The 144,179-nt window shown below is 34.5% G+C and overlaps 12 protein-coding genes and 2 non-coding genes across 16 annotated transcripts; 6 read left to right on the forward strand and 8 right to left on the reverse strand.

Annotated features, from left to right (window-relative positions):
• Window positions 1-1,143: 1,143 nt before the first annotated feature.
• On the reverse strand, window positions 1,144-1,560 carry LOC130621393 (zinc finger protein 420-like). The gene has a single exon (XM_057436678.1). The coding sequence runs from the start codon at window positions 1,558-1,560 to the stop codon at window positions 1,144-1,146; it is 417 nt and encodes a 138-aa protein (XP_057292661.1).
• A 3,184-nt stretch (window positions 1,561-4,744) lies between these two features.
• Window positions 4,745-10,144, forward strand: LOC130622508 (GMP reductase 2-like). Its single transcript, XM_057437967.1, has 2 exons — window positions 4,745-4,971; window positions 8,888-10,144. Exon 2 carries the CDS (start codon window positions 8,904-8,906, stop codon window positions 9,945-9,947), a length of 1,044 nt encoding a protein of 347 aa, XP_057293950.1. The 5' UTR covers window positions 4,745-4,971; window positions 8,888-8,903; the 3' UTR covers window positions 9,948-10,144.
• LOC130622505 (cullin-2-like) lies at window positions 9,920-20,364 on the reverse strand. Its single transcript, XM_057437965.1, has 25 exons — window positions 19,203-20,364; window positions 19,009-19,111; window positions 18,830-18,924; window positions 18,525-18,621; window positions 18,344-18,426; window positions 18,177-18,235; window positions 17,911-17,951; window positions 17,493-17,603; window positions 16,821-16,983; window positions 16,422-16,546; window positions 16,138-16,245; window positions 15,929-15,991; window positions 15,759-15,842; window positions 15,601-15,645; window positions 15,442-15,528; window positions 14,640-14,786; window positions 14,464-14,541; window positions 14,281-14,347; window positions 14,085-14,190; window positions 13,636-13,732; window positions 13,337-13,438; window positions 13,105-13,158; window positions 12,955-13,017; window positions 12,648-12,698; window positions 9,920-12,548 (listed from the first exon to the last, which is right to left on the reverse strand). The coding sequence occupies exons 1-25, from the start codon at window positions 19,319-19,321 to the stop codon at window positions 12,468-12,470; spliced, it is 2,229 nt and encodes a 742-aa protein (XP_057293948.1). The 5' UTR covers window positions 19,322-20,364; the 3' UTR covers window positions 9,920-12,467.
• Window positions 20,365-20,889: 525 nt separating this feature from the next.
• LOC130622511 (V-type proton ATPase subunit G-like) lies at window positions 20,890-21,347 on the reverse strand. The gene has a single exon (XM_057437970.1). It carries the CDS (start codon window positions 21,311-21,313, stop codon window positions 20,963-20,965), a length of 351 nt encoding a protein of 116 aa, XP_057293953.1. The 5' UTR covers window positions 21,314-21,347; the 3' UTR covers window positions 20,890-20,962.
• A 2,318-nt stretch (window positions 21,348-23,665) lies between these two features.
• On the forward strand, window positions 23,666-24,814 carry LOC130622509 (RWD domain-containing protein 3-like). Its single transcript, XM_057437968.1, has one exon. It carries the CDS (start codon window positions 23,886-23,888, stop codon window positions 24,675-24,677), a length of 792 nt encoding a protein of 263 aa, XP_057293951.1. The 5' UTR covers window positions 23,666-23,885; the 3' UTR covers window positions 24,678-24,814.
• Window positions 24,587-59,076, reverse strand: LOC130622507 (sperm-associated antigen 16 protein-like). Its single transcript, XM_057437966.1, has 18 exons — window positions 58,919-59,076; window positions 57,833-57,901; window positions 57,419-57,492; window positions 57,112-57,141; window positions 56,597-56,679; window positions 35,034-35,102; window positions 34,891-34,959; window positions 34,407-34,514; window positions 32,869-32,929; window positions 32,574-32,630; window positions 32,429-32,477; window positions 32,273-32,352; window positions 31,375-31,508; window positions 30,939-31,016; window positions 26,973-27,038; window positions 26,313-26,498; window positions 25,863-26,055; window positions 24,587-25,500 (listed from the first exon to the last, which is right to left on the reverse strand). The coding sequence occupies exons 1-18, from the start codon at window positions 58,959-58,961 to the stop codon at window positions 25,198-25,200; spliced, it is 1,752 nt and encodes a 583-aa protein (XP_057293949.1). The 5' UTR covers window positions 58,962-59,076; the 3' UTR covers window positions 24,587-25,197.
• A 3,189-nt stretch (window positions 59,077-62,265) lies between these two features.
• Window positions 62,266-63,683, forward strand: LOC130622510 (ADP-ribosylation factor-like protein 6). The gene has a single exon (XM_057437969.1). It carries the CDS (start codon window positions 62,299-62,301, stop codon window positions 62,851-62,853), a length of 555 nt encoding a protein of 184 aa, XP_057293952.1. The 5' UTR covers window positions 62,266-62,298; the 3' UTR covers window positions 62,854-63,683.
• Window positions 63,684-65,999: 2,316 nt separating this feature from the next.
• Window positions 66,000-69,276, forward strand: LOC130622565 (uncharacterized). The gene is made up of 3 exons (XM_057438033.1): window positions 66,000-66,409; window positions 68,030-68,085; window positions 68,184-69,276. The coding sequence occupies exons 2-3, from the start codon at window positions 68,037-68,039 to the stop codon at window positions 68,879-68,881; spliced, it is 747 nt and encodes a 248-aa protein (XP_057294016.1). The 5' UTR covers window positions 66,000-66,409; window positions 68,030-68,036; the 3' UTR covers window positions 68,882-69,276.
• A 23,115-nt stretch (window positions 69,277-92,391) lies between these two features.
• LOC130621106 (uncharacterized) lies at window positions 92,392-119,723 on the forward strand. 3 transcript variants are annotated; one of them, XM_057436412.1, is made up of 6 exons: window positions 92,392-93,010; window positions 95,420-95,500; window positions 106,201-106,299; window positions 107,359-109,912; window positions 117,455-117,721; window positions 118,102-119,723. In XM_057436412.1, the coding sequence occupies exons 2-6, from the start codon at window positions 95,452-95,454 to the stop codon at window positions 118,442-118,444; spliced, it is 3,312 nt and encodes a 1,103-aa protein (XP_057292395.1). In that variant the 5' UTR covers window positions 92,392-93,010; window positions 95,420-95,451; the 3' UTR covers window positions 118,445-119,723. The 3 variants fall into 3 exon arrangements, with proteins under 3 accessions (XP_057292395.1, XP_057292394.1, XP_057292396.1); XM_057436411.1 differs by lacking the exon at window positions 92,392-93,010 and adding an exon at window positions 99,444-100,362 and having other exon boundaries at window positions 95,110-95,500; XM_057436413.1 differs by lacking the exon at window positions 92,392-93,010 and having other exon boundaries at window positions 95,137-95,500.
• A 1,653-nt stretch (window positions 119,724-121,376) lies between these two features.
• Window positions 121,377-121,448, forward strand: Trnae-cuc (transfer RNA glutamic acid (anticodon CUC)). Its single transcript has one exon. It is a non-coding gene; the product is annotated as a tRNA-Glu (tRNA).
• A 443-nt stretch (window positions 121,449-121,891) lies between these two features.
• Trnar-ccu (transfer RNA arginine (anticodon CCU)) lies at window positions 121,892-121,964 on the reverse strand. Its single transcript has one exon. It is a non-coding gene; the product is annotated as a tRNA-Arg (tRNA).
• Window positions 121,965-123,623: 1,659 nt separating this feature from the next.
• On the reverse strand, window positions 123,624-125,974 carry LOC130622431 (potassium channel subfamily K member 15-like). Its single transcript, XM_057437895.1, has 3 exons — window positions 125,814-125,974; window positions 124,599-124,760; window positions 123,624-124,464 (listed from the first exon to the last, which is right to left on the reverse strand). Exons 2-3 carry the CDS (start codon window positions 124,750-124,752, stop codon window positions 123,884-123,886), a joined length of 735 nt encoding a protein of 244 aa, XP_057293878.1. The 5' UTR covers window positions 124,753-124,760; window positions 125,814-125,974; the 3' UTR covers window positions 123,624-123,883.
• A 904-nt stretch (window positions 125,975-126,878) lies between these two features.
• On the reverse strand, window positions 126,879-127,544 carry LOC130621394 (uncharacterized). Its single transcript, XM_057436679.1, has one exon. The coding sequence runs from the start codon at window positions 127,542-127,544 to the stop codon at window positions 126,879-126,881; it is 666 nt and encodes a 221-aa protein (XP_057292662.1).
• Window positions 127,545-134,778: 7,234 nt separating this feature from the next.
• Window positions 134,779-139,945, reverse strand: LOC130622344 (uncharacterized). Its single transcript, XM_057437801.1, has 10 exons — window positions 139,524-139,945; window positions 137,548-137,707; window positions 137,383-137,476; window positions 137,147-137,310; window positions 136,986-137,065; window positions 136,706-136,898; window positions 136,353-136,562; window positions 136,191-136,268; window positions 135,888-136,035; window positions 134,779-135,808 (listed from the first exon to the last, which is right to left on the reverse strand). The coding sequence occupies exons 1-10, from the start codon at window positions 139,574-139,576 to the stop codon at window positions 135,714-135,716; spliced, it is 1,275 nt and encodes a 424-aa protein (XP_057293784.1). The 5' UTR covers window positions 139,577-139,945; the 3' UTR covers window positions 134,779-135,713.
• Window positions 139,946-144,179: the final 4,234 nt, after the last annotated feature.

The following is a 144,179-nucleotide window of genomic DNA, read 5'->3' on the forward strand; positions in this document are numbered from 1 at the left end:
CCAGCTCTACGGGTTGTTCATCCCTTGAGACAAGATCGCTCTCGAGAATGGCAATGTTAACATCTCTGTCTTCGAGGGCTTGACGCTGCTCCTTGAGATCATCTTGTGATTTTTGGACACCTGCCCGGGCTAACCATTTGATATCCCCCACAGCCTTAGACTTTCTTGACTTTACGGTAATTTCGATGGCCCCTTCCAGCGTAACGAAGATGTCATGCGGATTTTTCCCTCTTCCAAGGGGGTCGGTGGCACCGACCCCCCCTTCAACCCCACAATTTCCTGCCTTGTTTTGGTTTCCTCCGTAAAATACTGAAAATTAGACTTGATATTAGCAATACCCAGAAAACGTTCAAGATCTGCCCTTTTGAAGAGGGGTTGATCTTGCTTGTCAAACAGGGTTCCAATGGCTCCTGCGGGTATTGCGTTGAAGAGGGTGAGTTGCGACGACATCTTTCTCTTATAGGCAACGTAGGCCGGAGGATTTCACCACGGTCACTCAAGGATTTTCCATGCCCTGGGGTGTTCGATTCTCATGTACAAGCAAGCGTGTTTTAATTTCCACACTGTTTAATTTTAATCTTATCCCAATCCTGTATTAGGTTTGTTTCCTCGTCTATCACTTTCATATCCGAGCGCTCGTGAGGAAACCAGAGGAACAAGGCCTTCTTCTTCTTCTAATGAGGCCCTTTCGAGGTAGGTGTGTTCCACCGTATAGTTGAACACAAAATTATGATGTTATATGTGAGCAGGTCATAGCGGATCAGATAATTATCATCCTGGTGAGCACCTCTTTATCGATAGCCCTAATTTTAAACTTGTGTGGAGGTAATATTTGTTTACATACTCTACAACATCTTATATCCATTTTATTGTTTGTGGTGACTATTTCGAGACATATAGGTTGCCTTGTGATATGTTTTCAATCGCCCACATAGTTTGAGTATTGGTGTTGTGCAGCCTTTTCGCCACCTGGGCAAGCGATGGGGCATCGCCATTTTCCTTATATTTTTGTGGTTTTTTATGATCAATATGCCACACCTTACCATAATTGTCCCAGGTCATACCCTCAGAAATGTGGGCTTCAATATGGGCACGCAGGGTAGCTTTATCGCAACCTAGGGACTCCTGGCAGCTGAGCTAGGTTTAGCTTCTTACACCACCGGTCAGATGCCCGGTAGGGTTGCAAATGGGGCAGATTGCTCTATGTTTTTGATGGTGGCAGATATTTCCACAACAGCATTCTTTGCACTCTGATCTTCGCATACCATGCTCGCCGCAGATGCTTCCACCTCTGCAGTCCTTACAGGTGGATCTCACCCTTTGATGGGGGCAAATCTGACTTCCTCCGCAGTCCCGGCATTGGGATATCCTTCTTTCATGACGGCAAATCTGGCTGCCCCTGCATTTTTTGCAGCGATACTCCACCCTTTCATGTTCACAATACCGACCTCCATTGCAATCTTTGCAATAGAGCCTCACCCTTTCATGTTCGCAAATATGAATTCTCCCACAATCTTTGCACTGATACCTACGCCTGCCATGGGGACACTTTGCACGCATCAGCATCTTGCGACTCGCCCGGCTCCATTCGACAAGTTTTCCTCCACCTCCTTCTCCGCGTTCTCTTTCTTTTTGCTCAAATACCGAGCTGTGTGAGAGAGGACCAGGAGCGGTGCAAGACATCTGCCGATGGTGCAGTACACCAAAATCCCAAGATCTGTCATAGAGTCTCGGATTATAGGATCTTCTTCGATATCCCTTCTCAGTTCCTCGACTTTGTCGATATCCACAAAGTTGTCAACCATGTTGGCATACAGATTGACCACGTGAGTAGACAGTGCCCTTGCAGTCTTTTACCCCTTTTCCCGGATCTCGCGATGTACGTACTCGGTATGTACTTTGTCGATGGCCTCATCAGGAGCCTTGTCAGCAAACCCCTCGGTACATTTCTTTGGTAAAAGGTGCCCCTTGCCCTTACGTAGGGCCTCCTTTAAAATTTGGCGTTTATCAATAGGCTTTTCAATATTTTCATATTCTGCAGAGGCGTTGTCGAATACTTGTGCAATATCGGATGACATCTTTATTACACGTCTGTATCGGAGGAAGCAAAATGCGACCAGAGCATAGGGTAGGATTATAGCGACTAGTGTGCACACCTCCATTTTTATTCCCTTAAACCACAAGCGGAAAAGTATGTACACCATCGTCATGTAGAACTCTTTTGTCGTAGAAGGTCGAAAGCTGGAGCTTGTTTTGTTCGTACGTGATCATACCCTGCTCATGTACCCGAAAACCTACGTTTTTGGCCATGTCCAAACCACCCTTCAGCGTACTCAGGTATCTACCCCAGGTCACAGCATTTTGTCTCTTTGACATGCCCTTACATGAGAATTTAGTACCCTCTTTACCCTCAACAAAGTAACGGCTAACGGCTTTAATAAACGGTTCCACATCGGCTAAGTTGTACTCATGCAACCAGTCCATCATGGTGACGCAGCCTCGCCTGTAAAACTCGGCGAAGAATGTTTCGTACTCCTCGCCGGATAGTGTGTTTCTCCCACCTAAACGGCTATAAAAATCCTCGTGAGTCACAGGTCCGACATGGTCCAACTTGTCGTGGCTCCTCAACCACTCGTATGGAAACATGAGCCTTTCAAGCTTACATTCCAACGACCTGCACCAACCGTCATAGCTTAGACCAGGAGCAAGGAAATTTTTGATATATAGAAATTTAAATCTCGAGGTAATAAGGAGCATGTAGTCATTATATTTTTTCGTCACCTTGGTCTTATCGCCTTGCGCGATCTCTTCGACAAAATACCGCTGGATAAGGTTAGTGTCGTACTTGCCCAAATTAAACCCTATTACAGCTACTTGATTTACCCACTCATCCCACAATCTCTTTTTGGAGAGCATTTCAAAGTTGTCGGGCTTCGAGTACATTCTCTCGACCTGTTTTATAATAAGGGTATGCCTATTTTCCAGCTCCTCCACAAACTGTTTAACCAAAACCTTGGGGTCCTCGTGCTCAATGAACGTCGGGCGACTATTCGAAATATCGGCAATACCAACACTTATCGGAACATGTCTCAAAAGGTATGTTAGATCGAATGTTTGCTAATAATTTAAAGGTGATAGGAGGGCTTCGAAATCAAATACCAGGTAGTGGTGATATGGTCTGAACTCCTTCTGAAAGTACCTCTTGATTTTAGGTGGTTTCTCACATTCCCAAGCTGTGACGAGGTCGCAGCCCTTTTTCCGTATCATCCTTTCCTTGGATAGGGTTGCGGTGTAATGAGTCTTGTGCGCCTTGGTTCTCCCGGATAAACAGGGACATCTGTGCCACTTACAACCATTGTACTCGTATATAGTCCTTGAAATAGGTTCATAGCCATCAACCTTCCATTCCTTTTTGCCATCACGGATAACACGTTCACCACCATGCCCACTTAGGCATGATGAATATGTCTTCCAGTTTGCTTTGACATGTATTCTATCCATTTCGATGCATCGTGGCTAAAACTCTCATCGTAAAAGACCTTCTCGGCTCTGCCCGGCATACGTTTGCCCTTTCCCCCTTTGCAAATGATCGTCGACTTGACAACCCGCATTCGCTCCTCTTATGCTGCGTGACGTGGTTGCTTTTGGTAAACAGTTGTTTGCATACCTCACATTCCTAATTCTGTTGGGCCAGTACGTCTAAATCCTTCATGTCGAAACAGTGCCCGTCCAGCATAGCAAGATTGATGCCATCCAAACCTTTTTGTATTGCTTTTGCCCATAGACGAGTCGCCATAGTGCTTTATCAGAGTTTGTCTTGGGTTCAAAGTCTTTGATGTTGATCCTGAATTGCTTGGCAACCCCCTCCAAATCAAACAGCCCCGTAGGCCTGACGTCCTTACGCTTGAGCTTAGGGTTCTCGTAGTACTCTCGGGCTAGGGCAAGGGCTGTTTTTGTTAGTACTACATCCGCCCTGTATTTCACAGCTAAGCATCTCCAGAAGTATAGGTTGTCCGTTTTGGCATCTTCACCATCCATGGCGTAGACGCACCTTTTTTTCGCAACCAACCCGGGAGAAGGCCGCATCCCAAAAGAGGTTCATGCTAACTTATCACCTTGATCTATACGTGATCTAAGACAATTTTTCCCTCATATGCTCCCGGAGTCTCGGTGGTCCTAACAGGTGGTAAATAAGCCTTAATCCAAAACTCGTGATCCTCCAGATCAAGGCGCTTCATTTCGCATTCTTCTATAAAAGGAACATAATCAGGGCAGACCAGTTTATATACGACAGTCTAATATTATATCTCACTTATTATAGAACACACATAATCGGGGAAAGCCAGCTTATGTATGACCTATAGTATGACAGTCAAATATTATTCAAGACTTATAGAACAAATATAGTCGGGACCGACCGCTTTTATATCATTCGTCATCACTTTTGACAAGCAGATAGCCCTGGTGGTAAAGTTGTTGTTGTTCTCAAATGAAACGAAATTGCGTGGCAAATACTAAATTTTAGGATTCGCAAGTTTAATAACTTTTCACCAAACTTAACTCCCGCAAAAACAATAATTAGGTTCATAATCGGACCATGCGTACATAATCCGGCCGTCCCGGTTGTAAACAGGCCGTTTACGCAATCTGGGCTAAACAGCGCGATGTCTGACTAGCACAGTGCCAAGTTAGGTAATTTACAGAACGAGAAGAATATTGCCCAAGATGGTGTAGAGGACAACACGGGCTGGAACAAAGAGATGTAAACAAGCTCAAGTATAAAGAATGCTGAATGTTGCTGTCTTACTCTCCTTCTTTATCTATCCAATCTCCCTCTCAACTACAATTTCTTCTGACCAACAAATCAATCAATTACGGGAAAAGATCTTTCAGCTAACTAATATTGTTTAGTTGGCTAGGGATTTTATTTCCTATTGCTGAAAAATCAAGGCTGAGATTAGTTTTCAAAAGGTTTGTTCATAATACACGCTATAATTTTGTCATATGTTTTTTTGGCTATCCATTAACTGACAATTAGGTTTTCTCTATTGATGAAAAACTGCTCAGCTAGCTAGCTAGGCCTATGGGTGGGTTACCATAATGCACCATCAGAGAAAAGGAAAAAGAGCAGTATATACTTTTTTATCAATAATTTTATTTTTTACGTTGACTCTTTCCAAGGTCTTTCTAATAGATTTCTAGCTGCTCTTTTATACACAAAGTGTTTCAAATGCACAGTTCAACAATTTGATAATCAAGGCTTATATCATAGTTGTTAGAATCTTATATATAGCCATCTGTGTTTAAGAGGCAAACTGCAACTGTTCATTTTTTATGGAACCAAAAAATGTTTCATGTGTTATTTCTTTGGTGTCATATCACAACGTCATTGCAATATGGAAACCAATGCAATATCTCATTAACTTACCAACAGGATGATAAAAAGCAATATTGCATTATCACCTAACAACTTTAGCTATGTTGCTATGATTGTGACACTATATTAGATCCTACATCCTACATTAGATGCTACAATTTGGATTATTTGGATGGTTCAATTGCCTGAGGTGGAGTGATCAGATTCACTTTAGAAGTGTGTATGATGTTATCAAATATATAAAATTTAGATATGGTTGTTGAATTGGTATACATTTTACAGACAAAGGTCTTTGAAAATATAAGTTTTGCTAATTAGGCCAAATTATGATAATGTTATTTGATGCTAAGACACTTACTGGTATGATTGACAAAGAGCATCCACTCACAAAATTGTTTTATTTTACTTCCCTCCCCCTTGTATGCACCTGTACGCTTTTAGTCTGCCTCTTGCCCCTAAGTATGTATACATACGTTATGGTTGCCCCAATCATATTTGCTAATTAGCTTTTCTGTAAATATGTTCCGAATATCAAACTGATTAATTGGTTAAAATCATATGTATCACACATCCGCCTGATAATCGTCATTATTATTATCATTATCATCATTATTAATTGTCTTGGTTCCTCGGTAAAAACACACCTATTAATAGAGAATATGTATTATGAAATAACTTTTCCATATAACACAATTTGTAAATTTGAGTAATGGATTAGGATGCTGTGTAAGAAAAGTAATCGATGCCAGGCAGCACAGAAAATGTCTGCTGGCAGTGATCATAACAAGATAATCACACTGAAATGCTTGCCCAAGGCAAAGTGGGTAATTACCACAGAGTCTGTCGGTCTGCCTGCCTGTCTTGATTGGAAGTAATAAAAACATTGCTGAAGCTATGCATAACTGCTTTGTTGTCTATACCTTAGGTCATATAGGTAATGTCAGCACCTCCTGCAATACCACCTAACTTTTTTATCCACTACTGATAAGTCTGATAAAAAAATTGAGTTACTTCTGATCTCTTTTCTGCAAATTCTGCAGAGCCACTTATCAATTTTAGGCCATACTTGGTTTCAACAATACTAATCATGACTTTAGAATTTCTCTTTTAGTCCCTTTTCCCCTTTTTAAACTCAAACCTTCAGAATAATATCATCTGCATAACTCCAATGGAGGCCTTGTTCAGACTTTCATCGACAGTATGTTGTCTAAGATTAAAATTACCAACAAAGGACAAAGTGCAGAAGGCTGGTGTAACGTTCACACACCAAGTAGATCATTAAGGTTCATCTCCCACCTAAAAACAAGTTGATTTTGCTTGAAAGTACTTGGATATTTATTAAGGAATCATTTTATTTCTTAAAAAATCTAAGTGGTTTTCCAGGTATTAAACTTAAAAGTTTGGCTAATTATGCAACATTATGAAACCATTAGTGTTATCAATGATAATAATATTATATAACCAAATATTAAGCAGATATTGCAGGACCGTTTGTTGAATATCAAGATTTATCCACTCGAGGTAAGTGGATAAATCTGATATTATACAATATATGCTTTTTTCTGCAGAGCCGTGCAGAAGGCCCATGAAAGGAAGTAATGATATAAACAAACCAATTCGATTTGATGATTCGAACGTTTTACGGAAGTCATTGCATTGCAAATTGAAAATACCAAAACAAGCGTGGAATATCGCGTCAGTTATTGCATGGTTGTACGGAACATTAATATTTATTGTATATGAAAAAGAGTTGTCAGTTTATAGTAATAACCATTATGTATATATGCACAAAATATTTAACTGAATAGCTGAAAATCATACACACTGACAAAATTATTTACTACAAAATTAGTAAATAATTTCATTCATAGTGAGCGAAACCAATCCAAAATTTTAAGAACCAATCAAGATTTTTCAAAAAAAATAAAATTCTTAGACAATTTCCAAGCTGTTTCATATTAAAAAAGTTTTCTCCAAATCCAAAAAATAGAGATTCTCTTTCTTAAAAACTTTTCCTGCTGTTCAAGTAAATGTTTTGTGCCACGCCCAGGAACAAACCCAAATTGCTTTTTTATCTATATTCCTTCTCCAAGAAACTTATCTATAACTCTTTTAATAACTATCATTATTGATTAAATTTAGAATGAAACAGATCAACATCAAACGACGTCAATCAACGAAAAGTAGGGGGATTCCCCCCTCCCCCTAACGGTTTTTTTTAATAATTCCTTATTGCTATGTTATATGGCTATGAAACTTACTGAGTTTCAATATTTATGTATTAGAAACCTGCATGCCAAATTTTTAGGTCCCATACCTTTCAGAGGCCATGATATTGGCCATTACTCGAAACTACCCCTAAAAATTTCTATGAAATCCTTATAATGGGGAAAATTTAATAACTCCTGTTAGGATTATCCTTAAAACTTGAAACTTACAACTTTGTTTTATTAAGAAGAATCATTTTGCGTAATTTAGCACGTGATTAATCCAATTCCCTGATTTTGTCGGATTTTACCCGAAAATCGAAAAAAAACGGATTTCCGGGCAATTTTTTTATCCGAAATATGTAAAAACCGGAAAATATGTTAAATAAACTCTGTTTGAACGTTCCGATAGAAAAAGTTAATTAATATTTCTTCCGGTTTTTATATATTTCTTATTCCATTTTGTCCCGATTTTCGAGTAAACGTTAACCAAATCGGGATTGTGATTACTAAATTACTAAATTTGCAATTATAAGGATTCAAAGGAAGCTAATATGATAGTTTCGAGTAATGTCTTATGCTCTGGCAAGTATTGGGTCTAAACATTTAAAAAGGCAATCGTTTGAACTTAGGGAAGGCGATACGAATATGAACCTGGCGCAGTCCTGTTCATTTCACCATTTCGCAGCTCATAAGTTGTAGACATTGTTAAGATTTCTCTTGATAACCGAGGTTGACCTTGAATTTAGGCCGTGATAAGGAAGCAAAAGATTGAACTAGGATTACTAGTAAAAATAACAGTAGTTTATTTCTTCACAGAACATCAAACGTCATACTCATTTTTTGCTTTTTTTATGTTATAAAAACGTTGTAAAAATCGGCCTTAAAATAAAGTGGCTGACCTTATTTATATCAATTATAATGATGTCATGCATAATTAACATAATTAGCAGAACTTAGTCTAAAGGATCTTTCCCACCTCTTTCATATGAAATCGTCAAATAAAACGAAAAAAAAGTCATCTTACTGTATATTAATTTTTTTAGTACATAAAATAAAAGACCGAGCCCTTTGTTGATAGCTTGTGGGGAGGTTATTGAGTTAATGATGCGTAAAGTTGATGTGTCCTATAGTACTTCCCGTTTTCATTGTGTGAATTTACTGTGGTTTTTAACGACAACAGTTTTTTGTCACAAACCCTTCAAGTGGTTATCTTGTTAGCTTTTTAAAAAAAAATGATGAATTGTAATATTCTTAGTTGAATTAAATATTATTTCTGAGTTACAGAATTTGTTTTGCTTAGATAACACAACGAGAGAATGCCTCGAGTTGACAACGAAATAAAACTTGACTTCAAAGACGTGTTGATCCGCCCGAAACGAAGCACAATAAAATCTAGAGCAGATGTGGATATTTCCCGCCAATTCGTCTACCGGCATTCAAAACGAACATTTCCAAATGATATGATACCGATTATAGCTGCTAATATGGATACAGTGGGTACGTTCGAAATGGCGGTCGTTCTTGCCAAGTACAAAATGTTAACCTGTGTCCAAAAGCATTACTCAGTGGAGCAATGGATTGAATTTGCAAACAGCCATCCTAACGTTATTCCATATGTTATTTGCACGAGCGGAATGAACGAGACTGATGAGGAAAAGCTAGGCAAGATAATCGAGGCTATTCCGTCAATTAACGCGATATGTATTGATGTTGCGAATGGTTATTCTGAACATTTTATTGCTTATGTGAAGAGAATCAGGGCTTGCTATCCCGAACATATTTTAATGGCGGGAAATGTTGTGACTGGGGAGATGATTGAACAGCTATTATTAGACGGAACTGACATCATTAAAGTTGGAATTGGACCTGGTTCGGTTTGCACCACACGTAAGAAAGCTGGCGTAGGTTACCCTCAAGTTAGCGCAGTCATGGAATGCGCAGATGCCGCTCATGGCTTGAACGGTCATATTGTGTCAGACGGGGGCTGTACATGTCCAGGTGACATTGCAAAAGCTTTCGGGGCTGGGGCTGATTTTGTAATGTTGGGTGGCATGCTTGCGGGACACGATGAGTCTGGAGGGGAATTGGTTGAACGTGATGGAAGACAAATGAAACTGTTTTACGGCATGAGTTCAGAGACTGCGATGAAAAAACACGCAGGAGGAGTGGCAGATTACAGAGCTTCGGAAGGGAAAACGGTTGAGATTCCTTATCGAGGGAAAGTGAAGAACACCGTTCAAGACGTTCTGGGAGGAGTGCGATCCGCATGCACGTATGTTGGTGCTATGAAGTTACGAGAATTATCAAGAAGAACGACATTTATTCGTGTGACACAACAAGTCAATCAGATATTTTCATGAATGTAAAAAAAGAAAAAAAGAGAAATAATATAATGGAAGAGAAATATAAATATAAAAAAGTTAGAGATATAACAATTATAATTGGTCGTGATGTAGTTATGTAGAGAAAAATATTACGTTCCTTCTGTAATAATCTGATCTGTAATTAATAAGAAATTTGAATTTTCTTTGTGAATACGATAAAATCGCTTTTTCGACTCAAGTAAAAATGCTAGCTTTCCAATACAATATAAATCCGCAACACTGGGGATGATTCGACTTTTTAATAATATTAATAAAGATTTATCCCATGCAAAGTAAAAGCCTTGTCCCTTGAATCCACCAGAACAGATGAGTGCTATTGCTTTTAAATTATAAGACATTGCTACGACGCTATCCGTGTCTATTAAAATTGTTGAGCTATCACTTAGAAATAATGTACAGCATTTTTTTTATCCACATCGCAATAACCTAGAATTTTAATGAATACAACTTATTCGTGTTCATTAAAACAGTTTCTAAAAGCATACCGACATAATACAGCGAAGACTTCTATCGGTTTCAGTGAACACAAGTTTTACGGGCTCACTTCGTTCATCTAAAATGATTGAAATTGGTCGTGATTTTTGTCATCTTTTTCAGTCATTACGTAAACGTATTTTACATTTTCCCTAAAAGAAACTTGATCAGAATTTCTTACGCTAAAAATTACCACTCGTAACCACAAATAGCGGCAAATAAAAAACGCCTCGCAAATAAACGCCATCCGAAAATATTTCTTATTTAAACGCCACCATGCGTATTGGCGCAAATATTGCAGCTGGTAGTTTTATTGAACAACAAGAAGCCCTGGGGGCTCTAAGAATTTCCGCTCGCTACCAAAATATTTGAAGACAACCTGCTTATTCGTTGTGTTATCGTGCCAAACATTCGAAGAGGTTTGGTACATGAAACTCTGAAGATAAAGCACACAAGTGACATTATATCTTACAAAAAACGAAAACAAAACGAAACGTGTCATAATAAACTCACATTTTAAAAGAAATTGCTAACAAAAAATACAGCCTAACATTCATGGTTGAAAGTCTTGCGATTGAAACTTTTATGGTCTTAAACTGAATTTTGTTGACAAAAAATCAAAATTTTGATGTGACCATCATGTTGAGCATACTTTTTTTATTAACTGTGACAATTTTTGTCGAAAATAAAGTAGTTTTAATTCTTGGACCAATTTTGGCCTAAAATGACATTTAAGGTGGCAAAAATCAAAATTTTCATGTCACCATCATGTTCAGCATACTTTTTTTGTTAACTGTGCCAAATTTTGTCGAAAACAAATACCAATTTTGGCCTGAAACGTCATTTAGATGACTTCCAAGTACTTAGGGAGTTTGAGTACGAAGTTTAAATCTGTGACGTTGCAATTGACCATTTGAGACAGGGTTAGTTAGTTAGTCAGTTATACCTACACACAAGAAATCCCAGGGTCGATTTTTTCTCAAAAAATGCTCCGAAAAAAAAACGACGGTTTTAAAGAATTTCCTACGCCTTCGGGCACGGAAATTCAACAATAAAAATAATTTTTTTTCCCAGATATAGATAACAATTCTAAAATGCTCAAGTATGTTTCTAGACGCAAGAAAAAGTTCAACGACCATCCACAACGTACGTACATAAGCAGGGGTGGAGAATTTAAAACGCGTACATTTGTTTGAGAAGGGGAGAGGGTGTAGAATCTGCACATGCACGAATTAGCAACAAAATATAGGGCGAGATAAATGGAAATAACGATTGGTGGGGATTAATAAAAGACGAAATGATTAACGTTGGATTATCGGAATTGCACTTAGTATTGTGCGCAGCGGTACAATTTTAAATACATCAATCGGAGAAAAAGCGAGTTTTTATATGATGTATAAAAAATCGCTCTACCCAGGATGGGAGAATAAAGGACGTATTTTGTGTAGGAAATGTATTGTACAGTAGAAAACAACAGTTGCAAATATTAGCTTTACAATAATACACTGATGAAGCTGATCTGTAAGTCTTAAACAAAAAAATATTTTACGTAAATTAAAGGGAATCCTGTTGAAAGTTTTTATACCTACCATAAGGAAGTTAATTTTCGCAAATAAATTTTATTGGAAAACCCCTTTCTTAAAAACGATTTATGCTAATTCGCACATCGGCAAATGTATTGGAATTCACCCGCCGCTGCTCTCAGCTGCCACATTCGACGCACGAAAATTAAATCCCTTCAGATATTAATGTGACCAATTAAGTTCAGATAAATAATCTTTAAAAAGTCACAAGGAAAGCATATAAAATAGAAATCTCCCAGAAGACCATATATTAAAAATCCTATTCAACGAACAACAGCAAATAAATAATAGTCATCGCTTGAAAGAACATACAAGACCATCAACAACCCATACTTTGGAAAAGTAACACTTGTTATTTCAGAAGTAGAATGATACTCAGTCATCTACCACGCAGAGTTTATTTGGGTATATTTGCACTCCAATCACGTGAGCGGTAAGTTCAAGCAACATAACTGTACTCATCTCTCGCTCCCTTCACTCGTTCAAGATAATTCTTTTCGATTAATGCCTCAATACATTTCTAAAAAAACAGTTTTAAAAAATATTGCTAGCTATGGATAAGTACAGTGAAGAAGTAGCACTTAACAAAACAAAAGTTAACATAAGCCAATTATTTTACCTTCACTAATTGAGTGGTGGGTGAAAATTTTGTTCGGGACTGATCGATCACCTAATAATAACAACGAATCAGGACTAACTAAACTTCGCTTATAAAGTTCGCTTAAACAGTGATGTACAGTTTCGATAAAGTTTATTTGGTTTGGCGAAGAGAAGGTGGCCACTATTCGAATCTCAAATTCGCAAATCAATTTTCTTGTAGATCGTTTCTCAGCTCAACATCTTTAAAAAAGCAAAAGCAACAGCAACAGCAACAACAACAACAACACAACAACAACAAAAACACAACAACAACAAAAACACACTACCTCTTGTATTAAAATATTATGTTTAAGTATTTTTCGAGCTTTCATTATACGCACGATTGCAGCCTAAACAGTTAAAATAAAAACAAACAATGCTTACAAAAATTTTATGTATACAAAGTAGTTTCAACGGGTGACTTTTAATAAACTGACCTGTGTGTACATTTTCCTATCCTCATCTACAGATGTATGAGTTTGTTCTACCTCCTAAAGAAAAGCATTACACCTGCCAAGTTAGATGCTACATAGTCAGAAGTTCTGGCGCTGTTTTAATTTTTCATGTGATGTATCGTTAGCACCACCATAAAAACGCGAGTCGAAGTTACAGAATTAAGAGTGCATGGCTTGCTGAACTAGACGCATAATGATCGGGTTATTATAATACCTGCGGAGTTTCTTTTTGTACGGCAGCTGTAATTTTGAATTTCGTTCTTTTATTTGCGAAGTTTTTATTTAGAAGAAATGAACATTTGCTTAAATCTTCAACCTAAAATGTATAAATTTAAAAATTGAACAATGAATAAAGATATTAACAGAACAACACGTACAGAAAATAAGAGTTCCCGCTCACTTCAAAAAATGAAGCTAGTTTTCACGGTAGCCGCAGTAGGTTGTTTTTAATTTGTTTTGAAATAGTTTTAGCGTTGCTCAAAAAAGAAAGCAAATAAGATATTGAGTACATACGTCAGGAGTTTCATTCTGAAGAAGTTTTACATCAACTACTGACTGTAGCGTCCGTCGTAGTTCTTTCTCTTCAAGCTGACACTGGTTAGACATGTCACTGGTAAACAAAAAATAAACAAAACATTAGTTAACAATAAGGACTAATCGTTGTCACTAAAATAGACCTTATCTTCTCAATAATAGGTAGTCTATTATTGAGGAGATGAGGCTAATTCACAGGCTTCTAAATTAGCAGATGCATCCTCTCATTTATCATGAAATACTGTAACTTCAGATTTCAACAACTGAAACGGGCCAAACCATTTAGCAAAAGAATGAAAGGCTAGCAATAAATCCAATTAACAAATAAAACGTTATAGACTAAAAATAAAACACCCTGTGATTTCAAGGGGTCTTCCGACAAACCAGCAACGTTTTAGCGCATTTGTATACATAAAAAGCAACCTTACTTGTAAGATAATTTGCAGTTTTCATTAAATAGAAGCAAAACAACCATTTGATATGTTGTGCACGTGACAATGTACGGTTTCTTTAGGTACGTTAACTTGATCTCAGCTGCACATAACCAATAAGAAAAAGAAAAAGATGAAGATCAGAATAGGGAAATTTATCGAAGCATAGGATTGAATATCATATTTTACTCACCAGTGGACAGATGTTGTAACCAGGACAGCTTTCTTCCATTAAACATATTGTTATAGAACGTTTCAAACTAAAACAAAATAATAAATAAAGAATAAATGAACAAACAAAAACATCACAGGAAGTAAGAAAAACAAAGGATTTAATGAAGTAACAGAAGAAGTTAAATTTTAAAATAGAACACACCATTTGAACACTTTTGCAAAGTTCCTGCGGAAAAGCTATTTTTGGAATTGCGGTTTGACCAAGGGGCCATGCACCCGACTAAAATAAAAAGTGACGTGGTTTATTTATACACATTCAGCACAGAAACACCGAATACAATAACAGTAAACAAATGTTGAAGTTTAAAGCATACCTACCTGAAGTACTAGCAGAGAGAAATTGATTCCCAATTGCGCATTACTCGTGTCCAGAAATTTAGAAAATTTAGAATTAAGATCTTTGCTGATAGCTACGTCAGTAAACATGCGGTGGACTTTATTCGTGTACTCATAACCACAGGCAAGCTAAGAGAAAGGTTAAATAATAAAAATTAGATATAAATATACAAATAAAAAATATATGAATCCGTATTATTTACTTAGACTTAAATTTTCATTAAAAATTCAACTTTGGGCACATATTTCTTAATTATTCTTGCAACACAATTTTCTTTTCTAAAGAATCCGGAAAGTAACAACCCTCCACAGCAAGGTAGAAACCCTTTACAGCAAGATAACAGCCCTCCACAGCAAGGCAACGACCCTCCACAGCAAAGTAACCCTTCCACAGCAAGGTAACAACCCTCAACATAACACACTCTCCTTTCAGCATTATATACGCAATAATACATGCGAAGTGTTCCATTTGTTTTGTTATTAGACGCAAAAAAGTCGATTAAACAAATCAAAAATTTGGGGAAAGTCAAAGAATCTGATATAAAAGTCTAGCACTTTTTTAAACCGTGTCATCTTCAAAGAGTTTGTACAAGTGCAGTGTCGATAATCCGGCCACAAATTTATAGCTTTATATTAGTTTGTTGAAAAAATTAAGGGACTTCAGGGTTAAAAGAAGAGTTACCAATAGTCAAGCCTTTCCACAATAAACAATTTTATGAGATTTAAGTAATAGCCCAGATGCTTTAAAAGTAAACGCCCTTTTAAACCAAATTATGACAATTACTTTAAGTTTTGTGATCATTCCCTCTTCAGAATCCATGGAGGCTGACAAACCATGTATCAAACGTTTCGCCAGCAACTTAGAATAAAACTAAACACAAGAAAATACCACATTCAATACACCATTACGCAAGTAGGTTCGAATGAGTTTCCAGTTACCTACCTTTTGAAAAACATCTTTATCATCTAAATATTTGAATATAGTGATCTAAAACCAAGGGAAGAATCAACATGGTATCAAGCAAATAATAAATCAATCTTCCAAGGGAATAAAAAAACAAACAGACAGTAAACAATAAACAATTAACAAGACTAACATACCACGTTATTTAACTTATCGTCAATTTCTCCATCCGGAAGATTTTTTGTACTTTTTTTAAGCAATGTGTCACAGTATTTTGCAAGCTATGAATAAGTAAAATAAGTTTCACATCATAGCAGTAAAATGTGCTATGACAACTAATCACGCATAGACAGGAACAAAATCTTACTAATTCAGGGGCTCTGCAAGGTCTCTTGGGATCAAACCTATGATTGACAATTTTTGTGCACGCCTGGAAAAAAAGAACAATGGTTTAACTCCAAACAAACCAATCAACAATAATTTGTTATGTTTATCATGAACTAAGTTAACTTAAGCAAGATCTAGTCATAAATATATGGAGAAAATGTCTTCATTTTATGTGGTGTTGAGCTATACCTTGTCTCTGCTTCCAAAAAATGCTTGATCGTTATTAAACGTTTTCTCAATTAACTCCGTGTATTCTTTATGTAACTGCAACAACACGTTCACGAACTGACCTGTTTCCTACATAACAAAAATTCCCACCATAGATTGAAATGCTTTTCAGCAATGCTAAACAACTATATTCTACATCACCATATAAGTAGTATATAATAGTATCAACATATATAATCACCATATGTGGTATATAGTATCAGCGTATAAACACTATATAATATAGTCTGTGAAGAAACACTTACGTTTTCGCCATGCATAGATTTAACTCTACTCAGACCAGTTTCAGCGATATACTCCTCAAATTCTTGTAACATTTCTTGAAAACCTCTTGGTATCGGTTTCAGCAATTTGTACATTCGTAATAGATCTAATTAGGCAGAATAGACCGTATGACACAATGTGATGGAGAGAGAGAGAGAAGGAAAAGGAGGGAGCAAAAAAAATCTTTCCATATTCCCATTTAAGTTTAGGAAAAACATTCTGTAAGCCTTGCAGAATTTTTTTTTTAAATTATGGGAAATAACATATAGGTTTTAGCTGTAAATAACGTTTTTTCAAGTTTGATTTAATAGAATTAAAAGCAAAAATCAACTTATACCCTTCACAATTTTTACTAAGACGAAAGACAGAACTATACAAACCTGTTGTTTGTCTGTCCTTTACCATCTGTTTACATTCTGCGGTCAATAATCCTTGATGATCTTGAACCAGTCTTGTCTGTGCAACTTTGATCAATTTGTCAAACGTGGTCAAATGTAAAAAACGGCGAACTCTTAAATTTTCCTCTGCGAGTCGTGTGTCAACCTAAAAACAAGAGGTAGGTAATTACATGCAAAAGTTGCATAAAAACAAACTCTGGTGCAGCGTTTACAGAAAAACCTAACTAAATTCGAGAAAATTGGAATTCCACATCACAGTAAAAAAGAGCGATTGTTTACGTTTCACTTTAGGTTAAACTTAAATTCAGGGTTAGCAATTCTAAGCACATGCACTAATCGAAGAATGCTTCACTGTGGGCGGTCAAGTGTTTTACATGGTATTCTTACACTGGTTTGACATTTAACTTTGGTTAACATGACCAAAGTGAATTGTTGTCACAAAAGAGAAACACTGTGGGCCAGTTTGGGTAACTTTGCGTCACATGTAAATGCTTCCCTTGTACTGATTAAGATTAAAATATGAGAGCTTGGAGATATTGCTTGGAGAAGGTTCCAATCTTTTGTTTTTACTATTCAAGTTACAACTTACTAGTTCGGTTGATCCTCTATACCGTCTGTGAGTTACTTTAAACTAGAGCTAAAAGAATTACCTACCTTTTGCATATATTGAGAACAATTACAAGTTTCTAAAAACTGGTTAGCTTCACTTGCATAAAAATCAGAAGTTTCGGTGAGCAGTGGTTCTTCGAATGCTGTTTGATACAACTAAAAAAAAAACAAATCATATTAACTGTCAGTTTTTATTGATGCTGCTCACTGAAATAGATTTTTTTTTAAATTTCTGATGACAAGGATGCAACAGTGGAGACTTTTAAAGGCAGCCTTGTGTGTATAATTATAATACACGCTTTATATCAATATAAGGCTTATGTTTAAAAAAACCCTTGTTTTTTTGTGTTAAAAAAAGATATAACGTATATTAAACAAAAAATTGATAGCAAGAATGTCGTTTTAAACACAACTTTAAGGAATTAAAAAATCTCCAAATTTGCACATTCTAAAAATAACCCACCTTTAGAGGGTTTCCTTTACGTTCGTATTCTTGCACATCAACTAAAATATAATGTAAACATCAATTCCCAACCTTCTGACCCTTGTTTCACTGTATTTCACCAGGTTCGGTATATTAAGACATCCTGATTTCAATATGTCTCAAAAAGTTTGTTTTTTCGAGCTAGCCAAAAAATTGCAAAGGTCAGTTGGAAAACAGCAAATAAATATTTTCAACTCAAAATATGAGTTTTTTTTTTAAATTTAGCTTATATAAAAAAAACATACTAAAAGAACTGATAACTCCATGTACAATTCTTTCTGGTGGTCTTTCACCTTTTCGATCTCTAAACACATTGTGTTAAATATGTTATAAACATAGTAAAATCTGACAATCTGAAAAGAAACAACATCACTGACAAAATACAAAGAAACAGAAAATTATTTATCACTACCTTTCTATTTCACTTAATAAAGCGCTTATCAGCATATCTTGTAGAGGCTCAATTACTTCAGCCTTCCATGTTTCTAATGCTAGCTATAAAACAAGAAAAAATTTGACAGTTAATAATTTACAAATTGTATCTTTTAAAAACTCAATTTATCTCAGTCTATTGTTAGAAACGCTGTGTATACCTGTCCAATTTCCATGACATCATTCTCTGCTACTGAAATTTGAATATGTTCTACATAGTCATGTTTCTTTTGAAATGCATAATGATCATTTAAATACCTAAAGGCAACACAAAATCGAATAATTCTATAGTTATCTCTCACATTCAGCTTTTTCAGGAAAAACCTGCAATAGCAAGCATTTACACAGAATCATTTTAGTGTGTCAAAATACACAGCTTGACCAAAACAACACACAAAAAGCCTGTGTTACTTTTGCTATACCAAAATCTTCTAATCCATTACTCAGACATCAACAGTAAGCTTACCTATACAGCAAGTTAATGTAAATTGTGCCTGTTTTATAATGTGTCCAATGATCATAATAATCTTTCAATAGATTCTTGCTGTAGAAATTTATTTTCTAGATGATAACAAAGTATTTTAGAACGTTTTTTCTTTGCTTGAGAGATTAAAAAGAATTAATATATAATTATAATTTACTCACAGTATAAATATCTTTTGTATGTTCCTCGAAAAATGTTTTTGTAGCTTTGTACAAACGCTCATCAAGTCCATCACCATTAGCAACACAGATGGAATAAACATCTCTGCAATTTGATGTCAAAGAAGACTTATTATTCAATAGCATTTACATAAAATAAAATAAAAATTTTACTTTCTAAAACATTGAAAAGATACGAAAAACGTTCATTCCATTCAGGCCGGGATACTTTGGACCAAGTTAATACAGCTTGCAAAGTACCCTTAATCTTTTGCCACGTGTTTTCAAAATCTACTTTCACTGGACGTAACGACATTTTTGTTATTGATGACAACAGTTATTGTCATATATTCATCTTATGTTTGTTAATCATATTTTTGTATCTATATAAAAGATACATGTTTACGGAGTTGGATTTAAAACAGAAGGTAAGAAATGGCTAAGCTAAACAGTGCAAGTTATCATTCTTTATAACATTTGGAAAAAAGTTTATAATTATTGAAATAGAGCTATGGGAATTAGAAAAAAAGGGAACTTTATATCAATTTCTTTTGCAGCAAAAACCACAGCTATTTTGGGTTCATACAATAACATAATCTTGTAAACAAATTTTAGCTTTAGACAATGTATGCAGGGCATTTGGTTACCTTGAGGGGAATTAATTTTTGCAGGAATTAATTTTTGCATTTTATTTTTTTATCTCAGAAAAGGATTTTCTCCTTCTGATTTTCCTAGCACTAATAAAATATACGTAAATTTCAACCTCTGTAGTCTTATGTTTATCGTGTTTATGTCTCATATATAAAAGTCCTTAAAACCTTTATAAATTGAGAGAAACTTTAAAATTATCTTGCATTATCTTTGCGAAAATACATTTCCTTAAAAATGAAATTAGCTACAGATTTCAAACTTCGCTATCACTACCTTATTCCAGGAAATTAATGATGCTTAAAATTAATGTAAATCTCCAAAATACAAGTTTATAAATTAAATATCCCTGATTAAAGTGTAACATGAATATCAAGGACATTAAAAATTAATTAAAAACTTGTACTTAAAGTTTAAAATATACTGTCCTAGCAATTAAAATATTAAACTCGCATTCTTTTTCTTTTTGATTGAACACAGATACAACTCATATTGAAGAAAAGAAAACCTAGTTGTCAGTTGAACTTTTGTCTTGTGAATTTCCTTGTTCATTTTAATTTAGTGCTATTTGTACGTTAGTTCAGCCAAATTAAATTCTTTTGTTCTTTCTGAAGTTGGCATTTGCAGTAATTTTTTTGATGTAAATTTCATGATCATTGATTTCCTAGGATAAGGCACTTCCCAGAAAATTCAATAAAAGTCATTTCACTTTTGTATCAGCCTAAGTTCGAAAACAATAAATTGTGGGATAAATTTTATATGGACAGTCAACTATATATATTTATTTGTTCTGCAAGGTAATGAGAGATTATGTTTCTGCGCAAGTTAAGGCAGGGGTACATGTTTTAAAACTCATATGCTTAATGATAGATTTATATAGAAAAATTTATGCTCACAACATAAAACAAAATTTCAAAAATGTGCTTCTAAATATTGTTAACATTCGCATTTTCAAATAATAAAAGAGAACAGATATTGAATTTAAAAGGAATCAATTTATAATAGCAAATCAAATGTTGATGATGTGTATTTATAAAAACAATAAAAATCAAACAGTACTAACCATAACATACTCTAAGGAAAAGCAGTTTTTGCTTGAAAGAAGAATAGTTGTCAATACAAATAGTCATTTTAAATCAGTTTTTAGGAAGGAAGAAAAACAATGTGCCTGCTGAAAAGAGCTTTGAAAACATAAATCCTTGCAAATGTCTTTAATGGCAATATTTACTACACAACTTTAAAAAAAAAGATTATATAGAAATTTAATTTTAGGAGTATATCACGTGGTTACAACAAATTCTAAAACAACTTAAGATGCTCTAAAATTTTCATGGATTTCTGGCTTGATATCGTTGACCAATTCCAACATTCTGGAAATAACTTTTCCTTTATTTATCTCCACTTGTTCTCCCATGGTTAGAAGTTTGCCATTAGTTTCTTCATTGATTCTTTGTTGGAAATCATCTTGGCCCATTTCACTTTGTTGTTTTTCCCTAAATTTTTGCTCGCATTCATTTCTGAACTGCTCAATTTCTGCAATAGCCTCTTCTTTTGCTTGCTTCAGTCTTTTAGTCTTTCTCTTTCTTGCCTCTGAAACAAGATCTGCAGCTTTTTTCTCAGCTGCTAACAAACGTTGGATGCCCTGTGTTTTTTGAGCCATCTTTATTAAACCTAGAAAAAATGTTTATATTCATCTTCACATCACAAAATGGTACTGTAAGTAGCAAGAAGCATGCCATGCAGTCTAAAAAGAACGGGCAAACCCATGGATTTTTCCACGGGCCACCCACTAGTCTCTTTAATAATAGCCGTTTTCCGTCTGTTTGTCTGCCATGTCCTGTTACGGAAACATGAAATGCGATATATAAAAGACTGGCAACCCTGTGGATTTTTTTCACTAGTTTGTTATATATTTATATACTCTACAAACTCTTTTATTGCTACAAATGTTGATTATAAATGTCAGAATAAAAATGTTAGGCTATGGAAGAAAAAAGAGTTTTTCCTCTTGAAGTAATAGTAACATTTCTTAAACAGGCTATTTTTCAGATTTTGGAATTCATTTTGTAACTTAATCTTGTGTTGAAATACAAATTTGTCCTCAAAATATATATATTATAATAATACACTGTGTTGTCTGTCAACATGTCACCTTTTTACAATTTCTTCAATTGAAAATTTCGATTGATAAAAAAGAAGTTATTAAAGATTTAGAACTAAAGCTAAATTGGCCAATGTAAGAAATCCTAAGATTTCTGTAGCTAAAATGGCAGCTTTTTATCCCGGTCGGCACTCAGCATTTGAAGAAATGATTTCTAAAGTATGATTAAAATATTTAAGCTCACATCTGCAATTATTTGTCAGTGGTAAAGGGGAAGTTCATAAGACTTCACAATCCAATTGCACATGCAATTGGATTGTGAAGATGAGGCAACATGAGGCCTGTGTAAGAAGTGTTATGTTGTACGGTAGTGAGAGATGGGCAGTGAAGCAGGAAGATCTTGAGCGTTTAGAAAGGAATGATATGAGAATGGTTAGGTGGATGTGTAACGCCAGTCTGAGAGACAGAAAGAGTTCAGATGAGCGAAGAAGCAGGCTAAGTATCTGTAGAATTAAAGATGTTATCCAAATAAGAAGATTGAATTGGCTGGGGCACTTGGAAAGAATGGAGGGGGATAATTGGGAAAGAAAGTGTGGAGACATGATAGTTCCTGGGGCAAAGCCCAGAGGCAGACCAGGGAAAACTTGGCAGGTTATAAGGACAGACTTGATACAAAGGAAGTTGAGTTTAGATCTAACACAGTCTAGATCAGCTTGGAAGAGGGTCATTAATATGCCCCTTCCAAACCATGCTAGCCGAGAATGATGATGATGATAAAGTAAAATTTATCAAAAACCATCAAAAACAGTTTTTTTAAGAACTTCGCTACAACATAGTAAGTTTATTTTAATTTTTATAGTTTTTTGAGTCAATAGTATTTGCTTTGCTTTTTTTTCCTGGGCATTGTTCAGGTCTATGCAGGTTTTTTCGGGCAAATACTTTTATATAATTTTTAAAACGCAGAACTCGCCCAAAGATGTCCGCACTTTTTATGGCTTATGTGGGTTATCGACTTCCTGTGTTTTTCTAAAGCATGCCTGAGGAGACAAAAGCGCTGTTTTGCATTTCAGGAATAATTCAGGCTAGTTCAGGAATAATTCAGGCAATTTCAGTGGTTATCAGCGAAAAAGCAAATTTTATTAAAAACATAGCCCAGGCTTAACCTCATATACGAGTGTTTTCAGCACCACTGCTAAAGCTGGCATAAGAGGGTGCTGATAAGCGGCAGATGACCACATATATAAGGGCAAGTTTGAGGAACTTTTCGAATTAAATTGGTGGATATCCTCCGAAATCACCCGCTCTATCTCGAACTCCCTCAAAGCATTCCCGAAATGCAAATTTCTTGTACCATGCAATGCGGACAGTTGAAAGAGACACTTGAAGAAAAAGGAGTTACAAGTTATCTAGCTAGCTACCTCTGGCCGACAAGTGAAAGTATCCAAAAACAGTTTGGCTATTATATCTAGAAGCAAGCTAAAAACTAGCTCAACAAAACTCTTAATGCGTCCAGTAGCTTTTTTTAGTGACTGTTTTATTTTTAATTTCAGGCACTCATTGGGGTGTTTCGGACTAATATTTTTTTAAAAAAAAAAAACAAACTCGCCTGCATTTTTCACGGCGCATGCCCTCGTTTTAATAGCCCTACAGCACAGAGGCCTTTGCGATTCTCTCCTGGTAACAACAGAGCACACTCCTTGAAATAAGTGAGGTTAATCATAAGATATATTACAGCTACAGTAGATACATAAAGGAAGCTAGCTACTAGGTTAGCAGCTACGTAGCCTCCTAGGTAGAGCTAACCTAGCCTAGCTACACAGCCAGTTAGCAGCTTAGCAATAAAGCTGGATATAATAACTAGCATTGAAAATGCTACACAATTTTCAGAATATAAAAGACTATAATATTATTCTAGGCGCAAGTTAGTGTTGTATGTTAAAAGTACAAAAAAGCGCAAGCAAAACAAGAACTTGCGTTTAAAATAATCTTTGACGAATAATTGACCGCCATCTTTGATTTCTCCGAAGAAAAAATGCTGATGATGTTATTTTTGGTCTCACTCCCATACCATGAAATATCTGTTCGGCAAAATAACTGAAAATAATAAACAAACTTTTTTTAAATTTCAAAAATGGCGGATGTTGTTCTGAATGATCTTTTGCTTTTGCAAAGTTATTTTTGTAAACCAGGTGAGTTTTCTGTTAACAGAAGCATGGAAAGTATAAATGCATCAGACGAAACAAATTTTATCATAACTTTAATGTTAGAAATCCAAAAAGATGATATTGTTGAAATTCAATTTAATGTAACTTCGTTTGAACTACAGAATTGTTTTGCTGATGCAAATCATCTTTGTTTAAAGTCTACCACAGGATATATTTCAAGGAGGATATTACAAAACTTTAAAGAAGTTGTTATGGATTATCAGAGGTTACTATGTGATAATGGAGACCTTTCATTGTTTAATTTATTAACATGGATACCTGACAAACTAAATAACTACATTAAAGAAAAAATTGAAAGAGGTAACAGTAAAACGAGTTGTTTTGAAAGTGAAAAATTTAGTACGGCTTTACTAACAATTGACCATATACGATCACGTTCCAGATACTTAAAATTTATGAAGAATACATCTCAAAACCTGCAAATTGGTTTAGAACTAATTTATTATCAAACACGGATTTTTCTGATCGTCTTTGGTTTATCTTTATCTGTCAAGGAATATATAAAACTTCAAAGGACAAGTTTGGTAGATGTTGATAACAGTGGAAAACCTTGCAAAGAAAAAATGTTAAAAGTCGTTGAAATAAGAGAGAGAAAAACTTTACCCTCATCATTTACTGGATTGAACTGCATGGAAGTAACTAATATTGAAGAGCTTAGAAATAAGTTTAAGAATTTTTCGTTTTTGCATATGGCTTAAAGTTTAAAGGCTACGCTTTCCTTCTAACTATATATAACTGTTCTATTTCCATAACTTCATTTCGTCCATAAGAAAGGTAAGGAAAAAGTCTCATTTGTTAACTGGTACTTTTGTAAAAATATATATTTCGACAATTATTTTAAACGTTGTTACTATCTACCTCAAACTACCTTATTCATAATGTATGGGCAAGATTTAGAAACAAACAAACACGCACAAAGATGCTATTTGAGTTCCCAGGTACGTGAAAATTTGAAACACGCGAAACACATGTTTAGGACCTAAAATAATACGCGAAAATTAATGCGTTTGAAGTAATCAATTAGTAGTATTGTAGACTTGACTTAAACAGACAATACTATGAAACTGTTAATTTCGTGGAATTCTTCTTACTTTATTAAAAGCTGGAAAAAATTGAGCAATTTTGAATAAAAACTTGCTATTAATAAATGCTATATGTAAAAAATGAAAAAACAGCATTCGTTTAAAAAGTTGCACGAGACAGTTGCCGATCGTAGCTTTATGACCATACTTTGACAGTCGAGTCTGAGCTACCTGAAACCATGTATTCACCATTTCGATCGAACAATACTGTCTGTACGGCATCGTCATGAGGGGAAAGAGGCGTGATGTGACCTGTACTGATCTCGTATATCTTGGCAACACCATCATTCGAGGCAGCAGCTACTACCGATGAACCTGGATCAAACGCCACTCGATTAACAGGATGAGGGCCCATGTCGATAGTTGTCGAGACAGACGAGTTTCTGATATCCCAAAGTTTGACAACGCCATACGCATCGCAAGAAGCTAACGAGTCTCCCTAAAAAGCAATTGATAAGAGATACCCCTTTAAAGCACACTGGTACACATTAAAACGCTTTGCTTTAACGTAAAATTTAATACAATCCAAATACACAAATTCACCATGCGTTAACAGAAGAATTGTTTGAAATACGCAGAATTTAATAGAAACTTTTGCATTTATTTATTTTTTAAAAGTATATTTATTAAAATGAGGAAACAATTGCTAAAAAGACATTCCCACGTACATCAGATGCCCCACTACCCTTCGTATGGCCCAATTGAAAGTTGAATTTTTGTATGTAAAAATTGTAAAAATATCTAATTAAAACGCCACTAGTTACACATTGCAAAATCGACAGTACCAACGTAAAGACTTACTTGCGTATTAAATGTAACATGATTAATTGAATGTACGTGACCATGCAAAGTTTGAGCCGACAAGCCCGTTCGAGCATCCCATATAGCGATAGTTTTGTCAGCCGAGCACGTGCATAACGTATTGGAGAAGGGAAGGAATTCAATGCTATTTACAGAATCAGTGTGACCACGAAGTGAGCTTCGACAACGTAAGCTAAAGAAAAGAGAAAATCGAAAATTGTAAATTGTTGAATTAAGGAATGCTGACAGCAGAATCAAAAAACACCAAATCAAATTAAGTAACTTCGCATAGCTATTGTTTTGCTTGTACCCCTTTTGCGTAAATTTTTTTTACAGACTTTGAAATTATAAAATTATAGTTTTAAAGTCTGAAAATTTTCTTTTTTTAAAATGATTTTTCTTACATGTAGGAAAGAAGGAAATTGAGTGCAAAAACGTCTGTTCCTTTACCTGTTTAGATCCCATATTTTTGAAGTACCATCCATTGCACATGTTGCAACAAAATCTCCACCACTGTGCCAACTACATCCCCACACAGGATGGGTGTGGCCATCAAATGAAACAACGCATCGCTCTTCGGCGAAATCCCATATTTTCACTGTCGTATCACCAGATGTTGTTACCAGTTTTGTACCCCTTAATAAAAATATTGATCACTGGCATTTAATATAGAGAAACTTAAAATGCGAATATACGTCCAACCCTTAAGGAAAAAATTTCATTGGCAGTATAATTACCATTCGAGAACTTAATTTTCTCATTTTATGCCATTAAGAAAAGGCTTTTTTGAAAGATATTTAATAACATTTTTATGTTATCGCGGAAATTAATACCCTGAATTCCATTTTTTTCGATCCGCGAAAATATCTTTCCGCGCAAATTAGCACTATTAATTATATACCATCATATATTCCCAAACCAAGTTGGCAAATATTTATAATATGCTTGTATGATTGCAAAATTTTTCGTTTTGAACTTGCATACTTACTCGCTGCCAGTGTCATAACATCAAAAATTAATCACCCTACTAAAAAAAGTTTGTGCAAAAAAGAATGTGGAATAAAAGATTGCAAATTATGAAACATAAAACAAATCTTTTTAAAGCCTTACAGGGGGTTAAAGTCACAATCGGACAACCAGTCTGTGTGTCCTTCACCTGTCATCACAACGTCACCCCTAAAAAAGAACATTATAATTAATATATAGTATATAGTATATTCAAGGTTATATACAAAGAAAATCAGAACTCAAATTTGGTTATTCCCGATTTATTCCCCTTTATTCCCCTTCTTTTTTTGCTTTCTGATACGATAATTTTATTTTATTGAGCGAATGTTAGACACTAACGTAGAGACGCAAATCCTGTTGCCTTGACTGCTTGAAACTCATACGTTTGAGTGTAATATATATGAAAGTTTATTGTTTGGCTTTATTTATATGAAGTTTCTTACAGCGGCAATTGTTAACCACCACACTTGTTCCTGAAATACATGGCAGGACAAGCTACGCATATCAACAATATCTTATTAAAAACATTGGAAAATAATTCATACTTCAATGTCAGAAATTTTTTGTATTTCGCGGGAATTAATTTTCACGAATTGGCCAAAAAATTTTTTTTCACGAAATTAATTTTCGCGAGTTGATAGTTGAAAAAAATATTTTTTCGCTATTGTGAGGAGAAAATAGTCTAAAATTTTTTTTAGAATTAATTAACAAGCGCAGATCTTACCAAATAATTGAATACTAAAAGGAAAGGATTTTTAAATACAAGATCAGTATTGCAAACAGTGACAAGCTTTTCTTTCGTAGTATAAAAAGATTAGAAGACATATACATCTATAACTACTTAATCTTCTTCCTCGATGGAATAAAAAAGATCGAAGATGTTTCGATTGTCGCCTTGGGAAAAGTATACGTCACTTCATCGCTTTAATCAGCGCTATCTTCTCGCTCGTTGAGAAACACTTATTTTTCTTCTTCTTGAATGATGTCGAAGGTGATTTCATCATCGGGAACCTGAGGGAGTAATGGGTCCAAATCACTAAAAGGATCAAGACATAGTTTGCTGACGCCGCCTTCGATTGTCTCCAAAATTCCAGCAGCTTTCCATCCATTCATTATTACTTCTTTATATTCGGGTTTCGTCATGTTGTTGTATAGATCTGTTAACCATTCAGCGTTAAGTTAAGTTTGACTTCAATTTCTTCAATTTGTTTCCCAGCATCTAATTGGTTGGAGATCTCACTCATATACCAGTTGTTGAACTTCTTCTTTAAGAACTTCTTTGTATAGGCATTGACAGTGAGATCTAGAGGCTGAAACAATGCTGTCATGTTGGCTGGGACAAAAACGATTTGGTTTTTTTAAAATTTATTCAATACTTTGTCAGTAACTTGTCCCCAGAAAACATCAAAAATCACAAGGGCTTTTTGATCTGGTCATTGCATTCGGTTTCTTTCTTTATTGACGTACGGCACGATGATTTCGTCGATAAGCTTAAGCGACTCTTGCTCGTTGCTATAATGTTTTTTATTTACGCTCAAAGAAAAGTTTTGTAGGAATTTGAAACGTGGCAAGCTTTGATTGGTTTTTCCACCATATATAAGTTGCATACCCAAGAACTTTCCGTCAAGTGTAATGGTGAAGGTTGTAGAGGTCGCTCTTTTGTCATCGGATCCTTTGATCGTTACTTGCTTAGAATTCCGTTTGGGTAACGATGTGCTAGCTACTGGTACGTATTTGAGTTTTATCAAAGTTCAAAACGAGTGATTCTGGAACGTTACTGGTTTTGATATTTTCAACGATTTGGTGATGAAAAAGAAGCTGACTCTCTTCTTTTACGCCTGACGGTAATTGCAATTTAGCTGTTGTGGCTTTTCGTCTTGAGTATCCCATTCGGATAAACAAACTTTTTGCCCATTGAGAATTGTTGAGGTCGATCTTTCCAAACTTATCCGGTTAGCGTATCATTAGCGCTTTAGCTGTTGACACGGCCATCGATCTTGTTACAACGGCTCCTCTGTTTGAAGCTGCTTTGATGTACTGTTGAACCATTTGATCAATTTCTTCTAGGAGAAGTGGACGCCCTCTTTTCTCTGCAACTAGTTCTCTGCTTGACTCGGCATTCTCACTGCTTTTTTGACTTTTCAGCTCAGCTTGGTACTTTTTTTAAACTCGCGAATAGTGCTCTCGTTTATCTTTGGAAAGTTAGATTTATATTTTCGGACAGCCACTGCATTCCCATTCTCAGAGAGGTATTTTCCAATGGCGTAGCGTTCTTTGTCGTTGTATCTTTTATACGCCCCTCGTTTGCTGTCATTCTCACTCTCTACTTGAGATATGATACTGTAAAGGTCAAATGCTTGTTGAATCTAACATATAAAAGTTATAAGACTACTCTCTGGTCTCTAATAATCGTTCCCCCCTCGCTTGTTAATTTTTCGAGTTTTTCCACCCAGGACATCCTTATTCCAACGCCCCTGGTTATTAATTTCGGCGAAATTTTTCAAATAGGACATTGTAAAACTCATTAGAAAACTCATAAATAGAAGTGTATTTGAAAATCGAAAACTGGTGTGAGAAAATTCTTCTTGTGAAATGAAAACACTTACCAGTGTCAGACATTGTTCTTGCTTGAATTCATTCAGGAAGAGAAAGAAATGTAACAAAGAAATATCTCAGATATGCAACCGAGAATTAACGCACTCCTTCCTTGTGATTTTCAGAAATTTTCCTGCTTTTGTTTCTCTTATTTAAAATCCTCCACGAAGGAGAGCAAGTCGTAATGTTCGTAATGTTTGATTTCATAAAAAAACGTCTAGACAAATCAAAACAAAAAAGGAAAAGTTAAAAGACAAAAAGGAACATTGTGTACACGCGAATTATTAAAATGTATTTTGAATTTGAGTGTGCAGTCAGAGAATACCAATACTATCGACGGTTTTGGTACCCCTTCAGAAAATGAAAAATTGGAATGCTTCCACGAGCAAGACAACCCATTTGACGTTTTGGGACGCCTGGACATCTACCTCGTGAAGTCAGCAGATTAACAAAGTTTATTCTTGACAGGAGTGCAGAAGTAGAAGCCATACCGACGTCGATTCGTTATAGATGATCAGCTATATCACAAGCAGGGCTTGAAATACCCTGCATGGTTAAAGTGTTAATGCCTGAAACATTATTAAATAAAAAACTACTTGCGAGGTACGAAGAAATGACCAAAGTTCTATACAGCGAACCAGAAGAAAGTTTAGATTTGGGCTCCTTTGTGTTTGATGATATTGATGTTGAGCCAAGCAATTGTCAACCAAAAACGAAAAAGAAAAAAACAAAACAAACAGCTTCGCGTGACATAAGAACAATGTTTGAGCAAGTAACGAAAAAGAAATCAACAAAACCGGAAAAGACAATCACAATATTAGACTAAATTTATTTTTACGTTTTACGATGTTACTTTGGTGATATTTTCATAAAACAGAAGAAAACTTATTGTTTTTTTACATTAGTCACAATTTTATCCATTTCTTTTAACAGTCGACCCTTATTATCTCGGGAGGAAGGACGAAAAGTTAGGAAGTAGTAGCATCAATTGCACTGTTTTATTCCTAAAACCTGCAAAATACAACACATGCAAATATTAGGCGCAAAAAGAACTGAAAATACAATTTTTAAGATTTCTTCAGATTTTTGAAAAATTTCGCGAATCATCGCAAAATGGATTTTTTTGCGGGAGTTTATTTTCGCGGATGAGCCAAAAAGATTGTTTTCGCAGGCATTTAATTTCGCGAATTTAGGGTTCATTCGCGAAATTTTCTTCACGCGAAAATTTCTGATATTAAAGTATAATAAACTTTAGCTAAAAAAAATTAAGAAATGATTTGTCACTGATTTTTAGTTACTGAATAAATATCACAATTTTCCCTAAATAAATCTTGCTATTTGTCCACCAAAATAATAAAATTCTCGCAAATATTACCGCTATCTCCATTAAAGATTTTTTTGTGAAAAAGCTTTGATTATCAAAATACTTAACGCATTTTTCAACTTGTCATAAATAACAAATGATATACATACTCTGGAAGAGACCACAGTTTCCATGTTCTATCATCACTCACTGTGGCTAAAATCTGCTTTTTTGGATGCAACGCAAACCTAGAGGAAAAATACAGCAATAACATATGAATACGATTAAAATGAAAATTTATGCGTGTGAAGAAAACAGTCAAACTATTTCTCAATGTTAACGCAATATATTTGGTATACACCATACTATCATAAGCCCTGGGCGCTAGCAGCTACATTTAAATTATTAACAACTGAAGGTTTTCTAAGTTAGAAAAAACCATAGAAAGATTAAATACGACCGTAAGGGACTTTGCGATATTACTTTTGATTGCCGGACGTTTGTGTTATTAACAAAAGAGATGTTATTATCCAGAGATGTGAACTAAGGCTCCATGTCCAACTTTACAGATCAAAACCTTATTGATCAAAGGTTACAACAACTCACCCACTCACAGCTAAAGAATGTGCTTCGATCGTGTTTGTCAATCTATACCCACCACTTCGTGTAAGATGAACACAAGGTATTCGTTGCTTTGACAAAAATGGATTAACACCCTTGTCTGGAGGGAATTCCGAATCCTAAAAGAAAAGTTTTAATTTCCACTTCATAAAACTTATTGTGAGATAATAAAACAGCTGTAATGATGGTAATGGTTTGTAATGATCTTTTTTGTTAACCCTCTAGAGCTATATATAAAGTACAGGATCTACCTTTTTACAAGGATATTCTGCAGAGGGTAATTGAACTAAACAGTCCTTTATAAACATTACATTACAAACACCTACTGACAGTTAGTGTCAACACACATAGAACATATTCTGAAGCATGCTAAATTTCAACACACAAGTTTAACGTTATTATCACAAAATAAAAAAGAATGTTAAAACTTTTTTGCGTAATTTAATTTTGCGTTTTATTTTTTTTTATTACTGTGGAAAGTTTATCATTTCTTGAACATGATAGTTTAGTAGGTGACGTTTCGGGAGATCCTTCTCCCATCATCGGGCAAAGTAAAATGATGTTGCGCATGTATTTATATAATTATATAATTATTATATAATGCGCATGTATCAATATTATTTTTTCTTCATTATCGTGATTATTCTGTGACTTTGTGACAGGAAATCTCATGTCACAATGCAGAAAAAAATTATAAAAATAACTTGCATAGTAAAGTTTTTCCTCTCGCGGTAATTCTAATTGGGTTATCAGAAAGATCTCTACCAAACTAGTATAATGACAAATTTATGAAGTGAGAAGACGATTTTAGGGTCAAAGTTTTTATTCCGATAGGATGTACAACAAGGGCAAAGTAAACGTACGAACAATAAAAATTAGATACCTTGGCATTCTTCTGAGAAATCCCGGCCTTTTCGCCGTCGGAAGACTTTTCACTTGATAGTATATTTTCAGAAGATTTCCCTTTAAAAGATACATATTATAAGGGTTATATGAAACTGTTTAAAACACATTTTGATATTCTTGAAACTCAGCATACCTTTGGCACATTCGAAACTTACTAATTGCACCGATTGAAGGCCTTCGATCTGAAATAAATTGTAAATATAAACTTCATTATCGAAAATGCGGCCCCAACACATCTTCGACAAAGCCTAGAGAAATATCAACTTTGTTTCCAGTACCTGCGCAACAGCACGATCCCGTTCTAACTTGGTCAGCATTTTCTCCTTCATGGCAGCCTAAAAAATTTCAGTTGCACGTTTAGGAGCACACTGGGTTCTATTATGCTGTTTTATATACTTAGGTAAATAAAGCAATATAATAGAAATCCTTTAGCGCGAAAAAAATTTCTTGTGACGTCATCGTTAAAAACAGAAGTAGTGTCAGAAAAATTTAAAGCGTATTCATTAAACTTCTGTAAAAAAAATTCAAATCAAAAATAATATAAATATATAGTGCGTTGGACGAATGATTTACCTCATACTTGTATCTTAGTGCTTTTAAAGTTGGTTCATATAATTGATAATGCTGTCTCAACCTAAAGACAATGTCTTATACTGACGCAAAGAACTCAAGTCAAAACAAGTTTCTACATTTACATGTTCTTTAACAGAGGATATCTTTTAGCACTGGACAAATAAAAATCAAGAGTTGTCATACGCTTAAATGCGATACACACTCCATTACACAGGGCACATGTAAATTGATTGGTTAGATTGATTAGTTAAGTCAACATTAATTAATTCCAAACATAAAACAATGTATACCATATTTATCCTTTTCCAAGTTATAAGAGATTGTTTTTGCCTATCAATCACTTTTATTTTGAAAAAGCCTTCTGTATTAGTCAGGAAAATCTCATAGATTAGAGAAATTTTAAATTTTTATTAAAAATTTTTGCGAGGAATTTGTTCAAATAATATCAAACAGACTAATAAAAGTTTTGTTCCAAGTGTGTAGACTGGGTGTAAAGATATTACTAAATTTAACACATCAGAATAGAGGTTATGGACCAAAGTACTGCCGTATTACGACCAATAATGTTACCGTTTGATATCATTATAAATGGTAATATTAGAATACATCTCACATCAATAGGAATATTAAGTAGATATACAATAGGTAAACATAGGTTATTGAGATTTATTAACCCGAGGTGATTTATATTTAACGACGCGCAGCGGAGTTGAATATAATATCACCGAGGGTTAATAAATCCAATAACCTATGTTTACCCATTGTATATATGTTTTATTATATACCCAAAAGAGATTGTTATAATTAATATTACTTATTTTGTTTTGTGTTCACGTGTTTGGAAATCGACCAATCAGAAAACTGACCACTAAGAAACAACCAATCACAGTTAATTACGATAAAAATTAATGAGGCGGAAAGGATAAAATCAAAACATGCGTTTACGAATGTTTTGTCAAAACTATTGTTAGGTCACAAGCATTGAATAATACGGGTGGAATACGATTATTTATTCAATGGCTGTTTTTGCTTACGGGTATATAATATTATGATTTATTAGTTACTTCACTTACTGGCAAACTTGATTGCATAAAGTACGCAATCAGGTAGCATCTATTTCAAACAAAAATATCGAATTACGGATAGTCCTAAAACTTAAATATTTGGGTGTGACCCACAGATTGACTGATAAGGCCGCGCGAAACGCAAGAAACAAATTTTGTTTTTCTTACAAGTGACTGCAAGTAAAAAATAATAAAAGTCATAAAAATTCAGCAAGGTGAAAGAAAAACTTAATGGCGGCTAAATAGATTTAGTTAATGCACATTGTGAATACTGCCGGTATGCATAAGCTTAAGAGATGACCATGGATACGCAATAAAATAACCCTGGAAAAAACCCTTTATAATTTCAAGGCATATTTTTGACAATTACAGCAGCTTGATGTTGTCAAAGAACCCAATATTCACTACTATTGTTTCCCTCACGTTGTGTTGTGAGTGCTCAAACAGTTGTGAACAAGATGTAGAGGATCATACCTTTTGATGTCTGTAATTAGTTGATCTTTCTCTTGTATAACTCTTTTATGATGCATTCTATGATGATCGCGTTCTCTTCTCAGTTTAAGGTGTGTATCTTTTGCTCGCCTATGAACAAACCAAAAACGAAAGATAAGAAATTGTCTCACATGTTAAAAAAACCAGTTTCATGGACTGTCATATCTAAAACAAATTAACAGACCACAGTGACCTGATAGTTATGTTAAAACCCATTACATTAGGCAATAGACTCAAACCTGGACCAGAATTAAAAACGATTTTGCATTAGAATTGGATTGAAGTCTTAAGTTGTTTTCTAAACCATTGACTTCCGTAGCACAGAGTACATTGTTGCCCGCTAAGTTGTGACCGTTATTGGATACAATAAGAGTTAAATAGTTGTCATAGATAAACCTTTAAGAATAATAAGACAATAATAAGAATAATAAGACAATGATATGTGGTGCATTGTGGGTATACATACTGCGCAGCATCTTGGAATCTTTTTAGATCTTTCTTTAACGAACTAATTTCATCGTGCAACTGTTGATTTCTAAACGCAAATCGTATACATTATTTTTACTAGTTTAGTAAACCAAAATGTAGAAAGACCTCATAAAAACATACCTTATATAACAATCAGCAACACCATTCAAATCGTTTTGCTTTAAAAGACCCTTTTTCTTTATTTCCTCCCTGAAAAAGTAAAAAAGATTTGCTCGTTGGCATTGATTCTCCGTCGTTTTTATTTTTATTGCTTTTAATTTTCTTTTTCTTTCATCATGTGTGCTTGATATCTGTTTCAAGAGATTATAGTAACCACATAAAATCTATTTGACATGTTGACATTATTGTGAATTTTTTTTATTTATTTACTATTATTTACTATTATTAAACAATTTACACTGAATTGCCTAGTAAATTTTTGTTGTAGGAAGGGCTCTGTTAAATTATAAAAAGCATGTACGTTGAGCCACTAAAAAAGATGTCACATAGAAATGGAAAGTTATTTTACTCTAAAGCTGATGCTGCAGGTACTTCTCCTTTTCATGTTGACGCACGTTCCTACTATTTCCAGCACTTCATCCTTCACTTTTTTAGTAATAATTCCAAACGTCAAGATCGAAATCTTGACCGATACAGTCTGAATAGATAAACACTTTTCTTCTAGCAATTATCCAAACAAGCACGTACGCAAATTTAGTTTGACTAAATGATGAAATGTCTTAGAATGGATTTGTCTCGTGTTAAAAAAAGGATTTCCAAGAAAAAGAAAAAGAAGAAGACTAAGACACAGCATATCTGAATATGTTTAAGAATATAAAATGTTTGTAGTAAGTAGCAACATTCCAAAAAAATACACACTAAAGGAAAGACAGTAATATATTTCTTGTCTAAGACACGCTGAGGATTGAGTTGAATTATTCCAAGAGATTTTCACTTGTGTTCTGTACTTTAACCCACTCTCAAATGTCATTTGTTCTTTAAAAAGCATTGAATATATATTTTAGTTTTGTAAGTTCTATTGGGCGCCAACCCAGTCTTATAACGCCAGGCATGTCCTACAAGTAATTTAAACAAATAACATAGCACTGTCCTTTAGAAGTCTTATTGCTTGATTTGCTATAATGAAGAAGAATTATCGTACCTAGTATTGAGCCGTTTGTGTATGTTGATGAGATGAAACTAACTAGCTGTTATGATAAAACTTGTCTGATGGCAGCCGATTAACACATATAGGTTGATACTAATTAACAGATTCTGCATGGTAGCAAAAACCTCCTTTTTAGCAAGAATTATCACAGAGAAACGTTGAATATTAAACAGGGTATTAAATAAATAGCAAAGTACAAAACAACAACACAAAAATCTCATCATAAGGCGGACAACTCTAAACAGATAAAACTCAGGACAATTCTTAACGAATGTAATATAAAGTAAACTACTGCAGACAACAAACCTCTGCACTGGTACTTGTGACCTTTACACGTCTTTAAAGCTTCCTAAACGGCTCCTAACACAGGTTAATTCTGCTTTTGACAGTACCCACTTGGAATAATTAGGTTAACATGACCTGGGTTAATCTTATTGTTTATAAATTTGAAAGAAACAAAATAATAAACAAACACAATTATACAAGTATCGGACTCACAAAAGACCCTATTATAGAAGATGTCTTTTGCGAATATAAAATTACCCCAAATTTCCATCCACTGGCTTTCTTCTTCAAATCTCATCATCAAATCTTTTATCAGACCTCCTTCTTCGAGAATTTGAGAAATTACATCTTCACACCCTCTGTAACATCTTTTTAAATTCTTCGCTTTTTTCTTTACATTATTTTTTTTTAACTTTTGCTTGTTTTTTAATCTCCTATTTCTTCTTCAATGATTTGCATCATTTTCCTTGCTCATTCTCTTTTATTTTTAATTTCTTCCATTGTATTTTGTTGCACCTTCTGTGCGTTTTATACCTATTTTCATTATTTTTAATCATGTCGCAATGTACTAAGGCTAAATAGAACTGCTACCAGCAAGAAAGTTTAACAAGGAGAGACTTAATATAACAGACCTTACATGGGAAGATGGGAATGGCAAGATGGTTGCCATTACAGTCAATTGATTGAATAACATACTCCGATGTTAAGCCACTCAGGAGAGGAAGAAATTTCCACAAAAAGCTGGTAAGATTGTTCTGACAATAAAACACAGCGAAAGGGTAAGCAGTGGACAAAAACCTAACAAATCCATTCGGCTTTACATTTCATTTCCATACTTCTCATTGCATTTCTTCGCTTTTCATCGCATTCCTTCACTTCACATAGTATTTCTTCACTGTTCATTGCATTCCTTTACTTTACATTGCATTTTTTCGCTTTACATAGCACTTATTCGCTTTACAATGCATCCAAACGCTTTCCATTGCATTTCTTTGCTTTAAATAGCATTTATTTTGTTTACATTACATCTCTTTACTTTACATTGATTTCTTCACTTCACGTTGCATTTCTTTGCTTAACATTGCATTTCTTTACTGTAGAGTGCATTTCTTTACTTTACATTGCATTTCCTTGCTATATATGCATTTCTTCGCTTTACATAGCATTTCTTTGCTTTTTATTGCATGTCTTCAATTTACATTGCACTTCCTTCACTTTACGTTACATTTCTTAACTTCACATTACATTTCTTCGTTTTTCATTGCCTTTCTTCATTTTTTTAATGCATTTCTTCGCTTTTTATTGCATTTCTTTGCTTCTCATAACATTTCCTGGCTTTTCATCGCATTTCATTGTTTTACATAGCATTTCTTCACTTCACATTGCATTTCTTCGCTTTACATAGCATTTCTTCGCTTTACATAGCATTTCTTCGCTTTACATAGCATTTCTTTGCTTTACGTTGCATTTCTTCGCTTCACATAGCATTTCTTCCCTTTACGTTGCATTTCTTCGCTTTAGATAGCATTTCTTTGCTTTTTATTGAATTTCTTCATTTTACGTTGCATTTCTTTGCTTATTATTGCATTTCTTCATTTTAATTTGCATTTCCTTGCTTTTTATAGCATTTCTTCACTTTACATTGCATTTCTTCGCTTTACTAGCATTTCTGTGAATTTCATTGCATTCCTTTGCTTTTCATTGCATTTCTTTATTTTTCACTGCATTTCATCACTTTACGTTGCATTTCTTCGCTTTTTATAGCATTTCTTTGCTCTTTATTGCATTTCTTCGCTTTTCATCGCATTCCTTCACTTCACATAGTATTTCTTCACTGTTCATTGCATTCCTTTACTTTACATTGCATTTTTTCGCTTTACATAGCACTTATTCGCTTTACAATGCATCCACACGCTTTCCATTGCATTTCTTTGCTTTAAATAGCATTTATTTTGTTTACATTACATCTCTTTACTTTACATTGATTTCTTCACTTCACGTTGCATTTCTTTGCTTAACATTGCATTTCTTTACTGTAGAGTGCATTTCTTTATTTTACATTGCATTTCCTTGCTATATATGCATTTCTTCGCTTTACATAGCATTTCTTTGCTTTTTATTGCATGTCTTCAATTTACATTGCACTTCCTTCACTTTACGTTACATTTCTTAACTTCACATTACATTTCTTCGTTTTTCATTGCCTTTCTTCATTTTTTTAATGCATTTCTTCGCTTTTTATTGCATTTCTTTGCTTCTCATAACATTTCCTGGCTTTTCATGGCATTTCATTGTTTTACATAGCATTTCTTCGCTTTACATAGCATTTCTTCACTTTACTAGCATTTCTTCGATTTTCATTGCATGTCTTCACTATACATTGCACTTCTTTAACTTTTGATTGCATTTCTCCACTTCACATTACATTTCTTCGTTTTTCATTGCATTTCTTCACTTTTCACTGCATTTTTTCGCTTTACATAGCATTTCTTCGCTTTAGAAAGCATTTTTTCGCTTTACATAGCATTTCTTCGCTTTACATAGCATTTCTTTGCTTTACATAGCATTTCTTCGCTTTACATAGCATTTCTTCGCTTTACATAGCATTTCTTTGCTTTACATAGCATTTCTTTGCTTTACATAGCATTTTTTCGCTTTACATAGCATTTCTTCGCTTTACATAGCATTTCTTTGATTTACATAGCATTTCTTTATTTTTCACTGCATTTCTTCATTTTACGTTGCATTTCTTTGCTTATTATTGCATTTCATCACTTTACGTTGCATTTCTTCGCTTTAGAAAGCATTTTTTCGCTTTACATAGCATTTCTTCGCTTTACATAGCATTTCTTCGCTTTACATAGCATTTCTTTGATTTACGTTGCAATTCTTCACTTTACATTGCATTTCTTCACTTTACATTGCATTTCTTCACTTTACATAGCATTTCTTCGCTTTAGAAAGCATTTCTTCACTTCACATTGCATTTCTTCGCTTTTCATAGCATTTCTTTGATTTACGTTGCATTTCTTCACTTCACATTGCATTTCTTCGCTTTACATAGCATTTCTTCCCTTTAGAAAGCATTTTTTCGCTTTACATAGCATTTCTTCGCTTTACATAGCATTTCTTCGCTTTAGATAGCATTTTTTCGCTTTACATAGCATTTCTTTGATTTACATAGCATTTTTTCGCTTTACATAGCATTTCTTCCCTTTAGAAAGCATTTTTTCGCTTTACATAGCACTTCTTCGCTTTACATAGCATTTCTTCGCTTTACATTGCATTTCTTCACTTCACATTGCATTTCTTCGCTTTACATAGCATTTCTTCGCTTTTCATAGCATTTCTTTGATTTACGTTGCATTTCTTCGCTTCACATAGCATTTCTTCCCTTTACGTTGCATTTCTTCGCTTTAGATAGCATTTCTTTGCTTTTTATTGAATTTCTTCATTTTACGTTGCATTTCTTTGCTTATTATTGCATTTCTTCATTTTAATTTGCATTTCCTTGCTTTTTATAGCATTTCTTCACTTTACATTGCATTTCTTCGCTTTACTAGCATTTCTGTGAATTTCATTGCATTCCTTTGCTTTTCATTGCATTTCTTTATTTTTCACTGCATTTCATCACTTTACGTTGCATTTCTTCGCTTTTCATAGCATTTCTTTGCTTTTTATTGCATTTCTTCGCTTTTCATCGCATTCCTTCACTTCACATAGTATTTCTTCACTGTTCATTGCATTCCTTAACTTTACATTGCATTTTTTCGCTTTACATAGCACTTATTCGCTTTACAATGCATCCACACGCTTTCCATTGCATTTCTTTGCTTTAAATAGCATTTATTTTGTTTACATTACATCTCTTTACTTTACATTGATTTCTTCACTTCACGTTGCATTTCTTTGCTTAACATTGCATTTCTTTACTGTAGAGTGCATTTCTTTATTTTACATTGCATTTCCTTGCTATATATGCATTTCTTCGCTTTACATAGCATTTCTTTGCTTTTTATTGCATGTCTTCAATTTACATTGCACTTCCTTCACTTTACGTTACATTTCTTAACTTCACATTACATTTCTTCGTTTTTCATTGCCTTTCTTCATTTTTTTAATGCATTTCTTCGCTTTTTATTGCATTTCTTTGCTTCTCATAACATTTCCTGGCTTTTCATGGCATTTCATTGTTTTACATAGCATTTCTTCGCTTTACATAGCATTTCTTCACTTTACTAGCATTTCTTCGATTTTCATTGCATGTCTTCACTATACATTGCACTTCTTTAACTTTTGATTGCATTTCTCCACTTCACATTACATTTCTTCGTTTTTCATTGCATTTCTTCACTTTTCACTGCATTTTTTCGCTTTACATAGCATTTCTTCGCTTTAGAAAGCATTTTTTCGCTTTACATAGCATTTCTTCGCTTTACATAGCATTTCTTTGCTTTACATAGCATTTCTTCGCTTTACATAGCATTTCTTCGCTTTACATAGCATTTCTTTGCTTTACATAGCATTTCTTTGCTTTACATAGCATTTTTTCGCTTTACATAGCATTTCTTCGCTTTACATAGCATTTCTTTGATTTACATAGCATTTCTTTATTTTTCACTGCATTTCTTCATTTTACGTTGCATTTCTTTGCTTATTATTGCATTTCATCACTTTACGTTGCATTTCTTCGCTTTAGAAAGCATTTTTTCGCTTTACATAGCATTTCTTCGCTTTACATAGCATTTCTTCGCTTTACATAGCATTTCTTTGATTTACGTTGCAATTCTTCACTTTACATTGCATTTCTTCACTTTACATTGCATTTCTTCACTTTACATAGCATTTCTTCGCTTTAGAAAGCATTTCTTCACTTCACATTGCATTTCTTCGCTTTTCATAGCATTTCTTTGATTTACGTTGCATTTCTTCACTTCACATTGCATTTCTTCGCTTTACATAGCATTTCTTCCCTTTAGAAAGCATTTTTTCGCTTTACATAGCATTTCTTCGCTTTACATAGCATTTCTTCGCTTTAGATAGCATTTTTTCGCTTTACATAGCATTTCTTTGATTTACATAGCATTTTTTCGCTTTACATAGCATTTCTTCCCTTTAGAAAGCATTTTTTCGCTTTACATAGCACTTCTTCGCTTTACATAGCATTTCTTCGCTTTACATTGCATTTCTTCACTTCACATTGCATTTCTTCGCTTTACATAGCATTTCTTCGCTTTTCATAGCATTTCTTTGATTTACGTTGCATTTCTTCGCTTCACATAGCATTTCTTCCCTTTACGTTGCATTTCTTCGCTTTAGATAGCATTTCTTTGCTTTTTATTGAATTTCTTCATTTTACGTTGCATTTCTTTGCTTATTATTGCATTTCTTCATTTTAATTTGCATTTCCTTGCTTTTTATAGCATTTCTTCACTTTACATTGCATTTCTTCGCTTTACTAGCATTTCTGTGAATTTCATTGCATTCCTTTGCTTTTCATTGCATTTCTTTATTTTTCACTGCATTTCATCACTTTACGTTGCATTTCTTCGCTTTTCATAGCATTTCTTTGCTTTTTATTGCATTTCTTCGCTTTTCATCGCATTCCTTCACTTCACATAGTATTTCTTCACTGTTCATTGCATTCCTTAACTTTACATTGCATTTTTTCGCTTTACATAGCACTTATTCGCTTTACAATGCATCCACACGCTTTCCATTGCATTTCTTTGCTTTAAATAGCATTTATTTTGTTTACATTACATCTCTTTACTTTACATTGATTTCTTCACTTCACGTTGCATTTCTTTGCTTAACATTGCATTTCTTTACTGTAAAGTGCATTTCTTTACTTTACATTGCATTTCCTTGCTATATATGCATTTCTTCGCTTTACATAGCATTTCTTTGCTTTTTATTGCATGTCTTCAATTTACATTGCACTTCCTTCACTTTACGTTACATTTCTTAACTTCACATTACATTTCTTCGTTTTTCATTGCCTTTCTTCATTTTTTTAATGCATTTCTTCGCTTTTTATTGCATTTCTTTGATTTACGTTGCATTTCTTCGCTTCACATAGCATTTCTTCCCTTTACGTTGCATTTCTTCGCTTTAGATAGCATTTCTTTGCTTTTTATTGAATTTCTTCATTTTACGTTGCATTTCTTTGCTTATTATTGCATTTCTTCATTTTAATTTGCATTTCCTTGCTTTTTATAGCATTTCTTCACTTTACATTGCATTTCTTTGCTTTACTAGCATTTCTGTGAATTTCATTGCATTCCTTTGCTTTTCATTGCATTTCTTTATTTTTCACTGCATTTCATCACTTTACGTTGCATTTCTTCGCTTTTCATAGCATTTCTTTGCTTTTTATTGCATTTCTTCGCTTTTCATCGCATTCCTACACTTCACATAGTATTTCTTCACTGTTCATTGCATTCCTTAACTTTACATTGCATTTTTTCGCTTTACATAGCACTTATTCGCTTTACAATGCATCCACACGCTTTCCATTGCATTTCTTTGCTTTAAATAGCATTTATTTTGTTTACATTACATCTCTTTACTTTACATTGATTTCTTCACTTCACGTTGCATTTCTTTGCTTAACATTGCATTTCTTTACTGTAAAGTGCATTTCTTTACTTTACATTGCATTTCCTTGCTATATATGCATTTCTTCGCTTTACATAGCATTTCTTTGCTTTTTATTGCATGTCTTCAATTTACATTGCACTTCCTTCACTTTACGTTACATTTCTTAACTTCACATTACATTTCTTCGTTTTTCATTGCCTTTCTTCATTTTTTTAATGCATTTCTTCGCTTTTTATTGCATTTCTTTGATTTACGTTGCATTTCTTCGCTTCACATAGCATTTCTTCCCTTTACGTTGCATTTCTTCGCTTTAGATAGCATTTCTTTGCTTTTTATTGAATTTCTTCATTTTACGTTGCATTTCTTTGCTTATTATTGCATTTCTTCATTTTAATTTGCATTTCCTTGCTTTTTATAGCATTTCTTCACTTTACATTGCATTTCTTTGCTTTACTAGCATTTCTGTGAATTTCATTGCATTCCTTTGCTTTTCATTGCATTTCTTTATTTTTCACTGCATTTCATCACTTTACGTTGCATTTCTTCGCTTTTCATAGCATTTCTTTGCTTTTTATTGCATTTCTTCGCTTTTCATCGCATTCCTTCACTTCACATAGTATTTCTTCACTGTTCATTGCATTCCTTAACTTTACATTGCATTTTTTCGCTTTACATAGCACTTATTCGCTTTACAATGCATCCACACGCTTTCCATTGCATTTCTTTGCTTTAAATAGCATTTATTTTGTTTACATTACATCTCTTTACTTTACATTGATTTCTTCACTTCACGTTGCATTTCTTTGCTTAACATTGCATTTCTTTACTGTAAAGTGCATTTCTTTACTTTACATTGCATTTCCTTGCTATATATGCATTTCTTCGCTTTACATAGCATTTCTTTGCTTTTTATTGCATGTCTTCAATTTACATTGCACTTCCTTCACTTTACGTTACATTTCTTAACTTCACATTACATTTCTTCGTTTTTCATTGCCTTTCTTCATTTTTTTAATGCATTTCTTCGCTTTTTATTGCATTTCTTTGCTTCTCATAACATTTCCTGGCTTTTCATCGCATTTCATTGTTTTACATAGCATTTCTTCGCTTTACATAGCATTTCTTCACTTTACTAGCATTTCTTCGATTTTCATTGCATGTCTTCACTATACATTGCACTTCCTTAACTTTTGATTGCATTTCTCCACTTCACATTACATTTCTTCGTTTTTCATTGCATTTCTTCACTTTTCACTGCATTTTTTCGCTTTACATAGCATTTCTTCGCTTTACATAGCATTTCTTCGCTTTACATAGCATTTCTTTGCTTTACATAGCATTTCTTTGCTTTACATAGCATTTTTTCGCTTTACATAGCATTTCTTCGCTTTACATAGCATTTCTTTGATTTACATAGCATTTCTTTATTTTTCACTGCATTTCTTCATTTTACGTTGCATTTCTTTGCTTATTATTGCATTTCATCACTTTACGTTGCATTTCTTCGCTTTAGAAAGCATTTTTTCGCTTTACATAGCATTTCTTCGCTTTACATAGCATTTCTTCGCTTTACATAGCATTTCTTTGATTTACGTTGCAATTCTTCACTTTACATTGCATTTCTTCACTTTACATTGCATTTCTTCACTTTACATAGCATTTCTTCGCTTTAGAAAGCATTTCTTCACTTCACATTGCATTTCTTCGCTTTTCATAGCATTTCTTTGATTTACGTTGCATTTCTTCACTTCACATTGCATTTCTTCGCTTTACATAGCATTTCTTCCCTTTAGAAAGCATTTTTTCGCTTTACATAGCATTTCTTCGCTTTACATAGCATTTCTTCGCTTTAGATAGCATTTTTTCGCTTTACATAGCATTTCTTTGATTTACATAGCATTTTTTCGCTTTACATAGCATTTCTTCCCTTTAGAAAGCATTTTTTCGCTTTACATAGCACTTCTTCGCTTTACATAGCATTTCTTCGCTTTACATTGCATTTCTTCACTTCACATTGCATTTCTTCGCTTTACATAGCATTTCTTCGCTTTTCATAGCATTTCTTTGATTTACGTTGCATTTCTTCGCTTCACATAGCATTTCTTCCCTTTACGTTGCATTTCTTCGCTTTAGATAGCATTTCTTTGCTTTTTATTGAATTTCTTCATTTTACGTTGCATTTCTTTGCTTATTATTGCATTTCTTCATTTTAATTTGCATTTCCTTGCTTTTTATAGCATTTCTTCACTTTACATTGCATTTCTTCGCTTTACTAGCATTTCTGTGAATTTCATTGCATTCCTTTGCTTTTCATTGCATTTCTTTATTTTTCACTGCATTTCATCACTTTACGTTGCATTTCTTCGCTTTTCATAGCATTTCTTTGCTTTTTATTGCATTTCTTCGCTTTTCATCGCATTCCTTCACTTCACATAGTATTTCTTCACTGTTCATTGCATTCCTTAACTTTACATTGCATTTTTTCGCTTTACATAGCACTTATTCGGTTTACAATGCATCCACACGCTTTCCATTGCATTTCTTTGCTTTAAATAGCATTTATTTTGTTTACATTACATCTCTTTACTTTACATTGATTTCTTCACTTCACGTTGCATTTCTTTGCTTAACATTGCATTTCTTTACTGTAAAGTGCATTTCTTTACTTTACATTGCATTTCCTTGCTATATATGCATTTCTTCGCTTTACATAGCATTTCTTTGCTTTTTATTGCATGTCTTCAATTTACATTGCACTTCCTTCACTTTACGTTACATTTCTTAACTTCACATTACATTTCTTCGTTTTTCATTGCCTTTCTTCATTTTTTTAATGCATTTCTTCGCTTTTTATTGCATTTCTTTGATTTACGTTGCATTTCTTCGCTTCACATAGCATTTCTTCCCTTTACGTTGCATTTCTTCGCTTTAGATAGCATTTCTTTGCTTTTTATTGAATTTCTTCATTTTACGTTGCATTTCTTTGCTTATTATTGCATTTCTTCATTTTAATTTGCATTTCCTTGCTTTTTATAGCATTTCTTCACTTTACATTGCATTTCTTTGCTTTACTAGCATTTCTGTGAATTTCATTGCATTCCTTTGCTTTTCATTGCATTTCTTTATTTTTCACTGCATTTCATCACTTTACGTTGCATTTCTTCGCTTTTCATAGCATTTCTTTGCTTTTTATTGCATTTCTTCGCTTTTCATCGCATTCCTTCACTTCACATAGTATTTCTTCACTGTTCATTGCATTCCTTAACTTTACATTGCATTTTTTCGCTTTACATAGCACTTATTCGCTTTACAATGCATCCACACGCTTTCCATTGCATTTCTTTGCTTTAAATAGCATTTATTTTGTTTACATTACATCTCTTTACTTTACATTGATTTCTTCACTTCACGTTGCATTTCTTTGCTTAACATTGCATTTCTTTACTGTAAAGTGCATTTCTTTACTTTACATTGCATTTCCTTGCTATATATGCATTTCTTCGCTTTACATAGCATTTCTTTGCTTTTTATTGCATGTCTTCAATTTACATTGCACTTCCTTCACTTTACGTTACATTTCTTAACTTCACATTACATTTCTTCGTTTTTCATTGCCTTTCTTCATTTTTTTAATGCATTTCTTCGCTTTTTATTGCATTTCTTTGCTTCTCATAACATTTCCTGGCTTTTCATCGCATTTCATTGTTTTACATAGCATTTCTTCGCTTTACATAGCATTTCTTCACTTTACTAGCATTTCTTCGATTTTCATTGCATGTCTTCACTATACATTGCACTTCCTTAACTTTTGATTGCATTTCTCCACTTCACATTACATTTCTTCGTTTTTCATTGCATTTCTTCACTTTTCACTGCATTTTTTCGCTTTACATAGCATTTCTTCGCTTTAGAAAGCATTTTTTCGCTTTACATAGCATTTCTTCGCTTTACATAGCATTTCTTTGCTTTACATAGCATTTCTTCGCTTTACATAGCATTTCTTCGCTTTACATAGCATTTCTTTGCTTTACATAGCATTTCTTTGCTTTACATAGCATTTTTTCGCTTTACATAGCATTTCTTCGCTTTACATAGCACTTCTTTGATTTACATAGCATTTCTTTATTTTTCACTGCATTTCTTCATTTTACGTTGCATTTCTTTGCTTATTATTGCATTTCATCACTTTACGTTGCATTTCTTCGCTTTAGAAAGCATTTTTTCGCTTTACATAGCATTTCTTCGCTTTACATAGCATTTCTTCGCTTTACATAGCATTTCTTTGATTTACGTTGCAATTCTTCACTTTACATTGCATTTCTTCACTTTACATTGCATTTCTTCACTTTACATAGCATTTCTTCGCTTTAGAAAGCATTTCTTCACTTCACATTGCATTTCTTCGCTTTTCATAGCATTTCTTTGATTTACGTTGCATTTCTTCACTTCACATTGCATTTCTTCGCTTTACATAGCATTTCTTCCCTTTAGAAAGCATTTTTTCGCTTTACATAGCATTTCTTCGCTTTACATAGCATTTCTTCGCTTTAGATAGCATTTTTTCGCTTTACATAGCATTTCTTCGCTTTTCATAGCATTTCTTTGATTTACGTTGCATTTCTTCGCTTCACATAGCATTTCTTCCCTTTACGTTGCATTTCTTCGCTTTAGATAGCATTTCTTTGCTTTTTATTGAATTTCTTCATTTTACGTTGCATTTCTTTGCTTATTATTGCATTTCTTCATTTTAATTTGCATTTCCTTGCTTTTTATAGCATTTCTTCACTTTACATTGCATTTCTTCGCTTTACTAGCATTTCTGTGAATTTCATTGCATTCCTTTGCTTTTCATTGCATTTCTTTATTTTTCACTGCATTTCATCACTTTACGTTGCATTTCTTCGCTTTTCATAGCATTTCTTTGCTTTTTATTGCATTTCTTCGCTTTTCATCGCATTCCTTCACTTCACATAGTATTTCTTCACTGTTCATTGCATTCCTTAACTTTACATTGCATTTTTTCGCTTTACATAGCACTTATTCGCTTTACAATGCATCCACACGCTTTCCATTGCATTTCTTTGCTTTAAATAGCATTTATTTTGTTTACATTACATCTCTTTACTTTACATTGATTTCTTCACTTCACGTTGCATTTCTTTGCTTAACATTGCATTTCTTTACTGTAAAGTGCATTTCTTTACTTTACATTGCATTTCCTTGCTATATATGCATTTCTTCGCTTTACATAGCATTTCTTTGCTTTTTATTGCATGTCTTCAATTTACATTGCACTTCCTTCACTTTACGTTACATTTCTTAACTTCACATTACATTTCTTCGTTTTTCATTGCCTTTCTTCATTTTTTTAATGCATTTCTTCGCTTTTTATTGCATTTCTTTGCTTCTCATAACATTTCCTGGCTTTTCATCGCATTTCATTGTTTTACATAGCATTTCTTCGCTTTACATAGCATTTCTTCACTTTACTAGCATTTCTTCGATTTTCATTGCATGTCTTCACTATACATTGCACTTCCTTAACTTTTGATTGCATTTCTCCACTTCACATTACATTTCTTCGTTTTTCATTGCATTTCTTCACTTTTCACTGCATTTTTTCGCTTTACATAGCATTTCTTCGCTTTAGAAAGCATTTTTTCGCTTTACATAGCATTTCTTCGCTTTACATAGCATTTCTTTGCTTTACATAGCATTTCTTTGCTTTACATAGCATTTCTTCGCTTTACATAGCATTTCTTCGCTTTACATAGCATTTCTTTGCTTTACATAGCATTTTTTGCTTTACATAGCATTTCTTCGCTTTACATAGCATTTCTTCGCTTTACATAGCATTTCTTTGATTTACATAGCATTTCTTTATTTTTCACTGCATTTCTTCATTTTACGTTGCATTTCTTTGCTTATTATTGCATTTCATCACTTTACGTTGCATTTCTTCGCTTTTTATTGCATTTCTCCACTTCACATTGCATTTCTTCGCTTTACATAGCATTTCTTCGCTTTAGAAAGCATTTTTTCGCTTTACATAGCATTTCTTCGCTTTACATAGCATTTCTTCGCTTTACATAGCATTTTTTCACTTTACATAGCATTTCTTTGATTTACGTTGCAATTCTTCACTTTACATTGCATTTCTTCACTTTACATTGCATTTCTTCACTTTACATAGCATTTCTTCGCTTTACATAGCATTTCTTTGATTTACGTTGCAATTCTTCACTTTACATTGCATTTCTTCACTTTACATTGCATTTCTTCGCTTTACATAGCATTTCTTCCCTTTAGAAAGCATTTTTTCGCTTTACATAGCATTTCTTCGCTTTACATAGCATTTCTTCGCTTTTCATAGCATTTCTTTGATTTACGTTGCAATTCTTCGCTTTACATAGCATTTCTTCCCTTTAGAAAGCATTTTTTCGCTTTACATAGCAATTCATCGCTTTACATAGCATTTCTTCCCTTTAGAAAGCATTTTTTCGCTTTACATAGCATTTCTTCGCTTTACATAGCATTTCTTCGCTTTAGATAGCATTTCTTCGCTTTACATAGCATTTCTTCGCTTCACATTGCATTTCTTCGCTTTACATAGCATTTCTTCGCTTTTCATAGCATTTCTTTGATTTACGTTGCAATTCTTCGCTTCACATTGCATTTCTTCACTTTACATTGCATTTCTTCACTTCACATTGCATTTCTTCGCTTTACATAGCATTTCTTCCCTTTAGAAAGCATTTTTTCGCTTTACATAGCATTTCTTCGCTTTACATAGCATTTCTTCGTTTTTCATTGCATTTTTTCGCTTTACATAGCATTTCTTCGCTTTACATAGCATTTCTTCGCTTTAGATAGCATTTTTTCGCTTTACATTGCATTTCTTCACTTCACATTGCATTTCTTCGCTTTACATAGCAATTCTTCACTTTTCATAGCATTTCTTTGATTTACGTTGCATTTCTTCGCTTCACATAGCATTTCTTCACTTTACATTGCATTTCTTCACTTCACATTGCATTTCTTCGCTTTACATAGCATTTCTTCCCTTTAGAAAGCATTTTTTCGCTTTACATAGCATTTCTTCGCTTTACATAGCATTTCTTCGCTTTAGATAGCATTTTTTCGCTTTACATAGCATTTCTTCGCTTCACATTGCATTTCTTCGCTTTACATAGCATTTCTTCGCTTTTCATAGCATTTCTTTGATTTACGTTGCAATTCTTCGCTTCACATTGCATTTCTTCACTTTACATTGCATTTCTTCGCTTTACATAGCATTTCTTTGATTTACGTTGCAATTCTTCGCTTCACATTGCATTTCTTCACTTTACATTGCATTTCTTCGCTTTACATAGCATTTCTTCCCTTTAGAAAGCATTTTTTCGCTTTACATTGCATTTCTTCGCTTTAGATAGCATTTTTTCGCTTTACATAGCATTTCTTCGCTTTAGATAGCATTTTTTCGCTTTACATAGCATTTCTTCGCTTCACATTGCATTTCTTCGCTTTACATAGCATTTCTTCGCTTTTCATAGCATTTCTTTGATTTACGTTGCAATTCTTCGCTTCACATTGCATTTCTTCACTTTACATTGCATTTCTTCGCTTTACATAGCATTTCTTCCCTTTAGAAAGCATTTTTTCGCTTTACATTGCATTTCTTCACTTCACATTGCATTTCTTCGCTTTACATAGCATTTCTTCGCTTTTCATAGCATTTCTTTGATTTACGTTGCATTTCTTCGCTTCACATAGCATTTCTTCACTTTACATTGCATTTCTTCACTTCACATTGCATTTCTTTGCTTATTATTGCATTTCTTCACTTTACGTTGCATTTCTTCGCTTTTTATTGCATTTCTCCACTTCACATTGCATTTCTTCGCTTTACATTGCATTTCTTCGCTTTAGATAGCATTTTTTCACTTTACATAGCATTTCTTCCCTTTAGAAAGCATTTTTTCGCTTTACATAGCATTTCTTCGCTTTACATAGCATTTCTTTGCTTTACATAGCATTTCTTTGCTTTACATAGCATTTCTTCACTTCACATTGCATTTCTTCGCTTTACATAGCATTTCTTCGCTTTACATAGCATTTCTTTGCTTTACGTTGCATTTCTTCGCTTCACATAGCATTTCTTCCCTTTACGTTGCATTTCTTCGCTTTAGATAGCATTTCTTTGCTTTTTATTGAATTTCTTCATTTTACGTTGCATTTCTTTGCTTATTATTGCATTTCTTCATTTTAATTTGCATTTCCTTGCTTTTTATAGCATTTCTTCACTTTACATTGAATTTCTTCGCTTTACTAGCATTTCTGTGAATTTCATTGCATTCCTTTGCTTTTCATTGCATTTCTTTATTTTTCACTGCATTTCATCACTTTACGTTGCATTTCTTCGCTTTTTATAGCATTTCTTTGCTCTTTATTGCATTTCTTCGCTTTTCATCGCATTCCTTCACTTCACATAGTATTTCTTCACTGTTCATTGCATTCCTTTACTTTACATTGCATTTTTTCGCTTTACATAGCACTTATTCGCTTTACAATGCATCCACACGCTTTCCATTGCATTTCTTTGCTTTAAATAGCATTTATTTTGTTTACATTACATCTCTTTACTTTACATTGATTTCTTCACTTCACGTTGCATTTCTTTGCTTAACATTGCATTTCTTTACTGTAGAGTGCATTTCTTTATTTTACATTGCATTTCCTTGCTATATATGCATTTCTTCGCTTTACATAGCATTTCTTTGCTTTTTATTGCATGTCTTCAATTTACATTGCACTTCCTTCACTTTACGTTACATTTCTTAACTTCACATTACATTTCTTCGTTTTTCATTGCCTTTCTTCATTTTTTTAATGCATTTCTTCGCTTTTTATTGCATTTCTTTGCTTCTCATAACATTTCCTGGCTTTTCATGGCATTTCATTGTTTTACATAGCATTTCTTCGCTTTACATAGCATTTCTTCACTTTACTAGCATTTCTTCGATTTTCATTGCATGTCTTCACTATACATTGCACTTCTTTAACTTTTGATTGCATTTCTCCACTTCACATTACATTTCTTCGTTTTTCATTGCATTTCTTCACTTTTCACTGCATTTTTTCGCTTTACATAGCATTTCTTCGCTTTAGAAAGCATTTTTTCGCTTTACATAGCATTTCTTCGCTTTACATAGCATTTCTTTGCTTTACATAGCATTTCTTTGCTTTACATAGCATTTCTTCGCTTTACATAGCATTTCTTCACTTTACATAGCATTTCTTCCCTTTAGAAAGCATTTTTTCGCTTTACATAGCATTTCTTCGCTTTACATTGCATTTCTTCGCTTTACATAGCATTTCTTCGCTTTACATAGCATTTCTTCCCTTTAGAAAGCATTTTTTCGCTTTACATTGCATTTCTTCACTTCACATTGCATTTCTTCGCTTTACATAGCATTTCTTCGCTTTACATAGCATTTCTTTGCTTTACATAGCATTTCTTCGCTTTACATAGCATTTCTTCACTTTACATAGCATTTCTTCCCTTTAGAAAGCATTTTTTCGCTTTACATAGCATTTCTTCGCTTTACATAGCATTTCTTCGCTTTAGATAGCATTTTTTCGCTTTACATAGCATTTCTTCGCTTTACATAGCATTTGTTCGCTTTACATAGCATTTCTTCGCTTTACATAGCATTTCTTCGCTTCACATAGCATTTCTTCGCTTTAGAAAGCATTTTTTCGCTTTACATAGCATTTCTTCGCTTTACATAGTATTTCTTTGATTTACGTTGCATTTCTTCACTTTACATAGCATTTCTTCGCTTTTTATTGCATTTCTCCACTTCACATTGCATTTCTTCACTTTACATTGCATTTCTTCGCTTTACTAGCATTTCTGTGATTTTCATTGCATTCCTTTGCTTTTCATTGCATTTCTTTATTTTTCACTGCATTTCTTCATTTTACGTTGCATTTCTTTGCTTATTATTGCATTTCTTCATTTTAATTTGCATTTCCTTGCTTTTTATAGCATTTCTTCACTTTACATTGCATTTCTTCGCTTTACTAGCATTTCTGTGATTTTCATTGCATTCCTTTGCTTTTCATTGCATTTCTTTATTTTTCACTGCATTTCTTCATTTTACGTTGCATTTCTTCGCTTTAGATAGCATTTCTTCGCTTTTTATTGCATTTCTTCACTTTAGATAGCATTTCTTTGATTTACATAGCATTTCTTTATTTTTCACTGCATTTCTTCATTTTACGTTGCATTTCTTTGCTTATTATTGCATTTCATCACTTTACGTTTCATTTCTTCGCTTTTCATTCCATTTCTTTGATTTACATAGCATTTCTTCGCTTTAGATAGCATTTCTTTGCTTTTTATTGCATTTCTTAACTTTACGTTGCATTTCTTCGCTTTACATAGCATTTCTTCGCTTTACATAGCATTTCTTAACTTTACGTTGCAATTCTTCACTTTACATAGCATTTCTTCACTTTACATAGCATTTCTTCGCTTTACATTGCATTTCTGCACTTCACATTGCATTTCTTCGCTTCACATAGCATTTCTTCCCTTTAGAAAGCATTTTTTCGCTTTACATAGCATTTCTTTGCTTTACATAGCATTTCTTTGATTTACGTTGCAATTCTTCACTTTACATAGCATTTCTTCACTTTACATTGCATTTCTTCACTTCACATAGCATTTCTTCCCTTTAGAAAGCATTTTTTCGCTTTACATAGCATTTCTTTGCTTTTTATTGCATTTCTTAACTTTACGTTGCATTTCTTCAGTTCAAATTACATTTCTTCGTTTTTCATTGCATTTCTTCACTTTTCACTGCATTTCTTCACTTTACATAGCATTTCTTCACTTTACATTGCATTTTTTCGCTTTACATAGCATTTCTTTGCTTTACATAGCATTTCTTCGCTTTAGAAAGCATTTTTTCGCTTTACATAGCATTTCTTGGCTTTTTATTGCATTTCTTTACTTTACGTTGCATTTCTTTGCTTTTTATTGCATTTCTTCACTTTACGTTGCATTTCTTTGCTTTTCTTTGCATTTCTTTGCTTTTTATTGCATTTCTTCGGTTTACATAGCATTTCTTTGTTTGACATTACAATACTTGGCTTTCTATTGCATTTCTTTGTCTTACATAGCATTTCTTCGCTTTAGATAGTATTTCTTTTCTTTAGATAGCATTTCTTTGCTTATTATTGCATTTCATCACTTTACGTTGCATTTCTTCGCTTTTTATTGCAATTCTTCACTTTCCATTGAATTTCTTCGCTTTTTATTGCATTTCTTCACTTTTCATAGCACTTCTTCGCTTTACATAGCATTTCTTCGCTTTTCATAGCATTTCTTCACTTTACGTTGCATTTCTTTGCTTTTTATTGCATTTCTTCACTTTCCATTGAATTTCTTCGCTTTTTATTGCATTTCCTCGCTTTATATAGCATTTTTGTTTTGTTTTATAACTTATTTATTTTCTTTACTTGCATTTCTTCACTTTAAATTGCATTTCTTCACCTTCCATTGTCTTTGATTTTTATTTCACTTCTTTGCTTTACATTATATTTCGTAGTTGAACCCTAACCCTAAGCGTAATGAGTTAAAGGATTTTTTCCAAATATTTAAAAAAATTTTTGTCATTAATTGCAAATTCTGGCCATGCATTGTTTCACAATTGAAGGAGTTGGGCATCGCAAGACAAGAATTAAATGTGAATATTTCTAATTTAATCGGTTAGGAGTTAAGCATGTGTGCTTTGTCCAGGAGGCATAAGGTTAGTAAATAGAGGATCCAGATATGTTCTCTGTTTTTCTAAGGAAAGAGTAGCTTTATTAATTAATTTGATTATAAAGAATCTGGGATGCGTCGTAAAAATATGATTAAGTTCTTGGAAATATTAACGTCAAAGTAGTCTACATATCATTTGTGTGTTAATTAATCCAGCAATTTCATATTGCTTTTATTCCTTTTTATTTTTAATTTCTATTATTTTCTTTCAATCTTATTTACATTGCTTTTAATTATGTTATCTGCAAAATCTATAATTTTATTTTTGTCTTCTTCATATATGTTTTATTGACGTTGTGTGCAATTTCCTTTATTTTATCTCTAATTTACATTTCTTTTATTCGTGTTGATTGCAATTTCCACCATTTTTTTCTGATATTTTTTTAATTTTTTTTATCCAATTTGCTTGTAATTTCTATAAGTTTCTTTTCTTATTTTTTATATTGCATTCTTTTCATATTCTGTAATTTTTTTTCATTTATATTGTTCGCAATTTCTATCATTTTTATAATTTCTTTATATTTTATTTATCCAAGTTGTTTACAATTTCCATCATTTTCTTTTTTATTTTCTTCTTTATATTATCTTTTTCATGTTGTTTGCAATTTCTATCATTTTCTTTTCATTTTTATATTTCTTTTATTCACATTTTTGCAATTTCTATCATTTCCTTTTCTTATTTATGTTTGTTTCATATAATAATACCGAGCTTCCGTGTATCTGTGTGTGACTTTTGCAAAATCGATTATATTCTTCACAATTTTCTTTACTAAAGTCAATAAAACATGACCCATATATTTGCTCTGTAATTCATGAAACTTTGATGCTAAAATAATATTGACGTCAAGGGAAAGTATATTAACATTATTGAAGCCATTACAATGCACTTAAAACTTTGAGGGCAAATAACTTGGAAATAAGGTGGTGAGGTTAGTAATTTTTCACTGCGTGGGTACCTAGGGTCCACCTGGGACCAATTTGGGTAAGTTTCGTAAGCCTGGGTCCCTGAATCCGAATCGGAATGAACGGATTGATGACGTCATCAAAAACTCTTTAAACCACCATATTTTCATAATCGTTTGTCAAAAGTACATGATCTTATACATTTGATAGGGACTTAGCTGACGTCAGTAAAATTTTAAAACCTTTATATCTTCTTTTCGGTTCGTCAAAAGCGCATGATACTATACATTTTTTTTATCAGCGTTTCAAGCTCTGCACATTACAGGAAACGGATAATCAAACTCGCCAATTTTTTTAGTTATGCACTGCTGACGTCATCAAACGACCTAACACAACATATTTTTTCCATCTTCTTTATATTTCTCTTATTTATATTGTTTGCAATTTCCATAATTTTCATTTGATTTGATTTACAATATTCTATTTTTCTTTGGAATGTTATTGCAGTTTCTTTCCATGCTGTTGGTAGCTGATCTATTATGTCATTAAATTTTGTATGCATTTTTTTCATTTCCTTGTGTTAAATTTATTTCCTCTACGTTGTTGTTTGTTGTTTCGCCTTATTTCCTTTTCCCCATCTCATTTTGTTTGCAAATTTTCAAGATTACTTGATTGCTTGCTTCCAATTTCTCTGTTTTTTTCGTTTATTTTCTTTGCATTTCTTTTATTTTCCTTCTCAATTTGATTCCATGATGTTTTCAATGCTCATATTAATTTTGTTTTAAACGAAACAAGTCGTTTATTTGCATATTTTTTATATGTTCCGCATTATACAACACATAACACTGAATAAAAATACAGATAGTGGCTCAAAGGGCTAATAGAACATTTTCCTAGAAAGGATTATTTTACCATTCAGTTTGAAAACAGTCGAAGGTTCTCTTCATATCCATTCTTGCAAGAAAGTTTTGAATGAAATCTTCCACCACTTCAGCCTGAATAATCAATTTCATTAGGAGTTATATCACACATGTTCTTTACAAACAACCAAAAAGAGTCAAAAACAGAGGCCAAACTATACTGCATCAATTTAAAAACATTCGGTGGATTAAAATTGGAACAATTAGTTTAAATTAAGGATCAGGTTGAGATTATAAATGAGTTGTTTTATGATATGGTGCATTCTATTAAAAAATAAATTAGTTTTTTGTGCATGTCAAGTTGTTTATGAATTGCGAAGAAAAATTGATTTTTGAAGCTAATATAAATATATAGTTCCCCTTGGGTTAAACATTAAAACTTAAAAAAAAGTGTGTTTGATTATTTTTAGGGTGTGCATCTCTAACTATAGGTTACTTTGTGGCTTTGTTAAATGTATTATAGCAAAGTTGTTTATAACGTTTATGTTGCTTTGTGAAGAAACCTACCTTTGGATCAACATTATCTTCATTGTGCAGCTAAAACATAATTAATTCATACTTATCAATAATTTTGAATATTTTTAGGGTGTTATTCTTAGAAAAAACAAATTTGACTGCATTTTTGCAATTAAAACTTAGAGATTAAGCAAAATCTCCCAGGTTTACTTTTACTGTGTATAGCATTGTTAAGCAAAGTTGTTGGAAATTTGATCCTGGTCTTAGAACTAGTCAAAATAATATAAATAATGAAATAATCTCTGCTATTTTTCTTTTACTTTAATATGCAAAAAACTTAAATAAAAGAAATATATACCTCTTCTGAACTAGTGGTTTCCTTTTTATTAGATGTTCGAAAAGCAGTTTCGAAATCTTCATCCACTTCGTTATCTAAACAATTTTATTCTTTTATAGCTAAAACAAACTGGACAAAAGAATACTTATATTACAGTCATTTGTTTATTATTATAATTATGATTGTTCTATTAAATCTGCTATAGAGTATTTTAGAAGGTGTAATATTCAAAGTATGTTCAGTGTGTGTTTACATTTATGTTGGCTTAGTTTCCGAATGAACAAAATAATCCTGGGTAAAAAAGTGTATTTCAAATTAAGCAAATAAGAAATCAAAGTTGCTCCATTCACATCAATTTTTGCCAATACACTGAGCTTCAAGATTAATTTAGCATTATCAAAATTTGTTTTTCAGCAGACTGAAAAAGTGATTTACCAGATACGTAATCTGTAGTAACCTCCTCATATTTGAAGTCATCATCACTATCTGGTTCAATTGATGCATCTATCAAGAAAAAAACCCAGAAAAAGTCAATACATTATGGTCTTAAATACATTATATTACCATACATATGATATTGTGATATATATATTATGATATTGAAGAGGTACTTTCAGTTTCTCAACAAACAGTCAGGGAAATCCTCTAATTCAGCTGTACAGCTTAATTTAGATGTCAGCTTAATAAGGATGTATAATACAGTCTAATAAAAAACTTTGACCATCAAAAAACGTATTTAACTGAATTTTAGCACCAATCTAACTGAATAAATCCAATATATTTTTTAAACCCAGGGTGCTAGAAATAATGTAGTGTTCAAACTGACAATGAAAGAGCTGTAGCGCTAATTCTGCTAAAATTTACAATTTTCTAATTTAGATGTATGTCACCTAAGTAAGGTGTCCAACACACAGCTTTTTGGAGGTCTCCAAATGAAGCTATTCTTGTGGTCAGAATGTTCTCCTATTTATATATATATTATTTAGTGTGGTAATGTTCAGGAAGCCAGTGCAAAAATAAATATGTACGCTTCCTAACAGAGGTGCTTTGAAAACACAACACGTGGAAAGACTGTAAGTGTGTTGCATTTAATATCTAACCTTATAAATATGATTCAGCTAAGACGGTCTGTTTTATCATTTTTTTGGTACGTAATATAAATCTCACTTGGACGCTCCACCTTGTTGACCCCGCACTAGGCTATGCGACTGGACATTGGATGTTAATGATATAAAGAGTTTTTTACAAATGGAGACTCATTCCATGCCAATAAGCTTACTTATATATTAATTTCTCAATAAACCTGAGCGCATGAATTGCTTTAGCTAGCTAACTACATATTTTTACCTTTGCTTGAAAATGTGTTTAGCTAGTGCTAGCAACGAAAGGGTAAGTTGCCTGCGCTCAGTAGGCTGGGCCGCTGTGTGGCTGTAGCATCAGAGCAGAGCAATCATTTTTCCACAAAAAGCATAACGGTTATAGCTATAACTAAGTTAAAAGAACATTTCGCAATTTCAATACCTTCTAAAAAGAACAGATCCTCTTTTATGTGAGAGTTATCCATCGTCAAATATTCGCAGTTAGGTTAACTAATTGACCTTTTACTAAATTTCATTGACCTGTCCAGCTAATCTACCATTTTCATACTTCGAATATTAAACTGTTTCCATGGAAATTTCATACTCCCAGGATCAATCTAAACCAAGGTAGATGTTATTAGACTACTGTGGTTTAACATACTAACTTTAAACACTTTCTTTGTTCGTGCGACCAAGGCAAACAACACTAATGGCGGATATGTTGCGGGGATGCGATTTGTTTTGCTTGAATGTTGAATCTTTATTTAGCTATTATTATTTAATCGTTATTTGTTTCTCTGTTTATATACTTTGAGACATTCTGGTCACGCTCATTAGAATAGATGGAATTTCATCATGACGTTTGTTTACCTTTCATCGGTTAGCTCATTGGCTGTGGCATTTTCGTGGCAGAAAAAAAATATATTAGGATTTGTGAGGAGAGGTATTTTTCTGTGAATATACCCCAGAGTCTGGGGTTTGCTGGGGTAATTTTCGAATTAGAAAGACCTCTGACCCCAGACATTCCCATATTTCCTGTTCTTGGGGGGGCTTTCTGGGGTAATTATTGCACCACAAAATAATTAAAGGACTCGGCTACTTTAGCATATTTATTTGTGATCGTTTAAACAACTGCTGTGTATGGTGTCACACATGTTTGGGAGCCGAACAAAGAGTAATGAACTTTGCCGTATGGCTTCCATGAAGACACTTATGTGTAATTAGCATTAAAGTTACTCTGAAGTTGTTTTAAAATTTGAAATGAATACATAAAACTAGCTAATTTTTTCATATTAAGCTCTCTACACTCATGCTAACTGTTGATCACAAAATTTTTTATACTATATAGAAGTCACATTTCGTTGATTGGACATGCATAGCTATGTTTATATATATTTATAGATAGCTAAGATTCTAATTATGCCTTGTTGGCTAATTTATTTGTCCATTCCTCATTTTTAGCTCTATCCACCAGTTAGGTTTTTCTTCCATTCAGATTAATTTTGCCAAGGTAAAATTAGAATTAAAATGAAATCCCTAGAAAAGCACCAAAATGCCTTGGCAAACTTTGCACTGTGGGGCATGTGTCTATGGTCTGTCCAACCTTGTTCCCTTATTGAGTAACTCTATTTTTCCACGACCATGCAATCGAGTGATCTGCATGAGTGGTATTTTTTACGACCTCTATCAAGTGATTGTGTGTCTTGTGCTTTACCTGACTGAGGTACAAAAATTTATTCTAAAGATATCAATATTTCTATAATACTATACTTTATGTTAGATATATATATACAGTACAGTCTGAATGTAATCTACCGCGGACACGAAACTCGTATGAATAGTTACACAGAGCAATAACATTGCGATAGCTTTTGTTTTTTTAAGAAAATAATTGCATCGCTGATAAACAATGACCCCACGCGATCGATTGTTTGATCACAATAGGTTGCAAGATCAATTTTAGCAATCTATTTTGCGCGAACTCTTTTGAATTTTTTAATTGCAGTAATTAAGCGTTTTTTTTAGATCGCATTTTAAAAGTTTATAAACAAAAAGCGACGATAGAAATGTTTTTTAGATCGCATTTTAAAAGTTTATAAACGTAAAGCGGTAATAGAAATGTTTTTTTAGATTGTATTTAAAAGTTTAAAAATGAAAAGGGGCGGTAGAAATTTTTTTTAGATCGCTTTTTAAAAGTTTAAAATCTAAAAGCGGCGATAGAAATGTTTTTCAGATCGCATTTTAAAAATTTAAAATTGAAAAGCGGCGATAGAAATGCTCTTTTAGAGCGTATTTTAAAAGTTTATAAACGAAAAGCGGCGATGGAAATGTTTTTTTAGATCTCATTTTGAAAGTTTAAAAACAAAAAGCGGCATTTAATAGTTGTGAACAACAATGCTTCTCGTATGTTTCTTAAATTAAATGCTCTGGAATCTTTTTAATTAATTGAATAAACAATACATTCTTGCGCAATTTATTATAAAACTTCGCAAAAGATTTTTATTACTTAATTACTTCACGTTAATACTTAGGGAATAGCTTATCAATACATTTAAGTTTAAGATTTTATGTAAACAAAATTTACCTACACTTCCGCTCAGTGTTTTGCCTTTTTTAAAAGCATTTTAGCAAGAAAGATACTCACCCGATTAAGGTAAGTCTGACCTGATCAGGAAGTTGTGCCATTACTTGATCGGTAATTACCATCCTTGAGGTAGAGTCAAATGATAGAGGAAAGATCCCATACTTGAATGTTGTGAGTTAAAACATCACAAAAAATGATTTTTGCTGATAAGACTGTATATTTTTCTAATTGTTTTATAATTTGGCACACACACAAAGATATTGTTATTTATGGTTAGCTTCTTGGCTTTGTGGCTTCACAACAATGTATTTAATGTCTTTATTTAAATAGGAAATATGGAATCATTGGTTTGCTCCATTAACGAATCCCATTGAATCCACAATGGCATTTAGCTTTTGCTGTCATAAATGCTGTGAGGCAGACTCGACGACGTCAAAATTCTGCTGTAGAAATTTTTAAATCACACAAAAATGTACATACAAACTTTTTTCAACTTACTGATGTATTGCTAGCAATTTTTTAAAAAAATAATCATTAAAAAACATATATGTATATATACTTAAACAAAAAAACACCTTTTTGATAAATCGAGCACTCCAAGCTTTGAAATGTTAAAAGTGCGAGCGACCTTAAAATAACGTAATTAAGAAAAAATTAAAAAAATTTAAGTAACAAAATTCCTTTGCCCCTGTACACTACACAGAGATTGCTGTTTTGTTCCAGTTATGTCCACACCTGAGAATTTAAGAGGCAATGGAAATATGCTCTAGAATTTCTTTTTTTGTTGTTTTTAGTTTCTTTTTGGCATGTGTAACACTCAAAAATTTGCTGTTATGATTTTGACAATTTAGAGGAGCTCCGAATTGTCAAAATTACAACAGTGAAATTGTTCTTTAGTGGCTTTGTCGTTTATTTAATTCCACAAACACTCCAGTCCTAACTAATTTTCACAGCTGGATTAATTTTTAATTTTCAACCAACCTTCTCTATGGATTTCAGCCTAATTTATTGTGACTTTACCCAAATTTTTCAAAGCTCACTAGAATTATTATCTACAAATTTAGGGTGATTCATTGAAAAAAGCTTGCCTCCATTCCAGTTTATTTTAATAATTTTTTTTATCTTTTTGATAAAACTGAAGGACTTATATATATATTTGAAAAAAATGCTAAGTTGGCTCATATGGCATTTTTTACAGCATTATCACTTTTTATCATATTTTTCAGGCTAAACTTAACATGGGTTTTCTGGACAAACTTTCATCGATATTTGGTGTAAAGAAAAGGGAAGCTAGTATATTATGTCTGGGTTTGGACAATTCTGGTAAAACAACGATCATTAACAAGTTGAAACCAGATAAATCTCAAACAACAGATATAGTGCCAACAGTTGGATTTACAGTTGAGAAAGTTCAGATGCCTGGACTTGCTTTTACTGTTTTTGATATGTCTGGTCAAGGCAAATATCGTAATCTCTGGGAGTACTACTACAAGGATGCGCAGGCCATTATATTTGTCATTGACAGTAGTGATAAATTTCGCATTGTAGTTGCAAAAGAAGAATTAGACACATTACTCAGTCACAATGATCTCAGAGGAAAGCGAATACCTGTCTTGTTTTTTGCCAACAAGATGGATATGCGAGACTCGCTGACACCAGTACAAGTGTCAAATTTGCTAAAACTTGATGAGATAAAAGACAAAGCCTGGAATATATGTGCAAGTAACGCAATCACAGGAGAAGGTCTACACACAGGCGTGGAGTGGTTAACCGAGCAGCTGCAAATGAAATAAAAAAGAGTTTTCTTCTAAATAAGATGCATTATGTGAGCCTGACGAATTGAATTTGGTTTTTAGTAAATTATCATGGTCGTTGAATGTTATATTTTTGACTTCTTTTAGTTTCTGTTTAACTGTTTGACAAAAAGGGAAAGACCTGAAGTTTCAAGAATCCTGATGTAAATTCTTAGCAGTTTTTTAAAATTTTATTTTGTTATGTAATTTGATGCACAGAAGTAGATGTGCCATCACTGCAATAAGGAGGGTGTCTGCCAGACTCCAGATCATTGAAAATTTGAAAACCTTGATAACAGACTAGGGGACCTTAAAAACCTTGAATGTCTATCAAACTCTGGAAAAAACTTGAAATATAAACATTTCCAATAACAATTTTTTTTTCTAGTTATAAAACTTTGTCTAGCAGTAATGTTGTGCTTGCTTGTTTTAAATAATTAACTTCCAATAAGTGCAGGGATTTAGCGCTGTCATTACTTGAATGTGTACCTATTGTGTGTGCTTAGGAACCTTAAAAATATCACAAAAATTTATAAACCGTGAAATTGCTTGAAAATTTTGCCAAACACCCTGATAATGTATTTTTGCCTGTTTCTGTCAATGTAACAGGTGGATTTTTCACATGTTACATTATGTATGTACTCTCAATGTTGGTAAAACGCGACATAAGTGTTAGCATCCAAGCAAATTTTTATTAAAAACACTATTTGACGAAACGTCAATATCATGTAAATATGCGCATGGCTGTTTATTTATTTATTTGTTTTTTTATCTATTGCAAATTCAGTGGAATATATATACATGATTTAAATAGTGGTATTACATTTACATTCATGATTTTTTGTTTGTTTGAGTGTTGGCTGAAGAAGGGAAGGGAAGAAATGTTTGCGGGAAGAAATTATTACAAAACTCATTTTAAAGGAATTTATGTTAACTTATTTTTGCGATTTTGGCCCCTATTTAAAAAAATTAGTTTCGCAAAATAACATTTACTGTACTTAAAGCTTGTTGTTGGTATTATGTTATACAGGCCAATGTTTATCTGCTATTTTATTTCTAGAGAAATGTGTTGATATCTTCTCTAGATTAGTCTTAGATGACTTCTGGTTATACCAAATTATTATTAGATTGACATCTACTTGAATTACGCTACAAATTTTAACAGTTTAAAGAACATTTTTTTCCTTGTGATTTTTAAGATTTTAAATGTTCTTTGCTCATGTATCATCAATACTAAATCACGTCCCAATAGCTTCTTTTTTGCTTTCGCGATGTGAATGTTGGCGCGCAGGAATGCGAAAGATAAGCTCTGGGGACGAGTCTATATTGGTTCTGCACTTTAAGGCAAAGCTTAGCTGGTATTGCAAAATCACGAATATTGTCCATACATACATTTTTAAAAAAAAAATTAATATTTGGAGCAGATGCTATGATTGCTTAGCAGTAATCCCTCAAAGTTAAGAAATTAAAAGTATGTTTTCTTATTCCTGTCCGAAGAGGTAAGCAGCATAGTAGAACATGTGCGCAAATAGCATTGGCGTGTGACACCATGCCTCATTTCCCAGTAAGATTAAAATTGGATTTTAGTTTCTAGGGGAATGTTCGTGTGACCACGAAGTTATATTATTGTATTCATAAGAAAGTTTGAATTAACTGCAATGTAACGACACCTTTGCCAACACTTTTTTTGTAGAATTAATTAAAACGGCAACCTCGATCCCAGAGCTTTTTTTCTTTTTGATATAAGGGAAATTTTATTATAAAAAAGAGACAAAAAGCCCGGAGGTCAAGGTTGTGAAAAGGGATGTGTTTTGTGTGCGATGATCTTTCCAAAGTTACTTAGCGGTGACATGCCAGCCAGAACGACTACATGCTGGTAAGAAGAAAGAAAACCGTGATAAAAAATCACGGATTCTCAGCTATCCCTAAATACTTCTTGGCGATTTAGGCCCGCTAATTTAAATATGAGCTACACAGAAAGGTGACCATAAAATTAATCCGCGAAGTCAAATTCTGTGAAACGCGTCAAAAAGAAATAGCTTACAACGTAAATTGTTCTTTTAGTCAAGGGGCCTTAAAATTAATAATTAAGTTTAAGCTAAATAAAAAAAACAAAGGTTGTTTTTACAGCTTATGAGCACTGGCGCAAAACGATGTTCTTCACATTCAACCACTTCACAGTATTAAACCTCTAATTACACGAAGGTTTTTCCTGTGCTGACAAAATATCTGCTTGTATGACGAATTCGACAAAACAAGTTTGCTTAAAAGCAAAGTTGGTTTGTTGTGTTAAATCCAATATTAACCGTTGCAAAAACAAAATCAGTCTAACTACGTCACTAGGATGGGGGACTGGAAACAAGTCTTGCTTATTTATCTCCTATTTTTAGAATAACCTCGATCATTATGTAAGTTATACTTTAAAAAAATCTTATTGTTTCGCATCTGTTGTTTTTACGTGAATCTTGATGACCCATAAAGTTCGATTCACTGTTACAGATAGGTAGACGAACATTATTTTTTTCCCCGTAATCCTAAAAGGTTTGCGTCACTTTAACATATAGCATACTTTTTCTATGAGAATGAGTTTTTTTAAGCAAGTAAGTCCGAGAACTAAATTTAATGTGTTTGAACTGGCAAAAAAGTATTGGGTTTCACAGAAGAAAAATAACGTTTTTGTGATAATTAGCTGTTAATTCTTCTGTTCTCTCTAAATTTTTTCCAAAGCAAAGTAATTTGATCTAATACAACATTTATCCCCACTTTAAAACACATAACCATTTTTGCGACAAAAAAAAACTTATTTAGAAAACCTATTAAAAAATTGTTTCCGAAACAAAATTATAGCAGAAAATAAGCAACCTTTATAACTGGGAAACACCTCACTAAGTTTCTTTGATATAAGGTAACACGGGGCAAGATAGTTCTTGGGTTAGGATGCTTTATCCGGAAAACATTTTCGGATTAATATATCTTAAAATGCTACAACATTTAGCCAATCACATGCAACCCGGTTAGTTTTTCAGTGAATATACCATCGTTTTGCGGAATACACAAGACTTTTTTTTGAGTAGTTTGTTGTTGAATGGTAGCGAAAAAAAACATGTGGAAATAAATTATTAAGCGGCTAAACGTACTGCTGTTACGAAAATAAGTGGTTTATATTTTCATATCAATAGAAAACAGAAAGGAATAAATATACAAGTGAGAGATTCCTGTCAATGGATAATAGCTCTGTTGCACATTTCCGATTCTGACAGACTTAAAAAGAAATCAAAGTCACCAATATGTTTTAAATATTTTGAACACTGCACAGTTCACGGAGAACGCTATCTTTGAAGAGGTGACGAAGAGTGACAGGTTTCAAGTTCTGTTTTACTTTAATTTAAAATTTAGGAGAAGGGATCGTTAAAAGCGTCCAGAACCTGTTCTTCCATCATCACCTAACAATCGATCCAACCAGATTGGAACTGAAGGTTTTTTGGAACTGAGCAAAAGAAGAAAGAAACGGGAAAGCAAGCAGGCTTGCTTTGGTGAATACGTTCAGTAACAAAAAGTATGTACTCTCTGGTTGATTTTGAATTTTTTTTAAAGTAAAGCATAGCTGGACATTACCAGAAAATTTGTTCTTTGCACATACTTACTTTTGCTGTTTTACAAAATCTGTATTTGTTCATTACTTGAACAACAAGCCAACTAGTCAGCGGAGCATGAGGTTTTTTGCTTAGCTCAAATCATTTGTAAACAGTTACCTAAGGTAGACATGGCTACATCCCTGGAAATAAGCTGGTTGGAAAGAGAGAGAAATTTCGTAACGTTCACACTTCAGAACTCATTTGTCAAACAGCGAAATAAGAATTTCAGATCTTAGGTTATTTGGTTAGATACAAGATTTTAAACAATACTAATTTTACTGACTTGACACCTGAATTTTCGATTATTGGACATTTTCTTATCATGAAGTCGATTGTTCCCTGCGGACATTGTAGAATGTGCAACGCATTTTCGACTTTGTTCACTCGACCCCACACCTCTTTATAAAAAAAGCTGCAGAGTGCTGGCCAAGTGATACTGTTCGGCCGTATCATAAAATAGCCAAATAGCCATTTCCGTTCATGGTTTATAGGTGCGAATTATGTCTGCGGAATTTGGCGGGTAGGTAAGTTTATTTTATGCGGTAATACCTAAAACACCTGAACTAACTAATGCTCTTATATGATCAAATTTTTTTAATTGTATAAGAGCAGTAGTGACCAAGACGGTTAGTACTAAGGACCTATTGCTGTCCAACCTCTTGTGGGAGACTTAAGGGGTTAACAAAACAGGTTCTGGAGACAAAGTTGAAGAGACAAGAAATTGTTATTCCATTTTTTGTGATTTAAGAGGCTGCATGTGATATCATTATGTTAGTTCCTCATTCTTAAATGTTTTTGTGACTGTTATCAAAACAAAATTGTTATATTATTTTTCCCTCTAATTTCTTATCCTGTTATTATTTCGGTTAGTAACTGAACACAGAAGTTACAACTTAATATAAGAGTAAAGTAAGTAAGTAACGGTAGTTTTAATGTCCATGGGGGTTCCATTCTAATGGCTTGCTCTTCCTCCCCTCCGACTGTAACTATGTTACATTACCGCCAGAGATACGTATGGTAATTCTCTAACTTGCTTGCCTGCCACACGAGCTGTTTAGCGGTCAGTAGATGTCACCAAATGGGCTGACAGCACTACATTGTTAACATTGTTGTCTTTTGCTTGCAAATATTAGCAATCTGAAGTAATTCCGTCCAAAGCTCTTCCATTTCCTTTTAAAAAACCAAGATGACTTCATAGCAATTTAGAGCGTCACGTATATTGTGCAATGTACTGTTGTATAACAATTTATAAATTTAAAGAAAAAGAAATAAGAATGCTTGATTAAAGTCCAACGAAAAGTTTAAAACACATTAAGTAGCTACTTAGAAAAACAAATATCGTTTAAATATAAAATCAATTTAAATTAGATAAGTGTTGACAAGCAATTTGCGATTTTTCTACGTTTTAAATCTCGTCCACAGGACTTCCTTTTTGCTTTCTAATATGTGAAAAAAAAGTAAAAAAAAGCTCTGGGAACGAAATTGCTATATTCGGTCTGCTGTGTTTACTTGGAAAATGACATCCTTCCTTTTCTTTGTAGATTAGCAATGTGGATGTTTACTTTACTCTGGTCACACTTACTAGTGTTCACTTGTGGTAAGTTTCTCCTAAATTGTGCCTGTTTTTGACTAATTGAGAACTGGACTTTCTTTAGCCACTGATGTTAATATTTGTATTACTACTACTAATTATAGTGCAAGCGGTGGAGAGCAGCTATGACACAGTTGATCGGCTTTTGTCACAGCTCGATGCTTCTCATAGAAATGAAAGAAGAGAATGGCACACTAGAACACAAACCTTGCAAGATGATTTGAAAAGAACAGCATCTGAACTACTAAAGTACATTGAGTTGCGAAATCACATCAGCGTTGGCAATAAAAGAAGTCGCAACAACAAAAGAAACATTGCCCCAAATGACTATTATCGAGATGCGATATTAAAAATATTGCAGCGAAGCGCGTACCATACAAATGGCGTAACATCGAACGCGAAATCTGCTCTTTGGGGCCATGGTAGTATAAAGACCACAGTGTTTCATGGTGACGAAAATAAGGAGAGAACTAAAGCGGACGGCCCGAGCAGTACCACTATATTTCATGGGAAAAGAAACACATTTAGACAGCATGGTGGGGAACAAAGAGAAATGAATGAAGCAGGGAACCCGAGTAGCACAAGCGTGTTTCATGGAAAAAGAGATCTACTGCTGGATTTTCTTGAAGGAAATAGAAAGGTGAAGAAAGACGTTTTTGAATCTCCATCAAGCAGCGCGGTATTTCATGGAAAACGTGGGAAATACTTGGAAAGTATCGAGAAAAATATGAATTTTGAGGAAAGGAAAAATTTTGATGCACTGCTTATGAAGTTGGAAAAAGAAATTAGAGATAGACTTTAGGGGCTAAGAAGTGCTTGTAAAATCGTTTTTTCTCATTTCAAACAATTAATTTAAACATAGGAGTGTGCATGTATAGAACTCAATTTTTTTCTTTTTAATGAATGAGTTAAATTTGACAGATAAAACCACTTTTTTCTTTTTAAGCTCCGTAGTTTGTTAAAAGGCTGACATACATAAAATTAAAATTCATACCGCATTCCCTCTAATATAAGACCCATCTTCTATTACATGAAGACATCTCTGAAAAGGGGTTAGTATAAGAGGGATTATATTATTCCTAGAATGAGGTTAATAAAGGTAAACGAAATAAAAGTTATGTCACAAACTCTTTTTTTCTCTAACTTTTGCTTTCACTCTATGTAAATGTTTTTACGTAATATCATTGTCTGAGTCAATTTCCAAGTCTACATCAATTGTCAGGACTTGTTGTCCCGTGTCTGTACATTGTTACTGCTGGTATTAGTAAGAAAAAACGTCAAGGAATTATGCTGAATGAGAAGAAACTTACAGATTTAAGTTAACAATCAAAAAATAAAATTTTATTGGTCCAATAATTTTGTACGTATTTTCCTACCCCTACTTCTAAGTCATGGACGGTACAAATCAACGGCCTAAATTAAAAGGCGTCTGCAATTAGAAGAGAGCTAGTATTTGAGGAGGTCTTTCATCTATACAACAGACCTCTATAAGGGGGCTACAATTAGAAGTGGGTGTAGTATTTGAGGGAGTCTCTTACCAGAAGAAATACGGTACTTTCTGGTCTGTATAATGCCACATTGCTATCATTGGTTGGGCCAATAACGCCATGAATTCATAAATACTATGCATATTTATACCGAGAAATAGCATTTACAGATTTTCTAATTTTAGGTGAATGTTAGTGATCATTTACTTAAACTCTGAGAAGTTTAATTTTTGATACTGCACTTTATCGTAATATCAACGCGATCTGATAAAAAGCTAAAAAATACCGCATAATTTCTTTTTTTGCGGGTTATAAAAAAACTTAGTGTTTTGGGGAATTTAAGTTCACGAATTATTTAAAAACCGCAAAATTTTCTTTTTGTAAAGATTTCGACACAAAGCTTTTAAAGTTTCTAAAGTGTTTATCAGGTTAAAAAAAATTTAAACCTTTTGGACGGTTATTTTTTCTCTCCAAAAATCATTATTAAAGAAAAGCTACACAGGTTGTATCCAATCATCTTTTACTTGAAGATCCAAAAAAGAACAACTAAAGAAGGAAAGCAAATTACAATATCTGAATTACATATAGAAGTTGTCATTTTAAGAATACAACAACGAAATGAAAATTAAACTTAAATCAAGAAAACCAAAACAAGTTCAGCTTGATAGGAAGAAGTATCTGCTATGGAAGAGGGGAAACAGGTGAATTAATTGATGTTTTAGGGAACAGCCTAAAAGTAGTTCATGAGAAATTTCCAAGAAAGTGGCAATTTGACAGGGAAAAATATTTTTGATCTTGTTAATAAGTTGGATTTACTATGTAGTCCGGAACTTCTGACAGAGAGTTTGATGTGGTGAATCGTTGTTTCATCACAGTCTTTTTTGAGTTGGTTAAGACTACAAGATGAAAGAGATAGACACATAAAAATTGTAAAATACTTTTCAAAATGCTTGCTTAATTGTTTCTTCGGCTACAACCAGCGGTTTGGCAAGCGCTATTAGCAAGAACAAAGGGAAGTCCGCAGAAGATAATAAGTATAGTAGACGTCCGGTAATTCGAATGCCGCTTAATTCGAACGTTCCGTTATTTCGGACAAATGGCCAAGTCCCTTGAGTTTGGTTTAATAAAGTCTTATATTTAAAGCTGTTTAATTCGAACTCTGCTAATTCTAACAATATTTTTAGTTCCAAGTCCTATTATGATCGTTAATTCAAACTTTTGTGTATCGATAAATAAAACCTTATGGGAAAATAAAAAATACGATTTTATTTTTATTTATTTTTATGCATATGGTTGCAAAATTTCTTTAATTTATTAATTAAATAGGCATTTCCGAAAGAATAAAGCTTACAAGGAATTTGGAAACCTTGCCCATCGCCAAGCAAACAACGGTAAAAGATTTTTATAAAAAGTTGCAGTAAAGTTGATACCTTATAGTCAGAAATTTTCGCGACAACTAATTTTCGCGATTTTCGCGATTTTTGGGCATTTTCCCGAAATTAGAATGGCACAAAAAAAAATTAATTGACAAAATCGCGTAGATAAAAACCGCGAAATATTTTCTTTCTTTCTTTATTTTTTAGAAGCAGACGTAAATTTTTCGCAACAAAATAATTCTGGTGATACCTAGTTTGATAAAAGCCGCGAAAATCAAGGAAGAAATGCACTTTTAAACACAATTTCAGATGGTGGTTTGCCTGTTAACCTAAATAGCATTTTGTGTTATAAATCATCGATCTCCTTTTTTATGAAATTTCCTCTTTTTTTAAACTTTCCTGTCTAACTCTTACACCTATAAAACCTCTTCAGTTTTAATTCTTCTATCCCTAGTGACATTTCTTACCAGATACCAAAGGCCAAAAGAGGTCGGAGGACATGGGTCTAAAAGACAGTATGGGATTTCGTTTCGACATTTTCCTTAAACGTCAATACCATTATTTAGGTAAACACCGAGGCAAGTTTGAAAGGTTGTACTATCCTCGCTTGATCAAAAATAAAGGTTCTTCCGCTACCTTATTAATTATAACATTGGCCTTTTATGAAAAAAGTTTCCTTTTACAGATGCCATTATTAGAGTAGAAAAACGTACTTAAAAATCATATTTTGTGTTTCCTCCACTCCGTAACTTTATGAATTTCGCGAAAAGTAAATGTCGCGAAAAAAATTCAAGGCAACGAATCGCAAAAATAAAAATCGCGAAATTGTCCCAAAATCTTTATCGCGAAATTAAAATGTCGCGAAAATTTCTGACTATAAGGTAAAGTTATATTAGCATAAAACCTTTTTTTTAAAATTCTTGTTTTTTCTGAACTTCCGATAATCCGAACATTCGTTAATTCGAACAAATAACTTAGTCCCTTGTGTGTTCGAATTAACGGACGTCTACTGTATATACTAGAAAAAGAAATTAACTAAAGTTAAATGTTCACGACTTTTCCAGGTCTTATCATCCATCGCCTTATAAAGTTATTGTAAAAAGATGTTCTGCCTCTGTTTTCGGGTTTTTTTTCCTTGTTGTGTAAACTTAACCAAATTGTCAACGACAACGAATGAATAGTCTTAACACTCATTTGAAGTCTCTAAATGGTGGAAATCGATGCTCGATAAAGGTAGATACTAAATCGATGGAGTTTATAGGAGCATAGCATTTAGTGTTTGTTGTTTTACACAGGAATACGACATTTCTACATTTGGTCAGCGGAGCTTCGTTTGCTTGTTCAATGCGATTGCACCTACAAGTTCTAAAGGCAATACTAGCTATCCGTAAATCTATTACTTGGTGGAACATGACAAAGAATTTCAGCCTCTCTAATGAGACTTCTGCAGGTCCTCATTTCTTTAAATTATCTCAAAGATTCACCTGCTGCTATGAAGAGTATCTTTTTTTAAAGTCTTCAAAGTTTGTTGTATCAGAATTAATGGATGCAGTCCAGGTCTTACTGTTTTTTTCCTGTTTAATCTATCATCAAATACCCGTTCCATAGTATAGAAGTGGGGGCACTCTGGGCTATCTTTACTGACAAGAGGAAAACGACTCCAAGCATATGTAACTGCACTCTGAATTCCTGGTTTAAAGTTCTTCTCTCTTAACGCTGACGTGTTGCATTAAATTTGCAGTTGGTATGCAAACAAGTTTAAATCAGTTTTAACATGAAAGCGTGGTAAATAGTACAGGTAGGCACAGAAATGGCCCGACATTTTAAATAAAGAAATTCTAAATTTGAACTTTAGTATTTTTGTTCTGTACTGTTCAATGTCGGACTTCCAAAACAAATAAATCGAAGCACTTTGCATGTGATTCAACGCACAACCGAGACCCTATCTAGAGGTATCTGCATGAAGTATATAAAGCAAGTAATCGTGGACTGAGCGTGTAAGGCAACAACGTAACCAGTGACTTTTGATAATCTTTCTCCTATTTTACCTTAGCTGATTCTTATTTACTTTCTGAACATTTTGACAGGTCATAATGAAATTTTAAATAGCCAACCAAGCCTAATAAACTTCTTAGCTCAAAAATTGTGTTAAGGGGATATTATACCAATTAATCCAATTAATCGAATTCGATTTGTCGAAATTACATTGCGCATTAAAATAAATCGAAATTTGACAGGTGATATACAAAAACAAATTTTTAATATTTTTTTTTCGATAAAAATGTCTTTAGAGAGCGAAGACGAAGATGAACTCGCTGATTTTGCACTTACTATTTAAGCAACCAAAAATTTAAGAAAAAATCGGAAACGTCGTATGTGGACAGAAAAATGGCTGCAGAAAAGACTTAATTTAGATACTTTATTAAACGAATTTCGGTTAGATCAAGAAGAACATTTTAATTTTCTTTAGATGTCTTCTGTTAAAGGGGCTACGAACCGGTTAAAATGCTCACATTCCGTATATCCTGAAAAATCCGGCAAACGCGTTTCGCGAAATGAACAGACCAGCGCATTTTGCTTGCTGGTTCAATATTTTTTTCGAAAAGTATGTTACAAAGAAGTATTTCAGCAATACTTATCCTAGATGAAAACATGACCAAGGCTGGAGAAGATAAAAATTCTAGATATATGTATATGTTTGAGTCTGTAAATTACATACATGCCGGAAAAATAGCCATTTTTGTTTTCGCCGCCATCAGCTCGACTTTTGTGGAAGTCACTAAAGTCGAAAACCGGCAGCCGTTCCGTAGACCCTTTAATACCCTCCAGAGCGTTTATTCCAACATCCATTCACAAGTGAAAATCTCGTTAAATTCAGTTATATCCATTTTCGAAGAAAAATGTTTTATAAAGTCCTCTTAATGTTTATGAAACTCACATTTTTCTGAACGCACATTTAATGTACAGATTATAAGCATTTTTATTCGGCTCAAAACCTTTCGATTAATTAAAATGGGTAAACTGGTCCGACTTTTTAAAAATCAAATTCGACAAGTCCGAACATGCCGAATGGATACGATTTTTACACGACACACGATCCAATTTGTCGAATTCGATTTATATAGAATAGTGTTTCACCGCTTTTAGGCCTTTTTAAATCGCAACATACTCCGGCTCGATTTTGAAAATGTGAGATATAGTTATTAAAAAGGAGGATAATACACCAGCAAATTGTATATATATATAAAATACTCTTCGACGATACCCTTCCAAACATTTTTTTATTAAACACTTGCGGTAGTCAACACAGTCTAAGTGTCTTATCTCGTTTGCCCACAACTGTGAGCGGTGTCTATTATCTGATTTATAATAAATTATCAACCATATACTAGGCAAGTACTGCTTTAACTCTGTGTAAAGTGGTCGCGGCATTGAACCATAGTTTTGTAGGATTGGTACCTCGTCCTTTAAACATATCTTTGTTGTCTATTCTTAAACAACTCCAACGTCATCATCAGTGGTTGATAAGACATGCCAGTTCTACCGTAACATGTACCCTTTCTTTATCTCGCGATGGAGAACAAGATAAACGAACACTGTTTACTACATCTTGTTGCTGTTTTAACAGTGTTTCGTACGACTTAACTTTAGAATAGGCTGTTGAGGTGGCATCTACTGCCATTTGAACAAATTAATACCTCAGACGTTACTTTCTCAAACCCTCTCGACTTTCGCTATTCTCGGGCATCTACTATATTTACTGCCAATAGTGTTGCTAAGGTAACCTACTAAAAGTCCTCCAACCACAAGGTTCTTTCTAACGATTTTGTCAATCAGGATAATAAAATAATTATCTGCACTATCCGCAATTGCATCATGCTATTAACACATTCCATCGCCTCAAAAGGTTCAGATACACGTTGTTTTTTTTACAAGAAACATGTATTTAGGCTTAGGCTCAATGTCTCTTAGTTTTTTCGAGAAAAAAACCTCAAATGTTTCTTATTTGTTTTCTAGTCTCAATTGTTTCAAAAACATAAAGAAAACGATATGCTGGAAGAAGAGGGCAACCTCGAGCCCAGGTCCGGTAGCGTTTTTTTATATAAAGATGAAACACGCGCGTTCATCTTTATATCAAAAAACGCTACAGGCCCTGGGTTCGAGGTTGAGAAGAGGGTGCAGATGATGGAAACATTTTTGATTTGTTTGACATTTAGTGCTTTCTGTTTAGTTTTTGGTTTTTGGAGAAGAATATGTCTAAAAAAATTGTTTCTTGCCTTTCTGAGCCTGCCCATGTTTCTTAGATGTTTCTTAGTTTTTTGCCCATTTGAGCCTTTTTGTATGCCTGTTTCTTGTAAAAAAAAGTGTAATTGCTTGAATACAATAGGAAAACGTTACCCACATTTGCTTCACAGGAAATGCCTTTTATTTGACCGATTCTCTTTTTTAGATTCTTCTGTTAGATATCATTAGTTATCACGGAAATACGTATCGCCATAGATTTTTCCACAGAATTTATGGAAGATTCCCACGAGGTAAACTGTAAAAAACGAATTTAGCGACGAATTATCTGAGAAAAAGTTTTGTGAATTCCACGAAAAACAAAAAAAATTTGGCGAATTCAAAATGTTGAGTTAAAAAATGTACAGTTATTATGACTTTCCGGTAATGAGTTGAAATAAACACTAAAGATATAGTAAAAACCTTTGATTTAAAATAGAATTAAATACAAGAAAACACATGTTGAAAAGTGAAAAGCGTAAAAAGATGATGAAAAATATTTCTCGAAGTCATTTGGGGTACAATTTAGGTGCAAGCGTTCCTATATTTTCGTTCTATGGCGCCGTAGATTAGTGGTTATAGCTCTCGTACTCTGTGCGGAAGACCGGGGTTCGATTCCTCTTGACGGCAATTCAACGTGGGCGAGTAAATGGTACCATAGCCCCGGGTTAATCCAAGCCATGTGAAGGAAAGTGGGAGATGGCACACTGTGTGGGCAGTTGGATATTGCCGGGAGTTGTCTAGTGGAGCGCAGGCCCTATTAATTGGGTCCGCGTAGCTCAAAAGGAGCATTAAATCCATCCATCCATCCATCCATCCATCCATCCATCCATCCATCCATCCATCCATCCATCCATCCATCCATCCATCCATCCATCCATCCATCCATCCATCCATCCATCCATCCATCCATCCATCCATCCATCCATCCATCCATCCATCCATCCATCCATCCATCCATCCATCCATCCATCCATCCATCCATCCATCCATCCATCCATCCATCCATCCATCCATCCATCCATCCATCCATCCATCCATCCATCCATCCATCCATCCATCCATCCATCCATCCATCCATCCATCCATCCATCCATCCATCCATCCATCCATCCATCCATCCATCCATCCATCCATCCATCCATCCATCCATCCATCCATCCATCCATCCATCCATCCATCCATCCATCCATCCATCCATCCATCCATCCATCCATCCATCCATCCATCCATCCATCCATCCATCCATCCATCCATCCATCCATCCATCCATCCATCCATCCATCCATCCATCCATCCATCCATCCATCCATCCATCCATCCATCCATCCATCCATCCATCCATCCATCCATCCATCCATCCATCCATCCATCCATCCATCCATCCATCCATCCATCCATCCATCCATCCATCCATCCATCCATCCATCCATCCATCCATCCATCCATCCATCCATCCATCCATCCATCCATCCATCCATCCATCCATCCATCCATCCATCCATCCATCCATCCATCCATCCATCCATCCATCCATCCATCCATCCATCCATCCATCCATCCATCCATCCATCCATCCATCCATCCATCCATCCATCCATCCATCCATCCATCCATCCATCCATCCATCCATCCATCCATCCATCCATCCATCCATCCATCCATCCATCCATCCATCCATCCATCCATCCATCCATCCATCCATCCATCCATCCATCCATCCATCCATCCATCCATCCATCCATCCATCCATCCATCCATCCATCCATCCATCCATCCATCCATCCATCCATCCATCCATCCATCCATCCATCCATCCATCCATCCATCCATCCATCCATCCATCCATCCATCCATCCATCCATCCATCCATCCATCCATCCATCCATCCATCCATCCATCCATCCATCCATCCATCCATCCATCCATCCATCCATCCATCCATCCATCCATCCATCCATCCATCCATCCATCCATCCATCCATCCATCCATCCATCCATCCATCCATCCATCCATCCATCCATCCATCCATCCATCCATCCATCCATCCATCCATCCATCCATCCATCCATCCATCCATCCATCCATCCATCCGTCCGTCCGTCCGTCCATCCATCCATCCATCCATCCATCCATCCAACCATCCATCCAACCATCGAAATGGGCATGTTCCGTTTTTCTGCAAGGAAAGATGTGCATTCTCTGCCCATCAATTAAATGACTCTGTAAGCATTGAAGTCAAACACTATTATATATCAAGAAATGCTCCAGTAATCCGGGATTTGGCAGCGCTAACATTAAACGTGTTTTTCTACTACCATTGGCAGATCTTACTAGGCGTAAACCATTCAGCCAGCTAGCCCAACGGAGAGATAGAGAAATGTCTGTTCTGGGACAGCGCACGCACATCAAGGAAATTCCCTAAATGCCAATAACCAACACAAAATAATATGATATATAAATGCCAATAACTGACACAAACTCATATTAAATCATATATAATAGTATATATTCATATTATACAGAATATAAGTAAGAATTATCATGACCGTGCTAGAAAAAATTGTTGGTTGGAATCAAAAAATTATATAATAAAGGAGATGTCCATTAATGATCACCTAATAACGCCTGATCGAATAGTCCGTGCTGATTCATGGACACTAATGTTCGTACCCGATCATTTAAAGACACAGGAAATGTGTACTGCCGTAGTTCGTGAACATCCCTGGACATTAATGTTAGTACCCGATCATTTCAAGACACAAGAAATGTGTGACCGAGCAGTTCGGGAATATCCTAAGATCATAGAATATGTTCCAGATCGTTTCAGAGCCATGGTTACCCAAAGCCTTTAATAATAAGTGACTGAGTTGTGTGACGAATGCGAGATTGAACTTGATAAATATGATAGATGCTCCTGTGGAAGAAGGCTAGTTATATGTGGGAAAATGCTGTGTTGGCGGCACTATATAATGCATATAACGCACAACGGTTGATGGTGTATTTGTAAAAATTCTTAGTTGGACCCTGGTTATTATAATAAAGGATGTTCAAATTTTACAATGACTCCGTAGAGACGAGGGATTTCTACAGTAAACCAACTGTGCTCGATATTGACGAGGTTCAAATTGAGAATATCGTACTCAGCAATCCAAGCCAACAAAGGCAAGGATGAGCGCTTTGTCATTGGTTATAACCATAACAACAAGATATCATCGTTGCTAATCATAACACCGCGAGGTCTATATAGCAATGGTGCACCAGATACGATGATGGATCTTCGCTTACCATGTCATTTGATATGCAAGAATGGCTGGATAAATATCAGATCATCCTAGCCAGGATCGAGAAATTGTATGGTAGTGAATTCACGATCTCACCTGTTAAAAATGGTAGATATATTAGTACCAAGGTCCAGGAATGGAATAGCAAAATAACCACTGATTATTATAACAAACCAGTACCTGAAAATTAGCCGTGTGAATGTACGCCTATCATCAAGCTATCCAGCATTTATCGACAGGGATCCAAAAATTATCTGCAGGTCCTTTTGGAGGAGTGTAAATATAAGCACGTCATCAAGGACACGTCATCAAGGACACGTCATCTTATTGATTCAGATGACGACGAAGAACCATTCTTTGTAGTATAGTTAAACTCGATAGATTTTGTATGCAACTGTATACAAAATAAATTGAATGATTTGAAAAGAGAAGCGAGAGAATTAGGGATAAGTGGGTATTCAACCCTTAAGAAATCTGATCTTATCGCTGCTATTCACAAAGTAAAATTTAAGGACGTTTCAACAGAAACCCTTGGGCCTCATTGTAAATCATGCCCAGAAATAACAGCTATGAAAATATTGGAGGAGTACATCAGAGGCTTGGAAACAAAACAAAAACGAAGTATAATCTATGAAGGTGACCTAATGATTGATGCAACTACCGGTGAAGTTGTGGGTATCGTCTAATTTGTTCATTAACAAATTAGATTATGAATATTTAGGTGGATCATCTAGGTATTTCTTACATAATTCACAGACTGCAAGTTTTTTAACAATTCTAATCTCGCCTCATCGCAGCCTTTGGCTACAAGTGCTTGTCTCTCTTGTTCATTGATCGTTTCCACGATCTTTTTCGTACGTTGTCGAATCTGCTCCTTTAGCCTCATATATTTTTGCTTCTCTTGGTTTATTAGTGAAAATTCATAATCACTTATCACTCCATTCTCAATCGCCCTGCTAATCAAATCGACAATACTATTCAGCTTCGTTTCCGCTAATAATCTTATACTATCATGCTTTTTGCGTTTATAATTCATCTTTTTTCCACCTTGTTTTAAAGCAGTCTGTCCCAATCCAACGGCAATGCTGATCCCACCCATTGCCACTGCCAGAGGAAGTCCGATTCCTGATAATATACTCGTAATACCAACACCGCTCGTGATAACACTTATCGCTAATAACCCGTGATCCATATAATGGATCCAGGTACCATGCATTCCAAATTTTTTCGACAGCTTTTCACGTTGTTTAACTTCATTTCGTAGGTATATTTCGATTTCTTCTATTTTCTTCAGCCGATAGACCTGACTTTCGTTATTCTCTTGCTCAGGCGCACTCGGTGGTAAGCTCGGGTAAAGCTTTGTAATATCTGTCACATTTATTCTATAATCAATTGGATGGTTATACCCATGAATAAAACGTTCTTATCGTGGTGATACTCTTCTGTGAGCATGAACTCAAGGCGATCCGTTGAACCTTTCAAAGGAAGACATACAGGGTTATCGAAAATCCATGTTAACATATCTCCCCAACCACCTACCTCCTTGGTAGGTAGAATGGCTAGTATCTTGGATTTTTTACCATCCAGCAAGCAATCATCTTCATCGAGTTGGTGACAAATGAGTCTCAGCTGTTGGTAGACGTCGGTCCTGTAGAAGCTGTCATAGTCGCCCTCGGCAAACATTGCTTCGGTATGAAGATTATAACCCATAAGGTCCAGTAGTGATTTATCGACTATCGCAACGTACCCCTTGTTAACTCTGACTCTACAGACTCCATTCCTGAGTACAAAGAACTTGATCCTGTTCCCTGCTTGGTCGTTGACTATGGTCGCGAGATCCTCGATCCTATATAGACCTTTTTCGATCGTGATGAGGGCTTCAAAATTCCCGACGGTAAAATCCCCATCATTGGTCTATCCGGGCGTCGCTTTATAAATCTTGATATCGTTATTTCTTCGAAAAGGTTCAGCCACGTAGCTCGTATGCTGATACATTTCAGAGCTATCTTAATGTCCTGCTCTAGGTAGTCGTCAAAAGTTATAGGCTTTGATATGTCAGTTATATACAATTGCTTAATCTTTCTTAAAAGAAAAGATGAATATTTATAGCTATAACCCAAAGGCAAAGTACAAGTCTAACAGAGGCGAGTGGCCTCTCGGTGTAACTAACTTGGAGTATCAGGACCTCTACCTGTCTACGACTCAGCACATTTCCGTGGCATTCCCACAGTTCACCAAATATCCCATCAAAGTTCCCACTAACCTGCTGAACGATCCCGTGAGTGTAAATTGGGAAGGCCAAGCCCTGGACTATTGGAACATTCAGGTCAATTTTGCTTGTCATTGCGCGACAACGGCGTTGGGGATCTCTGCCAAGCACATGAGTGGCTCCGTACCCCTCGTTAACTCGATATTTAAATTCCACGTGTACTACCACATGAGGCGTATTTTAGCAAAAATGAAGGTACCCATGCCATACAAAGAAGGCTTTTTCAGTACGAGAATCCTTACTCCACCTTGGGGTATGCGCAGGTATGCCGTGAGTATGGTGAAAATCCTAATAGTCCCTACAAGTTTAAATCCCTAGTGTCATCGTTGACGAGTGGTAGATGGTGGCCGCAGGTTGATGGGGATTGGGCCAAATTCATCATACCAACCTCACATCGGAAGGCCTAACCAAGCTAAGCGAAAGTATACGCGTCTATGTTGTCTTATTGCTAGGTTCTCAAGCGAGTGCTAAGGCATCAATCCTAGGCTCTAATGCCGATAACTATACAGCAAGGCAAATCTTATTGCAAAAATTCGAGGCCATGGTTAAACGTGATGAAAACGTAGGTGAAAACATCAACGAGTTTCAAAAGGTGTTACAGTACGCACGAACTCCAGTCAATTTCGCCGTCATGCCCAGCGTATACATGCTTCCTTCAAACATGGATCTTCGTATTGGAAAGATTGTGGGATATAACAACAACGTTCTAATAGCTCCATCTAACATATGTGTAGGTATGGAGCTAGATCTGAATACCAGGGGCCATGCTGTCAAACATAAGACAGCCTTCACGACACCTCCTAGGCAACATATCAAGAAAACCACGCCTCATACCAAGGAAGCTCACAGACAGCATGAGGATACCAAAGCCACGCTGGTTACGGTCGGAGTAGAATTGATCCTTGCCATTATATGGTTGAAGAGATAGATGTAATAGTTGTCTGATAAGCCAGTGGCTTATCAGAACGTTCACTACTCTATGATCTCTTCCCACTCCTTCTGTTTCCCATGGATGCAACGGCGATCCCTACAGCTCCAGCAATTGCTAAATACAGATGACTCGCTACTAACTCTACAACCTTGGCAGCGACTCTGAAGAAAAATGATACGATAGCGCCAATGATCCCTGGGAGGGCGGCTCCGGCTTTACCTGCTAGATACTTCAAAAATCTCCCGAGTCTTTCAAGCTGTTTTTGCTATCTGTACTTCCTCCGGCAGCACCTCCACTTCCAGTAACTGCCAGGACGATGGTAGAGACCAGTAGACCAACAGCAGAAACGATGCTCGCGTTAGTGATCCCCTGTTCCTTAAAGAGGATTTTCAGCTTCTCCCTTAGCGATGTGTCGTCCTCAGCGATCTTCATGAAGCTCTCCTTAATCGCCTTCAACTGATTGCGGATATCCTTATCCCAAATTTTTTGTTGCTCCTCGGATACACCTGGTGTAGCTTTCTTTGTCTCTAACCTCTTCAGTTTACCGCTGAGAGTCTGAAGCTCGCGCTTAAACCCCTTTTTTCATGTTCGTCTAAGCCTTCGGTAAAGGAAGTATCTTCCATGAGGCTCTTCGTATTATCTAGAACATTCCCGAGTAGCGGCAACATTTCGATGTCATCAGCTCTTTCCTCAATATGATTTAATTCGTTAACTAGTTTCTGAGCCTCTGTCGTACTATCCTTGTGTAGTGTGGTATAGTTGATAAACCCTATGGCACTCATGCGATTCATCCCCAACCTTCGTTTTATCTCGAAAACGCTCCTCAATTCACCCTTCTTTTTCGTGAGCTCTATACCATCGTAGGTAAGCTGATTACCTTCTATTGTAAAGTTATCGTAATGCCTGGCATTCGGTTGCCCTAGCTCCCCACTAAGAGCTTCGTATAGGCTATCAACTTTTGATGTTAGTAGTTCATGCCTTGCCGTCGTGGTGTCAGTGAGACCGCCTCGTGAAGGTGTTGCGGGTGTAGTAGGAATATTCTCGGGCCGAAGAATTTCACTCCCGCTACTAAACTCCTCAGGCTCGTCTTGAATATCTTCCTCTGGCGTAAAGTCTTCTTCATATCCCGGATTATCAGTCATTTATTTCAACCACCAGCCTACCTAAATAAATGAGTATTTTCGGAACAAAATTAGATCCAAATAAGGAGGTAAAAACGATGTATGGCATGAAAGGGAAAAATAAGAGGGTGAAGATCAGCCACATACCTAGCACTATAGGTCCAAAAGAGAACCACCTCTATATTGATCTGCCTAACCTTGGTCAAAACGACGTAATTTTTCCCGGCTCTGTCAAACTCCTTTTTGACTTAGAGCCTTCGGGGACTAACAGCAAGCGTACAATTGTCAGCAACATCGGCAAAGCTCTGGTACAGAGTTTGCGTATTACTTTGAACGCTAACGAAGTACAGAACATCGCCGATTTTAATATCCTCGGAGTGTATAGGGATTTGTGGCTGCCAAAATTTGAGCGCGACAACACCCTGATCCTTCAGGGGATAAATCCTAACGACGGCACCGTGAGAGCCCTCCAAGTCAAGGCCAGCGATCATGTAGGCAATAACGAGGAAAAGGCGATTGCTGAGGCCTACGGTAACACGTTCTGCATACCTCTTGGCTCCATGTTCTCGATGACGAGGGATCTCCGTTTTAGCAAGCGGGGCTTCACGATAGACTGCAGTTTGTGATTCACTTTGCTTCATATGGTGAAGTTATAAAGGATAGTGGTAGCGCAGCCGTTGGAAGCACGGCTGTCAAGCCCGCCGATAGCAAGTATCAAATATCGAATATATGTTTGGAATTTGATAAAGTGACCAACGAAGAATTGGCGAGTGCAATGATGAGCCGTTATTCCCGTCCCGCGTTGCCCTATGAAAGAATCCTCCGCAGCAAAGTTGTTATAATAAAAAAATCTGACACTAGTTACAACTTGAAAATTGACACACCAGCGAAGAGCCTTAAAGGTGTCCTACTGCTATCTCAGGATCCCGGTGTAGTTAAAGCATATGCTGGGAATAACGAGAAATTTTACAATCCCAAGATCGAGAAAATCTCGATTACTATCGAGGGTGAGCCTAATCAACTGTATAGCTCAATAATGATGCCAAAGGATCACATGGAACAGGTAGTGGGGCTCTTCGGATCCCATGATAGCATCGTGACCATTGGCCAATATCTATCGGAAAGGTATGGGCTCTTTGTCGACTTCAGAGCAACAGACGATCACAACCTACACGGGAGCGGAAGACCCCTACAAAGGCTTAGTGATGGCATAACTCTGCACATGACCAAGAAGAATGAGGTTGCAGGGGACATCAGGTGTTATGTGTAGTTCTTCATGGATGCGCAATTGAATATTTTGGATGGTAGTTTTCACTCACTTGAGTATTAATCAATATGTTCATAGCGTTATTCTATGGTATTACAATAGAATAAAGATGGCAACTCTCGCGATAATGGCTAATGGCGCGTTAATTAACGCCCTAGAATTCTCGGGTAGTAACTATTTGTTCAGCAAAATCTCGGGTCATGGGGAACAAGAGCGCAGACGGCACGATTTAGCGGTTACAAAATTGCAGGCGGCCCAAGCTCAATGGGTCCGTGACAAACAAGCAAAAATAGATTGGTATAACCGACGGCGGGAGAAACAGCGGGAGGCAGGACAATCTCTCAAAGAGCTTGACAATGGTATACGGGAGTATTTCATTGCCACGATTGAAAAAGCTCCAAAATTATCCGATTTTTACACGCCGAGCAAAAGACAACAAGACGGCGAACTCACGTTTATAAGTAGCTCATTAGCCCTTTTGGGGTTCGTAGCGTACAATTGGATGTAATGCAGAACGTTTTCGATATGTAATAAATATGTCGAAAGTAAAACATATTGTTACCGAGAAGGAAGCTGAAAAAATAAGTCAAATCTACTATTCTCCAGAAAATCTCTGGACTGGACGAAAAGCCATTAAGATACTCGCTGAAAAATCTGGTCTCTCAAAAAAGAAAGTCATACATTGGCTATACCGTCAGTTGCTCTGGCTCCGACATAGCAAGGGTCCGAAAAAGATCAATTACCCGCATTTCACCGTTACAAAGCCGAACGAAATGCACCAATTCGACCTCCTGTACATGCCTCATGACAAGCTGTATGGTAATACATACAAGTATATACTAACAGGTATCGATGCTGCATCCCGCTTCAAGGTCGCGAGGCCTCTGAGAACGAAGAAAGCCAGTGAAGTAGCTGACATGCTCAAAGATTTTTATAAAGCGGGACCTCTCCGATATCCGAGTATCTTCCAATGAGACCAAGGTAGTGAGTTCAAATCGGACGTGACAAAGCTGTTAGAATCCAAGCATGTCGAAATAAAACGTGCTACTACTAAATATCACCACACGTTCACAGCGTTCGTCGAAAGCTACAACAAGGTACTCGCCGAAAGATTGTTCAAGCCCGAGGATGCGCGAGAGCTTGCCTCTGACAAACAGAGTACTACATGGGTCAAGCACTTGTACACTATCGTGAAAAGCATGAACAATAGTAAAACGGCTATGATAGGAATGAAACCAAGCAAGGCCATTAAATTCGATAAAGTACCACTCGCAAAAAATGAGAAGCACACGGAGGAAAAATCTCTACCCGACGACGGCCTATACCTGTATCTTCTACAACCTGGCGAGGAGCATAATGACTCTAAAAGACGCGCAACGGATGCCTATTGGAGCAAGAAAACATATAGACTGGATCGTATCGTAACCGGTACCCGTCTCCTATACTATCTTTACGGAGGTCCCATTGGAAGTTTCGTGTCAGAGGAGCTCATTCTAGTACCCGACTGTATTGAACTACCTCCGGAGTATGTTAAAAATTGGTAATATTTCTCGATTCTGTGTGTTATGAACACACAAAACATATACATATTATGACATATCTATATCATACATCCCCTCGAATAACTCACGCGTAGCGTCATCTGGTAAAGTAAAATGATTTCGCCATGAATTCTCTATCCCGAGATTATCATCCCTGAACCTATTCCATGTATGTACGGCGTTTGGATCGTCACATATTGGATGTCTCTCGATCATATTAGGATACATCTCCCCTATTGTACGAAGCTGATCGTTTAATGATCTGCGCTGACAACGAAATGTAATGAGGGTGTTGGCGCTTTTTTCCACATTCATTAGGATAGTTCTTGTCAATAACACATATCACATTATCATACGGATAGCCGGTAGGAACATACCAATCACGAAGCTCCGCAATTTCCAAGGTTCGTAGATAAAGTTGATTTTCTCTTTCATGAAGATCATCGTTAATCATCGCCATAGCCATATCCCTCTCCTCAATGGCCTCCTCTAATTTTGAAATACCTTTTAGCGCCAGCCATTTCATGACCTCAAGGGCCTTTGGTTTTCTTGAACGCGCACAAATCTCAAGAGCAGCATTCAATGTAATGAATGCTGCTCTTGAGGATTTTTAGTTTTTCCAAGGGGTTGGTTTGAAACCAACACTATTTCATCACGGGAGATGGTGGGAATATCCCGATATGACTCTGCAATCTTCTCAATCCCTAAAAACCTTTCAAGATCAGCACGTTTAAACATGGTTTTACCTTGATCATCGAATAGAATTTCAATAGCTCCAGCAGGTAATGTGGTGTTAATAAGGTAAGTGACATTTTATTTTAAATAATGGTTCCAACCAGGGTGATCATTAGGACAGACATGAAAAAATACATGGTGTTCCTCTGATATTTTACCCTCTCCAGGGCATCACGAAGCTCTTCATCAAGAGCCTCTTATTGAGATTCAAGGTAGGGTATCCTATCCATTTCCTCGTAACAGGCCTCGAGCTGTTTTTCTAAAGTTCTGATATATGACATGTTTATTTATTCCAATATGCTCCAATTTTTAGGGTGCTCGAGACGAATATATAGGTACGCGTGCTTGGACTTTTTGAGTTGAGCCTTGATCTCTTCCCACTCGGTGTGTTCTATCTGATTTGTCTCTTGATCCAGCAAAACAAGATCACTTCTCTCGTGCGGATACCAGCAAAACAACTGCTTTTTCTGCCGGCGGATATTTTTGGGAATTGCGGTATACGATTGTGTCAATAAGAATAACGAGTGCTTCCTGTGTCGACCGCTTATGGCTAGGTCTAGTAATGGTTGCCTACGTTTATCCAGCGATTCATCCGAAATAATATCGTCGACGATAAAGAGCGTGTTTTCACCAGCCAACAGCGACGACAATTTTCCTATCCATTCAAATAACTGATCACCCGGGTCAATTAGAAATACATAGGGGTCTTGCCAGAGACTGGTTTGATAGAGATATGTCCGATTGTAATGTATGGTGGGACAAAGGATTATAATATTATGAAAGTTACCCCTATATTCATTATCCAGGAGGTCGAGTTTGCCACAAGAAGTGGGTCCCGTAAAGATAGCTGTATGAGGTTCCTTGACAATATCCAACATGTTTGTTGTATGCCATGGGCAGACAACAAAACCTTGAACTCTTTTTATTTTGGAGGCATCATGGAACGCTTATACCAGCCTTGTTTAATGGCATAGTCATCGAATAGGATCGCTCCTGTCATATATCCTGCCAATTTAACACCGTCCTCCAGATCCATCTTCGCACCTGGTCGAAAAACACCCAATGCTTTTTTAGCACCCAGTGCCAAGACGATGGTGTAGGATACTAGTCTGACAGACTCCCATAGGGAATCTACAACTTCCTTTTGATACTCTTTACTGCTCATCCTTTATTATATTAGCGCATATGAAAAATATCAATCTCTAGCTGGGGTTGGGGTTTTGAAGATTTTTGCTGAGCCACTGCAGCAGGCTGCTGGGTACTCGCGGATTTTCTACGGAAATATATAATATACCCCTCCCACACAGGCGAGTATAGCAATGATGCCTCCACCAATGTATATTAAACCACCTGACTGTAAAGAACTCACTCCAGAAGAAGTTTTGACTGGAGGCTGTACAGCACCCTCTTGTTGTCTAAGATCTTCTTTCCTCTTCTTCATAAGTGCGGCTAATTTGTGACCCTGTGCAACTCGACCTGGGTGCTTTGCTGGTTTTGTTATTACCCTCTCTTCTTGTGGTTGTTCAGTGCTCATTTTTTATAAGCCACAGGGCTTATAAAATCTTCTTTTATGATGGAGAGCTTGTATCATTCACCAGTTCTCCCGAATCGGGGGAACCCTGTTTAGACAATTTTGTGTGATTAATAGTATGGGCAGCTACCAACAGCGGCGCGAAGAATCGACCAAAGGCTGTGTACAGGACTATACCCAGGTGAGCCATGGATTCTTTTATAATAGGGTCCCCCTCTCGATCCTGGCGTAGGGCCTCGGGATCATCTAAAGATACAAGGTTGCCGATGGCTAGTATACATACTTATCGCATGGGTACTGAGAGCTCTGGCAGTCTTCTGTCCCTTCTCAACTAGCTCGCGTAGGATGTACTCAGCATGAATTTTCTCGACTATTTCATCTGATGCCTTATCGATGAACGTATGTGTGCATTTTCTGGGTAAAAGATGAGGCTTGGTCTTACGGATGTCTTTCAGGATTTGGCGTTTGTCTGTAGGTTGATCAACAGCCTCTGCTGGAGTATCGAAAATATCAACGAGATTTGACATCTTTATTATTACCCGTCTATATTTCAAATAACCGAGGATGATTAAAATATATGGGAGCAATATAGCGATTAATAGCAATGCCTCCATTTTATTTCTCCTTCAACCGGTAATATCCCCGGGCAAGCGTTGTTATTTGATCCGCCTGAACGATTCTTTTGTCATTAGCTCTATTAAGCGCGATTTTTTTGACTTCCTGCGTGTATATATTGTGACCTTTGTTATTAATACAACGCCAACTCTTGGAAATATTGATTCCCTTCTCCAGACATTGCTCGTAATCTTCGAAAGTTATACATTTTTGGTCACGGCCCTCTTCACGCCTTTGGCCTTTCTATCACCCCCCTCTTTAGTTAAGGCTTTATAGGCGTAGGCCTTCGGTCTCAAGGTGATAAAATTTGTCATGACCTTACCGCCTAGCTCATCTTTAAATAAGCCGACGACTTTCTTGTTTTTGCCGATTGGGAGAGGTCTGTTGTCATCCTTCGTATAGGCTCTAGTATCGAAGCGTGATTCAACATCGTTGGCTATATCCCGATAGAAATCCTCTGTTCGTATGTGGTATACGAACGAATCCGTATCCATTTAACACAGCTGTATTTTACTACCGTATTTTGGCTGCATGTAATCGTAGTGGAACTCATACATGACGGTTTTTGACTGATCTAGAATAGCTTGACCAATATACACGGGCTTATTCATCTTACTACCCGTCCTACCCATCTCAATACCCATAAGATTTTTACCGAAGCAAATACCGCTCTTGAAATTTGGTTGCATGGTCAACTTCGTATATACGGCTTCATTCGTAACTAGCTTGATGTTGCGGTGATTGCGAATGTTTTCCATCGTCTTTCCAAAGACCGAGAGGTTCATCAACTTGTAAAAGTCCTTCTCAAAGTCATTCTTGGCGGCAGTTCTCAGCTTAGTGTTGTGATCGATATAACCCTGCAGCCACGGGGATTGATCAAACTGGATAGCACGGTGGACCTTAGTTAATACCAAGCCATGCTTTAGGGCTTGGTGTAGAGTCCCGATGTGCACCACGTATTTTCGCTTATGCTCGAGATTTGGTATAAGCTTTTCAACTCTGTGAATCATCCTACGCTCTGGTAGGAAGGGGAGCTCGTTGTGCTAGTCGTGGAGCTCCTTCGGGTAGTCGACGTCGACCTCAAGGAGATACCCATGTTTGTTATTAGATACCAGCTTCTCGATCTTCTTTTCATTGATTATCTAAACATTCGATATCCACTTGAAACCATGAGTTGGAAGGGGTTGTTGCATCGCCCAGTCATATAGATTGTTGGCATCCAGATACTGCAAATATGACGACTCCTTATCAGGATCGTATTGATCATCCATATACTTGTTATTCACTCTCGCGTAGCGGTGCACAGCCTGGGTTATACCACCCCTTTACCTTTTTCAAACATCAGGAACATATCAGGGTCCGTAATGAGCTCCAGTTTGATTTCTGTGTATTTCAACGCTGGCTTCCATGCTAAGCCGGGTGCGGAATAGAAATGGGCAGGATCGAGCTTGTAGTTCGCGTGGCTAGTGCTGCTAAAATTCTGAAGATATCGGCAAGCAACAGAACGTCCGTCACTAAATACGCATCGTGGTAATCACTCATGGTAGTTTCATCCCCCTTGGGATTGATAGCATCCCATACTTCCTGGACATGTTCATAGTCATGATCGCTTATACCATTCATATTAAGGGTACTATAGAATGCTTCCTTAGGTGGTATCTGAGTCTCTTTAAATCGTTTGAAGCTATTAATGTATTCGTAGGGATATATCCCCTTCCTCAACATTAGCCGGTACAAATCATCATCACTGAAATAGTAGCTCATAGCTGGTGTATTGGCCTTAACTCGTTCCTTGTCGAGCTGCTTCGAGGTATTTGATTCACAACTGCTGCACCAAAAGCTTGCTACATACTCATAATCAATGCATAAGAATTCCAGACATCGCACTGCTGGCATTTCATGTCTGCCGTGTTCGTACCAATAAGGTTACTTGCCATTTCTCCAATGAGGATGCCATAAATCTACAGCTGTCTATGAATCCTATTTCGATCTCTTTGTAAAATTCACCATCGCCATATCCCATGCCTGTAATGGGTACTTTGATTATAATATTGAAGCTGATGTACTTCTCGGTGTTTTCGGCGATACAACCTATATTCTGAGTGTCATATGTTTCGCCCAGCTCGCGAATAAACAAGTGAGCATCATACCCTGATAGGTTGTGGAATATCACAGGTACATGATTAGGTATCTTATATTTTAAATTACAGGTGTTGTGAGCCAGACCCCTGTAGATCCCTGTGTAATGACAATGGTCTCGAACTTTTCTATTTTCATCGTTGAATGACTTCATGCATTTATGGCAGACACCTTCAGCATCATATTCATTCCTCTGCTCCTCCGTTAATGCTATCATAGGCTTCTGGGGAAACAGCGAGTAAAGCCTTTTCACCTCGTCTTCCAGGTGCTGGATAAAGAGCTGTACGCATCCATCACCCCTGCATTTATACAGAGGATCATCACCTCACCATAAGCAAAGGTGGAATACGTACACCAACCGCATGGTACATGTTTGTTTGGGGTCTTATTCTTTGTATCCTGAGCATTCTCTTTCATAGGAATTAGTAGGGATTCGAAGTCTGCGTATATCATGAATGGGACTTTGAATTGCTGCTGACCATCTTGATAATATAACCATTTTTCCTTTTCACTAGGCATCATGATCTTGACCGCTTCATTGTCTTTGCAGTAGATATAGTGTTTATCGCGGGATTCTATCGCTTGGTACCCCTGCAGGCAATTCAGACAGAAATGCATCCTTGTAGTATTCTTTGATATCTCGCTACCCAATAATCTCGAAAGATTTTTGATGGCTACGTAGTGTTTCCTATTCTAATCAGTTATTAGTATCAAATTAGCCTGCTTCTGTCTTTCATTAAATCTCGATCTACGCAGGATATTAAAGCTCTTACCCGTTACATATAGAACATTCACGGCAATATCGGGATTGTTCCTTTCAAATTTGTTGACGTCCTTGATACTAGTAGGAAATTCAATACCCTGCCAGTTATATCGCTCCTCATATTGTCGGAGCTTGCTGATACGTTCTGGATGAATACCAATATCTTCATTATGCAACGCTGCAATCACAGCCCACTTGAAGCATTCTTCATCGTTGTTATTAGGGTTGATGATAGCCTTCTTCATTGCGATCCATCTTGGTACTTCGATATACGAGGAACCCCTAGTAGGCTTCAGTTTTTGAAAGTCTACATCGAGGTGTTGAATACGACCGATACCAAAACCGCTCTTGGGTAGCGCGGGATTCTCCACATGCGTTCTAATTTGAGCAAACATCGTGTCCATCGATTCATCCATTATGGTGCCTTAGAATATAGATGCCAGGTTGCTATGAAAGACCTTGTCTACTTGAATAAACTCATTGGTATCATCAATTAGCTTTCTCCATAAAATCCATAGGGAGCACTGGATTTTTGCAGAGCCCATTTCTTCCACTAGGTTTTCAATAAGTGTTTTTACATTTGATCGAACCATGTCCAAGTAGCCATCAATATCTGTTCCACCGATGCCAGTTATGCGGTAACTCCTGAATGTTTTGTGAAGAGCATGTTTGTGCTCTTGTGGTGTGAAGTCATGCTCCTTTTGATGATCATCCTCTGCATGATCTTCCCTCGACTCCTCCTCGATTTCACCAAGAAGGGTCTTTCTTACTCCATGATATAATGAGAAGATACGATTTTTAACTGATGCAAAGGTTTGCCGTACCGGTCCCTTGATACTCTCTCGTACATGTGATAGTAGCCACTCTAACAATTTTCGCAACTAACTCTTTACTATTGCACGCGTTTTCTTCATCTCCTGACGTTCAAACTCATTCATTTCCTCGAATGTGGGTACACGTGGCTCTATCTTACTCTTAATGGGACGAGTCTTTGCCATCTCTTGCCTTTCAAAAATATCCATCACGTCTGGTGTGAATGGGATAGGAGTGGGTTCTAATAAAGCAACAAGGTCTGCTTTGCGTAGCCTGTAGTATCCATGTAGGCCCCGCGACTTAGCAATAGCTCTTAATTCTGTAACATTCTTATCCATTTATTATAGAATTTGAGAGCCCAATCAACAATTTTTCTAGGACAGTTGAATATTTTGATAATTTTTAGTCATATTCTGTATAATATGAATATATACTATTATATATGATTTAATATGAGTTTGTGTTAGTTATTGGCATTTATATATCATATTATTTTGTGTTGGTTATTGGCAATTAGGGAATTTCCTTGATGTGCGTGCGCTGTCCCAGAACAGACATTTCTCTATATCTAACGGTTTTTTCCTCACATTAACGCAAATTTCATAATTTAGATCGGCGACCTTCCGTACACGAACGTGCGTTATATTGAAGCGAGAGCCACATGCACAAATTGATGGTAATCCATATCCAACCTTCAGTTATACCGAATTCGTATGGCATCCCTGTTTTGTGTGGCAGCGTATAGCAAATATCGCTGTTTTTTAACTTTCTAAAAAGGTATGCCGCACTAGCTGCATAACTTCACACTGCCCACAAATTCAAAATGATTTAGTGTAATTACCTACCTAGCTAGCTGTAAAAAATAAATTGTTTTGTAAAATTCTCTAGCTACCTAGCTAGCTATTTGCTATCTAGCTAGCTATCAGAAAAATGAAACGATTTGGAAAAAGTTGTGAAACAATTTGGTATGATTGTCTAGCTAGCAAAATATCTTTGTGATACGATGTAAAGGTGTTAGATAGATGTGCATATTTTACATGGCTAACCTCACAAATATCGAGGGATATACCCTGTCTATTATTTCCAGGAGGGGCCATGGCTTAGATGGAGAGTCCTAGAGTATTCAATGCTCATTTTGAGCGACGCAGACCCAATTAGGGCCCGGCTCTACTAGACAACTCCCGGCAATAACGAAAGGATCATCATCATCATCATCATCATTCTTGGCTTAACGTCCGTTTTCCATGCTAGCATGGGTTGGACGGGGTATGTTAATGACCCTCTTCCAATCTGATCTAGACTGTGTTAGATCTAAACTCAACTTCCTCCGTATCAAGTCTGTCCTTATAACCTCCTGCCAAGTCTTTCTCGGTCTGCCTCTGGTCTTTGTCCCAGGAACTATCAAGTCTCTACACTTTCTTACCCAATTATCCCCCTCCATTCTTTCCAAGTGCCCCAGCCAATTCAATCTTCTTTTCTGGATAATATCTTTAATTCTACGGATACTTAACCTGCTTTTTAGCTCATCTGAACTCATTCTGTCTCTCAGACTGGCGTTACACATCCACCTAACCATTCTCATATCATTCCTTTCTAAACGGTCAAGATCTTCCTGCTTCTCTGCCCATGTCTCACTACCGTACAACATGATTTTTAACGAATTACCAACTGTACTGCAGAAAGAATCATCATTGTTTTTATTTAAAAGAAGCATTAGGGTTATTAAATTTTAAATTTTACTTTTGTTCCCACACAGCGTCGCGTCTAATTACCTCTGCGCACTTAGATTTCCTTTCCATCAGTTTTGTTTTTCCTCTTCATGTCTTTTTCAGTGTGGTGTCAAAACTATCTATCCCAGCACATTCGCCTATTCTACTATCTTGTATATTTCATTTTTTGTCTTATAGATAATACATTTTTTTTTTATCATTTTTAAAATTTTTACCATTATTTATTATATACTTGCATATACAGGAACCTTATTGATACCAGGATTGTCTTTATGAACCCTGATTAGGACACCTGTAAATAAATATGAATAATAATAATAATAATAACACTTCTTACACAGGCCTCATACAATCTACCTTTTAACTCAATTGACAAGACTCAACAAAGGAAGTAACTCTCTGAACTTTTTCCAAACAGAACCTATCCTGCAAGTAACACTTCTTCCACCCCCCTCATTCACTGCGCAACATATCACCTAAGTAACAGAAGTTCTCAAGTATCTCTAACGAGCCACTGTTGTACATCATTAAAGCTGGAAATACTTCATTCTCTATAATCTCACCTTTGCAACGCTTGTATACAAACTGAATGTCAGCTCTTAACCTTCCACCAATTCTACTGCACTTCTTATGTACCCAATGCTTGCAAGTCTGACAAAAAACTGAGTTACTACCAACCCCTTTCTTGCAAACTCCACAAGGCCGCTTTCCAACTACAAGGTCACACTTGGCTGCAATGCTACTAATCATGACTTTAGACTTTGCTGTGATCACCCTTAGCCTTTTCTCTTATAGTCCTTTCTTCCACTTCTCAAACTTTTCAACTAATTCTTCCATCGACTCTGCTATGAGAACCAAATCATCTGCATACAATAACTACCATGGACAACCTGTTCTGAACTCCATCGACAGCGCTTCTAAGACTAGAACAAACAACAAAGGACTAAGTACAGAACCCTGATGTACACCAACATTTACATTAAATTCATCACTAAGTGAATCGATCATACATAAATAAAACGAAACAATTTTGAAAATAATTTAGTTTTTAATAAAACGATTTTAAACAAATCAAAAAATATTGGAACGATTTCCAAACGATTTGAAATGATTTCATTAAAACAAATGTTATATATATATTTTAAAGTTTGCCAACATTATTGGTAAAGGTCCCACCAGCGTTTAAAATTACATAAAAAATGAAAAGAAGCAATAGAATTGGAAAGAACTGTAAAACAAAACAAACAATGAGAATTGTCATGTCTGCATGAATAAAAGAGCACCAGTAGGAACATAAATATGCATGTTGAATTTTTGTGACAAAAGTGGATTGTTGACATTTGTTGTGACATTTATGCGATGTGTGTAAATAAAAATAGCTTAATTTCCCTCTGTAAAAAATATCATCACAGCAAGAGCATACATGCAGGTTTGAATGTGTTTAAATTCTTTTTAGGATGCTATCAATGGTGAAGGTAAATACTGGAGATGTCAAATGCATTAGCAGAATGGCATCAAGAGCAAATACAATATAAAGGTATTGCTGAGTGTGTTAACATTAAAAAATTATTGTTTTGCAAAGGCAAAAAGAGGAATTGCAAATTTTTTTAAGCTGGGTTATATAGTTAGCATTTTTTTTTGTCTTTTTCAATTTTGATTATGATTGGTTAAATATTTTGGTTGTTGGGTATTAAAAATCTGTTTCATATATGTAACAGTATCAAGTTGAACATTCTGTTTATCGAGGAACTAATTTTAGTTGGAAGAATGCTGGTATGTGTTTAACAAAGTTTTCAGTGACAACCCTTCTTTAGAAGAATTAAGTTTATAAGCACCAAAATCAAATTTCCCAAATTCTGAGAAAAAAATAGGAATAGTATAGTTTTTGGTTACTCTCAAATCTTAGATGTTTGATTGGGGTTTGGACTGAATGTTAGCATACAAGGAAAGAAAGGAGTTTTAAGGCACAACAAAGTGTGTATTTGTATTACAGATGTCCCATACTAGGGGGGTGCTTATTAAAAAGTTGAGAAATTGAAAACAGTGTTCTTTCATCAGTGGTAAAGTTTTTTCCTTCCAAAAATACTAGATTTCCACATGTAAAACTTCATAATTGTCATCTTCGTTCATAATACCGGAGGTTTTTCTTTGCCCAAGCTACAGTACAGTCTGAATGTAATCTACTGCGGACGCGAAACTTGCATGAATAGCTACACAGAACAATAACATTGCGATAGCTTTTGTTTTTTTTAAGAAAATAATTGCCTCGCTGATAAACAATGACCCCACACGATCGATTGTTTAATCACAATAGGTTGCAAGAACAATTTTAGCAATCTATTTTGCACGAACTCTTGAAATTTTTAATTGCAGTAATTAAATATAAAAGTTTAGATTGCATTTTAAAAGTTTAAAAACGAAAAGCTGGGATAGAAATGTTTTTTTAAATTGCATTTTAAAAGTTTATAAACAAAAAGCAGCGATAGAAATGTTTTTTAAGATCACATTTTAAAGTTTATAAACGAAAAGCGGCGATAGAAATGTTTTTCAAGATCACAAATCTAAAAGTTTAAGAACGAAAAACGGTGATAGAAATGTTTTTAAAATCGCATTTTAAAAGTTTATAAACGAAAAGCGGCGATAGAAAAGATTTTTTAGATCGCATTTAAAAGTTTAAAAACGAAAAGCAGCGATAGAAATGTTTTTTAAATCGCATTTTAAAAGTTTATGAACGAAAAGCAGCAATAGAAATGTTTTAATTTGTTTCAATAAAAAAGTTACAGGAGGATTTATTTTACGTTGTTTGTTAAGAAGGAAATGTTTTCATCGAGAAATGTAGATATTGTATTCCTGCCTCTAATTCATTTTTCGTTCGAGGCTTAACATCGTTTCTTAATGTCTCTTTTAATTCATGCCACAAATTTTCAATAGGATTCATATCCAGCGATAATGGCGGAGTTTTCCACCAATTTATTCTTTTAATCGTTGAAACGTTTCCTTTGCTTGATTACTTGTGTGTTTAGGATCGTTATCTTGCATAAATCGGTGCCCATCTGGAAATATTATAGTAATAAATGGTGCAAGTGTGCTCTGCAGAATCTCTTCGCAGTAAAATATTGCTTCCATAATTCCACTGAAAATAAGGATATCGCATGCACCTTTTTTTAAAATACAAGTCCAAACACAGAATTTGAATGGTTGTTTGGGCTTGCCTTTTAGCTTCGGGGGCTCCCACCAATGATGGAACGATAACTTCCCATTCCAATCTAGCTGTATGCATGACTCCATAGCACGTTTTCAAAGTTTTCCTGATTTCTTAAGCATAGTTGCGCGAACTCTAATTGCTTGACTCAATTAGCCTCGCGAACCAACTGGCAATACTTACTACCAGTAGCTAACCACCCTAGACATCTTCTTAATCGATTAATTTTTGATAAAGATAAGTTGACATTGAATCTTTCTGTCAACTTTGTACCCAATCTCCTTGCAGTAGTTTCATCGTTATTCTTCATTGTGTTGTCAATAAAATCAAAAATTTCTAAACTGACGTCAACCGGATTGCGTACAGGCTGAGGTAGATCTCCAATAGTTCCATGTGTATCCCATTTTTTAAGCAAATTGTATACAGACACCCTAGTTACAACACAACCTTCTCTTTTTAGGATTTTAACTATTTCTGCTATCCTGTGATTAGGCCATAATTGCAAAATCCTGCAATGAAAATGATCTGACAAGCAACTGAATGTTTATAAACGAAAAGCGGCATTTAAAAGTTGTGAACAACGATGCTTCTCTTATATTAAACGCCCTGGAATCTTCTTAAGTAATTAAATCAACAATACATTGTATTATAAAACTTCGCGAAAGATTTTTATTATTTAGTTACTTCACGCTAATACTTACGGGAATAGCTTATCAATACATTTACACAATACATCTCCCTGTTACAAGAAATAAAATTGCTCCGATATTTCTTCGCGAGCGCATTGTTTTTTAACACGCAAATATAAACTCGCAAAACCCTTAAGGAATTTATTTTTAACAAAAGACAAACGACTGCCGTCCTCCACGCAAAGGTGTGATATTAGCGTGTACGCAGTAGATTACATTCAGACTGTACCATATATGTTTTGCATTTGGAATAAAATTATGAAAGCCAACCGTTCGAAACATTACACTTTTAAAATCCATTAATTTGCTATTCACACCTTTTGAATACCATAGATGTAAAGATCCTTGATGCACATTATTTTTTTTTTAAAAAAAATGTTTATATAAGAACATGCTTCATAGAAAAAAATTTAGTGCTGAAATGCATCTTCAATCTTTAAAAATGGTGAGCTGCCGATAGGTGAGTTTCGTGACAACCCGTTTTAAAGAAATAAGGAGGGTGTGTTACTCAAAATTTGGTGCACATCATTATCACTGGATCTATGACTCCCTGCCAGGCACGTTTTTACATTTGGTTACTTAAAAAACAATAAAATTAAATGCGGTTGGCTTAATTTAGTCTGCAGAGTTCATTGTTTAATTCGTGTCTGTGAAGAAAAAAGAATGAAGTTTGAATAAAGCAAAAAAACATTTAGCTGGGAAAAAAAAACGTTTAGATAGCAGATGTAATTAATTAGCAAAGGGTTTCCTCGTCGGTGAGAAATTGAATGTAAAGTTATAAAAAGCCATTACAGAAAAGTATACATTTTTATTATTTTACAAATTATGTTACGAGGAATTCCCGTTTTTTATCTTATACTCGCACACATACTTACAAATCATTCACTTATTGTACTCGCATTTGTAAAATAAATATCCTATACAAGTTGTCAGATGTTTCAATGACTTAAAAATGAAAAAATTAGAGCAGGGGCTCACTTTTGTAAGAAATTTTGGCTAATTGAAGAGATAGACTCCCAATGAAATTGTTTAAGATTTATTGTTTCACCACTACCCATTTCAAATATAAATATAGGGATGAACATGGGTCTATATTATAGTTGAGCCATCTATGAAGCTTTTTTTTTAGATTTAGCCCGGTTTTTTAGCCTTTTTAAACAGATTTCGCAAATAAAATCACTTTACACTTGTGTTTGTGGGAAGTCTAGGACGCTTTAACCCATGCCAATCAGTCAGTCTTGACATTTAACTTATCTGATGGCTTTCCCATAAAGGTTTTTGTAATTAATCAGAAGAATTATTATCACAAGCCATATTATAAACTCGTGTATAGTTACTCGCGATCGGCACTGTACTTGGGATTGTTCTTAAATGCATTGCCTGTGGGGGGAGAAGCTTATTAGAGGAAATCAGTTATTAAAATTAAAAATTTTGGGTTCAAAAGAGGACACTTATTAAAATAGGTGCCTATTAGAAGGATAATGCTCATTATAGGAACTACGTAGTGTATTTAGAAATCGCTGTTATCTGCATATATTATAACTTTAAATAGTGACATTGTTATACACTATTCGTAATCTTGCTTTTAGATGTCAAATACTAGTTATGCTCAGGCACTTGTAACACAGTACAAACACTGGTTTCAGCTTGGTTTATTACATCATGAAGTTCTGAAAGTCAGTTTACTAGCAGTACTTCACAATTATAACAACCTTCCATCTTACAAAGGTTTGCCATCTGATGCTGTCCAGCTGTTTGATAGACTTAACAATAAAACAAATCACAAAAAAATAAAAAAGCTTCTAAATAAAGGCATAATAAAACAAGATCAATTTGATTTGATATACCCAAAAGGGGGTGCTACCGATTCTACGAAATTTGACATAACTCTGATTGTCGTACTTCTCAGGAACTGTACTAATCTACCACCTCCTGTGCAGGGATGGGATGTAAAATACCCTTCAGTAAATGACCAGTCGTTGGCTGCCTTTGTTATCAGAGCGCGTGAATGGAGGAATTTTCATCATCATACTGATCCTAAAACTATCACTGATGTTAAATTTACTGACAGATGGCATGAGGGTGCTAAAATTGCTGTTGCTCTTGGATATACAGGTGATATTAATGCATTTATGTTGGTTAGTTTGGATAGTGAAAGAACATCCATTTCAATGTTGTTAATTGAACTACTATGCAAAGAAATGGTTCCACTAGTTAATCATGTTTCCAATATTTCAACAATGATTTTTAACAACAAAAGACAAACTGAAGCTAATGCAGTGGCCATAACGGGCATAAAAAGAAAACTTGATGATCCTGACCGACCAATCCCTGATTTCATTATTCCTACAATAGCATCACTAGAAGAGACTGTAGCTGTTCTGCAAAATGCTGTTAATGTGCAGAGCATGCGCACAGAGGAGCTTAATGCTATATTGTATTTAGCGTTTACTCGGTTTGAGTATATTCAAAAAAATATGCACAAAGAAGAATTATATTTGGAAAGCAGTAAGTATATTGCTATTTAATTTCGGGAAAAGGAATTATCCTAGCGGTTGCAATTTACCCACTGTGAAAATCGAGTTTGCCCACTCCCTTCTCTTTCTTGAGACCATGTGCGAGGCATAGCAAAGGGGTTTTGTATTGTCTTTCAAAAAAGGTTACAAATGCAACCATTTTGTTTTCTATCTTTTCTGGACATTTAATTTATTGACCTTAGACTCATTAAGCCCTAGTTACAATAGTCTGGTACAGTTTTAAGACTGGTCCATGGCAGCTAATATCTTTGTAAGGCTGAGTGTTGGGCCCATTTACATATATAAACATGTTACCAGAGTCACAAGTTCTTACACACAATTCGTTGCCTGGATCACTTAACCTATTAAATTTATGAAGAATCTTTTGAATAATTTATCATTTTAAGGATAATCTCGTTATGATAAGAGTTATTTCTTTTATGTGTCTCTTTGGTGTGGTATAAATTGCTTAATTTTTTTTGACTGTGTCTGTTGTGTGTGTGTATATATTATTGTTCTTGATCATGTTTAAAAATGTGTGACATTTTTTGATTAGCAATTTTTTATGTTTTTTAAAACAAATGCAATGAATTTAGATTTCTTGGCCTGACTTATTTCCAATTTTAAAAACTACCATAACTTGTTAATGAACTATCAGGACCAGCCTTTTCTTGCATTTTTGAGAGATTTTGTGTGGGTTAAACCGAAATATGTGTCTTGTAGAAAAGTAACCCACACAAAGTATACTTATTATAGGAAATTTTACATTGATAAAAAGGAAAGTTACCAGTCAGTCAGGCAAGTATATGGTAGCTGAACATGTGTATATAATTTGGAGTAGCAATTTTCTGGCTGGATGAGGTGGTTTCTGTGGGATACATTTAGCAAAAAAATTTTCAAGGCACATTTTACCATTATTGATGCAACCTACATATCTAATTTTGATGGCGTTTTTAACGTGTTGATGCAAATTTGGATGTTCTATATAACATTGCAGTGAATTATTCTAAATATTGGAGAAAATTCTGTGGGTTACTGCCAAAAAAAAATAATTTTTGAAATCAAGACAATGACATGTGCTTGATACATCAATTCACTCTTTTTTATGTTTTCTTTATCAAGTTGCACTTACTGTCAATAGTAATATGTTTGAAGTGACAATTGTGGTTTACGTTTATAATTATCAAATATCGATCTTCTAATAACTTTAATAATAATCATACAGCAAATAACAAACTAAGAAACACATAAAAAGAACATCATTAATCTCAAATAGAATTTCATGATGATCAACGTATATGAGATTACAAAAATTGGCATGTAAAATACACAACTCTTTTTGAATGTTCACCCCCACTCCTATAATATTGAAAATTACTTAGTTAAATGTTATATCATCATCATCATCATTCTCGGCTTAACGTCCGTTTTCCATGCTAGCATGGGTTGGACGGGGTATATTAATGACCCTCTTCCAATCTGATCTAGACTGTGTTAGATCTAAACTCAACTTCCTCTCTATCAAGTCTGTCCTTATAACCTCCTGCCAAGTCTTTCTCGGTCTGCCTCTGGGCTTTGCCCCAGGAACTATTAAGTCTCTACACTTTCTTACCCAATTATCCTCCTCCATTCTTTCCAAGTGCCCTAGCCAATTCAATCTTCTTATCTGGATAACATCTTTAATTCTACAGAGACTTAGCCTGCTTCTTAGCTCATCTGAACTCTTTCTGTCTCTCAGACTGGCATTACACATCCACCTAACCATTCTCATATCATTCCTTTCTAAACGGTCAAGATCTTCCTGCTTCACTGCCCATGTCTCACTACCGTACAACATAACACTTCTTACACAGGCCTCATACAACCTACCTTTTACCTCAATTGACAGGACTCTGCTAGTCAATAAAGGAAGTAACTCTCTAAACTTTTTCCAAGCAGAACCTATCCTGCAAGTAACACTTCTTCCAACACCCCCTTCACTGCCCAACATATCACCTAAGTAACAGAAGTTCTTAACTATCTCTAACGAGCCACTGTTGTACATCATTAAAGCTGGAAATACTTCATTCTCTATAATCTCACCTTTGCAACGCTTGCATACAAACTGTATGCCAGCTCTTAACCTTCCACTAATACTACTGCACTTCTTATGTACCCAATGCTTGCAAGTCTGACAAAAAATTGAGTTACTACCAACCCCTTTCCTGCAAACTCCACAAGGCCACTTTCCAACTACAAGGTCACACTTGGCTGCAATGCTACTTATCATGACTTTAGACTTTGCTGTGTTTACCTTCAGCCCTTTCTCTTCTAGTCCTTTCTTCCACTTCTCAAACTTTTCAACTAATTCTTCCATCGACTCTGCTATGAGAACCAAATCATCTGCATACAATAACTCCCATGGGCAACCTGTTCTGAACTCCATCGACAGCGCTTCTAAGACTAGAATAAACAACAAAGGACTAAGTACAGAACCCTGATGTACACCAACATTTACACTAAATTCATCACTAAGTGAATCGTTAATCCTGACACGACTTCTAGCATTGCTGTACATAGACTGAACCATCGTAACTAGCCACTCATCCACACCTAATTTTCTCATAGCCCACCAAATAACTTTACGTGGCACTCTATCAAAAGCTTTCTCTAAATCTACAAAGGCAAAATAGAGATTCTTTCTCTTTCCTAAATACTTTTCCTGAAGCTGTCTGAGTAAAAATATTGCATCTGTAGTGCCACGCCCTGGAACAAAACCAAATTGCATCTTATCTATATCAATTCTTTCTCTAAGTAACTTATCAATCACTCTTTCAATAACTTTCATTACTTGATCAACCAACTTCAAACCTCTATAGTTACCCCTTTCTAATGCATCACCCTTGCCCTTGAAACAATTCACTATTACACTCGACTGCCACTCACTCGGAATAGCACCATCCTTTATAATCTGGTTAGCAAGACTTGTAATAAGCTCAACTCCAATATATCCAGATGCTTTTACCATCTCTGCTACAATACCTGATACTCCTGCAGCCTTGCCAATCTTCATTTTCCTAATAGCCTCCACTACCCATTCTGTCTTGATCTGCATGGCTGGCCCTTCTACGACATCATCATCAGACAAATTATCCTCGTCCCAATCAAACTCAGTGTTAAGCAACCTCTGATAATGATTCTTCCAAGCTACCCTTTTCTCCTCCTCTGTGCTAGCCAAAACACCTTCATCATTACGTATACACTTCTCACCTACAATATCTTGATTAGTCTTCTTCATTTGCTTTGCTATCTTGAATACCTCATTGCGCTGGTCTTCCCTTCTTAACACATCTGCAAATCTGTTTCTCTCTGCTTCTGATTTTGCCTTATACACTGCTGTACGAGCCCGACGCTTAGCTTCTAAGTAAATATTTTTACTACCACCTGACTTCCACTCTTTCCAAAGTTTCCTCTTTTCCTTTATACACTGGTCAACCTCATTATTCCACCACCAGGTCTGTCTATGTCTAGCTGGTCCTTTCGTCCACCCACAGGTATCATCAGAAGCTTCTAGAAGACAATTCTTCAAAGTAGTCCAAGTACTTTCAACATTGTCACTATCACATTGACTATTGTAGGCTAACTGCTGAACTTTTGCACTAAATTGTCTTGCTACAATCTCTTCCTTCAGCTTCCAGACTTTTCGACGGGGCCTGTACTTTCCCTTGGCTTCTCTGACACTCTTCAAGATAATATCACAAACCAGCAACCTATGCTGGGAAACACACTCTTCCCCCGATATAACTTTCACGTCCTTCACCACTTTCTTGTCTGACTTTCTAACCAAAAAGTAATCTATCTGTGTCTTACAACCACCTGACTCATATGTTATCAGCCTACTCTGTCTCTTACTGAATGATGTGTTGCAAACCACCATGTCCGTTGCCATTCCAAACTCAAGCAATCTCTCCCCTTCCTTATTTCTGCTTCCAAATCCATAGCCTCCATGCACACCTCTATAACCTTCAGATGACTTCCCAACATGACCATTAAAGTCGCCGCCCACCATGACAAGTTCAGTGTCTCCAAACTTTGATGTGACTGCTATTAACTCATCATAAAACTTATCTTTATCTTCCTCACTGAGTCCACACTGTGGAGCATAAACTGACAGAAAAGTGACAATCCTATTACCTATCAAAAACTTTATCACTATAATACGACTATTAACACGCATAACATCTATTACTTTTTCTACCCACTTCTCTGCAACGAATATGCCAACTCCTCCATATCCATCACTATTACCAATCCAAAAAAGCTTATACCTTGCCCTCCTACCTTCCACAAATCTCACTGAAGCTCCTCTCCACCTAACTTCCTGAACACAACACATATCAACAGATCTACGTTCTAACATTTCAACTACTTCACCTGCTCTACCTCTCAGAGTACCAACATTTAGACTAGCCATCCTCAACCTAGTGTTATCTACCTTGTGATGTGATAGCTGGGTAACGGTCTGACGACGCTCACATCTGACATCTGTCCTACCGTGCGCGACACCTTCACTCCTTAGAGTTCCAGCCCCGTTTACGCAGTTTGTCTGATTAACTATTCTTACGGCCATTAATAAAGAGTTTGATATGATATATATCATATAGTATATGATGGAAGTATTAATTATTTCTGATCAATCATGACTACTTTAAATTATACCCTGAATTATTTTTCTTTTTACCATAGTTTATATATCTATATTATTTTTCTAAAACGTAAATTAAATATTATACAGTTTGTTCTTACTAATTCCAATTGTTCTATATTCTAGCGTTACAAGCATTGTCAAGTGATTTTAGAACATGGTCAATGGGAGATTGTACTATAATGCAGATGCTTGGCTCTTATAGGGAACTCTGTGAAGAAATTAGTTACAAAAATTTAAAAATAGAAGAAAGGATTAGGAGTTGACAGTGAATGCAGCAAAATCTAAAATAATAATTAGTAGCAAAAAAGTCAGGTATAATCTTAAAGATGAAAAGTGGCCTTGTGTAGTATACAAGAATGGGGTTGGTAGTGACTGTCAGACTTTTTTAGTTTGTATGTTAACATTACTTAGGTAAGATCTTAGACCATAGAAGTATATCTTGCCCCCATGACACAACAACAATAATTAGAGGTATTTGAGAACTTCTTTTCTACTAGTTAGGTAATACAATGTGGTATGGTAGTAAAGGAGGAGAAGGGGTTAAAGTAGTTTATTTATAAGTACCTTCTCTCCAATTAATTTCAAAATGTTTTCTTTGATAATTTAGTTTTTCTGTCACAAAAATGAGTATGTGTGCTCATTGATATCCAAAGTTTAGGAAAAATGCATTTTTAGAAAGACAGTTAAGTGCATGTTTATGTAATTTATAATCCTGCATATCTTTTCTTGAAAACATGGAATATCTTGACGCATAGAAGGCATCCTTGTCACATTGTTGGATTTTGTAGTAACCAAAATTAACATGTTTTGTAATGTATAATCTCCTGCTGTGACTAATTAACAAGAATTTTTAAGAGTTATTTAAAATGTCACATAATTTTGGACCATGATCCATGGATATAGCTTGTGAAGAAATTGTTTGTGAGAGAAAACGTTTGTTTTAGGTCCTTGTGAATTGTGTAAAGTGCAAAGGTTGGGATAGGGCAAAATTTTCAAATTAAAGAATGCAAAATAATAACCAATTTTATACTGAATTTACAGTTAATGATTCCCAAACATTAATTCCATATTCTTTTCTTTTGTTTCGCATTCAGGCAGTAAGGAAAGGCTCTTCAGGAAAGCTTTAATTTTATTCTAATTTAGATCCATGCGATGTTGATGGTTATTCTCTACCAGAGGATTCTTTTAATCCAAATGAGACAGCTTTAGAAGAAGAAATGGAAATAGCTCAAGGATTGCTTGGTAATAATTTGTACTAATCCTGTTTACATTATTGTTATTTCCTGCATTATCTAACTGAATATGACAAGAATGAATTCTGTTAAACAGGTACACAACCTGTTTGCTACGGTTTAGTTGGCAGCAACCCTTTTAAAATTCAAAAATGAAATTTTCACATAATTAGATATGTTCAGACTAATTTTTTCTGTGTATGATTTTGTAGCCATAACACTTATCTTTCAACAGAAATATCCTGTTTAAACAATTCCTCTTTAAACGTAAACGTTGTGAATAAGTAATTATTCAGCTTCAACTTCTGATAGCATTTTTCTTTTTCATTAAAATTTTTAGACATGTTTGGGAAATTATGCAGCTATGATAGGGTGTGTGGAAATATAAATTTACTTTGTATACTTTTCCTTTAACAACAACTGTTTTATGCATCAGAGGTTGTTACCCAAAATTCTTTCAAAATGTACAAAAGCCTATTGTTTGAGAAATACGAATGAGCAAAAAAATTCCCCACAACCTTTTAACTTGGTTAACCCAAAGTTCATTTAAAAACAAAAACTAGTAAAAATCATGTAGTTATGGAAGCTCGTTAAAGTCAATTTTTTTCTTGTTTATAATACATTTTTAATTTAGATAATAAAGTCAAAGTCATTTTCATACGTGTTAAGGACCATGTTTTGGGAATTAGTAAAGAAAAACTTTTATACATAAACACTGAGTAAATAATGCAGTTGTTTGGACAGCTAAGAAAAAGTAACTGCCACCTTAAAGTGTGGTTTCCAAAAGAACTAAGATTGTGCAACAGCGATACGACATAACATTCCCCATTACTATTTTTATGCAATATATATACATTAAAGTGATACAACAATGTGTACATCACTGTTATGAAAACTTATCATATTATCCATGCCCATACATTTGTTACAGACTTTTAGGAAATGCCAGGACTTTAGCTAAAATAGCTTTTTTAGTTTGGTGAATAAAAAACTTGAATCAACTTTATGTACAAATAAAGCAAACAATAATAAATACTAGGTTATAATTTTGTTTATATTGTTTACTCAGATAAAGACCTGTCGCTACATGGCACAAAGCGTGTTAACATTGGGACATCAAGTGTGCTGACCTACACAAACTCTATAGCATATCAAAATTTAAAGGATTTCAATCCAAGTTTACCATCTGTCATTGAATGCGTAACCAGTGGTAACAAAATAGTACAGCAATTACATTGCTCAGAATATGAGAACATATGTGAAACATTTGTAAACGAATATTTTTGTTGGAATGATGGTGAAGTTATAAGTGAGAGCATACAATTTCCCCCAGAATATATCTTTAACAATGGTGTTTCTAAAACAGCTGCCTTGTTCAAAAACGCTGGTCTTTGTGTTGCGATTACGCATTATGATTGTATGGCACATCTTTGTTTTCTTGGATACAAAGCAAGTGACATTCATAAAATGTCTTGTTCACATTACCAATGTGACTGCAAGGATAGGATTTTAGTATACAATTTTCGCTATAATGCCATCATAAATGTCAGGTATACTGAAAAAACTAAATTGGATGATGTGTTAAAGCAGTTGAAGCAAGGTGATGAAGAGCTTAGATTATTTTGCCTTTTGCATAAAAGTCTTATCATGGATAGCAATATATGTATAATCAATTCTGTTGCTGCACCTAATCTCAAGGGGAGTGTTGATGATGAAATTGGACGTCTTATTCTAAGTAAAAAAGCATTATCCAGTTCTAAGGAAGTTGAGAAGTGGATCAAATCACACATTCATTACTGGCCATCAAGAAAAAAGATTCCAGAGCAGAAGAAAAAGGATGTATTCATGAAAATTCTCCAATCCATATTAGGGTTTATGTCAACTCGTGAATTGCCTAATGTCCCACGGCTGCAAGCCGATGTGCACGAGAAGATAAATATGGTTATGTTGACTGCAGAGCAATTGCGGATTTTGCATAGTGAGGAAAGTAAAAAGATTATTTTGGGTGGCTACGGCAGTGGAAAAACCTTTGTTGGTCAGTATCACATTCCTCTCATTGTCGAATCCAGTATTGTTAAAAGTGTGGTGTATTATATTTGTTTCAACGATGTTCCCTTGTTGAAGCACAACATCCAAACTTTCATCGATTCTTTGCATAAAGAGAAACAGTGCCTTGTTACAGTTTTCTGCAAAGATATAAGTGATATGATGAACGAGTTAAACATTTTAAACAAACCTAACATCTCGCACTGTCTGCAAGCTCTTGCATCAAAACACAAACATAAATATAATAAAGTACATGTTATATTCGATGAAGTGGATTGTGAGTTGTTACACTTTAGTCAAGCAGTCACGATCAAATCCATTATTCAAAGCAATGCCATGTTTAAAGATTCATATATTGTCATTCTTTCCAGACCGATGGAAAAACATAGAGAGTACTGTTGCACTGGAAGAAGACTTTCTCATGGAAAGTATCAATACTCAGAAACTGGCATGGCATGTATGAAACTAACCAAATGTATGAGAACTACCAAAGAGAATTTTTTTTTTACCCAAAATAGCATTAAAGCTATCGAGAAGGACAAAATCGTTCTGTATCACCCTGCGATTGTACATAGTTCCTCTGTAGCTGGACTGGAAACAGATTTTTTCGGATTTTGTCTAGATTCACAACCCAGTGAAAATGAATCTTTAGCTATGGAAGATACTCAGAGTCAGGACAATGAATTTCGGTCCCTATTTCATAGTGGAATGGACGGTAATCCTCTGCTCAACGACCCCGACAAAATAGACACACTGAGTAAGACTTTATCACGAGAAGATTCAGACGATTCTCCACATACAGAGACAAAATTTCATTATACTTCAAGTAGTTGTGTTGGTCATGGGATTATTGGGGAAAAGCCGAAGTTATTGCTTTTAAAATGTAGCAAATGTCAATCATTTGATGATGTTCAACGAGTTAAGCTCTTAGTTATTGCTTTAGATAGAATTTGTTTGGAAATCAAAGACGACTGCTGTAGACTAATTATATGCAATTCCTACAACGAATTTCTGTTGTTTGTCAAAACATTGACTACATTGGAAAAGAATTTTATTGTGTACAGTCCCTACACTAATTGGAAATTTATTAATCAAGATAACTGCGAATTGCCTTGTCTCCCAGACGGAAACTACAATCTTATTACGACTATACATGGCTTTCGTGGAATGGAAGCTGAGCAAGTTGTGGTTTGTATTAATCCAATGGAAGAGCATAAGAGACATTTTTTTGTTGAAAGTGTCAGTCGTTGCACTGGTAACCTCTTTCTCCTCATTCCATACACGATTGAGCTGTTTAACAAAGATTTACGTCCTTCACTTCAGGGTGTTGTGCAGGAACTGCTTAATTTAAATTGTGAAAGTCAAGACGAAAACTGTGTGGATATTGCTGAGTTTTCTTATGTTGAATGTCGCAATGAAGAAGAAACGGTAACTAAGCGAGATTTGACACCGAATATTGAATGCTACCAAGTTAATCCAAATGGCATTGAATTAAAAAACATGGTTGTGCCAGAGTCATTGGATATCAATCTGTTGGACGTTGATGAATGTATTCAGGACAAAAGTGTCTTCTTGAGGTACGTGTTATGATATTATATATTAAAATTTTTTATATATAATCTTCCAAACATTGTTTAGCTACTCGTTTACCTGGGTAAGATTATACGGGCGAATTGTTCATTTTAGTGTTTACTTTTATAGCTTTGAATTTATGTATATATATTCTGTTTCATTTGGAGTTTAAGACATAGTCTGCCTTTTTCTTCGATCTACTTTGTCTGTATAATGACTGTTTAAGTCGAATTCTTAAGTAGTGACACTGTAAATTAAAGTTGTAATAAAAAGTGTAAACTGCTTCTTTTAAATAGAAGCAATTGCCCTCCCCCAATAATTCAGAAATATTAAAAAGATCGCAATTCTTATTCTTTAATTACCACAACCGAAAATAAAATCTTTATATTTTATTATGTAAATTTTGTAGAAATCTCTTCCCCTCTGGGTCAACCATGACTGGCTTTGGGTGGAAACGTATCGTTCTTCAAACACCTCCCTCCCTCGAAAGCGATCTTAATTTTTATAAGCCTAAAATCACATATAACTTATTAGTCCATGATGTTTTTATTGCACGAATGCATATTTGACTTTTTGTGGTTTCATTGCACAAATACAAATTTAACTCATCAATATATGTTGCAGTTTCATTGCATGAATACAAATTTAACTCATCAATATATGTTGCAGTTTCATTGCATGAATACAAATTTAACTCATCAATATATGTTGCAGTTTCATTGCACAAATATAAATTTAACTCATCAATATATGTTGCAGTTTCATTGCATGAATACAAATTTAACTCATCAATATATGTTGCAGTTTTATTGCACAAATACAAATTTAACTCATCAATATATGTTGCAGTTTTATTGCACAAATACAAATTTAACTCATCAATATATGTTGCAGTTTCATTGCATGCATACAAATTTAACTCATCAATATATGTTGCAGTTTCGTTGCACAAATACAAATTTAACTCATCAATATATGTTGCAGTTTCATTGCATGAATACAAATTTAACTCATCAATATATGTTGCAGTTTCATTGCATAAAAACATATTTAACTCATCAATAATTGTTGCAGTTTCATTGCATGAATACAAATTTAACTCATCAATATATGTTGCAGTTTCATTGCATGAATACAAATTTAACTCATCAATATATGTTGCAGTTTCATTGCATGAATACAAATTTAACTCACCAATATATGTTGCAGTTTTATTGCACAAATACAAATTTAACTCATCAATATATGTTGCAGTTTCATTGCATGAATACAAATTTAACTCACCAATATATGTTGCAGTTTTATTGCACAAATACAAATTTAACTCATCAATATATGTTGCAGTTTCATTGCATGAATACAAATTTAAGTCACCAATATATGTTGCAGTTTTATTGCATGAATACAAATTTAAGTCACCAATATATGTTGCAGTTTCATTGCACAAATACAAATTTAACTCATCAATGTATGTTGCGGTTTCATTGCACAAATACAAATTTAACTCATCGATATATGTTGCAATTTCCTTGCACAAATACAAATTTAACTCATCAATAATTGTTGCAGTTTCATTGCATGCATACAAATTTAACTCATCAATATATGTTGCAGTTTCATTGCATGAATACAAATTTAACTCATCAATATATGTTGCAGTTTCATTGCACAAATATAAATTTAACTCATCAATAATTGTTGCAGTTTCATTGCATGAATACAAATTTAACTCATCAATATATGTTGCAGTTTCATTGCATGAATACAAATTTAACTCATCAATATATGTTGCAGTTTCATTGCATGAATACAAATTTAACTCACCAATATATGTTGCAGTTTTATTGCACAAATACAAATTTAACTCATCAATATATGTTGCAGTTTCATTGCATGAATACAAATTTAACTCACCAATATATGTTGCAGTTTTATTGCACAAATACAAATTTAACTCATCAATATATGTTGCAGTTTCATTGCATGAATACAAATTTAACTCACCAATATATGTTGCAGTTTTATTGCATGAATACAAATTTAAGTCACCAATATATGTTGCAGTTTCATTGCACAAATACAAATTTAACTCATCAATGTATGTTGCAGTTTCATTGCACAAATACAAATTTAACTCATCGATATATGTTGCAATTTCCTTGCACAAATACAAATTTAACTCATCAATAATTGTTGCAGTTTCATTGCACAAATACAAATTTAACTCATCAATGTATGTTGCAGTTTCATTGCACAAATACAAATTTAACTCATCGATATATGTTGCAATTTCATTGCACAAATACAAATTTAACTCATCAATAATTGTTGCAGTTTCATTGCATGAATACAAATTTAACTCATCAATATATGTTGCAGTTTCATTGCATAAAAACAAATTTAACTCATCAATAATTGTTGCAGTTTCATTGCATGAATACAAATTTAGCTCATCAATATATGTTGCAGTTTCATTGCATAAAAACAAATTTAACTCATCAATAATTGTTGCAGTTTCATTGCATGAATACAAATTTAGCTCATCAATATATGTTGCAGTTTCATTGCATGAATACAAATTTAACTCATCAATATATGTTGCAGTTTCATTGCATAAAAACAAATTTAACTCATCAATAATTGTTGCAGTTTCATTGCATGAATACAAATTTAACTCATCAATATATGTTGCAGTTTCATTGCATGAATACAAATTTAACTCATCAATATATGTTGCAGTTTCATTGCATGAATACAAATTTAACTCACCAATATATGTTGCAGTTTTATTGCACAAATACAAATTTAACTCATCAATATATGTTGCAGTTTCATTGCATGAATACAAATTTAACTCACCAATATATGTTGCAGTTTTATTGCACAAATACAAATTTAACTCATCAATATATGTTGCAGTTTCATTGCATGAATACAAATTTAACTCACCAATATATGTTGCAGTTTTATTGCATGAATACAAATTTAAGTCACCAATATATGTTGCAGTTTCATTGCACAAATAGAAATTTAACTCATCAATGTATGTTGCAATTTCATTGCACAAATACAAATTTAACTCATCGATATATGTTGCAATTTCCTTGCACAAATACAAATTTAACTCATCAATAATTGTTGCAGTTTCATTGCACAAATACAAATTTAACTCATCAATGTATGTTGCAGTTTCATTGCACAAATACAAATTTAACTCATCGATATATGTTGCAATTTCATTGCACAAATACAAATTTAACTCATCAATAATTGTTGCAGTTTCATTGCATGAATACAAATTTAACTCATCAATATATGTTGCAGTTTCATTGCATAAAAACAAATTTAACTCATCAATAATTGTTGCAGTTTCATTGCATGAATACAAATTTAGCTCATCAATATATGTTGCAGTTTCATTGCATGAATACAAATTTAACTCATCAATATATGTTGCAGTTTCATTGCATAAAAACAAATTTAACTCATCAATAATTGTTGCAGTTTCATTGCACAAATACAAATTTAACTCATCAATCTATGTTGCAGTTTCATTGCACAAATACAAATTTAACTCATCGATATATGTTGCAATTTCATTGCATAAAAACAAATTTAACTCATCAATAATTGTTGCAGTTTCATTGCATGAATACAAATTTAACTCATCAATATATGTTGCAGTTTCATTGCATGCATACAAATTTAACTCATCAATAATTATTGCAGTTTCGTTGCACAAATACAAATTTAACTCATCAATATATGTTGCAGTTTCATTGCATGAATACAAATTTAACTCATCAATATATGTTGCAGTTTCATTGCATAAAAACATATTTAACTCATCAATAATTGTTGCAGTTTCATTGCATGAATACAAATTTAACTCATCAATATATGTTGCAGTTTCATTGCATGAATACAAATTTAACTCATCAATATATGTTGCAGTTTCATTGCATGAATACAAATTTAACTCACCAATATATGTTGCAGTTTTATTGCACAAATACAAATTTAACTCATCAATATATGTTGCAGTTTCATTGCATGAATACAAATTTAACTCACCAATATATGTTGCAGTTTTATTGCACAAATACAAATTTAACTCATCAATATATGTTGCAGTTTCATTGCATGAATACAAATTTAACTCACCAATATATGTTGCAGTTTTATTGCATGAATACAAATTTAAGTCACCAATATATGTTGCAGTTTTATTGCATGAATACAAATTTAAGTCACCAATATATGTTGCAGTTTCATTGCACAAATACAAATTTAACTCATCAATGTATGTTGCAGTTTCATTGCACAAATACAAATTTAACTCATCGATATATGTTGCAATTTCCTTGCACAAATACAAATTTAACTCATCAATAATTGTTGCAGTTTCATTGCACAAATACAAATTTAACTCATCAATATATGTTGCAGTTTCATTGCATAAAAACAAATTTAACTCATCAATGTATGTTGCAGTTTCATTGCACAAATACAAATTTAACTCATCAATGTATGTTGCAGTTTCATTGCACAAATACAAATTTAACTCATCAATATATGTTGCAGTTTCATTGCATAAAAACAAATTTAACTCATCAATAATTGTTGCAGTTTCATTGCACAAATACAAATTTAACTCATCAATGTATGTTGCAGTTTCATTGCACAAATACAAATTTAACTCATCGATATATGTTGCAATTTCATTGCACAAATACAAATTTAACTCATCAATAATTGTTGCAGTTTCATAGCATGAATACAAATTTAACTCATCAATATATGTTGCAGTTTCATTGCATAAAAACAAATTTAACTCATCAATAATTGTTGCAGTTTCATTGCATGAATACAAATTTAACTCATCAATATATGTTGCAGTTTCATTGCATGAATACAAATTTAACTCATCAATATATGTTGCAGTTTCATTGCATGAATACAAATTTAACTCACCAATATATGTTGCAGTTTTATTGCACAAATACAAATTTAACTCATCAATATATGTTGCAGTTTCATTGCATGAATACAAATTTAACTCACCAATATATGTTGCAGTTTTATTGCACAAATACAAATTTAACTCATCAATATATGTTGCAGTTTCATTGCATGAATACAAATTTAACTCACCAATATATGTTGCAGTTTTATTGCATGAATACAAATTTAAGTCACCAATATATGTTGCAGTTTCATTGCACAAATAGAAATTTAACTCATCAATGTATGTTGCAATTTCATTGCACAAATACAAATTTAACTCATCGATATATGTTGCAATTTCCTTGCACAAATACAAATTTAACTCATCAATAATTGTTGCAGTTTCATTGCACAAATACAAATTTAACTCATCAATGTATGTTGCAGTTTCATTGCACAAATACAAATTTAACTCATCGATATATGTTGCAATTTCATTGCACAAATACAAATTTAACTCATCAATAATTGTTGCAGTTTCATTGCATGAATACAAATTTAACTCATCAATATATGTTGCAGTTTCATTGCATAAAAACAAATTTAACTCATCAATAATTGTTGCAGTTTCATTGCATGAATACAAATTTAGCTCATCAATATATGTTGCAGTTTCATTGCATGAATACAAATTTAACTCATCAATATATGTTGCAGTTTCATTGCATAAAAACAAATTTAACTCATCAATAATTGTTGCAGTTTCATTGCACAAATACAAATTTAACTCATCAATCTATGTTGCAGTTTCATTGCACAAATACAAATTTAACTCATCGATATATGTTGCAATTTCATTGCATAAAAACAAATTTAACTCATCAATAATTGTTGCAGTTTCATTGCATGAATACAAATTTAACTCATCAATATATGTTGCAGTTTCATTGCATGCATACAAATTTAACTCATCAATAATTATTGCAGTTTCGTTGCACAAATACAAATTTAACTCATCAATATATGTTGCAGTTTCATTGCATGAATACAAATTTAACTCATCAATATATGTTGCAGTTTCATTGCATAAAAACATATTTAACTCATCAATAATTGTTGCAGTTTCATTGCATGAATACAAATTTAACTCATCAATATATGTTGCAGTTTCATTGCATGAATACAAATTTAACTCATCAATATATGTTGCAGTTTCATTGCATGAATACAAATTTAACTCACCAATATATGTTGCAGTTTTATTGCACAAATACAAATTTAACTCATCAATATATGTTGCAGTTTCATTGCATGAATACAAATTTAACTCACCAATATATGTTGCAGTTTTATTGCACAAATACAAATTTAACTCATCAATATATGTTGCAGTTTCATTGCATGAATACAAATTTAACTCACCAATATATGTTGCAGTTTTATTGCATGAATACAAATTTAAGTCACCAATATATGTTGCAGTTTTATTGCATGAATACAAATTTAAGTCACCAATATATGTTGCAGTTTCATTGCACAAATACAAATTTAACTCATCAATGTATGTTGCAGTTTCATTGCACAAATACAAATTTAACTCATCGATATATGTTGCAATTTCCTTGCACAAATACAAATTTAACTCATCAATAATTGTTGCAGTTTCATTGCACAAATACAAATTTAACTCATCAATATATGTTGCAGTTTCATTGCATAAAAACAAATTTAACTCATCAATGTATGTTGCAGTTTCATTGCACAAATACAAATTTAACTCATCAATGTATGTTGCAGTTTCATTGCACAAATACAAATTTAACTCATCAATATATGTTGCAGTTTCATTGCATAAAAACAAATTTAACTCATCAATAATTGTTGCAGTTTCATTGCACAAATACAAATTTAACTCATCAATGTATGTTGCAGTTTCATTGCACAAATACAAATTTAACTCATCGATATATGTTGCAATTTCATTGCACAAATACAAATTTAACTCATCAATAATTGTTGCAGTTTCATAGCATGAATACAAATTTAACTCATCAATATATGTTGCAGTTTCATTGCATAAAAACAAATTTAACTCATCAATAATTGTTGCAGTTTCATTGCATGAATACAAATTTAGCTCATCAATATATGTTGCAGTTTCATTGCATGAATACAAATTTAACTCATCAATATATGTTGCAGTTTCATTGCATAAAAACAAATTTAACTCATCAATAATTGTTGCAGTTTCATTGCACAAATACAAATTTAACTCATCAATGTATGTTGCAGTTTCATTGCACAAATACAAATTTAACTCATCGATATATGTTGCAATTTCATTGCATAAAAACAAATTTAACTCATCAATAATTGTTGCAGTTTCATTGCATGAATACAAATTTAACTCATCAATATATGTTGCAGTTTCATTGCATGCATACAAATTTAACTCATCAATAATTATTGCAGTTTGTTTTTATTAAATTAATGCAGGTTTAATTTGTTGGTTTATGTTGTAGTTTCCATTGCATAAATGTATGTTTGACTTGAATGTCTTACTCCTTTTCTTACGTTTTTATGTTTTGTGTTCTTTATAGTTTAGAGCCACCTTACGAAATATCTGAAATATGTTGCGAAAATGTATCAGCCAACAGTTGCCGTCTTTTCTGGGACGAGCGTCCAGGGTGCTGGTTCTATGTCGAATCATTTAGGACAGCAGCAGGGAATTGGAAAATTGAAAATGATGAACTACACCAGTCAGAAATACTTGTAACAAATCTTCTTAGTGGTGATTATGAATTTCGAGTAAGATGCGTTAATACGATGGGTACGTCACCACCAACCACAATATCGTACAGTCATTGGTATGTTATTGATGTAAAATTTTATACCTATTATGTATTTTTGGTCTAGAGATTGCGGTTAAAATATTTATTTATTTCCTTGATTTATGTTGGTAAGTTTTGAAATATTTTAGTTAAATATACTTTGCAGATGGTCCTTTTCCTTGCTGTTCAATTGTCGCTTAGGGTACTGGTAAAGGTTTGTGGTAATAGGTTTAAAAAAATACAATCCATGCACGACACGAGTACAAGGTTGATCAAATAATTGTAAAATTTAATTATATCACAGGAGTCAATATGATGAAAAAAAGGAGTAGAAATTTCTAACTTGCCAACGTTCTAGAACGGGTGTTCTTATCCGAACTTAAAAAAGTAATGTTTTTTTCTTTTTAACTGTTTAGCACCGATTTAAATTATGCAGTAATTGCTGGGGAAGCCGATAAAACTATCATAAGCACGCCTGAAAATACTATCTCGTATCCTATAACGATGGAATCGAGTAACGAAGTAGTCGAGGAGGATAGTGGAGATGATTTTTACAGTGTTTGCTCCAACATAAGTGACGCTAATATGGATGATATTTCTATCACCAGTCCTTTGGACAGTCAAGATTCTGATGTTCAATCGATGTCATCTCCTTGGGAACTGCGAAGCTGGCCATCGATCTCAAGTCCAGAATACCAAGATAGTGATGAATTTGATGACACTCTGAAAGAAGCAGATTGTACAATGACACAAAAGTAAATGGATTTTGGTGTGATTAAATTTCAGAATTTAGTTTCTTTACTTTTTTTTGTAAGCAACTCCATTTTTACGTCTGACCTTTGTTGTGAAGTGCGAATTATCAGCCTCACAATTACTAAAAAGTTGCTCAACGTTATGTTCAAATTTTACAAGACTTTAGCTTTGCACTGTTATTATATATTAGCAAAAGGCTTTTCATACTACAAAAAGAACTGTTTTGTAGGTTGCTTGTTAGATTATCCAAATTTTGAATTGTTATAATTGCTTAACTTTTCAAAATTTCAGGCTGGCCAGTTGCTGAGCGGTTGCTTACTTTTTGACCCAAATCTCAGTCTCAGGCCTTAGAACAGGGTGACCACTCCTCCTTAAATTCCTTAAATATCCTTTGAAAAAGAAAATCTCCTTAAAAGTACTTAAATATACTTAAAAAATTGAAATTTTAGCTATTCTCCTTAATTTCTCCTTATTTCCTAATTTTCATGGATTGTTGATTACCATTGAAATAAGACATATTTCTCTGTTACCTAAAATCCTATATTTTCTGTCTCTCAGGGTATAATTTATATGTATATTTGTATAATATGTATAATTTTCTTATCATAGAACGTAGTATGTAGCATTAAAGATAGAGAACTAAAATTGGTTTTCTCCTTAATTGTCCTTATATTGTTTATTATTATTCTCATTTGCATAAAAATATCCTTAAAAAATGTCAATTTGTTTCCTTAACATCCTTACTTTTGTTCTTATTTTATTGGTGGTCACCCTGTAGAAACTCAGTTGCTTATAAAAATATGCTTTATTTTTTTTTTTTTTTTGTAAATGTGAACTTTTGTGAGTACTACTTTGTTTATTGGCGGCAAAAATAACATTACAATATAGAATTTATTCATCGTATATTTCAATAACGCAATTATTTGAGTGTCCCCTTTGTAAAAATCTTTTTCTAATATTATTATTGTCTTTTTTTGATGCTGTACACATTTTTTACCATCAACACCAAGTTTTTATTTTAGTTGCTAATAGTAGAATTTTAATTTTGTCGTCAAAACTGCTAATAAGTTTTATCATAATATCAAGCCAGGTTATTTAAACGGCTTTTGAATTATCTTAACTTTCCAAACTTTTGGACAGGCAAGTTGTTTCGCCTCGCCTCTTAGAATCTCAGTTATTTATAAAATGTGTGTAGCATTGTTTTTACTATTTTATATACTTTTAACTACATAATTCTCTTTATCTGTAAATAGTAAGTGTTTTACGTACAAAATAACTTTAGAAAGTCAATAAAAAGACTGCTTACTTTTGTATCAGTAGAAATTGACTTTAACCCTTTGGATTGTGTTTATTTGTAGTGAATGTATCACACTAAGGCACACTTTTTGCTGTTTAACACAGTATATGTTGCTTTTATGAATACTTTTTCCATAGTTCATCTGGGAAAGTTGCTAGCTAAATGAAGGGAAAAAATCGTAGCATAGATATAAGGCTTGCTAGGTTGCTAATCAATTTGCTTAATTTTTAACCCAATTTTAAATTTAGTCTTATCAACTTTGTTGTTTATAAAAAAGCCTTTTTAAGACCTTGATAACATTTTATTTTATACTTAGCTAGCTAGCTGTCTAAGCTAGCTTTCGTTTTGTAACCTTATCGAATGTATAGCTAGCCAGCTAGCTTGATGCCACCATCTAAGACTCGCAACTCTTTCCCAAAGAGGTTCTTGACTTGTGAAATATAAAAGCTAGCCAGTTAAATAGAGCTAGGTGATCTTATGTATCAGTATATTTCAACAAAATTAACTTTACCCAATCACACGTAATCACATTCTTTTGATAAATAGTGCTTCTTAAAAGATTCATCACTATAGAATATAGTTTAATGTATGAACAAATAATAACTTGGTTTGAAAGAAAAGTTTCTGAAGTCAAGCGTTGAAAAATATAAACAACTAAGGTCCATCGTCCTCGCCATGTGCATGTGAAGAACGAGGACTCGATGAAGTTGCTTTTACTAGCGAGACAAATCATTAATTATTTATAGTAACCAATACACTGGTTATGAAAATCATCCTTACCAGGGCATTGTTAGTTGTCGAGTAAGCGGAGCGGCTTTAACACCAGACAACAAACCGTGGGTACGGGAATGGCAATCCTCAAGGGAAAACTCAGCACTTTTTTGTCATGTCATTTTTATTTTGTTGATCCGAGACTTTTTCTTGCATTAAGTTTGCCCTTCCCATTGGCTAAAAATAAATTCTTAGAGAGAGTGGAAAGTACCTGCATCTCTATTTTAAAAACTTCGCAATAATATCTTTTTTTTATCGCTTATCAAAAAAACAACAACATAGAATCCGTCCTTTTGACCTGGTTTCTACATGGACTATAGCGTTTTATTTTTTGATTTTAAACGTATCTATTATTGCTTTGTAAGTCTTTATATATTAATTATATCTTTTAAGAAAATTTTAATTTCTGTTCGTTTTTCGATCCATTGTATGTAGAAAGCTGCTTGTCGTAACGTGACAACAATGAATAAAGAAAGCCTCTGCGATGGAAACCGGTAAGTCACAATAGCTCACTCACAATAGCTAGGGAGAGTTGGCTGTTGTATGATGTACATATACGTTGTTTCTTAACTCCATCCCTACACAACATAAAATGCTGATGTTGTCAATCAACAACACAACAATAACACCATGTCTATTTATGACTGCATTTTATTTAGAAAATGTGTTTTCCCAAGAAGGAAATACTTTAACTTAGTAATGAAGGGAAAGACCGGCAACGATAACACATAGAAATGTATATATTTTTTAATTTGCAAAAGATGACCTTGTTATTACCATTTGGGAAATATTTTCTTTGATAAGGTTGTATATGTCAAATATAGATACGTATATTGAATTACCGAGACAATTAAGAATAAGTTCCATCCATCCCGTGTGGTCTAGTGGTTAGGATCCGGCGCTCTCACCGCCGTGGCCGGGGTTCGATTCCCCGCACGGGAGTTTTTTTTATTTTTATTTTAGGTGGATAAGAGTAGTTTTAGGTGAATTAATAAACTCGTCTTTTTACGGAGGTGCATATTGGTTTAATCGTTTTTCCGGGTTAAAAAATACCACTGTTCGTCTGCCGGCGTTATTAAAAATCCAAAATGGCGATTTTAGTGCGATATGATCTTTTAAAATTTTTAAAGCATTTTTTACCGCGAAAAAGTATTCTGAATTACGTTATAAGTTACTATCTTCAAGCTACAAATAGCAAATGCGTTACAGTTTTGTCGGCTTTGCTGTGACAAACTAGTTCCCGTGGTTTTTCTACGAGAAAATAATTCTTTTCCTTTCTTAAAAAATGTTTTAGGCATTCATAAAAAGCACATAGGGTTTGATATGAAAGCCAACCCTGGAAATGTTTTGCTCGCGATTGATTTTGAGGGGAGATCGATCGTTAACACTTCCGACGGGACTCGAACCCGCAATCCCCGGCTTAGGAGGCCGATGCCTTATCCATTAGGCCACGGAGGCATGCCTATAAATGTATTTTTTGAATTTCACAAAAACAACCCTTCTTCACATCAATAATTTTCGTTGTCTGTATGTTCTAGGTTTGTCAATGCGAAATCCGTAAGGATCAAAAAAGTCAGATATACAGAGGGTTATTACAATCAAACTTAGTCAGGTCTTATAAATGCGACAACTCTCTAACCTAATGGTTGCGTGCAACTTTATTTCGGAATCCCTGCAAAACCCGATTTTTAACGAGTTTGTTTTGATCGCTCGCGTATAGTAGATTAATTACAAGATTACTCGATTTTCACTAACAACCAATTACCACGTATTTTTCTGGCTGGGACATGCTGAAACTATGGCGCGTTCGTTGATTTTTAGAGAACTTTTTTGTTGACATTTTCGTCTTCTAAAAGTATTTTATTTTTATAATACTTGTTATAATTTATGTTTTTACATGTTAAGATACATGTTAACATGTATCACGTTTTCTAGACATAGTTTCAAACAAACTTATTTTAAGACATTGGCTACAAACATAGATGTTGGGAGAACATCCTATAGCCTAATTTATTGCTATTATTTTAAGGTTTTTTATTTAGTTTTTTTATCTTTTTATTTTTGCAAACATTTTTTAAATTTTTTGTTATTTTCGCTAATCTGAATTTTACTCAGCTGCAACTGTGGTTGTAGTTAAGTGTTATCTACTTCTACCTAATGGGCTATCACGTAAAAGATATAAAATAAAGACGGCTACAGTTTACATTTACATATATTATGTAGTTCTAGGTAGATAAGAAGAAAAAAAATTGTAAATCATCCTTTAAAAAGGCAAAGAAACAAATAACGTTGAAATTAACGTAAGTGAATTTCGCGAATAGTTCCTAAATAATTTTCACAGAAAATAATTTTCGCCAAAATTAATTCCCATAAGTGGATAACTTACCAACTTTTTAAAAAAGTTCCTTTATAAAAAAATATTTTTGCTTGCATAAATGGCAAATGGGCTTCGCTTCGCTCGGTGGCTTAGCTTTACAATAAAAAAATATTGTTTGAATCCCTTAAATTTAAATCCACCTCATAGCAAACGCCGAATTACAATCAACTAATGATAACACAAACTAGGCGTAGTCACATCTTACCCTCTTAAAAAGTACAAAAATTAAAAATATTTGTTCGGGTGAGTGAGGCCATTCGCGCTCAAAACAAAATATTTCCCGATATTGACCACGTAAGCAAAAAACAATAGAATTAACCAATCTAAAAACGCGCAGTCAGTTCTCTGACCGCAGTAAAATCGTTTAAGACCCAGCGTAATCGTGACCCCAAGCTGAGCACTTGTGAGCCCTTGTACACACACGTTTAAAAATATACAGGCATATATATATACACACTATCGCACATCCGAATAGGAGAAATACCCTTTTGTATTGTGCAATATTTACTGACGTCATTAAAATTTAAATGGCGGAGTTTTTCTATTGTCCTTCTGAAAAAGTGAATATTTTCACTGGCCTTTACAGGTTGTAAATTACAGGTTGTAAACAATATGTTTATTGTTTAGGACAATAGGAAATAATGATAGCCTGATTAGAGTTTTGGTATTCTTTTAACAAAAAGCATGCAACAAAAGTGCTAACACATTCAAAAATCCTGTTTAAAATACTTCCTTCAAGATCCCCGATAACAAGACAACTTTATTTTTTTTAAAAAATCATTTGTGATTACATGTGCTGTACGATATAACAACATCAACACTAGACAGCAATATCCATTTCTCACTACTACCAATCTGAACTGAATGCTTTATAGAATTTATGCATTTGCGTTCATGCATATCTTATGTCTTTCATTTTTTCATGTATTTCTGATCTATTTTGCTTCGCAACTAAAACCTAGCCCCATTACACTCTGATTTTTAATGGATATAAAACATTTTAATCTTTAACGTAATTTAATCCAAAGCTTGAATTTGAATCCCGTTGTATTTCGTAGCACTCTTTCTCTTCATCCTTATAACAACAAAATATGATGGACCAAACCCCTCGCGAGTTGTTATTAACTGACTCGATCATCCCTTGAATTGCCTCGATGAACGACGCAAATGTGACCATGCAAAACAATTGAATAACGACGCTCACTAGTGAGTTGACGAGGTTTTTCTCAGGAGGATAGCTTGGCACGAAATCACCGAAGCCTATTGTTGATATGGACACGAACCAAGTGTAAACCGAATCAAGAAACGACCACTCGTTCATTTCGTACATTGCGTATCCGCCCAAAAACAACTCGCCTACGCTTAACAAGAATAACGCGATAAACAGCTTGAAGTGTAGATATGCCACCTGTTTGTTTGTGCAGCAGCATCGTTCTGTGGCCACGATGAACTTTTTAATGCAGTGATTCAAAAAGGAGCCATATGATACCAAACAAAACATAGTGATTGGGATTCCGATGATACCGTAAATCATAGTGAAGATTTTTCCCCAATTTTTCTTGGGTGTTATATTACCATAGCCTAAAATAAGAAATAAAAAAAGTTACAACCTTTTAGGTGTTTTTTAAGGAGGTTTTTTTGTTTCTTATACTGTTAACGGGAACATTCGCACTCTTTTAAACATCTGGCAGCGTAAAAGATAATAAACGGCTTACCTATGGTGGTGACCACCGTCCAACAAAAAAATCCGGCGCTCTCATAATTAATGTGTTCGATTTCTGCAAAGATTAAAGTGCCGGCAACGAGCGTAACAGCCAGCAAAATGGTGCGGTGAACTATGACCAACAACAACTGTACTGTTTTGTACATTTCTGCGTCTATGAGAAAATCAGATCACAGTAAAATCTTGATCGTTAACGTTTTTTTATAAATCTATTTTTTGACGCGTTTTACACAAACTATGTATGAGCGGGCGAAATTCTTTATATATAAATTAGCACGCTATGCTGTAAGAAATCCTTTATCGCATCTGTTGAGCAATGCTTTGTGTCGCCATTAAATGTATGGCGTGAACGAAATCCTTGTTCCCACCACCACAATCTCCCAGTGTAATCCTCTCTTCATGTTTTGATAAGAGGTGTTGAACGGCGCTTAACTGTTGCTACCATTTTGTGTAGTTGAACTTGAAGAAAAAGTAAGTAAATTTTGTGCCACAACCCTTGTCTTTGCTTGTTTGTTCTTTTTCCAACACTTGTGTTCACCGTTAATATAAACATAACTTGTGTTATGTTTGTTTTGTTTTTCTGACACGCAGTGTAAAAACCCAGGGTACGCACGAATCAATACAACAATTTATAAGAACAGTAAAAAGAGAAAAACAAGAGAAATTCTAAATTGGAAATATCACTTGGGAAAAATTGCTGCAGAATTATTTTCGCGATTTTGGTAAAATTTGTGTGCAGTTAAATTTTTGGTCTAAAAACTGGCAATGTGCTGTAAACTAAATTTTCTCTTTAAAATATAATAACAAAATAAGAATAATTTGATGATAAAAATAAGAACTCATTCCTAATAAAAATATGCCTTTTTTTCTCAAACATAATTTTCTTGCTACTTTGTACCTGTCTACATAATATCGACAGTTAGATTTCAACGACATTTTTTACCCTTTTTCCCTGAATTTAACGTTTCGACCACGCCCTTCATGTTTTTTAAAAATGATTCGCGTAAAAATACAGTATAACACTTTATGTTATTTTTTGTTGCATGATGTTATCAAATATTTGTTTGTTTATCGATTAACTTCTTTTATTTTTATTGATTACGTTACATCTTATTTTTCTCTTTTCTTTCTTTTATTTTTTATCGGTTTTATTATTTTATTTGTTTTGGTTGCATTAACAAAAGCAAACAACAACAACTCGCCCTACCTTTATTTAAGTGAGTGAATTATACTTCAAATTCTGAATTATCTTGAACTTGTCGCATTCATGACTTTACGTTAAAAAATATCTTTTCGATAAAGAAAAACGTTTAATATAGTAGCTGACTGATCAATACACGATTCAAGCGAGCATAAAAAATTTATCTTTTCCGATCTACGAATTTTGCATCAATAGAATATATTTTGCTTCATTCTTCTTCTCTCCATCGTGGTGTTTCTTCCAACTGTTAGGTAGTAATTTGTTAACAAGAAGAAAAAAAAAGGGAATTTAGCAGGGCGGAGGGTGTGTAATTCAAACAGAAGGTTCTTGTGTTTATAGTTTCAATGCTTTTTAATCAATCAATTTTGTTGTATTCCATCGATATTTTTTTTTCCTTTGTATGTATGTATGTATCAGCTGTCTTCGCTTCTATCATCTACTGTAAGATTTTCTTCAGTATAAGTAGTTGCTTCAGCTGCAATATATATGTGTCTTGAAAGGGACTTCCATATACTTCGATCTTCAGCGATTACCCTTAAGACCTTTAGGTCATGTTTCGAAATCAATTGCGAGACGCCAAATTTTATTGCAAAACTGTTATCAGATTCCACTGCTCTTCTTATATCATTGTTTAAACTGATTGGTAACGTAATTCGTTGACGACCTTTGAATTTTGATACTTGCGATTGTTCAAAATAGTGATTCATAGCCAGTTGAGCGGGTGTGTCTTTCTGTAATCTGAGAACATGCCCAAATAACCTCCATCGAGCTTGGATTATATCCAATGTAATAGGTCTTGTTTTTGATATTTCGTACAACTTCTTGTTCCTTATTGTTACTGGGTATTTGATGTTTAATACTTGACGAAGTTGTCGACGATGGAAGGAATTCATGTTCTTTTCTTCATTTTTGTTCAAACCCCATGTGCCACAGTTGTATAATAATATGGATTTGACTACAGTTTGATAGATTCTGATTTTTAGCTGAGTACTGATTTTATCTTTCTTAATCCACACATCACTTATTTTCTGTAGGGCAGCTGTTGACAATGCTTTTCTGTTAGCTATATCTTCATGGCTTTGACCCCAATTTCTTGACATGTCTCCACGGTTCATTTGTTTCGTTGTTTACTTTTTTCTTTCTTTCTAGTAATGTGTGTTCTGTTTTTGTTTCGTTTACCAACAAATTATCCTTAGCTAAAGTTTCTTTTATGATGTTATTGAATTTCTTCTTTTTGTTGATGTCATCTGTGATGTGGTCGTAATCATCAGCGTATATCACTTCAGTCACTGGGAGTAATGATTCGTTTCTCTTTGAGTATGAATGTTCGTCAAGGATATGGTCTTTTTCCAGAATTTTTCTAACTTTACGTAAGGAGCTTTCGAAATATATGTTAAACAAACAACCACTTATTCCGTCACCTTGAGGACTTCCGATGTTACTGGGAAAAGGTGTCGTATCTACATCTTTCATTCTGATTTCAAGATTTGTGTTAGCAAGTAAAAATCGAATTAATCTCAATTCATCTTCGTTTATTACATTACCAAGGATGTTTAACAAGTCGTCTCTTTTGATGGTGTCAAATGCGGAACTCATGTCGATACCTGTAATATAAATCTTCTCCTGGTATTTTTCAATTCTTGCAACTAACCAGCGATGAGTCCATACAGCATCTGACGTGCTTCGATTTTGTCGGAAAGCACTTTGGCTTAATGAAAGGTAGTTTTTCCTTTTCATTTTGTTTTTAGCAATAGATATATATTAGGTCATTTGGATTGTATTTGTTTGTAGCCATAGTGAGGAGTTTTTTTTTTACTTAAAAAAAGTTATGAACAGTAACACAAAGCCTGCTATGTATTAGCTAGCCTGTAATTGGATCAAAAATTATATATAATGTATTGATTTTTTTTCAAGGAACCATAAAATTATTTCCAAAATTCACTTCAAAATTCTGTTTTAAATAAATATATTTTACACTCGCCTTTAAAGAAACTTTTCTTCTATGAACTTATCACACTATGCGCCACGAATTTTTATAAGTAATTTTCTTTTAAAAAAGGGAGAACGCCCTACGACATGCGCCCCTTATTTTTACTGAGTGAAATATTTCATAAGTATGATTAAGTTCCGCCCACACAAACTAGGATTTGAGACCAAAGTAAATTCAGTTAGTGGTCGGTTATTTATGATGTCTTCAACTTCTAAAAGGACGGTCTGCATTTCCTCAATAGTCTTTTTTTGGTTTTCCAATTGTTTTCTTTAATTATTTTGTTATATTTTAACCATTCCGTCGTAAAAACTTCCATACCATAGTGATAAGGGTAAAAATGCCAACCAATATTCCAATCACTCACAAAAGCCTGTGTTTTTTTCGCTACAAAATTTGTTCCATTATCCAATATTATTTCGTCTCGATACATTTACTTAAGAACCAAACTTCTCTAAGATTTTGCTTCAGCCCTGGAACCAAGTCCAGAACAACATCCCTCTAGACGCTGCACATGTATACAGAACAATCCAATTTTTAAACAATACTTTTTCTTTCCGAAAAACAATCCTCAAATGCCGAACCACACAAGTCCACCACAGCAACGGTAAAAAGTCGTTAATTAAAAATATACTCATCACCGTTAACGCAATTTCGTTTAGGGTTATGAGTTAAGGTAGATGTACTTTGTGGCATTGATGAGGAGTGTGGCGTACAGAATCACCAGTTTTTTTTAACCCAAAATTGTTCTCTAATTGTATGAAGTGTTTGTTTCGTTAGCGCTACGCTTGTTACGCTGATAATCACTATTAACGATTTGTTCAAAAAATTTGTAATCACACTTTATTAAAAGTTATGTGCCGATTCTCAAACTGTAACGAAGCATTTTCTAGTATCCCATTGCAACGTAAGAGACCGCATTGGTTATATCGACTTGTTTATTCATCAAATTTGTTATTACGCTTAAAATAATTTTTCAGGACCAGCTAATTCAGAGACAACCAGTTCTCCACCTTGGTGTTTTTTTACGACAGTTATTAATAAAGCGATAAATCCAGGTGACGAACCTTTTGAATTCGTTTCCATTACTAAAACGGTCTACGCTGTCAACTTGGAATAAATTAACAGAATTAGGTAAGATATTCGAAAACATTATAACAACATTTTTTATTTTTCCTTCGAATTGGGCCGCAGAAATATTTAACTCGCTCTCCAGGATTAGATTTGTTTTAATAAACTACGGCTCAGTTTTCCACAAATCACTATTAATTACATCGCCCAGATAGGGATTTGTTTTGTAATATACATCTGCTGGATTTTGTTATGTACGACAGTAATACCACTTTTTATAGCACAGCTAGCGCGAATCTGAGTGAATCGATTTTCTATGAAAGTGTTAAGCTCTTCGTCAGTGGCTTATATTCAGGCTAAACACTGTCGTTATAAAGATGATTTTCTGATTTAGGTATGCAATTAAACAATTTCAGCTTTCTCGATGTCCCCAGTGAGTGCTACAGGATATGAACGAAGTCGCATCTAAAATGTTATAGAACAGCGGCGTTAATTAGGGGCCTTTGTGAAAACATGCGTTTAGACCAGTCTTGCTAGTATTTGACGAGGCCTCAAAAACTACTCTAAGTTTGGTTGTTTTCCTATCTTCGCGCATCACTTGATGGTGTGATAAATACTATATATTTCTTCTATTCCTCCGGGTTCCGTCACTTTCCAAGTCGCTTATGCTCACTAATCTACTTAATTAACATCTCCGGATTTTTCTTCAACTCGATAAGTCTTCTCTCCAAGGGGGAATTGCAATTTCAAAAATTATTAAATAAAAACAAGTTGTCTGGCTTAAGGCAGTTTATTTAATATCTTCCTCCACTGTTGAGTTAGATTCTTCATCTAATTTAAATTTACAATGTTTCTAAGTTCCAAAATTTGTTTAGAGTATCGATATAATTGGTTTTTGTGGCAACCTTGAAAACATGTCAAGTTTGTGTGCATTTTAGTAAAACAATATTTTTATAACCTGCTTTACCCGTCTCAAAAAGAACCTACTTAACCCAGCCAAACTTTGATTCAAGCGTTATTGGCCTATCTTGACCCCATTAATCGTTCCTCAAACAGTATCCCAATAAAAGTCGAAACCTACTAACACATCGACATTTCCCTGACCTTTCCCCGTCTCAGCCTAATATAAGTTAATCAAATGTTCACAACACTTCTTCGCATAGTTCACTTAAATTCGAAATATATCCGATACAAGTGTAGTAATCAGACTAATAGTATATGCAGTCTGAATATAAAATTTACAAGACAACATAGTTTTAATATAACAAAAAATAATTATTTTATGCAAGGACTTTCACTCAGGGCGGGCGAGTGGTTCTGAAGTCTAACTAACGATGTGTGATATTTTCCCACTTATTCCGCCCTCTTTTCTTCTTACTCAAGTGGCAAAACAAAAGGTACATTGACTGTAAAATTCATTTATTATCATTTCATTGCATTGAAGGTAGTACGTCCTGTCGCAGACGCAGAAATTTTTAAAGACCTAAACTAGCGAAAACAAAGAACAGTGAGTTATTGCAGAAATTATGATACACGAGACTTTGGAAAGCAGAAAATGTCATTCTTCCGAACTTCGCAAGACTACTTAAGCTTCACAGCTAGCGCCCTCGTTGTGATAGCGCTTTATTAAAAAATGAAGACGAATTTGTCATTTTTTACTGTGGTACTAACGCAAACCTTTAATGCGTGCAAATAAAGTGAAAACAGTTTAAAAAGCTACATTTCAAGGAATTTCTAAAGGCACTATTCCGTTTATATTTCAGCTAATTTGTCACCTATTTCTACCAACATGAATTTAGCGATAATCTTCCTTTATTACTGGATTGCATCTCCTTTACCTGTGAAACTATTAGCCGTGGTGCGCGGCTGGATTTTTTTTAACTTTATAAAAAAAGATGTGATAAATGAGGCCTTTCGAATTCAAGAAATATCTTACTTCCGAACTTGGCAAGAATCTTTAAAATCTGCAGCTAGCGTCCTGCATGTGGCAGAGGTTTAATAAAAAACAACGCGAATTAGTCAATTTTTTACTTCTGTATCAATCCAATCCTTCAATGCTCGCTAATAAAGTGAAGCCAGTGAGTCAATGACTTTCTAACATTGTTGGTCCTTTTGAGTTGCATCACACATTTGTAGCAACATGATTTTTTGCGATAATCGTCCGTTATGACTGGGTTGCATCGCCTTTACCAGAAATCGATTTGCCGTGGGACGCGACTAAAGAAGGACTAAAGAAGCGAAAACAATTTAAAAACTTCATTTCATTGACCTTTTAATGGCACCAGTCCGTTTGTTTTTTTAACAGTTGCGTCACACATTCGTACCAGCATGATTTTAGCGACAGTCTTTCATTATGACTGGATTGCAACGCTTTTGCCGTTGAAACGATTGGCCGTGGGACGCCAGTGAAAGGTTTTGAATTTTATAATCAAAATTGTCATAGATAAGGCCTTTCGAATACAGATTTCTTTGTTCTTAACTTGGCAAGATTCCTTAAGTTCTGCATCTGTCGCCCTCGATGTGGTAGCACTATATTAATAAATAAGACGAATTATTCATCTTTTACTTCTGTACCAACCTAGCCTTCAATGCGCGCTAATAAAGTTAAAACAGTTTCAAAAACAACATTTCAATGACTTTCTAACAGTACTACTTCTTCTAAGTTTCAAGAGTTGAGTCTCACACATGTAACAACATGGAATTTTTGCAATAATCTTCCTTTTTGACTGGATTACATTATCGAAACGATTAGCTGTTGGAAGCCAGTGAAATGGTTCTAAATTCTTTAATCAAAATTGTGATAAATGAGGTCTTTCGAATACAAAAAATATCATTCTTCTGAATTTGGCAAGACTCCTTAGGCTTCCCAGCTAGCGCCCCCGTTGTGATAGCCCTTTATTCTTAAAATAAGACGGATTTGTTAATTTTTTTGTGGTACCAATCCAAGCCTTAAACGTGCTAAAAAAGTGAAAACAATTTTAAGAACTACATTTCATTGACCTTTTAACGGGACCAGTCCGTTTGTGTTTTAATTGTTGCGTCACACATTCGTACCAACATGAAATTAGCGATAATCTTCTGTTATGACTACCAACATGAATTTAGCGTTAATCCTTCGATATTACAGGGTACTATTAAACCATTCTGGGAGTATGTTACTTCTGGCAGTCGAAAGATTTCATTTATTCAAATTATAACCCTGAATCTGAAACACACTTAACTCACGATCCACGACCAATCGTTTTACTGAATAAAGCGATGTAATCTATTAAAAACGGGAGATTTGTTGAGTCAGCTCTATGTTAAAATTTGTCTTTATGTTTTGTCTGCCATGTTTGTTCTGTAATTTATTTAACTATTGTGTTGTCAAGTGTAGTTATCCAAGTGTATTTAGTGTAAAAATGTAATCACCTGTTTGTGTCATTGTGTTAATTAAATTTCAATTTGTGACAATGTTATGAAATTTAATTGTAAATTAAACTCTATAGGGAATTTATATTTATTTAAAAGCAGATTTTTCAGTTCACTTGTTCACTTGAAGTCACTGAGGTGATCACATCTTCTTTAATGTGAAGAAAAGTTTTAAATAATCTTTCACAAATTCAATTTTTTTCAACAAGTCTATTTAAATTCTAATCAAGTTTATTTTTCAAAGCTCTCACACTTGGCAAGCTGGTAAGCATTATATAATTTATAAATATTTGTTATTTTTCCTTAGTCACTACATACATTTTCTTATATATTGTAGTTTGAACACGTCGTTACAAGCATAAGAGTGTGAGCAAAACTCGTCTTTTTTTGGTTAACCCTACAAGATTGCATCCTATATAGCGCATTTTGTGTGTCTTGCTTCAGCAGTATCATTTGGCGCAGATACAGGCAGACGACGTCTATTATTATAGAGATGTTTTTGTAAATAGTAATAGCAATGGTAAATAACAATTGTTCAGACACAACAAACAGGTTCTCGGTGATAAAGCTGAATGCTTTCTATTTGCTCCATTGCCGGGCGATTTCTTTACTAACAACGCTATCGACACGATGCTATTTTGTTAAATTTGATTTGTTAGTTTTAAAAAACAAGTCGTTTGTCTGTTTTGGCATACACAGTATCCGTCCTTGGACACCAACATTTTTACTCGGAAGGGAAAATTTCAAAAAGTGTGCACTGGTGACTTTCACAATTTGCAAATTCTTTGGATTTAACCCAAAATTGGGAGATCTACTACTTTTGTTCGGTGCTAGAGCTTAAGGGAGTTTTCATGTGGAAGCGAGCTGGCTCGGCTGAGTGGGACCTCGCTACTATCAAGAAACACATACAAAGACAAAAATGTGTTCATATGACAACCGAGCCAGCCGCCTTGCCGAGATCTCGCTTGTTTTTACCAAGAACTCAGCTAGGCGGGATGAAAATTTTCTACATAAACTGGCCAGCCCGGTCAGGCGCGCTGACTCATTTTTTCTTGAGCATGATCAGGATTATTTTATTTGTAGAAGGAGTGTTTTTTTCTGTTTGGAAATGCCAATCATATTAAAGGTAACTTTTTTGTCAGATTATATAACTTCTTCTAAAAAGCTTTTTAATTTTGTAATATTTGTTTTCTTATATGTTTTAGATGTCAAGGTCCGTGTTAACATGTGATCGTCACGTTTTCTAACCATAGTAACAAACAAACAAAATCTAAGACTTTGAGTACAAACATAGATGTTGAGGGAGCATCCTATGCTAGCGATCATAATTTATTGCTATTCTTTTAAGGTTTTTATTCAGTTTATTTAGCTTTATATTTTTGAACATTATTTATATTTGTGATATCTTTACTCAGCTGTAACTGGGGTTGTGGCTACCTAACTTTTCTCTACCTCTTACTAAAAAGTAAAAATAGCTAAATACAATTGGCTGCAACAAAATTTTCAAGTAATCAATCTTTCTTAAAATTATGCAGCAGAGATAGAGAAGGGTTACATCTGGGACAGCTTTGTGCTCATGATGCTCATCGACTCATCTCCGTCTCAGACCTGCTCCTTTGACACTCAATCTCGACTATCTGGGACACTTGTGCGCATCGACTCCTCTTCCACTTAGGCAGGGGAACGATTGAAATGAGAACCATCACTTAAACTTTGACGTCTTCAAGGACCCATCAATACACAAGTATCTTTGTTCGGAAATTTGTTTTTCCCGTTGCCTTTATTGTGTAGAACTTAAAACTCTGATCAAAATAATGTATAGAATCAGGTGCTTTTGTCGAATGCCTAAAAAGATGGTTTTAAATTTTGCTGACGTTAGCAAAGAACTGCAAAAGGTCAAAAAAGTTTTAAAACGTTTTATACCCGTTGCCTTTATCGTAGAGATCTTGAAAAGTTGATAAAGAAATTGTATAGTAACATGTACTGTTGACAAACGATTGCAGAGATATTGAGGTTTAAATTTTTTTTTTAAATAACGTCATCAATCCAAACATTCCGACGCGGGTTCGGGAATCCAGGTTTGGTAAACATACCCAAATTGGCCCCAGGTGGTCCCTAATTACCCACGCGGTAAAGCTGACGCCACCATCTCCTTTCCAAGTTATTGGCCTCAAAGTTTTAAGCCAAAAAATTTGACATTTTAGGCATCAGTTTTTTGCCTTCATCAAAGGAAAATGAACACATCCACTTTGCCTGTTACAGACACACACAGTCCCTGTATTATTATAAAGATGTTTTGAAACTCGCCAAGAGAAAACTTTCCTTTCAAAATGGCTTGCATAGGCAGCGCACATGTGAAATATAAAGCCATGACTAAAAGATAAACTGCCAACGAATGGGAATTGGTTGCTTCACTACTACAAAAGAATAGAAGGGAGATATTTAAGCAGCTGAGAATATTTTAATGGAGAAGAACGTTCGTAACTGTCGTTTAGTTAGCTACTTTCCTCTTTCACTTCCAATATTTTAATGTAAGTTGCAAAAAACTGTTTTAGAATGGCTGCAGAAAGTTTATTTAGTAAAGTGTGAAGGATGTGGAACAGGGGATTGTAATTGGGAGCTGAAGGAGAACCTTGTCGACGAAAGGCTAATTAAGTTTTTGTTTGTTTTCTTTGCTGTTCTTTCTTTTTTATGTACAATTATGCTGAAGATATTATGTTCAAGATATCATGTTAAAAAGTAAAAATAAAAATAAACTGTACTTTTCCCTTCTACCTAGTTACTGGCCCAATCCGGCTCCTTAATAAATGGCAGTATTGTGTTCTGTTGAAGTTATGTTGTCTAGCTTAAAAAACTGTTTAAAAGAAATACTAGCTTCTATCACATAGTGTTTCCCCATTGATGTTTTTCGTTTCTTATTTCAGGAAAACAGTAAAATTGAGGGCAGAGATGTTTCATGTTATGGTCCAGAGGACTTCCGTCATGCATAACTGCATAACTCTGTCAAGGGTGGGACTCTGTCTTTATTAAGGAAATGGGGACTAAAAGGTCCAATAACTATCCTGTATCCTGTATCCTCTGTATATGTGCTTTTTTACAAAAATACCTCTGGTGAAGTTTTAGCAAAAAAGAAGCGGCTGATACCTAGGGTTATCATATCCTTTGTTGAAATACGTTTTACTAACCCATAGTGTTGTGTCTATATGTGTAAACATTGTATTTAATTTTTTTAAGTTGATTTTTACGAAATATGTGGAAGTCTACACATCGGTTAAATGTATTTTATTTTTCATAACTTTGTAGAATTTCTTCAATTAGCAAAAGTTTTTATTGCTTGATGCTGGTGCTCTTCTAAAAATGTCTTTTCTTTTTTGGTATATGTAGGTTGATTACTTTCTTCTCGTTCTCTCTACATCTTCTGCCTGTAAACTCGTAAATCATTTTTCACCTTTTAACATAGATTCACAAGCATCCCATTTATTTGTTTTGCGCTGAAAGATCTTTTTAAACTCGTCTTTTTTCTTTTCAACTCCTGTATGTAAATTAAAATAGAAATCACTATGCTTATTAAAATGCTACTTGCCTGCATTATTTCACATTCTACTACTAACCTTGTCCACTAAAAGGTCTTAGTGTTCCAAATCTTCTGAGTAAGTCTGGTACATGTTTAACAAAGATGTGAATGTATGGTGTCACAGAAATTGACGGGTCATAGCCACATCCTGGCATATTTTTCAACATTTCCACCCATTTAACAACCTGTATAAATAGAGCGTAAAAGGACTGTTATATGTTATGTTATAATATATATAATGTTGAGCTCCTAATCAAATAGCTGTACTTGTCTCCATTGTGGCTGCAGATGGGTTTTAACAACCAGAACATACACAAGGAAGAAGTCTAAAAATTCTAACCTCTATCTCAAAAGTATCGATTTCAATTTCAGTGAGTTTTGTTGACCTGTTCATTTTTTCATATAGTTGATCAAATTTCTAAATAGAACCAGTTTTCATAAAGCTCTGGATTTTGAATTACCCAAATATTTCTGAGACTTGTCCACACAGAAATTTTACTACCTGCCATAAAAGTGTTGTTTCGGAAGCTTGTTCCAATGGAAGAAAACTTGGGAAATAACTTGGAAGTTTCTTCACTAATGTTGTTTTGGAGGATCCCATTAAGGATGTCCACTCCACCTTGTTGTTATTTCGCAGAATTTTCATGGGTACACCAATACTGTGCATTTTCTCCAGCATGACATACTCATATTTTATTTGCGGTTTTTCTTTCTAAAAATGCAAGGTATGTTATGTATGTTAATTTAGCACGAAAACTATGCCTTTATCTTTGAAGAATGTCCAAGTTTTGTCCGATTACAACTGCTTTATTTTGTTTAAAGCTGGCATTATAATAAAATAATATTTTCATTAACCTCATCTCTGGCAATAACTGATTGGATTAAAGCATCTTCCAGTTGGTCACTTATTCTTAAGAATAAATTTAGCTCATCAATGATGTATGATGTAACTGGAACGCTTGGAAAAATTGGTGGATTTGCGCATCCATTGTCTTTTTCCCAATATCCATGCATAACTCGTTGTTCACCATTATTTCTAAGATCCTGTCTAAGAATCAAAAAGTGAGTGGGAAAAGTTTAACCTGTTAATAATTCATCAAAGCACAGTTTAAAATATTCAAATTCAACTTTATACCTTTTAGCTTCGCTGATGTAGCAATAAATACAAGAGTGATTGTTGTTAGCACTCTCCATTCCCAGGCTCATCAGAAGAAACTAAAATATGTTAATATTATATATTAAACTTAAAGGTTGAAATTATGTTTGTGCATTTTAGTGTAATATGTCCTTACTTACTTCATAGTCACCTCCAATAAACAGCGTAATTTGTTGGACTGACGTGTCACCATCACATTTTCCTGTTTTTTGAATGTGCTCAACATCGTTTATTACGTTGCTAAGTGATATTCTTAGCTTTTCGTAACTTTCTTCAACTTGCACAACAGCAAATGCCTTGTTTCCTAAATATTAAAATTGTATTTTAAGTTCATTTAAGTATAAATTACAATGGGGTATTTTAATAAGTTTCTTACCAGTGCTGGAAATTTGGTCATTGAAGCAACTGTATGTGCAGACCAGCAGTGAATCGTCTCTGGATAATTTTGTGCCGTGAACACTTACTTTCAACTAAATTAAATTATTTTTTTACCCTTCGACTCCATAAATTTTAAAGTTATTTAACTTTGTTTTATACTTACATTTAGATTTTGCATTCCTGAAGATACCAGGGGTTCCGTTTTTAACATGTCGAACAAATGTATTTCCGCTCCTGGTGCTTGTCCCGGTGTAAAAGAAATATTGTATTCATTCTCCTGCTGTTCTTCGCCTTCGAATTCACCGTTATAAATCGTTCTAATACTAGAAAATTATCACAGTTAAGTAACGTTGCTTACCGTTTTCTGCGACCATTGGCACATGAAAAAGATCATCATCAAATGTTTTAAAAAACACACTAATTAGTGGCAAACCATATTCTTTGGAAAATGACAACGCTTCCCGAGAAGTTTCTCAATAAAATTATAAGGTAAAGGGTTGATTGAGCACGTTACCAACCTCGTTCCCAAGTTTGTTTTCATACTTGTACGAGACCTAGTATTATCTTTTGTTCGACAATTGCGTCACGTTAAATCATGATACTGGGAAGGAGTTGCTGTAAGTTGTAAATTGTAAAAGTGAATTAAAACCTTAATTTTTTTTGTCTTGTTGCTGCGCACCAATTTTGTTATACCTTTTTACCCGGTGTGTTTGCGTTTTCACCAAATGTTGTGTTGCAATTTTTAACTCTTTTTCATAATCAGGCAATTTGGCAAGTTGGGTAGCATTTCGAGTTCTTAATTGCCCTAATCCTTGGTCTGGCGTGGACAAAAAACTTTTCGAGACTACGTTAACTGTATACCTCCACCTCTCCTATTCTTGATTGCGCACAACAGAGGACTTCCCTTTACTAAATTGTGCCTGCGAGCAATTAAATGATAAAAAGATGTTACTATTTTTGCCTTAACTTCTTTCTAGATCTCCTCCAATTGTTTGTACAAATTTGGCTTATTTCGCCTTTCAAAAGTAGGCATCCTTTTAGCGCAATTACAAAGCTGAAATCGTCAGGTGTGACCCTTATCTTGTCGATGAATAAACTGTTTAGTTTTTTTCAGGGGGCAGAAAACCAACTTTGGTTAAGGGCCTCGGCGTACTATTCTTACAATAACACTTCTGTTTTGTTTCGTAATAGCGAACAACACTGAGCATTCATTTGTAAAACGGACTTTGAAATATCACCGGGCGATAACAGCGTGTGTTAGAAAAACGAAGAGTGCCTTAAAAAACACTAGAATAGTGGAAAGAAATAAATATTTTTTTTAAGTAGGAAGTCCTAAAAATTAGGCATTTACAAAGGAAAAATTGAGGTTTTTAAACGCGTATTTGCACGGTAAAAATATAAAATTAATGCATTTTTTAAGTGCTTAGCAAGTATTTTAAGCGAAAAATCAATACCATTTGTTGGAAGTACGAAAATAAACATTGCGTATCCAAAAAATTAGAGCAAAGTAATGGGGATACCCAAAAATGCGACGAAAATACGTCGAATTCTGCATTCGAATGTAAACTCACCCCCTGACATTGTGTATTGTGCGCAATGGTAGATCAGGATGTCATTGCATTCTCAAGGGTTTTTTCTTACCTGACATTGCCATACCATTTTCTTTTTTCTTTTTTTTCACCAAAAAAGACGACAAAATTAGGTTTAATATTTAAAAAACAACTTTCTGTGTAGTAAACAAACACATACTTTAAATAAGGATCTGTATTATAATACCCGTTACGTCTGTCTGTTTGTCACGCAAAATGGTACCGCAGGTAGCGAGACGCACGCAATGCTGTATAAAAAGGAAAGGCAATCCCGTGGAGTTTTTCACGGGTCGCTGACTAGTACTATAAATTTTGACCAGCATCAGTCTTTTTTGAAGTTTGTAACGTTTTGAGCCTGGAATATCAGGCGAAAAATATACAAAAAGTTAAAACTGGTAAGTTGAGGCTGAGCAATTTCTTTACAGTGCGAGTCGTCTTAAGCCTAAATATTCCTATAAAGTTTATTTTAACAAAAAGATTTACAAAATATTCGTATATAAAATCGTGTTAAAATTTTTTTATCGTTTGCACGTATAAAAAAGGTGTGTACCTGAAAAAGATATGTTCGAATATACATTTTCCTAACCAAAGAAGCGAAAACATTCTTTCACTTTGACTTCGGACCGACTACATTTATTATAGATGTCTGTTAGAAAATTTGATAGAAAAAATTCTCCGTCACTTTTTTATTAACTTTCAGTGTTAATCTGAAAAGTGTTTTTTTGCTAGCTAATAATTTATTTACTAGGTATTCTTAGCGATTTATTATTTATGTCACCAGCTACCACAAAAAGTTATTCATAGTCTTACTTCGTCTTTTATGCACAGTGCCGCTTTGTGTTATGGAAAGCGCGAAATAATTTTAAATGTTTTTCTCAACAACGGTGGTGGTTTACACGTTGTGTTTTTTATACAAGAAAACATTTTATAAAAAACTGACAAAAATTAAGAAACTTTTACTAGTTGCAAAAATGTATTGTTTTAAGGTAAGAAATATTATATTCACATTGCTTTACTCACCATATTAACAATTACACATCTAGAATACACTATTCTGGCACATCAAAAGACTAATTAGAAATAACCATCTCAGCAAAACAACATCATTTTAGATCATGAAAAAAATTCGAAAAGGTATCATTTCATCTTTTTCGTATATACCTTAATGAATGCCTCCTTGTTGCGCTAAATCAAGTTTTTCATTGAATATCCATCTTTTAGAATCCGTCAAAATAAAGAAATTTGTTAAGAATCTTTTCCCAGTTAAAATGACCTCAGAATTTAAGAAAATTTTACGAATTGGGCGTTTCCTTGTTTTTCTAAATGCAAAACGTATAATATCATACTTGATCCTTTTTTATTAAGTAATACTCGTTAACCCGTGAAAGAATCCACGCCCGTCCTTTGCATATGACATTTTGTGTTTCCGTAGCACGATGTTGTTTTTGCGAATAAACAGTCAGAATACAGCCATTATTAATATAGAGGCTAGCCAGAGTACACAGCGTCTAAGCGACGGGCTTAATCACAAGTTGAACGTCAGGTTAAGCGCTTAAGTGTGGGTAAAGGTGACAGGCATTAAAGTGGACCGCGGTAGTACCAGGCATAGCGTTTCCAGTGTCATGTATCTTTTAAAGAATAACTTTTCTTTAACTTTAACTTAAATAAAGAAACACATGATAAAACCTGTAGTTACCCCGTCATAACAGAAACGGACAGCCGTCTTTTCTTATTTTGAAGTAGAAGTTATTGTGAATGTTTAAAAATTGATCGTAAAAAACCGGGAGGAGCACTCAGCACAGGCAAATCATTTCGCACATTCGTGTGGTGTGTTTACGTTAATGGGTCCTATATAGACATAATATCTATTTCTGAAGAACTTTATTGTAACGTCAGTTTAAGCGCATATATAGCAGCACCATATGTGCGACTTTATACTGTTTTAACTACATTGTACATGAATGTACACACCCTAGCTTTATTCAATGTTTAAATATAACTTCAGACAACTTTAAAAAAATGTTTGTACTAAGTAAATTTCGAAGGAGGGTGTAAGAAAACCAACCAAATCTGCGGAGTGGAGGAGAGTACAAGAACAGAAGCTCTCCAACCAAAACATCATTTTCCACTGTGAGTCACTTGATTGCATTTGTATTTTTCTATCTGCTCTTTCTGATTGGCAAAATTTCCGGTGTAGCAGAATTATAACTGTGTAGATCAAACAACCATATGATAATTTATTAAAAAGAAAAAAGGTTGCTCTTTGGCAGAAGGCCTATGTCAGAGAATCAGCCATGTCCTCCGATACCTAGTTTGTTGCATAGGAAGCGTTATGATATATTGAAAGAAACACTGAGTGTAAACAAGTGTTTTTTTATATAAAACGTTATTATACTAAAAGATATTGAAAATATAATCCAACTCACCCACGATTGTCAAACTTAATTGTCATTAATTTCCATGGTCAACCGTGCAACTTACTTTGAATTTACTCACAAAATTATTGTGCAGTTACTTTAAAAAAGGTTAAACCTAGTAAAAATGAACAGACACAACGAAGACATCTTTTATTCTGACTGACTTAAAAAGATGGGCGTGCTCCAGCCCGGGCATGTTTAGCAAGTGTCTTTACCACAGCTACGGGACCAAACCATGCCATATGAGGGGAATTCGGTGGGCAATACCGATGTATGCGTTATGTATATATATTAAGAATACAGGACTCACATGATAACAGTGAAGATACTAAAGTGGAAATCCTACATAAGCAGGAGGGCCATTGTCAGACCATAATGTACTGCGAAGGTTTAATATCAACCATAAATTATTGCTCTTTGATATGCAAACTTCCTTCGATTTTAAGTTATAAAAAAAACTACGGAAATCACATAGCTGACAAAAAGCAAATAAAAAACAGTTTTAACGTCTGAAGAAAAATAAAAATCATTTTTTTGTCAGTTTAGAGTGTCATGAAATAACATAACGATTAGTGAAACATTTTGAATATTATTTTGTTGCCTTGTAGAGTCTGCAGAAAAAGATTTGTGTGTATGTGTGTGTGTGTGACTGAAATATGAAAGGTTTGGAGACTCGGCTGTTTATATTGCTTTGTCTGGTCTTAGCGTTTTTGCAGGTAGGTTATATTTTGGAGGAAGGAAGTTTCATCCTTGTCCCCAGATTCGGTATCCTATCGCCATCACGCTTATCATAAAGGGAAATATATATGCTGGAAACAAGGTCAAGGAAATTCAAGGCAGTAAATTTTATTAAAAAATTAACAAATAAGGGTCAAGCATTTAGTATGCACTCATGAAATGACCAAATTTATAATTCTCTCTTGGACGTAAAAATACGCTTTGAATGTAACCACTGTCTCTCTTTCTTCACTACCTTATCTCCAGACGCTCCTCTTATTATTATGCTGGTCCATAAAGCCCGTGAAGAAATCCACTTAAGCAGAAGGACAATGGAAAAATAGGTTGTTTTAGATTTTTGGCTGATGTTAGCAGTGCAGATACCACCCTCATCCCTAGTGTTTTTTGTCTTTTTGATATGAGAGAAGACGAAGAATAATACCCTGGTATCGTTGAGTGATTTTTGGCCAATAAATGGCCAGATTATGCGAACGCGTCATACGGTAATTTATGCGACTAACAATGGCGTAACTTTAGCGGGCAGAATCTATGTTCCAGCAACAGAAAATTATTGTCTCACGACTAAAATATGCAAGAAAAATTATCTTGGTAACTGCAATAAGCGTCTTTCAAGTTTAAAAAAAGATGTGCTGTTTTATTAACACGTTAAATAATACTTTAATATAGTTTAGTGGGTGCTTCCTGAGAACGTAGATGTTGCATTGTTAGGTTTCAAATCAAATTTATGAGAAAATTTTTTATTTTTGTGGTTTTTTGAACCATGAAAAAAACAAGGAATTAAAGAGATGGATGTATGTGGACAGCTTCGGAGATCATGCGCTATTATGGATTTTCGAAGCCTGGTGGTGCAAGTTGAACTTTGAACCCTATATGCTGCAGACAATATCTATTTAGGCGTATTGCTTTGATTTGTTGAAAAATTTTAAATAGTAATTAAATACACGTGTGTAGGACGTAGGTGATACTGATTGTGTTATTGTTGTTTTTTACTCCTACGAACTCCTAAGCTCTAATTTTTGAAATACTTTTATATTTTTACGAGAACTATTTTTTTGTGAAGATAAAAAGTTAAACTTTTGTTTAAAATACCTCCGTACTCTGAATACAAGTATAAGTATAGGTACTGAATGGAAAGGAACAGAACAAATTCTGAACATACGATGTTTACGTCACTTGAAGCCTGATTACATCATATGTTTTGTACTCACCTGTGGAGGGTTGTATCTCATGGGACACCTGGCGCCTATTTTATCGCACAGTTCTACAGAGCACCAGTAACAGAGTACCATTTTATATATACATTCCAACAACATTTGAGTATTTTACCTACATATTGGACACATGTTGTTGCATATGTCCCGTGTTTTGAACTTGCCAGGCCTTAGCATACATGCATGATATTCAGCGGCTTTGCTGCACATGTCTTGTGTCTTGAATTGTTTCGGATTGAACCAGAACATCTCATGGTTTTTATTGAAGGCTTTGCTGCACATGTCCTGTGTCTTGAGCCGGTATGGTACAAACTCGAGAACGCGAGAATCCTCCTCAACAGCCTTGTTGCACATGTCCTGGTACATCCATGAGTATAAGGGGGTACTTTTTCAACACCCCTGTTGCACGTGTCTTGCATTTTGATCTCATCTATTGCATACTTTAACATCTTCTCTTTACAACCCATTTTTTTCTCTTAGGGTGGTCAATATGATCACATCTTTACTGCGTCTGCGTTGAATGATAGGGATCTTTGCAGATGGTCAGCGGTATTTTGTGCCATGGGGTGTGATAAAAAGTTGTGACGTCACTAACGTTTTTGTGTATGATATTTTTTATGAGAGTTTGATCGAAAGATTTGGAAATATGTGGTTATAAACCATCCCTAGAACTGCTATTTGTATCTTCCATTTTTAATATTGCGCATTTTTATACAGAAAGTAACACACTTTTTGCAACCCTCACAAAATGAAATAACCTGATTGGCTAAACAATTCTCTACTTGTCTTTTTCGCACACAACGCGAAGAACTAGTTAAACTCGATTCTACTTTGCTCAGA

Source organism: Hydractinia symbiolongicarpus, chromosome 12 (genome assembly GCF_029227915.1).
Source record: "Hydractinia symbiolongicarpus strain clone_291-10 chromosome 12, HSymV2.1, whole genome shotgun sequence".
NCBI classification, from domain to species: domain Eukaryota; kingdom Metazoa; phylum Cnidaria; class Hydrozoa; order Anthoathecata; family Hydractiniidae; genus Hydractinia; species Hydractinia symbiolongicarpus.

Coding starts and splice junctions, on each gene's coding strand:
- LOC130622511 (XM_057437970.1), bottom strand. CDS start 21,313: ATGGCTCAAAAAACACAGGGCATCCAACGTTTGTTAGCAGCTGAGAAA.
- LOC130622505 (XM_057437965.1), bottom strand. CDS start 19,321: ATGTCGTTACGTCCAGTGAAAGTAGATTTTGAAAACACGTGGCAAAAG. Junction 19,112..19,202: donor GAATGGAATGAACGTTTTTC/GTATCTTTTCAA, acceptor ATCAAATTGCAG/AGATGTTTATTCCATCTGTG. Junction 13,018..13,104: donor ATAGGAAAATGTACACACAG/GTCAGTTTATTA, acceptor TTAACTGTTTAG/GCTGCAATCGTGCGTATAAT.
- LOC130621106 (XM_057436411.1), top strand. CDS start 99,444: ATGTCAAATACTAGTTATGCTCAGGCACTTGTAACACAGTACAAACAC. Junction 100,363..106,200: donor AGAATTATATTTGGAAAGCA/GTAAGTATATTG, acceptor ATTCTAATTTAG/ATCCATGCGATGTTGATGGT. Junction 109,913..117,454: donor GACAAAAGTGTCTTCTTGAG/GTACGTGTTATG, acceptor TGTTCTTTATAG/TTTAGAGCCACCTTACGAAA.
- LOC130622507 (XM_057437966.1), bottom strand. CDS start 58,961: ATGGATAACTCTCACATAAAAGAGGATCTGTTCTTTTTAGAAG. Junction 32,930..34,406: donor CTAATTACAGACATCAAAAG/GTATGATCCTCT, acceptor CATTGTCTTTAG/GTTGAGACAGCATTATCAAT. Junction 32,353..32,428: donor AAGTTTCGAATGTGCCAAAG/GTATGCTGAGTT, acceptor TATCTTTTAAAG/GGAAATCTTCTGAAAATATA.
- LOC130622431 (XM_057437895.1), bottom strand. CDS start 124,752: ATGTACAAAACAGTACAGTTGTTGTTGGTCATAGTTCACCGCACCATT. Junction 124,465..124,598: donor GACGGTGGTCACCACCATAG/GTAAGCCGTTTA, acceptor TTCTTATTTTAG/GCTATGGTAATATAACACCC.
- LOC130622344 (XM_057437801.1), bottom strand. CDS start 139,576: ATGTTTTCGCTTCTTTGGTTAGGAAAATGTATATTCGAACATATCTTT. Junction 137,708..139,523: donor TTCGAACATATCTTTTTCAG/GTACACACCTTT, acceptor ATAATTTTCTAG/TATTAGAACGATTTATAACG. Junction 136,899..136,985: donor TACATCAGCGAAGCTAAAAG/GTATAAAGTTGA, acceptor TTTGATTCTTAG/ACAGGATCTTAGAAATAATG.
- LOC130621394 (XM_057436679.1), bottom strand. CDS start 127,544: ATGAAAAGGAAAAACTACCTTTCATTAAGCCAAAGTGCTTTCCGACAA.
- LOC130622565 (XM_057438033.1), top strand. CDS start 68,037: ATGTGGATGTTTACTTTACTCTGGTCACACTTACTAGTGTTCACTTGT. Junction 68,086..68,183: donor CTTACTAGTGTTCACTTGTG/GTAAGTTTCTCC, acceptor TACTAATTATAG/TGCAAGCGGTGGAGAGCAGC.
- LOC130621393 (XM_057436678.1), bottom strand. CDS start 1,560: ATGCGTGCAAAGTGTCCCCATGGCAGGCGTAGGTATCAGTGCAAAGAT.
- LOC130622510 (XM_057437969.1), top strand. CDS start 62,299: ATGGGTTTTCTGGACAAACTTTCATCGATATTTGGTGTAAAGAAAAGG.
- LOC130622509 (XM_057437968.1), top strand. CDS start 23,886: ATGGCGGATGTTGTTCTGAATGATCTTTTGCTTTTGCAAAGTTATTTT.
- LOC130622508 (XM_057437967.1), top strand. CDS start 8,904: ATGCCTCGAGTTGACAACGAAATAAAACTTGACTTCAAAGACGTGTTG.